General features: G+C 38.1%; 10 protein-coding genes, 3 long non-coding RNA genes and 3 pseudogenes across 28 annotated transcripts in view; 8 read left to right on the top strand and 8 right to left on the bottom strand.

The window, feature by feature from the left end:
- The first annotated feature begins 3,413 nt into the window (after positions 1–3,413).
- LOC111322393 (importin-9) lies at positions 3,414–27,439 on the top strand. 2 transcript variants are annotated; one of them, XM_088732528.1, is made up of 30 exons: positions 3,415–3,575; positions 5,340–5,401; positions 7,029–7,115; positions 9,041–9,112; positions 9,502–9,631; positions 10,241–10,329; positions 10,677–10,763; positions 11,485–11,604; positions 12,260–12,419; positions 12,528–12,679; positions 12,835–12,933; positions 13,599–13,705; positions 14,527–14,666; positions 15,530–15,608; positions 15,912–15,992; positions 17,152–17,299; positions 17,680–17,758; positions 18,423–18,490; positions 19,172–19,252; positions 19,835–19,963; positions 20,687–20,745; positions 21,090–21,216; positions 21,400–21,489; positions 21,620–21,786; positions 22,242–22,345; positions 23,659–23,688; positions 24,023–24,147; positions 24,875–24,962; positions 25,405–25,487; positions 26,346–27,439. In XM_088732528.1, the coding sequence occupies exons 1-30, from the start codon at positions 3,440–3,442 to the stop codon at positions 26,460–26,462; spliced, it is 3,096 nt and encodes a 1,031-aa protein (XP_088588654.1). In that variant the 5' UTR covers positions 3,415–3,439; the 3' UTR covers positions 26,463–27,439. The 2 variants fall into 2 exon arrangements, with proteins under 2 accessions (XP_088588655.1, XP_088588654.1); XM_088732529.1 differs by lacking the exons at positions 24,875–24,962; positions 25,405–25,487; positions 26,346–27,439 and adding an exon at positions 24,716–24,867 and having other exon boundaries at positions 3,414–3,575.
- Positions 27,440–27,569: 130 nt separating this feature from the next.
- Positions 27,570–36,229, top strand: LOC111322394 (protein boule). The gene is made up of 10 exons (XM_088732531.1): positions 27,570–28,804; positions 29,219–29,284; positions 29,984–30,078; positions 31,000–31,054; positions 31,791–31,850; positions 32,073–32,115; positions 32,600–32,685; positions 33,287–33,325; positions 33,472–33,544; positions 34,547–36,229. Exons 1-9 carry the CDS (start codon positions 28,784–28,786, stop codon positions 33,538–33,540), a joined length of 534 nt encoding a protein of 177 aa, XP_088588657.1. The 5' UTR covers positions 27,570–28,783; the 3' UTR covers positions 33,541–33,544; positions 34,547–36,229.
- Positions 36,230–36,716: 487 nt separating this feature from the next.
- On the top strand, positions 36,717–41,330 carry LOC148724127 (uncharacterized). Of its 5 annotated transcripts, none has more exons than XR_015991494.1 (4): positions 36,717–36,854; positions 36,977–38,736; positions 39,324–39,626; positions 40,323–41,330. It is a non-coding gene; the product is annotated as an uncharacterized LOC148724127 (long non-coding RNA). The 5 variants fall into 5 exon arrangements; XR_015991496.1 differs by having other exon boundaries at positions 36,977–39,626; positions 40,323–40,395; positions 40,507–41,330; XR_015991497.1 differs by having other exon boundaries at positions 36,977–39,630; positions 40,323–40,395; positions 40,507–41,330.
- Positions 41,331–42,055: 725 nt separating this feature from the next.
- LOC148724126 (uncharacterized) lies at positions 42,056–45,969 on the bottom strand. The gene is made up of 2 exons (XR_015991499.1): positions 45,352–45,969; positions 42,056–42,913 (listed from the first exon to the last, which is right to left on the bottom strand). It is a non-coding gene; the product is annotated as an uncharacterized LOC148724126 (long non-coding RNA).
- A 1,475-nt stretch (positions 45,970–47,444) lies between these two features.
- On the top strand, positions 47,445–56,004 carry LOC111322414 (COMM domain-containing protein 5). Of its 2 annotated transcripts, XM_088732790.1 has the most exons (7): positions 47,445–47,620; positions 48,483–48,672; positions 48,942–48,992; positions 49,258–49,353; positions 50,118–50,193; positions 50,525–50,648; positions 54,492–56,004. In XM_088732790.1, the coding sequence occupies exons 1-6, from the start codon at positions 47,476–47,478 to the stop codon at positions 50,624–50,626; spliced, it is 660 nt and encodes a 219-aa protein (XP_088588916.1). In that variant the 5' UTR covers positions 47,445–47,475; the 3' UTR covers positions 50,627–50,648; positions 54,492–56,004. The 2 variants fall into 2 exon arrangements, with proteins under 2 accessions (XP_088588916.1, XP_088588915.1); XM_088732789.1 differs by lacking the exon at positions 54,492–56,004 and having other exon boundaries at positions 47,446–47,620; positions 50,525–52,024.
- LOC111322416 (LON peptidase N-terminal domain and RING finger protein 3) lies at positions 48,406–65,106 on the bottom strand. 3 transcript variants are annotated; one of them, XM_088732787.1, is made up of 14 exons: positions 64,106–65,106; positions 62,222–62,340; positions 61,254–61,376; positions 59,759–59,939; positions 59,188–59,275; positions 58,726–58,840; positions 58,171–58,191; positions 57,898–57,998; positions 57,208–57,378; positions 56,459–56,555; positions 56,108–56,192; positions 55,043–55,119; positions 54,441–54,650; positions 48,406–49,531 (listed from the first exon to the last, which is right to left on the bottom strand). In XM_088732787.1, exons 1-13 carry the CDS (start codon positions 64,674–64,676, stop codon positions 54,450–54,452), a joined length of 1,950 nt encoding a protein of 649 aa, XP_088588913.1. In that variant the 5' UTR covers positions 64,677–65,106; the 3' UTR covers positions 48,406–49,531; positions 54,441–54,449. The 3 variants fall into 3 exon arrangements, with proteins under 3 accessions (XP_088588913.1, XP_022781231.1, XP_022781230.1); XM_022925496.2 differs by lacking the exon at positions 48,406–49,531 and adding an exon at positions 51,939–53,736 and having other exon boundaries at positions 64,106–65,104; XM_022925495.2 differs by lacking the exon at positions 48,406–49,531 and having other exon boundaries at positions 51,939–54,650; positions 64,106–65,100.
- Positions 65,107–66,495: 1,389 nt separating this feature from the next.
- LOC111322458 (uncharacterized) lies at positions 66,496–76,384 on the bottom strand. The gene is made up of 7 exons (XM_022925561.2): positions 76,172–76,384; positions 74,346–74,653; positions 73,501–73,701; positions 70,171–70,520; positions 69,727–70,001; positions 68,890–69,147; positions 66,496–68,169 (listed from the first exon to the last, which is right to left on the bottom strand). Exons 1-7 carry the CDS (start codon positions 76,338–76,340, stop codon positions 67,241–67,243), a joined length of 2,490 nt encoding a protein of 829 aa, XP_022781296.2. The 5' UTR covers positions 76,341–76,384; the 3' UTR covers positions 66,496–67,240.
- Positions 70,828–71,490, top strand: LOC148724125 (uncharacterized). The gene has a single exon (XM_088732791.1). The coding sequence runs from the start codon at positions 70,828–70,830 to the stop codon at positions 71,488–71,490; it is 663 nt and encodes a 220-aa protein (XP_088588917.1).
- Positions 76,385–78,544: 2,160 nt separating the features above from the next.
- On the bottom strand, positions 78,545–97,913 carry LOC111322431 (integrator complex subunit 9 homolog). The gene is made up of 24 exons (XM_088733009.1): positions 97,820–97,913; positions 97,604–97,731; positions 97,455–97,527; positions 97,270–97,332; positions 96,082–96,165; positions 95,374–95,429; positions 95,129–95,215; positions 94,168–94,227; positions 93,613–93,673; positions 87,004–87,093; positions 86,335–86,491; positions 85,936–85,985; positions 85,262–85,392; positions 84,620–84,680; positions 84,370–84,412; positions 83,503–83,631; positions 82,924–82,979; positions 82,246–82,314; positions 81,657–81,740; positions 81,006–81,092; positions 79,891–80,027; positions 79,417–79,507; positions 79,221–79,277; positions 78,545–78,951 (listed from the first exon to the last, which is right to left on the bottom strand). The coding sequence occupies exons 1-24, from the start codon at positions 97,826–97,828 to the stop codon at positions 78,832–78,834; spliced, it is 1,983 nt and encodes a 660-aa protein (XP_088589135.1). The 5' UTR covers positions 97,829–97,913; the 3' UTR covers positions 78,545–78,831.
- On the top strand, positions 87,917–92,563 carry LOC148724124 (uncharacterized). 7 transcript variants are annotated; one of them, XR_015991788.1, is made up of 5 exons: positions 88,214–88,672; positions 88,891–89,209; positions 89,517–89,598; positions 90,114–90,294; positions 91,612–92,563. It is a non-coding gene; the product is annotated as an uncharacterized LOC148724124 (long non-coding RNA). The 7 variants fall into 7 exon arrangements; XR_015991791.1 differs by having other exon boundaries at positions 88,248–88,672; positions 88,891–89,055; XR_015991790.1 differs by having other exon boundaries at positions 87,917–88,672; positions 89,005–89,209; positions 90,114–92,563.
- A 36-nt stretch (positions 97,914–97,949) lies between the features above and the next one.
- On the top strand, positions 97,950–103,081 carry LOC111322432 (COMM domain-containing protein 6). The gene is made up of 8 exons (XM_022925524.2): positions 97,950–98,081; positions 98,173–98,231; positions 98,334–98,399; positions 100,205–100,272; positions 100,707–100,818; positions 101,284–101,334; positions 102,018–102,170; positions 102,851–103,081. Exons 1-8 carry the CDS (start codon positions 97,958–97,960, stop codon positions 102,899–102,901), a joined length of 684 nt encoding a protein of 227 aa, XP_022781259.2. The 5' UTR covers positions 97,950–97,957; the 3' UTR covers positions 102,902–103,081.
- Positions 103,082–103,754: 673 nt separating this feature from the next.
- LOC148724123 (uncharacterized) lies at positions 103,755–105,035 on the bottom strand. The gene has a single exon (XM_088733010.1). The coding sequence runs from the start codon at positions 104,900–104,902 to the stop codon at positions 103,904–103,906; it is 999 nt and encodes a 332-aa protein (XP_088589136.1). The 5' UTR covers positions 104,903–105,035; the 3' UTR covers positions 103,755–103,903.
- Positions 105,036–111,362: 6,327 nt separating this feature from the next.
- On the bottom strand, positions 111,363–115,233 carry LOC148724121 (uncharacterized; annotated as a pseudogene).
- LOC148724122 (uncharacterized) lies at positions 111,932–113,096 on the bottom strand (annotated as a pseudogene).
- A 2,058-nt stretch (positions 115,234–117,291) lies between the features above and the next one.
- LOC148724120 (uncharacterized) lies at positions 117,292–119,755 on the bottom strand (annotated as a pseudogene).
- A 2,398-nt stretch (positions 119,756–122,153) lies between these two features.
- The window catches only part of LOC111322478 (uncharacterized), a 4,856-nt gene continuing 2,598 nt past the window's right edge, over positions 122,154–124,411 (top strand). The window contains exons 1-2 of one of the 2 annotated variants that reach the window (XM_022925582.2): positions 122,154–122,321; positions 123,865–124,006. In XM_022925582.2, the coding sequence (XP_022781317.2) occupies positions 122,268–122,321; positions 123,865–124,006 (196 nt within the window). In that variant the 5' untranslated portion in view covers positions 122,154–122,267. The remainder of the gene's footprint in view (positions 122,322–123,864; positions 124,007–124,411) is intronic. The other variant, XM_022925583.2, reaches the window with a different exon arrangement.

The raw sequence follows: 124,411 nt of genomic DNA, 5'->3' as shown, positions 1-124,411 counted from the left end.
TCTGCATTTCTTGGCAATAAACAGTGGTTCTTGTTTTGTTGGGACAAATAATTATACACATTTTAAACTCAGCAATCCATGAATTTTTCTTTAATGTCAGCATTACAGCCTCTTAATATGATGTCTGTCCTACAGTAACTGTTGTAGTTAACTTATAGAAGGAAGAACTAATACTTCTACAGATCATCTCAAGAGTCTTTCTGTGTACAACACTTACATGAAATCCTTCATTCTTTGTATTACACCTGTGTGCTGCACTCAGAGATGAACATTGTAAACTCACAGAGTTGAAACTTGCTGCGAACAAAATGTATGAATCAAAGCAGCTGTGAACTACTGAACTTGGATTTTGATTACTGGTAATGAAAGGCTGGGAATGGACTTTTTTAATCAATTCATAGCTCAGGGAGGGGGGGGGGGGATCCAATTCCAGGAATATTTTTTTGCAATGCTTCTTTTTAATACTTTTCTTATACAAGCACTTGTACACTCACTTTTATAAAAGGTTTATGAAATTTGTATTTCAACATCTTCTTGGTACTGTAATTGAAAATGGGAAGACTATTTTGTTTAGATAAACATGGTCCACAGGCTGAGATGCCAATGTTGTCTGCATATTGTCACCATTCAAGTTGTCTTATTTTACCATTTTCCACTGAAATTGATTATGTGTAGATGTTGAGTAGTGCACTGGCTAGTGGCCTGTAAAATCCCAGAGTATATAATATGTTTTTTTTTTTTCATTAAAGGGATATGTTTACATACTTGTATGTCACCTGGTGTTACTTTCAGGTCAATCACTGACAGGGCACTACTTCCATTGATCAGTATTGAATTGGTTTAACAGTGAGAACTTCAAACTAAAAATAATATGTTGTCAACCATGTAGAAACAATCTAAATGTATGAATAAGAAATGTTTCCTCAGAAATAAATCACTTTAAGGCTCAACCTTATTTGACTTGGGCGCATTCAACTGCCAATGCTTTATGCACTGGTCAGCGGATTTAGAAAAAGGTAAAAGGAATTGATGGAAGAACGGAGGGAAGGAGTGAATACTCCATCCATGTCTATATCTAGGATGATGACTATGTCATTATCTGAGTTAAGAGGGTGTATCACACTAGTGTGATGCACTGAAAGTTGAACATTGTAAACTAAATGATTTCAAGCTTGCTTGCAAGTCAATATCAAACCAAGGCATTTCACAGCTCTGTCAATGCACCAGGAAGTACCATCTACAGTTCAAAAATAGACAATACAAGTTGATTCAACAGCATTTAATCGGATCATCAACTCATTTGAATATTGTACAAGTGCGATGAAAACTAAAAGGGAAAAATTACAATGTACAAGATAAGAAAAAGCACTAAGACTAATTACAGAAGAAAAGGAATCAAAAGGAAAAGAAACGGAATACAATACACTGCAACTTTCATCTGATTCTGTTTTAAAGGCGTAGAGAAACTCCATCGCTGTATAACTTGAACAGACAAACTCTAGTAAAAATTCCATTATGACTCCTTTGATCTCTTAACTCCAACTCTGAAATACTAAGGGGCGCATTCTCTAAAAAGGGTATAACTGTAAACCAGTTCAAACAGAAACCACTAACTACGTAAGTGATTCAAACTGTGAAAAATATCATTAGAAAAACATGGGGGTAAACTTGATGATGAAACAAAACAGAACTCCAACAACTTTAAATTAGAATTAAGGTAATTACGTAATCAGAGTCCTTTTTTCAATGTTCATTCCACATTTCACAGCTCTGTAGTGCACTTGAAAATGAGCTCACTTATTGATGAATCTGTCGGGAATCGGTTTTCACCGACAAAGAAACTCACAATTCCTTGATTTTAACAGTTTTAATAGCCCAGCACTCAGCCTAGCTGTCACAATTCTTTTTTTTTTTTTTTCAACTCTCTCCCTCTCTACTTGTCTCATAATTTATATCAAAAGACTCAAGGTTCAAACGGGCGAATTTGACGTCTAGCTGTCAAACTTATGTAACGCAACTCGCAGTCACGACAAACCCATTACTATTTTGAAGAAATATTTGTATTGTAATGGAAGTATATAAACTGAATCAAGAATTTTCCAAAAGGAAAAAAAGTATTAACTCCACTGTTCCTGGAGACATTTTTGATTACACAGTTTGACCTGATTTTTCAGATGAAGTACAAATTTAGCAAAAACTAACGATAAAAACCGACGTTTCGGTGTCATCACGACGCCATTGTCAAGGAGAAATAAAAAATGAAGTTTGTGGCAAGGTGTAACACTAAATTAGCATAAATATGTTACGAGCTAATTAAACAAATACTTTTGCGCGAATTGAATCGCTTTGCACGTTCAGAGTGGGTTTTAAGTCTCTGATGAAAAGCATTTCGTTCACCAAACAATCGAACTTGTTACTACACTTTTTCAGAATGCTAAAACGTTTCAGTAGGTCTTTCGGGACTTCGCTGTGCCGTTCGTGGTAGTGTTTATATATTGAAGATGCCTTTCGTTTATGTCCATCCACGCGTCTCCTTGACAATGGCGTCATGATGACACCGAAACGTCGGTTTTTATCGTTAGTTTTTGCTAGTCTTTGCATTTCTAAATCTTTATTGATAAGTACAAATTTCCCTCTGAAAAGAAGCCTTTACACAAATTGATTCTTTCATACAACAAGTGAGAAACTATGCGCAATATCATTTTTTCATAGTTTTGTTTTATTAAGAGAATGTCAACCTGATTGTGATGTTTCAGAATTGTGCATATCAACCCCTGGTCTGATCAGGTCTGGAGCATTCATTAAAACCAAACACCATGGTTAAATTGGTGCAATATTAACATTGCTACCAAGTACAAACGCAAAGGTAAATTTACCGCTGCAGTTAAACAATAAACCCTTTGTTGACCTTTTTAGAGTAGAACTGAGATCTCACTGAGGGTCTCATAAGAAACATATCAGGACATCATGACATTTAACTTTAGATCAGTGGTCCAAAATTCAGTTTTCACCATCACTGCTGAGGCACACAGTGATACCCACTCTGCCATAACATCATTAGGTCAGCACCTCAATCACAAGAAATCCGCCTGGTTTACTCAAAATTTGCATCTATTAAACGTACGGGGTTGTCAGGGTAGTGAAAGTTTCGACAAGACACGATTCGGTAAACTTAAATTTTCAGCATACCTTCTCCACCACTAGAGAGTTAACTTCGTGACTTACTTGTGTCTGAACACTTGTGGAGGATTAAGCCTCTTCTTAAGGAGAGGCACAAATTTTCCAGTCGTGAGTGATCGTGAGTCGTTTTGCCAGTCACCAGCAGTCAGTTTTCCAAGTCCATATTGAGCCCTGCTAGTCAGCGGTAAAAACTCAATTGAAAAACTTCCCGCCAAAATAATCGCATGCGCAATTGCCTTCATTGATCCGAATTTCCAAGATGGCTGCTGCTATGGACGACAGGAATCGATCATTGAAACAGGCCCTCATAGATAGCCTGACAGCTATCTTGTCGCCAGACCAACAGTCTAGACAGATGGCAGAAGAACAACTCAAGGTTCTTGAGGTCACGGAAGGTAGGATTTGTGATTTACTATAAATCCACTGGGAACACTGTGCTCTCCAAAAGATCAAAATGAAATTAAAAATGTGCAGATAGATGTACATTTCACGAAATGGAAGCTTGCATGCGAGCTGGAAACTTTGAGCTCAGTTGGGTCAGCGATTGCCATAAAGAAATGATAAGCTTCGCGTACTGACCACTTTCAGCTCTCACATGGATTTCTTTTCATGCAAGCCATTAAAAAAAGCTATAAATTTGCAAGAAAGCTGACGTAAAAAATTATAGGTGCTCGCTAACTTTCTGAAATAAGCTCTGCAAGGTTTGCCTAGCCGCCATTTTTTGTGGGAATCAGTCTGAATTACTCAGTTTATGTAATTTTTCTATCAAATTCAAATTGACTTCCAGTATGCACAGTGAATTAGAACAGTGAGTGCATAAGTTTACCTTGTTGCAACTTTTGCATAGAATGCATCATATATGTAAATGAATTGTATTCTTCGTTCAAAAAAAGAAGTATTGAGTGGTTTGAAATGTTGTTCACATCCTTCCATCCTCTGCCAGTGGCAGCTTCTAAGGGGTTGGCAGCATTTTTTCAAGGATCTTGGATTACTGTTTTCAATTGCTTTCTTTTGAGCAGAATTCTCAATGTGTGATATGTTTGTTGTTGTTTATTTCGCAGAAACACATAGTGCTTAAAATTGAAAACTCAACTAAACTAGTAAGAGAGGTTTTCTGCAAACAGAAAACACGCTTAGAACAAACGAAATTACAAAATACACAACTGGAATGAAAAACTCACCGACTGTTCAAGCTTAGGGTTTCTATAAACAACGATAATCCACTTTATTACACGACTCAGGCAGTCAGAGGGCCAATAACTAAAATCAACCAATCAAAATGCTCTATTACCGGTCAATATTCTCTTAGTATTGGACTGGGCACTGTCCCGAATGGTCCTGAATGATACCGCACTTGTGTCCCTTTGAACTTCAGTCATATAATAAATCTCTTATTAACCAAGCTTGCTCAAGACCGTACTGGAAGAATATCAGCCCTCAGTCTTTTTTGTACGGACCCCGCTGTGCTCAATCCGTACTGTCAAGACCTCGGGCCGATATTCTCCCAGTACGGCCCTCGCGCTTGGTTATTAAGATATATGTAACAAATATTTCAACATGAATGCGACGATTTCCTTTCCAAAAGCACATGGGCGATTGCCCAGATGTTTTACATAAAACAGGCCCACAATGGGAGCTACATTTGTTCAATGGCAAACCTCAAAACCTATTCTTCTTTGCTTCATCCCCACATGTGGTGCATTTGACACTTTGTCCTTGCACTGTGCTCCTCACATACTCTCCTAGTAAGCTCAGGTTGTAGTGCATATGACTGTGCTGTGGAAGGGCCAGGGTTCAAAAATAGTTACTTTACCCACCAATCTGATTTTTTATCCTTTTCCAAAGAAGGGTCTGATAAGCCACTTCAAATTTACAGTAGCCACCAGCTTGAATGGTGCACAATGCACTTTGGGCTGATGACATATAATTGTTGCTTGGTGCACTCGCATAACAGTGTTTCACTCTCGTTGATGCCACCTTGCTGCCATTTTAAGAAAATTTTAGAGAATGTGTCACAGATCTTCACCAACTTCATGTAAAGCTTAACTTTGAAATTCTTTATGGAGGCCAAGTTACATTACCTTAAAAATTGTTCACAGCTTATCATTGGTAGTCAGATGAGAGACACTTATTAGTCAAAGTTTTAACTTTACTTTCAGAATTTGGTGTCCACTTAGCAGAACTCACAGTTGACAGAGAGGGAGCTCTTGCTATCAGACAGGTCAGTGACAGAAATCTTGACAATAATATGAAACAACAGAGATATGTTGCAGTTTTGAATAAAATCCATGTAGTTTTTGGGATAATTATTTCTTTAAAGAATCATAAGGTCAGCTTGTAAGCCAGAAGGCTGATCTTGTTGATGAAAGCTTATCCCGGTTTTGTTGGCATGCAGCACCTTGGAATATTGCTACTGAGATTGTGTGACTGCATCAGGTTTCCTGGACAGCATTCTAGAGCCCATCTTTAATTCTTTATCAGGTCAAAGGCACTGCTAGGGTTACATGTACAGTAAAATGTTTGTGTTAAAAAAAAAATTAATAACCTTGCCTAAGCTTTCTTGGCTGGTCAGTTACAATGAATATGCAATACTTGATGTTATTATCCAACTACACTAAGACGAGTACAAATAACGCCATATATATATTCCCTTAGCTCCGGTTGGAGCATAGGCCATTAACCACTTCCGTCCTCCATCGGGTTCTGTCCTGGGCAAATCTTCCTAAAGTGGCCCAAGTGTGGCCCCAGTTTCTCATTTGGGACTCTACACCTCTTCTCCAGGAGTTCCTGGGACGACCCCTCTTTCTCTTGCCCTGAGGGTTCCAACGTAGTGCCTGCCGGGTGATGTTGTTAGCCGGTTTCCTTAGGATGTGACCTATCCATCTCCACTTTCTCTTTGAGATCTGAGTTATGATTGGTTCCTCGCCTGCTAATTCCCACAGCATCTCGTTCGTTACCCTGTCAGTCCAACTGATTTTTAAAATTCGCCTAAGGCACTTAATGACAAATAACGCCATAGACAAGTACAAATATCACGCGGTATTTGTACTTGTCTATTGAAGAGTACCGGCTAAACAGGTTTTCTTGCATCGCGCAAGCGAAGAATTGGATCGTAGTTACGGAAAAAAAAGTGGCAGACAATTTGAATCATATTTCTGACGACAAAGAGTCAGAATGGCTGGCAAATATAGATCCAAATTTATTAGATGAATCGAACAAAGAAAAACAGCTTGACAACCAGAAAATTTCTTCATTTAATGAAGAAAATAGAAACAGCAACACAATGTGCCAATTCCATTCCGCTTCGCATACTTCTGTCATGCACTCCTCATAAATAAATATCCGCGAAATTCGCCCGCACTGAAATAACAGTTTGGTGTGTTGGATAATAAATAACTTATTAGACGTTTTGTTGTGTAGTATTGCTGAGTATTTTTATGCGTACGGACTTGTCAAAATGCAGCACAACTCGTAAAAATACTCAGCGTTACTACACAACAAAATGTCTAATAAGATATATTTATTTCTATAATTGCTTAACAGGGCTTGACACTTACAGTAGCAACAAGCCACAGAGTAGTAGAAATTCAGTTTTGGCTATTGGTTTTTGATTTCCAGGAGCTAGTTTGGCTAATATACAGATTGAAATTGTTGTAACATCTAAGTTCTTACCAGCCACTTGGCCAGTAAGTTGAAAAGTAAGTGTTGAGCCCTGAGTTTAAAATTTTAATGGTTTCTATCAAGCTTACATGAATATTAAGTCTGAAAGAAAAGTATTATTTTTTAAATCTAGTTTAACCGTAACATCTAGACTTAAAAGATTTTCATTGTACACAAATCCTTTTCAGCTTGCCTCAGTCATTTTAAAACAGTACGTTGAAGCCCACTGGAATAGTGGTGCTGAGAAATATAGACCTCCTGAAACTACAGAGGCTGTAAGTACATCATTTTGAGTAAATTTCTAGGCCAGTAGAAACTGTAAATCATTTCTGTGGAGCAATGAGTAATGAGTTCTGATACATATGATGCACGATCCTCGCAGTAGATAGCGCTATTTGTGCAATAGTGAAAATCAGACCTAAAAAAAATCAGGCCTGTACGGGACTCGAACCACTGACCTCTGCGATACTAGTGCAGCGCTCTACCAATTGAGCTAACAAGCCAACTGGGAGCAGGCCGTTAAGTTGATTCGTAATAAACCCGTGAAAGTGATAAATGAGATACAATGAATATATGAAGTTCATATATTTTGAACTACGGTATTAGATACGTATGATGCACGATCCTTGCAGTAGATAGCGCTATTTGTGCAATAGCGAAAATCAGACCTGAAAAAAATCAGGCCTGTACGGGACTCGAACCACTGACCTCTGCGATACTAGTGCAGCGCTCTACCAATTGAGCTAACAAGCCAACTGGGAGCAGGCCGTTAAGTTGATTCGTAATAAACCCGTGAAAGTGATAAATGAGATACAATGAATATATGAAGTTCATATATTTTGAACTGCAGTATTAGATACGTATGATGCACGATCCTCGCAGTAGATAGCGCTATTTGTGCAATAGCGAAAATCAGACCTGAAAAAAATCAGGCCTGTACGGGACTCGAACCACTGACCTCTGCGATACTAGTGCAGCGTTCTACCAATTGAGCTAACAAGCCAACTGGAAGCAGGCCGTTAAGTTGAGCGCTGCTCTAGTATCGCAGAGGTCAGTGGTTCGAGTCCCGTACAGGCCTGATTTTTTTCAGGTCTGATTTTCGCTATTGCACAAATAGCGCTATCTACTGCGAGGATCGTGCATCATACGTATCTAATATCGCAGTTCAAAATATATGAACTTCATATATTCATTGTATCTCAATGAGTTCTGAGTCGTCTTTTTCAAATTCCATAAACCAGTATATGGCTATTTTTTTTAACCTGTTGACTCCTATTAAGGGAGAAGTTTAGACGTTTTATTGTTAGTATCACTGAGTATTTTTACAAGTTGTGCTGTATTTTAGCAAGCCTGTAGGGTGAGTCAAAATACAAACAAATTATGAGTAAAAATAATCAGTGATACTACACAACAAAACATCTAATAAGAGATTTATTATCCAACACGCCAAGTTGTTATTTCAGTGTGGGCAAATTTCATGAATATTTCTGGAGTACAAATATCGCATGATATTTGTACTCATCTCGCACATTATTTGTATTCTATGAAGCTCAGTTGGATAATAAAAGGAAATAATCACAAAATGACATGTAAACCATAAAAACCAAATTATGCAGATTCCAAAACGGAATGTGTGGCATGTCACTTATAAAGTTCTCTGCATGGAGTACCTGGTATTTATACAACAGGAAGTGCTATACTGAGGAATAGTAATAGTGTTATAGTCCTCTCTTCTTGTTCAGTGGAGAAGAGGCAACCATCAGGTGCACAGAGTCTGATTTAGTGAATGGTCTTTTACATTTGTATTTCAAGTAATTTATAGCAATATTGAATATTTAACAACTATTCGCCAAAGTGGAGGTGGTTAGTGGTGGATATTTACCGAGCCGCGAAGCAGCAAGGTAAATATCCACGGCTAACCACCGACACTGAGGTGAATAGTTGTTTTAGTATATACTAAAACAGTGATATAATATACACCACCTTCATTAATTTGAGGGAATTCTTCGCTTGTCACGGATGCAAACCGGGACGCCATTTTTTCCCGAGTTGCTCGGAGGTAAATAGCAAAGGATATTCGGAGTTTGACTAGCCAATCAGAGCGTGTGTTCAACGCTATCCACTGTTTTAGTATACACTAATTTCACATATTGCCATTCATCAAAGGTTACAGATTTATTCTCTTTTGGTTGTCTTTTAGGCTAAGGCAGAGATTCGTCGTCTTTTACCAGGAGGTCTACAGGAATCAATCAGTAAAGTCAGGTCAAGTGTGGTAAGCTTTTTTAATGTTCAAAAGTTAACTTATGGTGAGAAGTTATTCTTGGCGTCACTCGTGATCAACTGAGTGTGTAAGTTATCCTCATGGTCAGGGGAAAAAGCCTAAGTTTAGAAGCAGTTACTGGCGTGACTATATTTACCAGACATTGCCATGAGTTACCACTCGCATTGAGTTACCAGTTTCCTGAAGAGAGGAAATGACATCAAGACTTACAAAATTAATGTAAATTTGCAATGACTGCACTCTCAATTTGCTTTCGAAAGTTAGAAAATCTCATGATCCATTTGAAAAAGTTAGGTTCATAGTCTTATTATTGAATTTTTTCATCTGTAAGTCTTTCTCAACACTAGTGATTTCTCCTTATTTCTTCTATTTATTTTCAGGCATATGCAATCTCAGCCATAGCATATTGGGACTGGCCAGAAGCTTGGCCACATTTGTTTGGGAATCTGATGGAGGCATTGACAAGTGGTGATGGTAATTTGGTTCATGGAGCTATGAGAGTTTTAACTGGTATGAAAAACTGTACTTTAATAAAGTTCGTTCAGGGTGAAGGAACAGCTGTATGTACTGGAAAAAGGAAGCCATGTAATCCTCCCCAGGGCTGTGGTCTAGCAGCGCCCGGTGGCCCCTGCCGCCCTTCTTTTGCTCATAGGCAACTCAGGAATCTTAGTTTTTTTCATGAAAAGCATATGCTGGGCACCCTGGATTTCACAATTTCAGAGCACTGGGCTGACCCTTCGATTTTTCTTAGAACACAGCCTTGCTCCCAACTTGTTCAAAACTGTTTCACTCCCAGGATTGTAATATCAATTTTCCACACTGTATGCCATACATTTCTCATAATAATTTTAGATCAGAAAATTTGGCTTTTAATCTCAATAATGTGCACTTTTAAGTATGAGACTGTAAAATGAAAGTTAAGAAAATTAAAAGTGTACCATTTAAAAAAAGAGAGAAATGCATATTTTTGCATTTTTGCCTGTAAAATTGTTATGTGCCAGTATTATTTTGGAGTGCCCATTTTAAGTATATTTGTCTAGCCTATTGAGTGTTTTTTGTAAGTCTCACTTATTTCTGAGCAGCAGCTTGCGTGTAAAATGTTTGCAAATCTATCCACAGAGTTCTGTTGTGAGGTGACGGACACACAGATGCCGCATGTTGCACCTGTGATCCTTCCTGAAATGTACAAGATATTCATTCATGCAGAGGTATGTAGGTGGAAATTGTGCACTGTCTGTTTGAATACAGCTGAAAATTGAAATTGTGTTTTGGTCTGTATAGAGTATTCATGGGTCAAGTGATCGCTGTTATTCCTCTGATTTAACTGTATTTTATTCAATAATCAAGATAATATATTTACCATACATTACTTGTAATCAGTTTCATTACTTTCACTTAGTAGAGTAGATTTACAGCACGCTTGAGTGATAGGAGGTTCCTTACAGTGGTAATGCTATGCGAGGCTATATAATGCAATACACTACAGTCTGAGCAGCTGTATCACCCTTTCAGCATAGTATAATGTGGTCATTTTTGTTTCAAATTCTTTTTGTAGACATACAGTATCAGAACAAGATCCCGTGCTGTGGATATCTTTAATACTTGTGCTTCACTAATCAGTACAATGGAAGAAGATGCTACAGTGAGAACATTTATCCCTTTGGGTCCAAAATTATTGTTCTTTTTCTGCCCTCTTTTGGGATTTTGAATGGAAGGAGGGTTACCAGAATTTCACAACTTTTTAATTTTGAATTGATTAAAAAAAAAATTTTTTTCTGAGTAAAATTTAACCTTTAATCCTGGTCAGACACTTCCTCTCCCAAACCAGACGAGTCTATAACAAAGACACAAGTGTGCTGATGTAGGACCATTTCATCTTTGTTTTCTCATTATTTTTTGCTGAGATATACAAGGGGAGGAATAGAATTGCAGAAAAAGAATTTGCTCACATGGCTATAATTAAATTTTTGGGGGTAACTTCTGAGCAGTGGCACCAGGTAATTTGGAGATCTTGGACTCATCCAGGTTGTTCATGAACCCAAAGTTATTATGTGGGAGTGGGTGGTGAGGCAGTTTTGGGGAAATCCTTTTGGGATAGGGGTGGGGGTGACAGATATTTTGTTTCTGTTGTCGCCAGAGGAGGTTGAAATTTTTTTTTCAATTTGACACAAATTATAGATTTACCAGAGTGTGTTAAGCATTTTATATGCCCTTACATTTTGTGCCTCTGGTAATGCTCTGTTATTTATTGCGATGTGGAAGCAGTCAGACCAACGATTTTGCATGCAAGCAGTGGTGTTGCAATTTTGTTTCTCATTAATTTTACAGGTTCAACAACATTTTTAACAAAGTTCTCATTACAGGGTATTGCCAAGGATGTCTTATTTCCTCTGCTTCCACAATTCACCCAAGCATTTGTGGAGGTTCTTGCAATGTCAGATAGTCCCACAGTTGACTGTGGTTTGAAGATGGAAGTGCTAAAAGTTAGTTTTTAACTGGTCTGTTTTGATATAAATTATAGTTGCCAACTTTCTTCTGCATATCCTTGCTTCCTTGTGTAAGTACACAACCCATACTGCCCAATTGGCTGTGAGTGGGTGTAAGAGTATAGGCCCATGATGCATGCATGAATTTGAAATTTTTTGTTAATAAATTATTATATCACCGTCTAATGCTATGCATATGTGGTGCAATGGATAAACCTCCTCACAAGCCATGAAGGTCAAATGTTTGAGTCTTGGCAGCATCAATTTTCTTTTATCTTTTTTACTTTCTCTTTAACTGTTTAAATTTACCCTCTTTTTCAAAAGCATATGTCTTTCTCATTCCACCCAAAAAGTCACCATCTATTGTGCAGTAATTGGCATTCAAGAAGTCAATTACTTGAGTGCAGCTTTTTTATTTCCTTTTCCTTCTCAGAAAATGACATGCTTCAATCCCAAACATGCCGATTCCAGGAAGTGCATAAAAGTTGCCTAATTCCCTTCGCCTCTCTTTTTGTCGATCACGAACAAACTCGACATATTAGCTCTGGTTCATCCAGTATACTTAATTATGTACTCATGTTCAGTTTGAATCGTGTTGTATTTATTATAAAAAAAAAAAAAAAAAAAACTTCATTTGATTTATCCCATTTAGGCACTAACCACATTAGTTAAGAGCTACACCAAACAAATGGCACCACACTTGATGCAGATTCTTCCCCACATGTGGAATACATTGACCCACAGTGCTGATCGATATGTCCGCACAGTTGTAAATTACACTGATGATGCAGATGACCCTGTGGATTCTGATGGTGAGTTAATTCTTCCATTGATTTAACAACAATAACTGCGCTGAAAGGATCAGTTTGTGGAACACTACATCTTCTTACTATCACCAATCTTTCTTTTCTCCATTTCAGGAGAAGTATTGGGATTTGAGAATCTTGTTTTCAGTGTTTTTGAGTTTATCCATGGACTTATAGAAACACCAAAATTCAAGAAAACCGTGAAGAAGTTTTTAGATGAACTTATTTATTTCTTGGTGTTGTACATGCAAATCACAGAAGAACAGGTGGGTTCTGTTTTTCGTTTTTTTTTTTTTTTTTCATCCTTTTATCCCCAATTTATGGAGCACTTACATACCCAACAACGCGTGGCTTAGAAATATTTGTCACATAAACCAAACCATACTTTTTTTTTCGAGTTTATTTTCCTCTTTTCATACAGGTCCAAGTGTGGACATCCAATCCAAATCAATTTGTTGAAGACGAAGATGACGATACCTTTTCGTTTTCTGTTCGCATTGCGGCTCAAGATGTTCTCTTGGTAAGTGAATTGAACAGGTTTGATATCCAATTCACATCTTTTGTATAGGTATAAACACTGTTTTCGTATGGGGCTCGAATAATCTTGTCCGCAACGTATAGTCATGGTATAGTTGTATAGTTTAGTAGCAGAGAACCGTTCCAAAGGATCTTGAGATTAGTGTAGTCTTCAGAACCGTTCCGAAGGATCTCGATATGGAGTTTAAGTTTTGGTGTTTCGTCCGACCGACACACATTTACGTCTTTAAAGTGCGTAATTTAGATGCAGCCACTACTTACATGTATGTTAGAATGCGCCTTAAGTGCTTCTATAAACGTGCCATGGGGCCCGTTTCTCGAAAGTCCAGGTAACTTAACGGGCCTGACGCCATTTTTTTTTTTAAATCAAAATTTGAACGATAGAAAAAGCAGGTTCTGGCATCCTGACCAGTCCATTTTGTTTCTTTAGCTGCTAGTTTTATTGTATAATTCTCAAAACTGTTGAAAACCCATCTTGAATAAAAACAGAACTGTTTCACAGGCCCGTTGAATCAACGGGACCGTCAAGGGTAACTATCACTAAGAATTATAAGTTCCAGGCCCCTTGCAGTCCTCAAACTTTCCCTCGTTGAATGGTGTCGAGGACTTGAACAAATTTTTGCGTAATTTTCACTTGTTATTTTGTAGGCGGTTGCCGCTGACTTTAAAAATGATAGTGCAGTCGCATTAACAAAAGCACTCAACAGGCATTTACAGGAATCAAATGAAAGAAAAAGTAAAGGAGATGTTAACTGGTAAGTGATGAAGTGGAGCCATTGAATTTTGTATTTTCTTCACTTGCTTGCCTTTTATGGTGGTTCTGGCTAAAAGACAGTTATGGTCTAGTTTTAGTGGAGGTAAAGAGCGCACAAGCGGAGCCACTATACTTAACAATTATTCCACGAGCGCGCGTTGGATATGAGATGATAGATAGCCAACGAGGCGCGTAGCGCCGAGTTGGCTATAATCATCTCATATCCAACAAGCGCGAGTGGAATAATTGTTTTATTAAAAACGTTGAATGAAATTATTAAAGTTTATTAAATTTTTAGCTCCCTTTTAGTTTTAAGCTGACACGTACGCTTACCATATTTGTAGATTATGGTATATTGGCTGATATAGATTATTAAAAACTAGATCATTGGATAATGCAATTCAAGACTTTTTATTGGCTTAGCCATTATGGTATATCAGCCAATATACCATGATCTACAAATATGGCAAGCGTACGTGTCAGCTTAAAATTAAAAGAGAGCTAAAAATTTAAAATTTAATAATTTGATTTAACGTTTTTAATAAAACAATTATTCCACTCGCGCTTGTTGGATATGAGATGATTATAGCCAACTCGGCGCTACGCGCCTCGTTGGCAATCTATCATCTCATATCCAACGCGCGCTCGTGGAATAATTGTTAAATATATGATAACATATCAAGGTACAGTAAGGTGCTGTATAGACTATATCTCCTGAGATGTGTCCCTATAGAGACTGCGCTTTTGGATTTTGCTTCAATATATGTATTGCTGCTCTTCATTATCCATGTATTTTTACGAAGTCTGTCTTCTATATTTCAGGTGGAAAATTCACGAATCGTGCATGTTGGCAATGGGTTGTATTAAATCACTGATTATTGACAAAGTCTCCAATGGGAAAGTTTCTATAGATATGGCGTCATTCCTCACCCAGGTTGTGTTAACAGACCTCCAGGAATCAGGTTAATGCTCGATTTACCTTGAGAAGCGAGACAGTTGCAGTAAAAGTTAACTTGTGCGATTCGGATAGTTAATAGCAATTAATATGATCGTAAGTTAGACTGTGGTTTGTCTTTGTGGTAAATGTCACTTTCAAAAGAGAAGTCAGTAGAATCGTTCGTCTCGTGATGTGGTCACTGCGGATGTAGATCGCGACGTTTCGAATGCATACGGCTAGTCTTCTTTAGGCGGTTATACTTCTTTTTTTTTTTTTTTAAGTAAATAGCAATTATTTGTTGTGCTTTGCACACTATCAAACTAGCTAAGAACCTGGACAAAGGCCGTGGCAACCAAAATTGGGTTGTGAAATTTGCAACATTAACAACTGCTATGTCTTTAAAATGTGCTACACTCCTACTCTCGCATATTCAAAGTATTATCAAGGTGTTTAGTCGTACATTGTAGTGAAGACCACAATGCAACGTCAACCAACTTTGTTTCTAAGGTGGAAAGGGGCAAAGAAACAAAAATCTTTTCGGCGTGGAAAATGTTGCACTAGAAATCAAGTAGGATGTCTCAGAGAAAATGATAATATAAAACCAATTCCGGCATTCCCGAATCACTTTCGATGAGGAATACACGGGAAAGCACCTTTTGGTTCTTCTGTTTTTGAGGTCCTGAAACTCTCCTGTCAGTCTGCTTATCTCACGAGTTTCGAGAAGGCGCCAAAAATTCCCAGCAGCCAACGCCAGGCTAAGACAGAGTGAAGAGGTCCATCAATAAGTTAAGCTCAATCAAAAATTCGAAAGATATTCTTCAATTTAAAGATGCAGTTGTTTTTGAAGAAAATTTTTAATGGGAGTGTTTTCTTCGTGTTATCGCTTAGTATCTCCTTTCCTCATTGGTCAAGCCTTATGGGTGGCAAGTCGCTTTACTCCGCTAATGTCTCAAGAGCTTTTAATAAGGTAAGATGACTAAAGCAGAGCAAATTTCTCCATAGAATTGACGGGGGTTTTTTTGGCAAAATTTTCTTTAGTTCAGGGACTTTAAGTTTCAAACTTTCTTTAGTAATACGTTGGAACACGAACAGCCCATATACTCATGAGCTAGTTTGATAATAATATTGCTAAAAACAATTTTCTTAGAGAATTATCGGCTTGTTGCTACATGTACCTGGACAATGTATTGTGTGCGAGGTTCCCCCTCTTTTATGTTACAAATGTATATCTTTGAGCACTGAATCTGCTGACTTTCCTCTTCATGTTTAGTTTCATCGAAGCATCTGTCGCGGGTCTTCAGTCAACACAGTTGCCTGCGGTCAGAATATCAGCTGTGAGAGCTATTTATGAGTAAGTGAAACGATTTTTTTCTTTTTGACTCATCACTCTTTCATATAAACTAAGGGCCTAATTACATGAGCCGAACTGGCCTGGTTAGCCGGGCTGATTTCTTTTGTTTTCACGCTTTGGCGAACACCAAAACAAAAGAAATCAGCCCGGCTAACAGGGCCAGCCCAGCTCATGTAATCAGGCCCTAAGAAATAGTTTGAAAGCGTTGACAAATACCACTAGCTACGTATGATGCACGATCCTCGCAGTAGATAGCGCTATTTAAGCAATAGCGAAAATCAGACCTGAAAAAAATCAGGCCTGTACGGGATTCGAACCACTGACCTCTGCGATACTAGCACAGCGCTCTACCCATTGAGCTAACAAGCCAACTGGGAGCAGGCCGTTAAGTTGATTCGTAATAAACCCGTGAAAGTGATAAATCAGATACAATGAAATATATGCTCCCAGTTGGCTTGTTAGCTCAATGGGTAGAGCGCTGCACTAGTATCGCAGAGGTCAGTGGTTCGAATCCCGTACAGGCCTGATTTTTTTCAGGTCTGATTATCGCTATTGCTTAAATAGCGCTATCTACTGCGAGGATCGTGCATCATACGTATCTAATACCGCAGTTCAAAATATATGAACTTCATATATTTCATTGTATCTGAAATACCACTAGCGTAAGAAAAGCTAGGAGGCTTGAGGATACCAGCCGCCGAAAACGGGACTTCAGAAAGGCCGCATAAACCAACTCACGGAATTCTTAACCGGGATGAATTTTGTCTCACACTTAAGGGCCAAAATGTAGATTGACCTTTTCAACTTTGCATCAACCTAGCTTTAAAAGAAGTGCCAATAGTATCCTAACCATTGTGACGCTTTTGTTTTTCAACCCTTAACTCCCAAGATCTGATTGTTAATTCTCCTCTCTGGCTGCTACGCATTTCCTTTTGAATTAGTCAGGAGAAGTTGGTGTTAGATCAAGATAAAAACTTCCGCCTGATAAGTTTGAGTATTCTCATTACCTGTGTGCTGGATAAAGTATGGATATTAGAGGGAGAACGTGCTCGTTAATCACCTCTTAGGGTTAAAAGGGTTAAGCTTTGACGTCATGTGTCATCAAGTAATCCTGTAGCCCAGTATGTTATGGACTAGATTTTTTTGTTAATATTTGCAGATTCTGCGCCCATCTTAAGATGTCAAATAATACTCAGATTCTTACACCGTACCTGGTCAAGATCATGGAAGGTTTATTGACCATGGCGACTCAAACAACAGATGATGTGCTGGCTCTTGTTCTCGAGTCTCTTAGAATAGTTATGTCGGTAAGATGAGGTCTCGGGTTTGTTTTTTCAGAGCGATGTTCAGTTGAGTGTCAAAAGTAATCGGGAATCGTATTGTTCATGCTTCGGTGCGGTTTTTGATTGGTTATTAAAATTTGCGGCACCCTCTCGACCAATCAAATGTAAATCTAAAGCAGAACGTGTCTTGGTCACTCGCCTTTTCCCGCGTTTTACCTGGAGTCCTCATTGGCGGCGCCATGTGCAACCTCGTTCCTTGGGTCTCTCATCTTCCCGCTCCTTGAAGCGAGAGAGAGTCCCTGGAAACGAGGTTGCGCCATGTGATTTTTTTCTCCTATTCTGATCGGTCGTCAAAAATCGATGGTAAGCATCTATCCATACTGATGAATACTGCCTGTTTTCAGGTCAACAAGGAATTTACAACGTCTTGTGAAGGAAAAATAACACCGCTTACGATAGCGCTCTTCATTAAGTATGCTCACGGTAAGTGTGATTGATAAAGGTAGAGTTGAAAGCAAAAAAAACAAAACAATTTCTCACTTGGTGAGTTATCTCAGTACTCAAAGATGTTGGAATTAGCATGATATTTTGCAGTAACTTATCATCAATTTGTGCTTGTTTCTCAAGAATATAGTGTTATTGTAGTCACGTCGTAGTTTAAAGGCTGATAGTTTCGAAAGAAACTGTTTGGGGCTGCGTCGGTGGGAGTAACGAAATAACTTGGATATATCAACAAAGTTGAAGTGGTAAATTGGCCACCGTAACGATTACAAAAGCTGACGTTTCGAGCGTTAGCCCTTCGTCGGAGCGTTAGCCCCTTCGCTCCGACGAAGGGCTAACGCTCGAAACGTCAGCTTTTGTAATCGTTACGGTGGCCAATTTACCACTTCAACTTTGTTGATATATCCAAGTTATTACGTTGTAGTTTAGTCGTACAAACAGAGAGGCACGGCAAACTGTTCTAATTTTCGAAAGGAATACTCTCCTCCGGTTTCTTCCAGAATTAAGACTGTTTAATATTTACATGGCTAAACGGGCGTAACACTGTTTGTAAACCCCGAGACTAAAACCTTTTTTCTTCCGTACTGTACGTTGAGAGTCCCTCGAATACCTCGCCACATCGATGTTGACTGTTTTTTCTCTTCAGATGCGGCTCTTATTCCGTTAATAGAAGACTTATTCAAGGAACTTGCCATGATAGAGGCCTGTAACAAGGTAATTTTTCTACTCCGATAAACGCTTCAAATTAAACGGTCAGGTACCAAGCGTGGGAAAAAAACCCACAGGGATTATTAGGGAGTGTGACCAAAGTGGGTGAAACATAAGTGGGTGGGACCTCTAAAAAGGAGACTTAGCCCGGAAACACTCAAATCTAGACGGAACCCTTCGGTAGCTGACAGGAAATCGGGCAAAGCCGTCGGAAATACGGCAATGGATCTGACCGAAATTATACAGAACTGTGCAAAGATAACTTCGTTCGATATCAGGTGGAATCGTCCAAAATCAGACGTAACCTTCGGATTTTCGACGGTTCCGTCCAACAACGAACAGAAATGTGTGAAATCAGAAGTAACGTTTCGAAATAAGACAGAACCGTCCAAAATTCGACGAAACCTTCCGAAATCAGACGAAACCGTCCGAAATCAGACGAAACGGTCCGAAATCAGACGGAACCGTTCGAAATTAGAAGTAACTGTTCAAAATTGAACGTCACTGCCCGAAATCAGTTGAAACCGTCTTACATCAGACAGACCTATCCGGCAATGAGCAAAATCGTCCTAAATAAGACCGAACATGAGTCTTGCTTAATTAAGTTCTGGTAGCATTTCTTTAAAACTTTACTGCATTAGTGCTCTGTTCATTCCTGACAAATTTCTGTCTCTCTTTCTTTTCTAGCTTTTACAGCAGAGGTTTCTACCGACATTAATAAGTATTTTTCAGGCTCCCCCAGAGAAGGCACCTTTGGGAATAAATGCAGTAAGTTAAAAACACGGTAACATTTTAGATTAAGAACAACGGCTCTAACTTGCAGAGTTCAGATATTATTTTGTTATGTGTCTACAGTTTTTCTCTTTCTCGTTTCTTTTTTTCTTCCTACACCCTTGAATTCCTTTAATTGTTTTCCCCTCCTTACAGGAAAAATGACAACATGACGAGAAATAAGTTTTACCCTTTTGAACATGCACAAAAATCGACAAACTCTTTAACACCCTAAGCCGTGACCAGCATATTATTTCTCCCTACGGTAGCACTGCTCAATCATTCACCACGATTATGAGAATGAAGAAAGTGATCGCCGACTTAGAAGCCTTGATTGTTAAACAAATTCTCCATGTCAGCACCTTAGGAAATCTATAGAGAACAGTAGGGAGAATATGCACACTAATGTTAGGGTGAAAAGGGTCAAGATCCAGAAATAAGAATCAAGGAAGCCTTTGATCGTACTTTGCACTTACCATTCATGGAACCCAACTCTAATGTTAGTTTAACGTATTTCTTTAACCTGTGGAATGTCCACTCATCACTCGATCTCACCCGTCCGTACTTACCTCTTCGCAGGTCTGTATGGATATCCTGTGTAACATCATTCGGTGCACACAGCCTCCCCTCTCCGATCTTCTGTTGAACTCAGTGTTTCCTGTAGTTGTCAAAACAATACTCGCATCTGATGACAACGCAGTATTGCAGGTAATTTAGATATCAATTTTATTGCTCAAAAGACGTTGGTATGTTCACACACGGTTCGTACTTCGTTAAGGAATACATCCTCGGCTATTTGCAATCCGTTTAAATCTTCTGCATCCGGAACCATTTCAGTTTCTTTTTCAGTTTCTTCTTGCCTCTCTGGCGTTTTTCTATCCTGGCAAATAAACATTCAAGGTTTTCTTTTTTCAATTAACCTTAATTTTCAGAGTCTCAAAAAACAGCTCAGAACATCATTATGTGAAGTAGCTTCTTTAGCGATGACTCATCAAGAATGAATAATGAATAATTTTTTTTTCGCAAATTGCGCTACGAAATGAATAGCCCCTCTCCATTATGACAAGCTTGTTTCAAGAAGACTAGAGGAGTTGGGGAAGATATTTTGAATAGCTGTAGATTGTCCTTATGTTGGCTTTGCCAATGAAGATTTTGAAACGAAGGCATATGTATGTTGCTCTCGGGCATAGTCTGTTTGTCAGAGGCAAAAAAAGATCAGCATACATGTATTTGCACTGTGAACTCCAAGTTGAGACAAACAGGTTTGGATGGGAGCCCGTTGTGACAGAAAGCCATGAAGATGATCTTTTATAAATACAGTAATATTTTATCAAGGGACGGTACTATTTAAAAAAGCTGAAGTCTCTTTGGTTTGAACCGTTTTAGCCCGAGTGCTGACTAAGAGAATGAATATCTTCGTTTTTATTCCAGGGAGGCGGACAGTGTCTTCGTGCGTTTGTCTACGTATCTCCTGAGCAGATGAGCGCTTGGTGAGTGACCTTGTCCCACTCATTTTCCTTAAAATTACAGTCCTTACAGTGATAAACTCAACTGTAGTGAGGTTCTTTTTTACAGACATTCTTGTGAGTACAGACCGATTACGATCGCCTCGACAAAGCCCTCTAGTTTAGAGCCACTTTGATTGAGTGAATAATGTAAAACGAAACTCGATATGATCATCGCGGGCAATCAGAATGAAAGACATTTCTCCATAAATCTGATGTACTTACACTGTACCCGCTTACTTATTGCGTACACTACCATTTCTTCCAACAAAATTTTGAACTGCGCGTTTCTCGAGGAGGGTTTCTTTCTAATTTTTATTGGTTTTCAGGCGGGATTCTCAAGGAAATAGCGCCATTTCCTACGTTGTTCGAGCAACTTCCCACTTACTCGACCCCAGGGCTCCGGAATTCACGGCCTCCTTTGTTGGTAGACTGGTGACTACTTTAATCAATAAGGCAAGTGACGAAATCACCTCGTAAAACATGGTTTTTTGGATACATAGTAAGGCAGACCTGTGAAAAAGTTTTTATGCTCTTGACGGCTGGTACACTCCGCTTTTGCACTAATTACAACTTGGCATTTTCGGTGGATGCGCTTAAATCTCCAACTACCAGACATAATCTCCCCTTTTCATCTAGATCGGAAGTAACCTCGGAGACAACCTTGATTTGCTTTTAAGAGGAGTTCTCAGCAAACTTCAACAGGCAGAAACGTTAAGTATAATACAGGTAAGATACTTCAAATGAAATTATTATCAATCAACAAAGTGTTTCTTTATTTACTTTGTTTATCTTTTGGGAGGTAAATTACGGTTCAATGGTACTTGAATTACCCTGATATATCTATATTTTTTAACAGTCACTGGTCCTTTCGTTTCTTCATCTGATGAACAGTCAACTAGAAAGGACTCTGGATTTTCTGAGTGGAGTCCCAGACCCAACTGGCAAGTCAGCACTGGAGTATGTGGTCAAGATATGGTGTGCAAGACAACCGGAGTTCTTTGGCGTATATGACAGTAAAGTGAGGTAACTCGAAGCCCGATTAGAGCCCATGTCGATTGAGTATCGTTTTATAAAATATCAAATCTACTACAACGTCCGATCAGAATTGAGGAAAGCATGCCAAGGAACCAATGAGAAAGAAAATAAATGAGCGCCTGACTGAGTCGTCAGTTTTGCATCTGATTGGTTGAGAGAATGGCGTCAGGTTTTTTGACCAATCACAGAGCCGGAGTGACGAGCACTTATGTTTGTTACCATTTTCGCTTGGGTGCCTTTTTTGTGGGTTTAACTTGCTGTTCACCGTATCATCTTATACGAAACGTACACGAGGCATTGGGATCCATATATGGTTATCAATACCCTTTAAACTCGCCGTTGCCATCAAACCTTACTTGGAAGGGATCGCGAGGGTATGGGGAGGTGAGGGAAATTTTTCGTCCGACGTTTGTAACTTTTTATCGATTCATATTTTTTTTTAGTACTATGGCCCTTTGTAACGTTCTTCAGTTCTTCGTGAACACTGGTGACAAAAGACTCTCCAGTATCATTGTGAAAGGCGAAAGGATTTTTCAGCAAGATGAAGGTACCAATCTGTGTTCGTGCTATAACGAGCTGGTAGCCCTTTAAGAAAGAGGGGAGTAATTGAGATCCAATAATTTCAGTTCCAGTAATTATAGATCCAATTTCATGTGCAAAACTTTCTCAAATTTCTTTGCTAATCTAAATGTTGTCCTTACTTTCAGTCGTATGCCCATTTTTGTCGTTTGTGATTCCCAGTTATAAAGATCCCAGCGGAAAAAAGTATTAATGAGCAAATCATCTTCTTCATTTCCCAATGCATGATGGGTAATTCTCCTTTCATGTTGCTCTACATTTCTTTGTGAATTAGTTCAGGGAATTAATTGTAACATCAATATAATACTATCTGAGGGTTACATTTGCATTTTTTTTTCCAATACCTGATTGATGAATAAGGCAGGAGTCGCACTTGCGCTTTTGGTGTAACACTGGACATAAAATCTGTCATCGCGTGCTTGCGACAAGTGCGACCCTTATGTCGCAACCAGACATAACTATGTCCGAAGGACCTAAAGATCAAAACTGAGCCGATGTCCTGCCTCGAGGCAGGCCATATCTCGTCTTATCGCCTTGAAATAACAATTTTTGTTTTTCTGCTGTCGCAACGTCGATCAAATCTGAAATACTAGCAAAAATTTGGATTTTCGCAATTCTGCAAAGACAACACGTGTGCACAGCTAGCTATCGGTTCAATATTTTAGTCACAGGTTTTCTCGACACGTTTTAACTGGTCCCTATGGCGAATTTCAACCCATACCAATTTAGAAATTTGCACTATTCACCTGATTATTTTCAGTATGGGAATGGCTTGTTTTCACCCTTTGGCTCGCAGATCTTTTCCCATTTTTTCGCATCCGTCGACGTCGGTTTAAAGCGGCAAGAGCCAACATTTGCCGTTGGCGAATGTTGTACAATGCGTACAAATTAATAGGGTTTTGTACATTGAACAAATTAAACAGAGAATGAAGAAATGTCGCTAATAAAACTAGCACCAGCTTCATGTCTACAAAGTTTTATTCGGTGCTCTTTTCGCCTGTGAAATATTCAGAGTTGACAGTCTGGTTTCAAATATCCTTTATGTCGCACAAGTGCGACCTCCATGACTCCCGTGGTGTAAATGTTGCGACATATTTGTAGGACAACTTATGACGCGACATAAAAAAAAAAGGCCACAGTGCGACTCCTGCCTAATTTGTTTAAAATGTAACGAGAGGCCCCATGTTGATGACGCCCAGAAGCTAGGGGTTAAGTATGATGTGTAGCTGTTGCGACAACGGTGTGTCGAAAAGTTTCCTTGCAATTTCTTCTTTTCGCTAGGAATCCGAACAAGATCAAGAGCTGCGAAAGGTGGGTCACTGACATGTCTGTCTCAGTTAATTATACACAATCGTGCACCCTTTTCTCAGAATTTTCCCGAAAACGCTATGAGTTTTCTTTACCACAACATCTTTATTGAAAGTATTTTTTAAATGTTTGTATTTCCCTCCCAAATCAATTGGATGGGCGCTTAGGCAAATTTTTCCCGCTAAAATATCATTCCTGTGTGCATAGTTGTGTGACACATTTTCGTGGTAACGTGAGTCTGGTGAGTACGCAGTGCTTTTTCCCGCCGCTGTCACCCATGAGTTCGTGGGACCTTGTAACTCTTTAGAGTAATTTTCAAAATTGCTTCTTGTTTCAGCTCCCGAGCAGTGGACGTTAATTCCTGTACCAGTCAAGCTCTTTAAATTAATCATCAATGAGCTGGGTACCTTATTGGAAAGTGCTACGGCGGGTGCCGAGCACGAGCACGGGGACTCAGACGATGTAAGCAAACCGAGGTCCCACCATTGTTTAGTCCCTTGTTGATAACTTGCGCGCATTGATTTGTTGAGAAAAAAGGATGCAAGAGGTCTTGAAAGATTTTGGTTAAAAAATGATACAAATTTCCATGGGTGGCAAAAGTTTTTTTTTTTTTTTTTTTTCTAATTCAGTACATATGCAGAATTAGTTTTAAAGGGTTAGCATCAGGTATATATGTGTTTTTTTCCCTTCTTAATAGCAAAGTAGCAGTTATGACACGGAACATTTACCATATCATCATGCTGACATAATAGTCACGGCCCACTAGTATAGCTCACTGCCATCCTTACATATTTCTGTGTGGGGACCTGGAGACATCTTGTTCGTAATATGCTGGCGAGGCCCTAACAGGCTGCAACTTTTGTTCACGTGGCTGCTTTCCCTTTTTTAGTGACAACTGCCTAGTGTCATAATCATTCTCGCCTTGCTACGCGCTCTGTAGCTTTCATGCAACTGCCATTTACCACATCGCACTGTTCAGAACGCATTTTGATTGAGTATCATAAAGCTGAAGCCAAATTTATCCCAACAGCCATCAGAAGAGAGGAAGTTATCTTGAACCGCATCATATTCTACGCGGGTATTTCTTTTCAATGTCCACTGAACTATAACAGAGCTAGAGGATAAACCTGTTTTCTGATCGATGTTAAGCTGATAGACCTGCTACTCACTTTGGTTCGTTTGTCGCCAGGGAGAGGAGGGTTGGGAGGACGTAACTGATGAGGAAGAAGGAATTGATGCCGCTGGATCACCTTTTGCGCCTGCATCTGATTACTTAGGTACGACCCCTTTTTTTCGTTCCTTCGAATATTAAGAGTTTAAAAAACGTTTTGCGAGCTTAGGCTATCTGTGTAAACAACTCTGAGTAAGACGCCAGCTTATTATTTTATGACCAGGCCCTGCTAGAAGAAATTGATGCTTCATGAAATTAGAGCGAATTGTGAACTTCGCATAAAGTTAAATCGCCGTAATTTTTGTCATCTTTAATTTCCGCGCCAGAAATGAAACGGGAAGTTAATTTTGAAATTCGCGTTGCTTTAACTCGCCTCAATGCTAATTAATTATCTTTAATTTCCGCGCCAGAAATGAAATGGAAAGGTAATTCCGCCCCATTTGTGAGACCTGACCCAATGTTCTGTTAGCATGGCGTGTAATGCACTTAACTGTTTTGTTTAAATAAAAACAGCTGCCCTTGATTGTCTTGATCTTGTTATTGTCCAGGTTTTGATCAAGAAGACTTTGAAGATGAAGATGATGATGATCCAGAGATAAAGAGTGATCCTATTTATACACTTGACTTACAGGTAACTACGGATTATTTTATCCCTCTGTGATTTAACTTCCCGCTGTAAGATTGAAGATTACAGATGACAACTGCGAAAATCGACACTAAGCACCTTTAGAAACAAACCCTTCACTTGTCAAAATATTTATGTAATGGATACTTTTTCCGCGCCAGAAACGAAAACTAATCAGACAGCTGAACGCAATACTTTTTCAACACCTCAGAGGAGAGGCTTTTTCGTAGAAATTGTAGGTAAACAGCCCTAAGAGCTTGAGTAAAAGGGGTGAGTTTCTAAAGAAACTGTGGTGCAGCGTCGGTGGGGGTATTACAAAATAAACTAGCTGAGAATGTAACTTGGCCACCGTGAAGAGTTTTCTAAAGGTGACGTTTTGAGCTTTAAGGCCCGTTTAAACGGTTTCAACATTTGCTTCAACATGCATTCAACACTTTGTGGAACCAAATGCTCAGTGCGTTTGAGCAGGTCATCCAACATTGTTGAAAACGTAAAAAATGTTGAAAGCTTGTTGAAAGCGTGTTGAATCTAGTTTAATCGGTTTAAAATTTCATTCAACATCGATTAAACTTCTACTTTGTAAGGCCTTTGAAAGACCGCATTTTAGCCCTTCGCATGACGTTATCAATTTGTGGTCACTGATTTCTTACATTTGTTTTGATTTGCAACGATTCATCTCGGCTTGATGCTCGGGAACTGTTTCATAACAACTGCCGTCCCTAACCTTTGATTCTTTGAATGTCTTTTTGACATTCAGCTAAGGCTCGGGCTCACTTGGCTAACAAAATTGGTTCAGTTGGCTCTCGGTTGAGTTGGTGCGGCTCAAAGTCTTGTGGTTTACATCTCAATTTCTCTTTTATCCAGAGTCACTTAATCAAGTTTCTTCAGACCTTCGCCCTGCAGCAGTGTTATCCGAGCTATTTACAAGCATTGAATGCCCAAGAACGACACACCTTATCCAAGATCGGAATAGTTTCGTGAAAAGTTCAAAGATGTTCTATGATAAATTCCCCTAATTTATGTTCCTAGTCACAAGAGAAGACAAGAATGGAGAAAAATGCTGCTTTGATGGTTGAATTCCCACCTTTTTATTTGAGATGTGACGCCAAACTTGCACAGAGGCTGTAAAAAACACTTCCTCCGCGACAAAAAGATCAAAGTAAAATAAAAATGTCGACGGATATGCAAATAAACGTTTAAATAGAGGCCGAAAATACGTTAACTTAAGACGTGAGAATAATTTATAGGAGAAAAAACGTGCGTTTTGGGGCAAAAAAAGCCGTATTCGCAGAAAGTAGTACGTGATTTTTATAAAGTATTTGTAGGCTGGAAACTTATCTATATCCCTAGAGATACTAGAAAATTCTACGGAACCTTGCTGATAATTTATGTTTTGTACCTTTGGCGAGAGATTTTTAAAGATGCAAAAACCTTTTTTGTAAAAGACTCATAATGTGGTTGAGGTGAAGTTGCTAGTTCAGCTTTCTCCTTGTTGTTTAATCGGCGTGAAATGATTTACAGATGGAAAATGCTTAATAACAAACTCAAAAAGGACTTCAAATTAAGTGATGTTTTAAAAAAGCTGAATATTTACAGAAGGATCCTTGGAGGCCTTGAGGGTCTCAATTCGTTTTTTACGCCCTTAAGCTAGAATAGGTAGCGGTTTCTTTTATGCGAACTTCTCCGATTGGTTGACAAAAAAAAAAATCATCCCTACCATGAATTCAATGCTGAGGATTAGCAGAAATTAAGTTTTCCACCCGCCTTGCGAGAAATGCTGCATGTAGACTTGTCACTCAACTTTGAGCAAATCGGTGAAATTTTCAGAATTTTCGAGCGAACCATTGTGCTGTTTCTGCCAAAAATCGCCTTACTGCACAGTTGTGATTCGCCAGTAGTAAATGGTATAGTGTAGTTTGTAGATAGGACTTTGCAAATAAAGAAGCTACTTAAACCAACACGCTGAGGGTTTCTTTTTACAGTCGTTACTTCATTCTTGCGGTTTTTCAGACTGTCAACCTTGTTATCTGTAGCTCCTGCCCTCGAGCTCCAGCTCAGACTGTCAACCTAGTTTTCTCCAGCTCTTGCCTTCGAGCTCTAAAAATGCGCGCTATCGAATGGATGCAGGTCACTGACCTTCAGTGAAATACGTTGGACCTGCGTACAGTTTTGCCTTCGTGGCTCCAGATAAACATTCAAGTAATCAGCTCTCCTACTGCTTTAGAGTCCAGAAGACTTGTCAGCTGCGTACGCCTGCAAAGCCTAAAATGTGTGACTCACTCGCTCAAAAACATTTCTAAAAATAACTAAGGATGAACGTTAATTTATAGCACAGACTACAGTGAATATCCGGCGTCACTTAAAAAAAAGGCAGTTTTCAAGCAGACAAGAATCTTTCGACTGCAGTGCAAACGTAACGATGCTCCGCCGGAGTTTTTCCGAGCTACACCTGATGGTTTCCTCAATCCTTGACCGTAGAAATTTAACCGCTGAAAGTAGTGCTTGGCCGTGGTTTGTGGGGCAAATCCTGTTTTTTTTGGTCGGTTTTCTTTTTAAATTTTTTCCAGTAATGCCATGGTTAACGTAAGCTGGAACGTCATTGGTGTCACTCAGGAACCACCCACCCGCGCCAGATAGTCTGGGAAAAAGTTTCGCCACCCCTGTCACTTTCCGAAACACTTCTTCAGTTTCTTTGAGCGTGTTTACCTTATCACCGAGGTACTTCACAAAAAAAATGCCTCAGCAGGACCATTGTTTAAAAGGTAATTTATTTTAGGTATCATTTCCCTTTGACACCGTTATCTACGGTACTGTCTTGAAAACAGTTGTTTTCTTTAACACCTAATTGAGAAAGTGTCAGTTCGAAATCTGAAGTGATTGATGGTATATTAAAGACTCGCTAATCCCAGATTACATCCTTTTTTTCTGCGTTTAATATCATTTGATTGGCATTTTAAGGAGGTGGTACCCTCTGTGAAGTTATCATGAATTGTTTTTTTAAACACTTTTCCTTCTAACTTGACAAGTGTTCAGACCCTCCCACGTAGATTTGGAAGAAACTGTTTCTACATATTATATCGCTGTTAGAATACTTTGGTTAGAGTTTTTCCCCCTTGATTGGCTAATTTGTACCACTCAATGGCTTTCATTACTTGATTCTGACGCGCTTGATTTACGAAATTGACATGTTATCTCTGTAATAACCAATCACATTGCGTTACGTTGAAAGTAGACGCAGTTTTTACCAACGACGGTGCAAATTACGCGGAGTGAAGCTAGTGTATCTTTGGGAGGATCAGAAAATGAACAAAACAGGGAAATCCGTACGTATGAAGTAATTATTAGCGATATTTTTTCTTCCTTTTACTCTGAGTCTTGTGATGCCTTACCTTCTTGTAAATTTTGCGACAAACATCCTGGGACCTGATTAGCGCAACCTCGTGATGGTTGATTCATAGCGGATTAGCACAGGAAATATGTCACTTGAATCGGAAGGGGCAATAAATTCTGTCCCTTGCACTCGTTCACGCCTTTGTCCCCTATGAAAACATTGGAACTAAATAATTGGGAGTAGCTTTCTTTATCTTGGAATTATGAACCCAGAGAAGCTTGTATAGTTTCGTAAAACGTCTGTACCTTTCTCGCCTCGCACTTCTTGGTTGACACTTGATTGAATTGTGCTGAATCTTCGAAAGATGATCTTTTAAAATGATTTTTTCTTCATCTGTCTCTTCTAGGCTTCAAGTGTTCCCGATGGACACGAAATTATCAATCGGGTCTTTATCGGGGGACTGGCTCGCGATGTAAGTTGAGCATATCTATCGAACATGCCCATTATGACTCCCCAGAACTGTTTACAGTTTTACGGTTTCATTGGAAATACTCGTTCTTAACGACTTCGCGTTTATCATTTCAGTGACGGTGTAGTTTTCAGTTTCGATTGCATAATCGTAAGGTACATTTCAAAGTTCATTCTGCTCAGTTCAGTTCTGCATATTATCGTAAAACAGGGTTTAAGCCTAACGTTATTTCCTTCAACGAAAGAACTATTTTTGTTTGTCTTTTTTTTTTTTCGCGGTATTTCTTTGTTCTCTCTGAAGTTGTGTTAAGATTCGCCACCCTGTTACACTCCTCTTCAAGTGGAAACTCTTATCAGACTCGACTTTTTTTTTTTTTTTTTTAATATGTGCACCGAGGGATTTATCACAACATACATAACATTGAAGTTAAACCCACGGTGATGAATTTAGATGTAATTGATTAGGTATTATGACCAGATAAGGTAAGTAAAGGCGTCGTCGATCGGCGGCTTTGAAGGTACAAATAGATAGTCTTTTGAAAGTCAGATAATCGCAACATGTGGTTGCTGAAACCGATTTGGCACACTTGCGGAAAAAAAAAGAGCTATAACAAGTCTTGCTAATTACGAGTTTAGTTAAAATTTCAAGCTATGACCTTGGCTTAGCCTGACAAACCAGTTTTTTTTTTCCTTTAATTAACAGACAAGCGAATTGGAGCTTGAGAATTTCTTTAGTACGTTTGGAGAAGTGACGGATGTTCGCATTGTCTGCGATCGAAAAACTGGCTGTAATAAAGGGTAAAGTCATTCTAGTGAAAACCTTAATTTTCTTAACAAGAAGTTCCTTTCGCATATTTTTTCTGTTAACTACGAAAATGCACAAGACAGAAGGCGTGTAAAGCGAGAACGATTCCAAAATCTCGGCTCATCGCTCCACCACTGGCGACTCTTTTTGACCAATTAGAGGAGTCGGGTCGTCTGTAAGGCGCGAAAAGGTACATTAGGACATGTGGCAACGACGCCGCCGAAATAACGTCGGAATAAAGAACTTTCTTAAAGTTATTTATCTGAAAATTTCTCCAGTAGCTATAGCCATGTTCAACGTGGCTATCATATGTTAGTGTGTTATCCTCCGTAGATTAGGTGGAGCAACTTCAGAATACCCGTCCACTTCAGTTACATATGTCGGGAGGCTTTGAAGAATGAGGTATAATACAATAGACGCTATTCTTATTCATGCCCAATGACATGTAAATGATGTGGCCGGGTATTCTGAAGTTTAGCCGAACAAGGTTCCATTATAATTTTCTTTCGCTCATAACTATAAAGAAATGTACACTGTCAGATAATGCGCGTGCAATGCCATTGTTGGACTAGTTGTAAATTTCGGCTCCTTCATTGTTTGTTTGCCTTCGTGATCGTAATCCATTCATTTGGGGAGGCATTTCTTTTTTATAGACCAGGCTCAGCAATTTAGTTAAGGTTTGCTGTTTTAAAAACAGACACAGAAGCCCCAAAGTGTGAACCTCATACTGCCTTCACCCGGTGAATTAGATGATGATTAATGCATTTCAGTGTCAAAATTAGTGTCCGTGACTTGTTTATTTGTCTCCAATCTACTGGCTCCGAATTTTTTTTTCTTTGCCTAGTGTTCTCTCATAGGTTTTCAAGTTAATGTTCATCAGCAGGTTTTAAAAATGTATATTTTGTCTTTCACAGTTATGGTTTTGTCACATTCAATACAACAAAAGCTAGAGATGATCTCATTGAAAAGGTACCCACAGTATCCATGTTTTTATTTTGTAAGCAAGATATAATTGTTTTTTATTCTTAATTTTGGTGATCATTAGCAGCCTGCTTTGACAGCATTAAAACTCTGAAGTATAGAGGTACCTGAACATGAATGGTATCTGCTGCTATTAGTTTTCTGGATTGTAAATAATGTTTAGTAATGTAAGTGTCAACTAAGTAAATGTAGCTGATGTTTGGAGAGAGGAATAAAAGATAATACAAAAACATCAAGGAAGTTCAATGATGTTTGAAGCAGGTGACAGTTTCAGAACATTAAGCACTATTTAAAGAAGGGGGAAAAAAGAAGCGTTAAAATTTTATCAAAACATCACCAGAATCACCCGCAAAGACCCAGAGTAGACCACACCCAATACAGTTTCTTAAGGTAGTTTTAGAAGTGTTTGCATGGTAATGATTACATAAGATTTTATCAATTTTGTTTCTAGATTTTTCAAAGATATTTTTGGATGATTTTTGACAGAGGAAACAAGAATGGTGTTTATATTTTAAATTTCCCACATCTTTTGTAATTGATCTGAATAGCTTCTGAGTCCCCTCTTTCAGCCCAGTGTTCTACAGTAAATTGACAAAGGCTGCAAAACTAATGGAGATACTGGTTGGTTCCATCAGTAGTGACTGACTACTGACTGTGTCAGTCCAAAGCACATGGTATCATGTTCTTTAGTTATATCAATTTTGTGTATGCTCTTCTAATTTAGGGAACAATTGATTACAAAGGTGGAAGAAAATTGCGCCTTCGAAAAGCAGTGAAAAAAGAGGTGAGGATTCAATACATGAGACTGGTTTAAATATTTAAGAGAAACGATAAGTCAATTTTTGGTTTATAATTCTTTTTCCCCTCAAATGTAAATTTTTAAGATGACAATTGTTTTTCCTCTATCTGAAGAAGTTCAAATTTAAATACCAGAACAAAGTTACAATGTCTCCTTGATTTTTAGACTGTGTAATATAATGGTGTTTAAAATTGTTTAATTTTTTAGACAGGGGGACAGTTCTTTTCCACAGGATCCGGTAATCAAACAGGTTAGTTTGGGTTACTCATGGTGTAGATGCAAATAATTACCTTAATCATGATGGAGGCTTGATGGTCCCAAGTTGTCAATCACTCACTTCATGTGAACACTGACGTCACTTTGAGCAGTTTTATATATATTACATAAGAAATAGTTATTACCTCAAGATAAGCTTGATTTGTTCATTTTTGTTGTTAATGTAATTGTTTCTTCCTTTTTGGTTTTTAGTATAAAATATCTCCCCCGCCCCAGTGTTGAGATGAGACTATGACATAACCAGGAAAAAAAAAGTTTGCTATTCCTTTTAATGACATATTGGTTTACCTTGTTTCCAATTCTAAACACAAAGTGCGATATCAGAATGTTACTGTGCTTAGAAGAAGAAAAGAAGCAATGAATTATGAAAATTTATAAGTGGAAAATAATTTCCCAAGTATGTTAACGTAGCTTCAGTACATTTTTACCAGGGCATTATGTTTCAATTTCTTTTTCAGGGACACAACCACATCAACAACTTGTTCTTGTGCCTTTGGAGCCAAACGTGAACATGAATATGCCTCCCTTGATAAATTGCAATGCGGTAAGTTCAAATTCTGTTGTATGACACACTGCACCAATTATGGAAGCCATGGTTTTCAAACATAATTGCAGTAATAGACTTTTTGGCTGTGTGCACTAGTGCTTATTAATTTAATTCCTTTTATTTTATTACAAACCATAATCATTGTGGGATGATGGACAGAAACTGCATGCACTGTAAGTATACCTCCCAGTGTCCCTTACAAATTCTTGAAAAAGTTTCCTAGGGATTTCTGAGGGACAAAGGGGAGTACTAACAGTGCATGTGGTTTGCCTCTTGTCATAATTACAACCAAGTAACTTTTTACGTTACAGATGATTATCTTACAAAGAATTAAGCCAAATAATATCAATTGAAATGTATTGACTTTCAGCTTCAAATTGGTTCAATGCAGTGATGAATTCAGTGAACTTTAGAATGAAACATTTGTTAATTAAAAACTCAAAGAGGGTCCCAGTTTTTCTGTAAGGCAATACTATACCAAAGACAAGTGAAATTATATTTTTCTTCATGACTTGTGTTAACACCATTCTACAAAGACTTCATATTTTCTTTAGGTAACACCTTTGACACATTCACATTTTATTTATTTCATGAATAGGTTTATAATCATCCAATTCAGCAGCCCATAAACTATGTGGTATGTAGTGTTGAAATACAACTTCAAGTTTTGTTCCCTAAATAATTGCAATTAATATATATACTAAAAATCTTTTCAATATGCAAACCTTCCAGGCCTTTACAATGTAAAATACAATTGTAGGTTTTCTTTTATCTTTTTGGTAGGCACCTCAGTATACTGTACCAACCACAACCCAATATACTGTACCAGCAGTTTATTATTACTGTTACTAAAATGGTAAGTATTAGTATGGCAGTTTGTCTTATGTAGTAGGCCAATTTCAAGTTCTTGTGGTTAAGTGATCTGGTGTCAAAATTATGGTACAAGAATGAGGCTAAGTGTGAAGTCACTCTCATGGATATAAAAATTGTAGGGCTGTGGTAGTGTAAATGAGGAAAATTTCTTGAAATTCAATGTATGAGGGTGAAAATTTATTTGTGGGAGAGAGTGATGGCAACAAAGGAAAGAAAAAAAAAGCATAACTGTTGGATTTATGCAAGAAAGCATTACTTCACTTAATGCCTTCTCACAAGTAAAATTTCACTCCTACGTAGAATTTTCGAGAAGTTTTCTTTGATTTTCACCACTACTGCACTCTATTCTATAAACCTGTGAGAAGGATTTCGCACCTAGCCTTGTCCTCGTGCCATTGTTTTAGCACCAGATCAATAAACTGCAAGAACTTGAAAGGGGCGTATTGTTTAGGTACATAGTTTTACATCTCTTGGCAATTAAGAGATGTTTTGGGGAAGTGGTGTGTTTTGCTCTAAGAATTAGGAACAAGCAATTTGTTCCCTTTCTTTTTGTAGATGCGTGATAAGGGTTAAATATTAGGTTCAAAAATGGTCTTGTCAGTATTACATAAGCCTCACCTATATGACATCAGGGGAGGAGTATCTCAGCACAGATATCTAGTGGGTTATGGTGGGTAGGGGAAAATGAGACTAGATTCCCTGTAAACTCGCTAAATGAACTATAAAGTGTAAACTCCTTTTCAAATATAGCCACTATTTTGAGTAAAAAACTAAGGGAAGGGAAATAAAAGCTGGCAGGTGAATAAACACAAACAAACAAAAATGTTCTCTGCTCCCACCCTCTCCCCCTTAGCTCAATGTCTGGATCCACCACTGTAAATTGTCCTATATGACGTGTAAGGATCCATTCTGTGAAGCAGTGATGCTCCATGCCTCCATGATGTTTTGTGAAATTTGTTCAGTTTACTACATTTTGCATTTTTAGGTGACAAGTGATCGCTGGCCATTTTAGCTCTACGAGTTACATGAAGGTCCAATGTCAAGACTTATTTTTGTTCAAAATGAACAACGTGTGTATCTGAGTTAAACAGCCTGGTTGAACCAACACTGGAAGCTATTGCATGTGCTGATTTAAATTGATAAAAAAAAATTTATGTTAAAAGATGAATTAGAAATATTCTTCAACTAGCTTTTTATTAATAACTTGATTTTTTAAGTAATGCATTTGTGTCTTAATAACAATTACTTTGGATCTCTGTAAGGTTTTGAAGTGCAACTTTATTTTGTTTCACATTTTTAAAATATAAATCTGTATTCGACAAGGTTAGATTCAAAACTATTTAGATGTTGCTCTTAGTTTTAGTCATTTACATTGAAGTAAAATACAGATACAAATATAATTTCATGCCTAAGATATGGGTTTTTTGTTTTCTTTTCAACCTAAAATTTTTTTCATCCATGTTTATATGGTTTTCCTTTGATAACATTAATTATAATCATTCTAACAACACTTAACTAGAGGAAAAATCTGATATATATATATCTATATATATATATATCCCTCATTTGCAAAGAGGAAATGTTAAGGCATGAAATTTTCTCTAGTAACTAAATCTGGCCATCTGGTTCTTGCCTGGGCTTGATTTCCATTGTTTACTCAAGGGCAGCCTGTAATCCTCTCGAGAAGGAATGGGGAGAAGGGTGAGCTTGTTGCCATCACAACAGCTTGTAATCTAACCTTACATCTTGTCTATTGGGTATTTTTATTTTGGTAGGCTGTATAATTCAGATCAAGGGTGATTTGTAAAATACACCAGTTGTATATACTTATATCTAAAGTGTTGTGTTTTCTACAGATGTATGAAGTTATTCTTGGTCAATTAAAGTGCAAAATTATGATTAAAATGTAGGTGCAAAATTGAATAATTATTGCTTTGATTTCTATGCGAATTTAGTATTGTAACATTGCTTTATACAGTTGATTGTGATTGCTGGCTTAATCATGTTGACTTGTATTTGCATTTTTCATTTGATCTAAGCAATTTTAGGCAAATTTTGAAGATTTGTATTTAGCATTTTTAGTTTTTAGCCTCCCACATAATTTATTGCTTATATAGATTTGTATGTGAATTTGGTATTTTTAATATTGCTTGTTGTTAGCTCTTTAACTCTCAGAAGTGATTAACATGCAACTTCTCCCCATGTTACCATCCATTATTCAGCAAACAGGTAATGAGAATATTTAAAGTTATCAGGGTTAAGTTGCTATCTTGATCTAATGCCAAATTCTCACAACTAATATACAGGTAGATGTATAGATGTTACGAGGGGAGAATTAACAATCATATCGTGGGAGCTAAAGGGTTAATTGTGATATCGCTGCAGGTTATAATTATATGGTTAGATTTGTCTTGGAATTCCAAATCATACTATGTCCAAATCCATAACATTGCTGATTGTTAATTGTGATTGCTGGCTTAATCATGTTGACTTCTATTTGCATTTCTCATTTGATTCAAACAATTTTACTTATATTTTGAAGAATCCTATTGGTATTTTTACATTTTAGCACCCAACATATTACTTTGCTTCTATCTATTTTTATACCCGTTGTATTTCTATAATGTTAACAAAATCTTCATTAAAGGACAATATTTTTATAGTGGTATGTTCTAGAGAATATTTATCTGGTTATTGTGTAATAAGCCTTCTAAGGGGTCAATTGAGACAACAAAGCAGTGCCTCATGGGATTTGGAGGGGAGCCATTCGGCTGTTCCCGAAAAAAGGAAGAAGTGGACTTTTTTCTGTCTACAGAAGTTACTGAGACACCCATAATATCCCTACCTAGTCCAAGGTGTTAAACCCCACCCATCCATCTTGTGTTGCTTTCAGTATCCAATAACCAGCTTGGGTAATTAGGCTATGGTGAATGAGTCTTCCTAAAGGGAACACTACAAAGTGCTAATACTCGACGCCACCGAAGAACGCAACAAGAAGCACTTTAAAGCAGAAAGCTTAAGGTAAGACAAATATTACTTCTGCAACATTAGATTTCATAGCTTTAAAAAATCTCGCTTGAGTTTCCGAGTAAACCCTTGTCAATGGCGTCCCTTGTAACGTAAGACCGCCCGGTAGTTCATGCTCGTTTCGTGTCATGAGCTTGGGGTACCTGTGGTTCATCAGGAAGAGCAATGCATTTACAAACATTTGCACTAGCCCAGTCACGCAAGTCAAAGCGGAATTGGAAAAAGCCAGGCTAACCCTTGAAAGAAGACAGAGATCACCTGTATAAGTGAGGGCAACCATGATTGGATCTTAACCTTGTTTTACGTTAATCTGTAGAGTGTAACTCTGCAGTTTATAAGCTGAGTCGCATTGGTTCTAAATATTCGTGTTTCGGTTTCATACTGTTAGGAATTCTGCCACGTTGCGAAAAATTATGAATGTGCTGTGGGCAATCATCTGGCTTCTTTGTCTCTGGTTTCTCGCTTGGCCTATCGGATTTTTCTGCGCTGGTTGGTACGTGTGCCTTTCGCCATTTGAAGCTTGCATCGATGCCATGAAAGGAATTACAGAGCTTTTGATGCGTGGCGTGAAATTACCACTCGAAGTCGCTCAACACATGGTCGAAGGAAAACAAGGCTGGTAGTTAGAGTTCGATGTCCTATAGTTATTGTACCACAGTGGAGTATTTTATGCAAGAAAGGATGCACTCATGGAATGTTAGAACGATACGATATTTGAATATTTGATGTCTGCTTTCGCTGATATAACTGTGCAGTACGTGCTTTGAAAAAAAAAAAAACGTGAATGATGCTCTCTTGTTTCCTGAAACCAACCAAATTATCTCACTAGTGTTTACTGTAATTAACGTAATCTTTTTCCCAGAAGAGTATTGCAATATTTTGTACCTTCATCCTCATCATACCTACTTTATTGTTGCATTCGTATTTTTCAAAGATAGGCGTAGCGTCTAAATAAAATTAGAATTACAAACAATAGTTTTACAATTAGCATTTTGGTACAAGTTCAACTTCAAGGTGGAAAGTTCGATCGTTAGCACCGAGCTTTGGCTTTTTAATATCTCCTGAGCATTTCCGTGAAATGTTTTATTCGTCTTTTGGAATTTGATCGTAATATTGAATCCCGTGATGGCAGGTTAAAGTCTTTTTCACGAACAAAGCTCACTGCAACAGATTGTTTACTTAATACAGTATCTGAGAAATATGCAAATTTATTATCCAACTACACCTAGACGAGTACAAATATCACGCGCTATTTGTCCTCGTCTGTTGTAGAGTACTGGTTAAACAGGTTTTCTCGCATCGCGCAAGCGAAGAATTGGATTGTAGTTACGAAAAAAAAAAGTGGCGGACAACTTTAATCATATTTCCGACGACGAAGAGTCAGAGTGGCTGGCAAATATAGATCCAAGTTTATTCGATGAATCGAACAGAGAAAAACAACTTGACGACCAGAAAATTTCTTCATTTAATGAAGCAACACAACGCGCAAATTCCGTTCCGCTTCGCATACTTCTGTCACGCACTCCTCGTAAATAAGTATCCGCGAAATTCGCACGCACTGAAATAACAGTTTGGCGTGTTGGATAATAAATAACTTATTAGACGTTTTGTTGTGTAGTATCGCTGAGTATTTTTACTCGTTATTTTTATTTTGACTCGCCCTACGGGCTCGTCAAAATACGGCACAACTCGTAAAAATACTCAGCGGTACTACACAACAAACCGTCTAATAAGATATATATATTCTGATCACTTAGAGGTTTCGTTTATCCCTGCTTTCTAAGTAAAAATTTTAGGACTGAAAAAATCCCCGTACCGATGCTTATTCGACCCTTTTTTAATCGTACAAACGGTAAAGAATTAAATGAGCTAAAATCTTTCTAAACGTTAAGCCAATGTAGTCTTGTTCCTTCGGTGGTCACGTTCCCTTCACGAGGATATGTCACGCAAGCATTATGGAACCAAAACTGCAAGAGATAATCAATGACAAAGCGGTAAGCAGTGTAAAATTGTCATAGAAGAAAAATTTTCTTAAGTTTTGAAATATTATTGATTGTGGTACACGTATTTCACGATCGATATTAGCTTGGCAAGCTACTTATGGCAGAAGCTTTTTACAATCAGAGGGTCAGAGAGTAATTTGAAAACGTAAGTATACCTGTATTCAAACACGAAAGAGATAACTTTTGAGGTCTCTTGGCTACTTTTAGAGGATCGTTTCTTTCGAAGACCCTCCCAATCCTTCATACTTGCGGGATTTGTCTCGAAACTGAAATTTTATCTTTGTTTTTGGAGGGATACTTCTTTCGAATGTTTGTTGCTTTTCGAAATCTTCTTTTCAGATTCAGACCATTACTTAAGGTGTGGGGGGTGAGAAATTGAGGAAGAAAAAATTCGCGCTGACAATTGAGCGAAAGAAATTTATGAAATAGCAACTGCACGTGAATAAAAATGCGGGGAAGATTCGATAATTAGGATCGAAACATAATGCAAAAACAAACAAACAAACAAAAACGAAGATCCAAAGCGGAAAAAAGAAAAAGAAATACTGCGCAACTTGAAAACTACCCAGCCTCCCATCCCATAACCTTTCTCATGGTCCGTTCCGTGAAGGAAATCGGTGTAGCATATGCGTGGCAGGAGCAGCAAGTAATGTGACTAATCATATGACGATGCTTTTTTCGAACATCTATTTTAAGCGGTTGAAGAATGACTGTTAACCTTCATTTTTTAAGAAATATTGAGCTTGTACAAGGCAAAAGTGGATATGTATAACTTACTCAAAGTCCGTGACTAAAATGCGGTCAGGCACTCAAGTGGTTAAGTTACTACATAAAAGCTGTCTCCTGCGGTGATGACGGACAGCTCGACTCGTGACTCGCGTATGTCTCAGCTGAGGCGGAAGGCAGGCGCGCATTTAGTTGCCGAGATGCGAAAGACGAAAACCTTCTGAATGTAACCGATTCCATCAATTCTTCGCGGGATGTTTATGTTTTGATTTATCGCTTCACAAACTGAAGAAGGAGAAAAGGATCGAGGTGGGTTTTTCATTAGAAATAATATTATCCCTGATGCAGTTTCTTGTTCTTCATCGCACATATGAAAACGAAGGACATGACAGTCACAAAACAATACAGTCACGGGTTACACAGAGAAAAGAACCATAGCCGAGTTAATGTTCTTCGAAATGATGTTTAGAATGACAAATTGTTTTCACTTGATAATGCAGTCTACTTTAGATAAAGTTGCAAAATTTCCTCACACAGCAATGGACGGGTGGTTAGTCCCAGGGACCCGGTTTTTGGCCGGACAGGCAAAAACGCGGTAGTGGAAAAGCCCTAGGGACGAGGTTGCGTTAGCCCAAAATACAGGAAGAATTTGATACTGACCCATTCCCAGTCGCCTTTAAGGTGGGGATTATCGACGCGGGCAAGATGGGAGCGCGAAGTGTGATGGGTTATCCAACTTGGGGGTGATAGGGTCAAAATCATAACCAAGGGGAAGGGGGTGGTCCAGAGTTCATGTTTTCTTCATCAATGAGAACTGTTAATTAAGTTATCATCATGATAATCAAGAGCCTAAATATGGTTAAACCCCTAGCGAAAGACTCCGCGACTGGAAAATTGTATATATAGACACGTCTTAAATTGCGTCACTGGGCTATCAGTAATGTGAGAAATTATAAGGAAGTACCTGTAATGATAAAAGTAAACGATTCTCTTCCATGCAACAAGGGAACTCTGGATCCTTGATCAGTGGATATCGGTGGATACCACTTGAACCAAAACAAGACAAGTGACTTACAGGGTAGGCTGAGCCGATCTGAAACAGTTGAAAAATTCATCCTTGAATAGTTTGCAATGAGTGGAAAGAAGATTGTTACGGTGATCGCCTGGTTCTTTTTCCTAATCTTGATAGCCTGGCCAATAGGATTCTTTTGCGCTGGTTGGTACGTGTGTTTGTCCCCATTTGAGGCGTGCATCGATGGAATAAAGAGCGTGACAGCGTTACTGATGAAAGGCGTGACTCTACCTTTTGACATCACACATCGTACAATTAAAGGCCAAAGTTATTCGAGGGTTTGATTACTTAGAGAGATGAGATGACAACAGAAAACATAATCTGGGTAAATCGGAGCAATTTTGCAGGATGGTACAAGGTATAAAATTAAATAAAGAAAAAACATTTGTGAAGAAAACCTGTGCTCTGAGCTCTCATAGCTGTTTCACCCCTTTTATTTGCATCTGTAACTTTTAACTAACCTTCGCTAGTGCCAATTCTAGTTGCACTAGTCCTGAGAAGTTTCTTTATCGGAAGAAGTTATTCGAAACCCGTGCTTCACACTGTAATTGGAAACTGGGACTTAGCCACGACTGGACGTTCTTATTTTTTGTTTGTTTGCGAGTTGAGCCTAAAAAACTTTCTTAAGATGTTCTTAAAGTTGAGTGGTCTAGTATTTCAATGAATCAATTCAGACGTCAGTTAACTGTCCTTTCAGACCATAGTTTTACATTTCTTTTTCCTTTACTTGTACTTCTCACAAAAAAAAAAAAAAAACGGGCAAAGTAAAAACGTTCTTAACGGACATTCAGTTTACTGGTATGTTCTAAGAATATATGGTCTAAAAAGTTTTGGTTTATCTCAGCCTGAACGTTCTCACTATTAAAAAGGGCTGTTGTAATAATGATAATGATAATTGTAATGATAATAATAATAATAATAATAATAATAATAATAATAATTACGATGATGATAATAAAAGAGTGTTGTCAGGTAATCATGTTTGCGTCGAGCCAGCCCGTCAGCAGGATTTGCAATCGAGAGTGGAGCGAGGGGAAGACTACACGAAAAATAGCAAGAAACGGGAAATACCTTTTCATTCGAGGCTAGTTCTACCTGGGTCCTTCCTACTGGAACCTACTCGTTGGAAAGCGTCGAACGATTCTGCTTGGATAAACTCCACCTACGGAGCATTTGTACCTACCCTAGAGATTCACAAAGAAAGGTCAGGGTAGTTTAGCGAGTGCGCCTCTACCCCAGTTCCAGGATGTTGTAGCTCTGTATTAATCGCGTGATTGCCAAGAATTAGCTTTTGTACCGTAAGAAAATATTTGGCCACTGACAGCAGACTTTTGCCAATGAAACTGAAAGGCGAATACACGTAATACTTTGGCTATAGCTTCGGCCCCTCGAAACCTTATAAAAAAAAGCTTCAGAGAGAATTCAAAAACTCATAAGCTGTACATTGAGAGGGAGACGTTAGAAACCGGAAAAGTGCTCTCGGAAACAACGGCTAAAGAACATCGACGGAAATGCCTTAAAGCACGTTTCAAAAAAATTCAGTCAATCTTCCTGGATTGCCGGTTTGGGACTCTCTCTCTCTCTCTCGAGCTAAAAAAGGTGAACCTAAAAGACAACTTCAGATATATATATCTTTCCAATTGCCGCATCGACTCTTCATCATCCATTCATTCTTAATTTGTTTTATTTATGCGTTATCACGCCTACTCCAATAGCATTATCTTTCATACTCCAGAATCCCTAATCCTTCAATTCGCATCTGCCATAAAAAAGAAAAAGTCGAAAAAGGACTCTACGAAGAAATGAATCCACAACTAATAATCATAGCAAATGAATAAAAGGGTAAGTTTCTAATTAAAGAAACTGTGGTGCTGCATCGGTGGATAACAAGGTAATTTGGTAATATCAACTGGGTTGAAATTGCAAATTCGTCAGAGCGACGAAGGGCTAAAGCTCGAAACATCAGCTTTTTAACTCTTTACGGTGGCCAATTTACAATTTCAACTCGGATCGAGTATTACCAAATTTCCTTGTAATCATACTACGATCTCACAAAGTAAAAACATACAATACAACCAAAAAAAGGGTCACCATCTTCATTTCATCAACATACAATTATTTTTATCAAATGAGATTGATGAATAGACTTTTAAAATTCGCAAAAATGCACTCTTCATGTACAGCCATTTATTGTTTGTCGAACAGTGAGCACAAAATTCCTGTAGCTTGGGTTTCTCTTTTCTTTTTTCTTCTTTGTTTTTTTTTTTTTCACCATCCAGCTTTACCCTCCACCATATGCTTTGCGACCTCCAAAGGTAGCATGACACCCTTCATAAGGAGCTCTGTGACGGTCTTGATGGCATCGACGCAGGCTTCAATCGGAGACAAACAAACGTACCAGCCGGCACAGAAGAATCCAATGGGCCAAGCGAGAAACCAGAGAACGAGAAACCAGATGATTGCCCACAGAACATTCATGACTCCGTTGACACTTCACTCCTTCCTCTTCAAACTGACCCGATCACTGTAAACGTGAAAAAGAATTAAGGAAGGCTCAGTTAATCATATTGTCAGCCACCTTTGTGGAGACGATATTCGAGTAAGTGCATTGACCGTCGAAAGTGATTGGTCCATCTCCAAATCAACTTGGTCAAATTGCTCCAATCTACCTCAAATGCAAAGCTATGGTCGCATTTTGCCAATTTTGACTCCTCGTGATAGTTTTATTTTTCTATTTTGGTTTGGGATTAACGACAGTCAATCAAACGTCATTGCCTCTATCATGAGGATTCTGAGATGTTCTTTGAAGAAGCTCATGTTTCAGTGCAGAACGTGAGCCAGCGTAAGTTTCCCATTCATTCACCATTCATTCACCATTCATTCACCATTCATTCACCATTCATTCACCATTCATTCACCATTCATTCACCATTCATTCACCATTCATTCACCATTCATTCACGTCCATTTTAAACGTTGTTTTAGGCTACGTTCACACTTGGTGCCCGACCACGGTGCCCGAGTGCGATTCTTGATGAGCACTTATGCGAACACACCTTTTTTTAAAGTAACCACGCTAGAATTCGGGCACTGTGCCCGGTTCACTACCCGAGTACAAGATCTTGCTGATAGATTCGTGATGATGCCGGATACTGACTTTGAGTAGTTTAGTTTATGGAATGCACATTCATGGCAATTTTATCTTCTTACCCTAAACTGCTCAAGGTTTATGGTGAGGAGAGAAACCATAGGAAGGAGGTAGGTAAAGGTAAAGAAGGGTGACGACTCGGTTTTTTTTCTTTTGAAAAAGTAACCAATCTTTCGAAAATCTTATTCTAATCTGTAAACAGTCGAATACGGAAGCGGCCATTTTAACTGCCATTCTAACTTAGTAACCTGGCCGAAACGGCTGATGCTCTGATAATCGCAAGGGAAAAATTCAACCCTTAAGTCAAGAGTGCCTCTACCCTGCGAGCAGACTCCCTTTTCTTTTTTTTTCTTCTTCTTTTCTTCTTTTTAACCCTCCCTTTTCGATTCGAGGACGGGTTAAAAAGGCTCTGCTCGCTGGGTAGAGTGCCTCAATTTACAGCTCCTAATTGTTCAAGAAGGTCGAGAGAGTTCGTCATGTCACAATTAGCTTGTTAGGCTAGGTCACGGTTGTTAGGTAAGATTCAAAATGGCTGCTTCCGCACGTAGACGAATTTTGTTCGCGCTTTTCAGTGAAGCCGCTTAATTTCGGATTCAGCTAAATAACACTCAGGAACTTCACAGAGCAGTCAGTGTTATATATTCAAACATTATTTTCGAGGCAGAGACAAAAAGTATACCAGCCTGAGGAGCCCTTCTCTTTGTTAGGAAAGGAACGAATGGATACTCTAACTGCAGCATCAACATTTACTCTTATCTCTGATTTTCTGTTGCTTATGTTTGACGCGCGTGTTTCCTGGGTTTTTAATCCGTCCGTTGTAACCTTAGCGGATGGTCAACCATTTTTCCTCGCAGTAAAATAATAATAATAATAAAAAAACTGATTCACACCACCAGAAAAGATTTAAATATGCCACCAGTCACGGTGCCTTTCATTGAGAAAGACAAAACTATACATCTGCATAGCATGCGCTGCTTCTAAAGTGGCCGTCAACGAGGGCTTTGTTGTCGCTTCGAAGGCTGTATTTTTACTCAGTCTTGAAAAAATTATGATTTTCTGACTAACTTCTTAAATTTTGGCGTAATTTAATTTAAATTTGATCGCGCGGCGGACCTTTAACTAAATAAAAAAAGTTCCAAGGGTCAAGTTCACTGGTGCAAGACAATTATATCAACTCGTTATCTTATCTCACTTGCAGAGTAAATATAATTATTGTAAACAAAAATGTTCTACCCCACGCTTTGTGCTCTTCAGTCAGCCATCCAGAAGTGTCAAGAACATTTTAACGGCTTCAGGGAACACGACACTTTAATTTATTCATCGTGTGTGAAAATCTTCGACGTTGCGAAAAAGCCCCCAGTGCTAGCAGATCGTTAGCGTCAGTGCGTTCATAGTTTGCTAGGGTTATCAGCTAGTCTTTTAGCTATTATTTTTTGTAACTGATATCCCCTCATCAGACAATTCATAATTGCTTAAGTATTGATCATCGAGAGTATTTTGGCTCCTCTGCACTTTCCCTACATCTGACAATCACGAACTGAGTCAGACGACAGTAACCATGAAATTAAAATACTGTGTGGCCATGCATTCATTCGGCTGACCCTAGTGAAAATTAACATTCAAATGTAGAAAACCATAGAGGACTGAAGAAATGTTGTAATGAGTTTAAAAGAAAAATTGCCAGACTACAGCAGTTTCAAATGTGTTTTAAATAGCTTGAGTGGAACGGCAGCTTATGAAGTTGAATTCTCGCCCGAAATCAAGCGCGTGTATAATTTAAATCAACTAAAAAAAAACTAAAAAGAAGAAGTTACCTTTTTTGCTTCTCCTTCCCAGGCGATAGTTAGAGACCTAACGAACTTGCGTGCTAATGTCTTGTTTCACAAACAGAACGTCAATAAACGAGTTATGTTAATGCACAACCATATGATGCAAATCGGCTCTTTCTAGAAGATTATCACGCCCAATATGCAAATGTTTTAATATCTTGAAACAATAACTCCGAAAGACAATTGTTGTCCTAAGAAATCTTATCCCATTTTTTTTCGAACATGAATTTTTGACAAACAAAGTTCGTTGAGAAAGGTAAAGGATATGAATTCCGAGTTTTTACCATTATGCGTACCTCAGGTATGGCCGGTATATATTTATGGCTGGCTGGCTTGTGAAATTCAACGTTCACGAATTATTGCAATGCAGAAACACTGAACAAAGGAGCAATTTGTCGTACAGTTTTTAATTTTGCTATTAGTCAGTATTACGGCTCGCTAAGAGGCTAAGTAACTTCCGATACAAAGAAAGAAAAACACTCGGTGAGATGAACCATTAATCATGAACCAGCTTGCTTGCTATCAATCCTGACGCAGCCAATCAGTTAAATAGATTTGCTGCTATTGGACTTGATTTATCATCGATTTTGAAAATATTCTCGAGTCGACCAAAAAAATATTCGCTGCTGCTTGGGTATACAGTATTTTCAGGGGACCTTAACCTGATCCATATGCTCTGTATTCCGGCATTAGGCGTGAAAATTAACAAATTTTAACCGAAAAAAATTAACCGCAAGAAAAATTTCAGGTGACAATAATTAGTTCTTATTAACCGAGCGGGAAGTCTGTATGGTAGAATCTTGACCGAGGTCGCCAGTGCAGACCGAACGCAGCGAGGTCTATACTAGCGATCGAGGTCAAGATTCTCCCATACAGACCGACCTAGCTCGGTTAATAAGATGTTTATTATATGGCTGTGTCTTACATGCCAATTTTTTATATTCTTTGTACCTTTTTTTTTTTCTAGACCGGTCTAGATGCCGGTCTAGATGGGAAAATCTAGACCGCTTTCAATATTGATTTCAGCCAATCAAATTCGTGAATTCGGTAGTTCCCAGTCCTTGTGAGACACAATAATTTGGATATATCAACAAGGTTGAAATGGTAAATTGGCCACCGTAATGATTACAAAAGCTGACGTTTCGAGCGTTAGCCCTTCGTCGGAGCGAAAGAGACACAGCCATATAATAATGGCATGATATTAAAAGTTTGCTGTAAAATCCATCACCCCTTTGAAAACCTCTTGTAAGGAGCAATTCTTAACGAGCGACCACTCGGAATTTAATCCATCGTCAAGGGAATTTTCACCTGGCTCGTGTGCCCCAGCCCGACAATAGGACGGAACGACGTATTTTGCGACCAAAGCCCATCATGTTATCTGCCTAAGTTTCTCTTTCAACGAACCTGTCGAGATCGATGTCATCAAAACTAAAAAATTAAGGCGACGTGGACGATGAAAGTGGGCGTGTTAGATGAGGGTCTCAATGAGGGAGGGGCCACGTTGACGGTTGACGGTTAAAAATAAGTCCTTTTGACGAACTAAAACGAACTAAACGAGCAAATTTGGCGGCAATTTTTCATAATGACGCGTTTGTAAAGAACTGCTAATTTATAACACCTTTTATTGATAAATGGCTGACGTTTTACGACACCGGAAGTGTTTCCACACCGGAAGTCAGTTCTATCGCTAACGAGTTTCACTTGTTACTCGCGACTAGAAGTTAAACGACTTACATAAATGTATTTTTCTGATATATCAAGACTTTTATTTATAAACAACAGAACTTACAGAGCTTGACCCCAGTTAAGGCAATCGTTTAGTTCTTAATTAAGGATATCTGAGACATCTGACGGCGCGGCTAACATTATTTGACGGTCGACGGTAAAAAATATTGCGTTTTTGACGGTTGACGCTTAATATTTTGGCTATTTGACGGTTGACGGTTTACTCCATTGAGACCCTCTTAGATGATAGGCGGCAAAGGGGAATTTATAGTATGTTGGACTAAGAGATGGCCGCGGCCGGGGTGCACTTCACCCTCCCCTGGTTGGACAAAATGTCACATTGCCCCCTTTACTGGGAGGCCTGGATCGAGGGTAAAATCCAAGATGGCGCGTGAACGCGCTAGTTCTGCGATAACTCCTTTGACGGAAACTACTTTGTTTGTGGGTCCAAAAACTCCAGATGAAATTAAACGAATGATACCTCATCTAATAAAGATAGATAAGGCTTTGTTTAGAAAGATTTTACAAGGTAGGTTGTCGCAGTATCTCTCTAAATTATCTACATAGCATTTGGCTATTCATAGCAAGTGCATAATTTATCCACTATGGAGATGTCAAAGACTCGTCGGATCTTCCTTCATAAATCTCTCGGTATTTTTATTATATTGATGTGATTTTGCTGACTAAGTACGAGGGAAATGTGTTTCTTCGTTGTAGTTGCGTTTGTCAACCACAAAGACCATATTAATGCTCTTACGCTGGAAGCTCTCAGTTGTATGTTTTCACGTGACTTTCGTCCGTATTTGTCGACGATAAAGATCAATTTATAAGGGATTGAATTGCTTACTTAGTATTCTCCTCCAGGTCAGGGATATGTTGTCATTTGGCTAAAATTAAGCCGAAATCAAATTAGCTTGCTATACAAAATTTCTGGAGTTTCCTCCACCAAATGTGATGCCCAATCTGGGGGATCACTATGTGACAAATTGCATTTCCATTTCAATCCGCACCCCCCTGTTGAAGGCCTGGGATTTCTAAGGGGGAGAGGGGAATCTCAAAATCATATTTCTGTGAGGGGTCAGTCGAGAACAAAAGTTCAAGGTTGAGGATTTCTGAGGGGGAGGAAGTGGGAACAGAGGGGAGATAATATAATTTTAAGTTTTCCAGCGGGTTCACAGATTCCCAAGGAGTATGAAGTACTCTAGGTAGAAATTCCTTGAGTATTATCTGAATGGGGTTCAGAAATTTCTCTTGTGAAGGGTTGTCACAGGAAATCCTTCAATGGAGAGTGGGGGGAAGGGGGGGGGGGGGGGGTGCAGTTTGAAAATGGAATGGCCCAAAATGAATTACTCATTTTGAGTTGCTGAGTTCTTGTTTTTGGCTCTTTTCAGTTATTATCTCAGTTTTGGAGGGAAACGTTCCTGATGATGGCCTACTCCAGAAGCTTCAGTCAGAAACTGTAACTGAGGATATGTTATCCTCTTTGTATGCTGGGCTTTACTCGCTACTGCGCAGTGCTCTGCGTTTGCCCCAGACCTCTTTAAAACCAGAACAGTTTAGGGCAGACCTCAAGGAACTGAAGTAAGAAAGCCTTTGAAACCTTTTATTTATGTTTTCGTGGTAATTTGAAAAATTTAACATGCTCATATCATTTACTGTTAGTGCCCTATTAGGCCTCTGATACGGCCCCTGGAGGTGGGGGGGGGGGGGGGTTAATTGCTAAAATTTCCATTTGGGGTGAAATTATCTGCCCTTTGAGCAACTGGGTGGTAAAGTTTAGATAACTGTCAATCCCTGCTTTGTACTTGAATGGCTTCACATGGTGCCAAATTGGTTTTTTTTCCTTAAAGGATTCCTGCAGAATTAGTTCCTGATCTCTCAAGTGTTGTGTTTGGAGAAAAGTAAGTGGATTTATAATATGTTGTGAAATTTATTCTATCTATTATACAGGTGTGTTTTTGTTTTTAGGGACTGGTAACCTTAAAAATTAAAACATATTGAATGGCTTATGATGTTCTATATCAATTATCCAATGTATTGTACTACACGGTCACAAATGATTTTCTCATACCAAAATTTAGATTTGATTGCAAATTTTTTTGTAGCTGAGTAACTACATAGTGTAACAAGTAAGGAGGCATATTTTATGATTATTTTATTTTGTAGAAGACCAGCATTTGATGCAGCTGCTCTTCGAGACAGAAATCACCTTCCAACTTTAGATTCACTGCGATGGCGAGTGGATGTTGCCATATCCACTAGGTAAGTCCAGGCTATCATCTTGTGACATATTATTTACTGCAGCTGTAGAATTCCATCCAATTACAGCTGAGAACAACAGCATAAAGGTGACATGTACTCAGTTGACCTCACTGCCTGATAAAAACTAGCAGTATCCAATCAAAATGTTGCTGTTCACATCTCAAGTGACCAAGTACATCTGAGACAAATGATTATGTTTCTCTTCTAAGTGTTATTTATCATGATAAATAACCACAACCTATTTTATTAATTAGGATATATCAACAAAGTTGAAGTGGTAAATTGGCCACCGTAACGATTATCAAAGCTGATGTTTCGAGCGTTAGCCCTCGAAACGTCAGCTTTTGTAATCGTTACGGTGGCCAATTTACCATTTCAACTTTGTTGATATATCCAAGTTATTTCGTTACTCCCATCGACGCAGCCCCAGACAGTTTCTTTCGAAACTATCGGCCTTTATTTTATTAATTACTTTGTTTTGGTGATTTTTATTATTGTTTGAAATATTAATTTTCCAACAACATGAAGAATATATGTTTGAACATTGTTATAGTGCATTTTCATGTTAAATTTTCATAAATTCTTTCTGATTTGAAGGGATGGGAAGGTGGTGAATATTTAAAAGTGAGTGGATGCTCAGCCTCTGACAGAATTTCTATGTGACTATGTTAGGTTACTTTTAATTATTACATATGCAAAATTATTCTTCTGCCTGTAAGTCTTAACAGTATTTATAGGAGTTATTCTCTGTTTTTATTCTTCAGTGCTCTGAACAGAGTGTTGGAACCAACAGTGCTTATGGAGCTAAAGCTCAGTGATGGAAAGATCCATACTTTTGAGGTACTAGTCGATTATTTCATGGTATTGCATTCATTTTAAAATTGTGTTGTTGTTGATGTTTTTTCAAAAAAATTCTAACTAGCTGTAGTATTTTTTTGTAATCCTCAAGAAATGAAGCTATTCTAATAGAATACTGAACAACACTAACATCATGAAATATTTTCCAAGAAAAATCAACCTCATTCCAATCAGTTTCATCTAAATTACATGTTATATCTTTTGGAATCTTTGGCCCCCAGCCTTCTTGATCTGGGTCATCTGTGCTGAGTGTTTGCTACAAGTCACCAAGTTTCAAATCACAATAATAGAATATTTTTTTCTCTAATTTCAGGTTTCCTTGTCCAAATTTCACGAGTTACGGTACAATGTGGCATACGTATTGAAAGAAATGGAGGATATTGAGAAAAAGAGCATTTTAAAGATACAAGATTAATTTTCAGCTTCTGGCAGTTTAGGTAGGCTAGGAAGTTAAGATAATTTAGATTGTATAGTGGCCAGTATTTCTTATCAGAGAGCATAAAGATAAAATAATTAATTATTGAGTCATATAGAGTGGGTATAAGTTAAGAGTTTTTTCCCAAGCTTGATACAGATCTTGTGTCTTTGATGCTGAGAAAATAATTTACTTTCCATCTCACTAGACAAGGGCCACATTAAGCAGTTGTATTTACCTTCCAGTCACTATCCATGTCTGTACTAAACTTTCCCCATGTCAAAAAAAAATTAGCCATCACTGTGAATGCCTGAGCTATCTACAGCTGGTAATGAGTACTGCATTGATCAGGCTTGAGGGCAGCAAGACATGGGAAGGAACCACACACCCTGCCTCCGTAGGAGTATGTGTGCTACCCATTGTTCTTTCTGTTCACAGTAAGGGGTAGTTTGTGCTAGAGAATTACAATGATCTGAATTCTGATTTTTATCATAGATTAATTAAAAATTTGTTCAATAAAATTGAGGAGTTATCTTTTGTTGAGGGAGAGTTTCATTCTGAATTTTGGCAAACCTAGAGATTTTTTTTTAAAGAAATTGGGGAAAAGGTAATGGTAATGGAAGTGTTTACATTAGTTTCATACTTGTTGATGACACAGCATGAAAGTTAATTATAAAACAGTATGGGTATACTGTGGCTCATACTCTCCCTGTTTTCAAAACATTGTGTGTATTCTATCTGAAGCTTATGACCTCTAACCATCAGGCATAACTCACAAACCATAATCGTATGACAAAACACCGTAGATGTAAGAAAATTGCAATTAAAATTGATTGATGTTCAGTAGATTTGAAAGACGGAATATGGTGTTTTTTAAATGGTGTTGTATAGTCTCCTGGATTTGTCTCCTCCTGGTGTTCCCAATGAGAAATTTCTTAAGATAAGTGTAGAGATTAGGTATAGACTGAAATAAATTTAGGTTATCATGTTCAGTGCAAGTGTACAGAGTTTATACTCTTGATAGCTCTTTGTAAAGTTTGTATCAAAATAATAATTGACCATATTCTAACGATGATTTTAGAAAGTAATTTAATCGTAACATTAACACAGGCATGTGATTCAGTTCAAGGTATCTCTAACCTTTTAGAAACGTTAATACAAATTGTTAGGAAAAGTTAGAAAAAACCTGGTTCAATGTCGACTATACTTGTGGAAAAATAGAAAAAAATAAACCAAGAAGTAACAAGGTTGGCTTAAGATAGAATAGAGAAAAACATGTTAATTAGATGCATTATAAAGCCAAGAAAACCAACACTTTTAGTAGGTGATTTATTCCAAGTGTTATTTTTCAGACAATGCAATGTAGTTCAAAAGAATAAAATAAGAAATTACTATGCACATAGCATGAACATCATCACTTTAAACAATTATACAAGGAATAATTTTCCATTTCAACCAAGTTGAAATGGTAAATTGGCCACCGTAACAATTACAAAAGCTGACATTTTGAGTGTTAGCCATTCGTCGGAGCAAATAATCGAATATTTCCCACCAATAACGTAGCTCCATTTTCTTCCTTTAAAAGCACACACAACCCACAATTCCTCTATTCGCTCCGATGAAGGGCTAACATTCAAAATGTCAGCTTTTGTAATCGTTACGGTGGCCAATTTACCATTTCAACTTTGTTGATATATCCAAATTATTTTATTACCCCCACTGACGCAGCCCCAAACAGTTTCTTTAGAAACTATCAGCATTTATATAAGGAATAGTATTTGTTAAGTGGATCAATGTAAGTTTCTAAGCAAATGCACACCCACCCCTCCCCTAACAGTACATTAACATTAACTTGTTTTTATTAAACTATTCGGTTAAGGAAGGGGTGGGGGTGCTCAGATACAGGAATTCAACTGTAAAAATTAACCTACATCAGACTGCAAGATGACAATGCATTACCATCATTGCAACTGTTGTCACCCTGATCATCAACAACATATTGCCATCACCAGCATTACTGCCATAACCATCACTTCCATGCTGTGGCCATTTGGCATTAAATAAGAATGGATCCTACTTTACTTTGTCTCAGATACTATATTTTCAGACCAGCAAACATGCTTATGGCTGAGGACCTTGAAGAAAAGATGCATCCAGCAACAAACTCAATTATTGTCCATCAAATACAATTTTTATGGATGCCTCTTTTGGAATATTGAACTTATGTAGTCTAGTGTGAAATTGCTATCACTATAATTTAAGTTGGAACTAAATACATTCTTACATTCTACTCAGATCTTTCTGCTATAAACACTAGAAATAACCAAAGATTAAGAAGCTACACTGTTTGGACATTGAAGCGATTCATTTTCATGTATCAGTCAGTGAAAGATAGTACCATTACAAATAATTAAGTGATAGCAAGATCTGTTAAAGTATTTACCATTTTGAGTTGCTTTTTGCAAGAGTTCCCTACAGACCTAGTGAAATAATTCCCTTCAGGTATACTTGTGGATAATGCCTACCATTAAAAGTTCTATTGCTAGAAAAATGAGCAGTTTCCTAGAGAGTAAAGCTGTAAATTTTACAGGTTGCTTTTTCTGCACAGTTGGGCTTCAAGAGCCATAGCTTGGTTTGAAAAACACTTCTCATGTTTACCCTTCTTTTTTCCTGTTGCTTAACTACATTATATGGTGTATGGCAGGTTTTGTGTTAGCATTACACAATCCTGACAGATTACAGTAATTCATATACTCGTTAAAACTAGTTAACAAAAAGAACAGCAATTGTTCTCCATTTGCATTCCAAATAATCTACTGTGATCATGTACCTAAGTTTGTGCCATGTTTCTAGCAACAAATTCTCCAAATAATATACTATAATCATGTATCTATATATACAATGAAGGTATGTTAATTACAAATGTTGAGAAAAATAATTAAAGGTATGTTATTCATTCATCAGCTACCTATTAACTAATTAAATCAAATTGATGCTGACTATAAAAATACTAAAACATGCTCAGCCTCAAATTTTACCTTGAAGAGGTGTTCACAATTAATTATAGAGTCTCAGCTGTGCAAGATTTGCTGTAGTACACACCAGTGAATCTGTGCAAATATATATATCTTATTAGACGTTTTGTTGTGTAGTATCGCTGAGTATTTTTACGAGTTGTGTCGTATTTTGACGAGCCTGTAGGGCGAGTCAGTACAAATAACGAGTAAAAATACTCAGCGATACTACACAACAAAACATCTAATAAGTTATTTATTATCCAACGTGCCAAACTGTTGTTTCAGCGGGCGAATTTCGCGGATATTTATTTACAGGGATTGCATGACAGAAGTATGCGAAGCGGAACGGAATTGGCGTGTTGTTGTGTTGCTGTTTCTATTTTCTTCATTAAATGAAGAAATTTTCTGGTCGTCAAGCTGTTTTTCTTCGTTCAATTCATCAAATGAACTTGAATCTATATTTGCCAGCCATTCTGACTCTTCGTCGTCGGAAATATGATTGAAATTGTCCACCACTTTTTTTTTTCCCGTAACTACAATCCAATTCTTTGCTTGCGCAATGCGAGAAAACCAGTTTAACCGGTACTACAATAGACGAGTACAAATACCGCGTGATATTTGTACTCGTCTATGGCATTATTCGTACTCGTCTAGGTGTAGTTGGATAATAAATTTCACTACTGCCAAGATCAAAAGCTTTTTCTACCTCCTTTACAATGATGAACCCAATGATTACCCTCTTAGGGGTATTACAAAAATACTCTAATCTCAATTCTTGGGATCAATGGTTAAATTACCTTCATTATTTATGTCTGCATTGAAGATATTGTCTGTCGTAATTTTTCCAGCCGCTTTTTCAGTGAAGACATGGAGATGAATTCTAGCTGTTTGTCAAGGGGCATTGGACAAACAGAAAGAAACCACCACATCCAAACAGGTCCCTGGGGTAGATTCTGAGGCTCGGCATCACAGCTTGGCATCTCAGAAAACATGTTTGTGATCCTTCTCTAAATCGCCAAATGGAAATAAAAAATTAAAATAAAATTATTATTATAATAGCGAAACAAACAATTGCTGCCTTTTAAAGATTTTCATAATTTCTAGTAACAACAATAATTATCATCATGGCAATAATGACAGAGTCACCACACCTTTTCTTATCTTACATTTCTTCATATTTGATACATTGAGAATAATAATTATCAATGGCTAAAATATTACTTTAATAGTGACATTTACAATAATTGTCATAATCATTAAAATGGTTACAGAAAAACTGTCATTATTCTCATTATTCATTCTTTTTTTTTGGTACATTCAGTATTTTACCTTTAGTTACAGAGATCTTGAGGTACAGCTCGATCAGCAAGTAAGGAAAAATAATATTATTATGTCTTACCCGTGGAAGGAGTGGTAGATTGTTGAACCAAGATTTTGTTTCATTGTAAACTTGTTGATGAAGTGTATTTACATCCTCTGAAGATAATTAAATAAGCAGAGTGTTAACATTCAAGATTTGTTTGTTTAATGAAAAGTTTATGAGATAATTAGACGATTGACATCCCTTGCCATCCACAAAAAACAATGTACAATGAACTTTGCAGCTCGATTCTGACATGTAAATGCATGACAGATAAGTTAAAAAGACAGTTACAGTTGAACCTCAATTGTCTGGACTCGCCAGGACTAGATGAAATGGACCAGATAATCAAGGGTCTGAATAATCGAGAATATGAATATTAATGAGGCACAAACGCTGATTAAATTAAGAAAGTGACAGTCCTGAAATAAAACACATTTAACAAATCGTTAAATGAAAAAAGTATGGTCTACGTCTTCACTGTCCTAGTTATGTGAATACTTCTACATGTAAAATTCATGAAAAATGTTTTTACATTGGCCTAAAATGTTGAAACAATTGTCAGTTTGTCTTAAAGAACAACATTGCCTGTAAAAAATTAATATGGCTATGGATCATGACTAATAAATATTCATGAAAAATTGGAACCAGAGAAAAAGTCCAGATAATCCAGAAAACCAGATAATCGAGGTCCAGATCATCAAGGTTCAACTGTATACAGTAAGCTAATTTTAGACGTTAGTCTTTTTCGACTTTATCTCCCCAAGATATGAATGGTAATTCTCCTTTTCGGTTGCGGTATGTTTTAGTGAAAAAAATGTGGCAAATGAAGGTGTAACATTGGCACCACTGTAATTGGCTATTGACTGTTGCAGTGTCCCTGCCATTATTTTTCTTATTTTTTTTTTTGTCATTGATTATCATTATTTTCTTTTTTTTGGTGAGGTTAATAAGTAAATAAATAAATAAATAAATACACTGAGGGGGCATTCCCAAGCTGATGCATTTGTATTTTCTCATGACCTGCTTCTCAAAGAATGTTCTGGCAGTGCGAGGAGAAATTACAAGTTGACCATTTCTGTAGTTTTCAAGTTGACTTGTTACCTAGTTCTTCCTCTGGGATTGTTTCATCCTTTATCCATTCTACTTTAGCTGTATGGTATCCATTTTGCATTCCTCTTTTAAGAACCTATACAGAAGCAAAAGAAGGTTCAAATTTATTTTTCATTTCACAGAATGGAATGATGATCAATATCCCTAAACAAAAATTTTTCCATAAACGGGTGTTGTTTAAAGTTTAAAGTAATTTCGAACAGACTATGATCATGGTAACCTAATTGATCAATAAATCATTTTAAGTTAAAATTGAAATTATAAACTACTGACAATGTCCACAATGTAAACATGCATATGTAGGTGTGTAAGAGGACAGAAATTAAAAAAAGGGTGAAACACCTTAAAACGTCTCCCACCAACACAGTCAACAAAAGATCTTCCATCTGAGAGGTACTGCAAGTCTCTTATCTCAAGCATCACACCATAATCAACAAAACTACAAAAACAAACAAACAAACAAACAAGAATACAGTTAGTAATACTAAGTCTTGCATGTTGAATGGGCTTAACATAAATTTATCAAGTTAATACTCAAGAGGATCTATAAGCTAGTGCACATGAATGCTTGGGAGAAAAGCCCATCAGCCTGTGAGTCTGGCTTTATGGTATAAAAAGGCATAAGTTCTATTCTGATGCAGAAGGGGATTTGGATGAAACACAGCTGTATTCCTTCAAAACTTGTTGTGTGCCAGAAAAACTGCTGCCCACTTTATTCTTTCTCTCTCTACTTTTACTGGTAACTCTACTTTCCAGTTCTTAGTCAGAGAAATTTAAAAATCAAATCTTAAAAATAGAATCTTCTTTGGATTTCTATTAAGTGAAAATGATGTCAGGAAATGCAGATTTAATGTCTCAACTACATAAACCTGTTCACATTTCACCGTTGAATTTCAATAAATTTGAAGTAAAATTCCCAGAGAAAGTTGAAAATAGCATTTGAGAGTACCTTAATTAAAACAAAAATCCTTGAGCCTTTGACAATTGACAGCTAGTGAGTGTGCTGCTAGCTGATCTCCTTTTTATCTGTGTAACAGCTCTGTTAATACATGAGGCTAACAGTTATCCACAGTACAAAGTTTGGGTCTTACCCCTTCTCTTCATTGTGCAGGCACATGCCAAACTGCTGTGACCCTGATTCCATACATTGCCTCACCATCAGACGATAGCGAGGTTCAAAAATATGCAGAGGGCAGGGCTGAGATGGAAATGCTAAGGTACATACAAAAATAGGCACATCTTCTGTAGTATCACTTGCCACACTGTGGGAAATACAATTGAAAATACTATGTAATGTGTTGTAAAGAGTGAGCACTTAAATTACAATCTTGTGAGTTTTTCTTGAAAACGAAATCTAACTAAAATTCAATAGAGTTTACAGGATTCAAGAGTTTGTAGCTTGCAATCTGGGTCTTTATCATTTTGTCTCCTATTTTAAATCTTCCATGATTCCTTTTTTCTTTTTGATTGTTCTTGACTTGCTGATGCTTATTTACCCTTAACAAGCAGGCAAAATATTACTTTAAAAGGATTCCTTCCAATAAATGATATATTTCTATGACTTCCTCCCCTCCCCTCCCCTCCCCTCCCATAGGGGGAGTGGGGGGGGGGGTCTCACTTAAATCTACTTAATTTCCTATGATTTGAGTCTCAAGACTATAGACATCTTTACCTTCAACGTAATCATGGAAAACATAAAGGAAAAGGTTTTTGGGACTGTTATCCAGAAGGTCAATAAAAAAGATAATTAAAAAAAAAGAAGCAGACTGAAGAAGCCTCACCTGGCTAACTTTTGCATTTCTTCTTCATGTAGTTTCTTCCTTTCTACAAACTCCTCAGGTAAAGCAGTTTCAGTAAGCCTGCTTATTGCAACTGTAACAGTCTGTTGAGACAAATTGCTCAACTATATATTAGAAAGTAGTAAGACTATATAATGACTCTTTGCATGGTTATGATAAGTAATGCCATCTGAACCTTTCATTGCCTATTAATTAAGAGATTCTTTGAAAACTAACTGAGATCCAAATGATCTAATTATAGTGAGCAGTTCTCACCTGATTTCGCTCAGCAAGGAACTAAAATATCAAAAGAAAGATAAAACAAATATAGTTAGCAAACAATATAACCAATAATTAACAATATTTTCAACCCATATATATATAATTATATATATATATATATATCAACTAACACCATAGAGAAAACAAAATTAGATTTACATCATATGCTTTAAGACAATAATTAATATTATGATGTTGGTTAAAAAGAATTTAATAATTCCCTAATTGATACTTTTCACTTGTCTGCTTGATATTGCATTTATATTGTTAGGAGAAATTCTGTCTTGGTCATTCAGGGGAGTTAGTAAAGGCAGGGGTTTCATTAAGGGCCAGGCACCGGGAAAATTGACCAGTTGTGAGAACGGTTTTGCCCGTCTGATTTGACGGTCTGGAGTAAAGTTTATCTTCTAAAGAAGTTCAGTTCAAAGAGTTTTGCCCGCCTCAGAAAACCAGTTGCCCTTCTGCAGAAAACATTAATGAAGCCCCTGTAAAGGGCTAAGGAAAGATTTTGGACTGAAGAATTATAAACAAAAAAAACACTTACTGCACCTTTTTCAAGGAAAATCTGCAGATAGGACAGGTTGGTCTGTGATCAAGATTACAATTGAGGCAGGAACGACAAAATGCATGGCCACAGGGTGTGGTAACAGGTTCATAGAGCAACCTTAATAAAAAAAAATATATATAAAACGTTTTGTTGCAAATAATCATAGTATTCTTACTTGTTACTTCCTAATAAGAAGCATTAATTTGAAGAAGGTGAAGTCTGAAAAAAAAAAATTCTCTTGTCTTGCAACATGTGGCTTTAAAGCCTAGTTGATATTATTAGAACTCAGTAGCTGTATCTGTAAGTCATGTGATCAAGTAAGTTGTACATATTACCGGTGATTATTCTTTAAGTACATGATTTTAGGTAGGTATTATAGAAATCCTAATAAGTGTATCTGAAATCTTTTACTAAGAGTTCAATTTAGACAAATTTAAGACTGTACAAATTTGTGATTATTATACCTGCAGCATAATGTACATTCCAAATCTTCAACACAACATCGCTTGTCAAGTCGTAACTTTTTCAAGTCAGGTTCACCTTCACTTTCAACTCAAAAAAAAAGAAAAAACACAATGATTATGGAGAGCAAATGGGGACAAATGCCTCGTAAGCTGTAAGTCTGAATGAATATTGTTGCAAAGTTTTGGTAGCTTTGGGCTTCAGGCTTCTGTTGTCTGAGGGGAGGATACTGCAAGTTAATTAAATTTAAACAATTCAGCTGATCACGGGGATTAGATGAGTGAAAATATCACCTGCAGCTTTGAGTGAAAAACTCAACATAGAAAGAAGCAAACTGCCTAAAGCACAGGAAAATGCAAATAACCAAGTTACAACAGTACTGCTCTTAGTTCTGAGTCTGATTGGCTGAAAAAAAATGGCTCAATGATCAGTTTTCCAGACCAATCACATAGCAAAGTACAGGGGCAGAACCTAAACAATTCTGTATCACTAATTCTATAGACTCAATTGAAAACTATTCCGTAAACAGCATTAACCACTCCCTGATGACCAGTATACTCTGCAGTCACTAACCAGTGCCATGTTCCACTTTACTTTGTTCTACTAGATCCACAAGGCTTGTCAATCTTTGAAGAATGACACAGCCATTGGTGTCATCTGGGGAGGTGCTGTCACTGTTTGAACTGGAAGTTCTAGCCCGCTTTTGGCCTCGACTGGAGCAAGAGATACCTTCTGTAATCATTTCATGTAGAAGCTGCGAAATGAATATAGAGTATGGTATCTCCTTTTATTGTCATGTGACCATCACAAGACTTGAGAGAGATTAGGAGGCAAGGAAGGGGTATTTCTGTATCATATTCAGCTATATTGATCACTAAGGCCAGGTTCAGACGCCGAACTTTTCATGAGCCGAACTCAATTTGAGTTTGGACCAACCCAAATTAACAAAAGTATGCCTGCTGATTCAGACGCCGTTCTTTTCGGCCGTTCCAAATTCAGTTCCAGTAAAACTAGTCAAACTGCTTGCAAAATACATTACAACGATTTATGCATTAGGATTGGCACATGAAAAGTACGGCGTCTGAATTAAAGCCGTTCCAAAGGCGTTCTACAGGCGAAATTCTTGGCCGAGCCAGGCGGGAAGAATGGGTGAGCTGTTCCAAATTGAAATAGCCGTTCCAAATTGATTCAGATGCCGATCTTTTCGTGTACTTAATTCAAGGATTTAGGTTCGGCTCATGAAAAGATCGGCGTCTGACCTGGGCCTAAGACCAAGGTTGGTCAGCCGGGTGAGCAGATTTTGAAAGAAGTCTTTTCTCTCATCTATAACCCTTTAATTCCCAGAAGTGATTGAAAGACATGTAACTTCTCTCTTAATGCTCTCTTTAATATCCACACAGTATCCAGCAAACAGGTAACTTCTCTGGCAGACGTTATCTTGATCTAACACCAAATTCTTCAAATTAATTTGAAAGAGAAATGTGTAGCAACTGGAAGAGAGAGTTAACAATCAGATCTTGGTAGTTAATTGGTTAAGAGACTTAGTCTCATTTTGCTGGCTTAAAATCATACACTTTATGAATCTATTGCAGTCACACATGCTTGAAACTATTCTTGGAACAAAAAGGAATTTCATGGAAATCACAAAGTATGTAAACTAACTGCAATAACTTTTTTTTTCCTGTAGGATCAAAGCAGGCAATCCTAGGAAGACAAAATATGGCTATTAGATGTCATGACAAAATCATTCTTGGGCTTAAGTTGTTCATTCATTCATTCATACATACATTCATTCATTCATACATACATTCATTCATTCATTCATTCATACATACATACATACATACATACATATACATACATACATACATAACCTTTATTAACGTGTCTAGTCATTATAGGGCCTGTAAGCACTAATTGGGGACACCCGAATCAGACCGGTTTTATGTTTGCATTCTATGATTCTCTCAGATCATTAGTAAAGCTATGGGATGAATGTAATGTTACAACCTCACTGGTTTAAATAAAAGAAAAACTGTTAACCACATTATTGGTCTTTCTGCTGTACCTTTGTTATGGATTTTCTAACAGTTGGTTTTTCTGGATCCCTAGCAAGGCAGTGCATAAAAGCCACTGCAGCTTCAGCTTTTTTATTTAAACCAAGCAAAGCACATCCTTTCCTGTAGTACCCCTAAAAATTGGAAAAAAAAAAAAAAAACAAACAAACAAACAAATTGGGAGGAAAACAAAGGTTTTTCAAATTGCCTCAGTTGACTGAGGCCTCCCTTTTGTCTCTCACTCACTGCCAGAACAACATGAGGTTGTATGCAGGACATCCAAAGTTTTTTTTCTCTTTTACCAATAGTATTGTACTTCAAATTTAATTCTTCAATTCTATAATAAAAACTTAAGCCAGATAGCTACTCAGTATACATAGCAATAACATTGGTAATGATAATGGCACTACTAACCACAGTTCATGGTTTGAACTTTGAAGTCTTGATGACAAGTGGCTTTGGTGTTTGTGACAATTGTGACAATTGTAACCCTTTAGGGACTTAAGCATCTTTAATTACAATATCACATCCCAATCACACATTAAGGTCACAAGAATAAAGGAAATGATCACCAACTAAAGAACCCCTTGGTTGTTAAACAAACTCTTCTTGTCAGCACCTTAGGAAATGTATAGAGAACAGTAAGGAGAATATGCATACTGATGTTAGAGTGTAAAAGGGTCGACAGTGCTTTCTGGGACTACCCCTAAATTGTCATTCAGATAATCAACCACACTTCCTTAACCCTTCACCCCCTGAGAGTGACCAGTATCTAATTTCTCTTTACAATTTTACCCCTGAATCAACCATTAAGGTCAGGAGAATAAAGGAAATGATCAACAACTAGAGAAAATCTTGATTGATAAGCAAATTCTCCTTGTCAGCATCTCAGGAAATGTATAAAGAACAGTATAGAGTATAATATATGTGTAAAGGGATAAGAGAATGCATGAGCACATTTCAAGGTGAAAACACTAACCTTTGGCCATGTTGGCTGAAGTTGGCAAGTCTTATTAGCTCTGAGAAGACCCTCCTCAAAGCGACCCAGTGAGATAAGAATACACGCAAGGTTACTCTGAATCAAATGGTCAGATTTGTCTATAATGAAAATCAATTCACAATGGTCATGAGGTCAAGTCTGATTATGTGAGCCAAATGGCTTATCTTCAAAGTTTCTGTGGCATTAGTTTAAACAACTATGCAAATATGCAAGGTTATCAGAGGGTTCCCCATTCTTTTATCTCGTGAATCCTGATTCGATCTTTTTTCATTTGTGAATTGCGATCAACCATTAAGAGATATTTTCATGTCCATGAGAACAAATGCTTTTATTCAAACATGAACTGTGAATTATGTGCTGAATTAAATGTAATTCGTGAATCATTATTTTATTGCATGAAGAATTTCCTATTTTATTGTCTTCAAAATGTACATGTTGTTCTAGAACAGCTGTGGTTAGGGTTTGACCAGGGTTTTCACTGGAGATGGATTTCATATGGCTTAATTGACGGAAGTAAAAAAACAGACGACTCTCGGCTCTTGAACAATAATTATGACATTATGTTACCTTGTGACGCGGATGTCGTTACACATGTCGTGACATCGTGTCACGATTATGTTCGCAATGTACAGTGGTTAGAAAAAGGAATGAGCACGCCTTCAAGATGGCGTGGTAATGTTGGTGTTATTAAATGTTGTTTTTTTGGAAACGAGCCTTTATTCTGTCTCAAATGATTGAGCGAACCGTGAACTATGAGAACAACAACAGATTGTTAAAATTTGAATATTCTATCAAGTAACACTAATAGAGACTAGAAGAAGTAAAGTATTAATTCAATGTGAATGTCTTGAATTTTGCATGAGTGTGGAAGAGTTCTGGATATTTGTGATGCATGAAAAGGCAAATTTTATTTTTAATGCAACGGAGTTTTGTGAAGGGGTATAGGGGACCCTCTTCTAACCTTTTAGCCCCTCAAAAAGAATGGCCAATTTCTCCTTGCATCGTCAGCACTGAGCCAAACATTACAGCTATCAAAATGGAGGAAATAAAAGCCAATCAAAGAAAATATTTTTGTCAAACATATTATCCCTGTAAGCACCATAACAAATGCGTAGAAAACATTATGGAGAATTTCCCTACTAATCGATGATAGGAATGAAAATTATCTTAAGGGAAATTAAGAAAACAACGACAATAACAAAATGTACACATCACAGACCATGCAAATCTAGAAAACAGTCTGTTTTCATAAAAAAAAAAAGGAAAATTGCTTTGTGATCGCTTAATGAAGGCATTCTTATCTAAACTGCTTCTTTCTTCAATTATAATTCCACGGATAGATAAAACTGAACCGCACGGAAAGATTATGAAACACGAATCTAAACACAAGAATCAATAAACTGTAACAGTTGCAATTTTCTTTTTCGGTCCTCAAATGGCAAAATCAAATTGTTATTTGAGAAATAGTACCCATCAGGTTCGAACTGATCAATACAGATTTTCTTTCATATGGCTTTTATGGTCGATGATATGGATGGTTTAATTTTTTGCAAGTGAAACTTTTGGGATGTTGCATAGGAAATGTGCAATTCAATTGAAACTTAAAATTACCACGTTGTGTCTTTTCGCCTTTTCAACGGAAAACGATTACACTTCGCATCACATCATAGTCACATAAAGGCTTTTGACAAAATGTTTAGGATAAGGGAACAATGGATACTTTTACTCAGCATTATTATAGTTACGTAATTCATTTCCTCTTAATTTTGTTGCCATTTTGGGGGTAAACGCGGCAACACGAGCTCGATCCTGCAAGTTGAAGAAATTCAGTACGAAACAAAAGAAAGTTATATGAATACTTACTGAGTTTCTCTGCTTCGAGGTATTTATCGATCGCGGCAAGGCTTTGTTTTTTTCTGTGTAAATTGTTCCCTTCTAGACGCAACCGATTAGCCCCCAATTCCTTGTCGAACGATTTCTCAAGGATGTCTTGCAAAATAACATTCACCTTTAAGGGCATGTAGGGAAACGAACCGCCACAATGCTCGCACTTCTTCGCTTCTCGTTTCTCCAAGCACAGTTTACAAAAGGAATCTCCACAGGGTAGAGTAACAGGATCGCACAAAATACCCGTACAGTTCATGCATTGCAAAATCGTGTCATAATCGTCATCTGCTTGATACTCATTCAGTTCGATTTTTATCATATTTGTTAAAGCACCGACAAGCTGAAGCAGTCGATTGGGCTGAACTTTACCGCTTTTAAACGCCTCGCAATAAATGGGCAACGAATCCATCAAACGTCCTTCTAGAACGAAACAATCAGCTTTCCCAAGCAGGTAATGAACTTTGCTTTTGCCTTTCCGAAGCAAGTCGTCGAACAGTTCGCGAGCTTTCTGGAAGTTCCCTTTCTTCATTTCTTCCTCGGCTTCCATAATACCTTCGATGAGCTCAAAGGTGAAAATTCCTACTGGCCCGTTGCATGAGAAAAGCCGGAGTTATGAATATCGATCGATTACATAACTTTCCAGTCCGCATTCTAAATTAGCACATAAACATGTGTTCCAATTGGTTCCCGATTGTCCTCCATTGGCCAACACCTACAAAAGATCTGCTTTCCAGGCTCCTTAAGTTAGCACAAAAAAACTTTGCACTCAAGAAAGAGTTCGTTTCTTCGTGCAGCTGCTGCATGTCTTCGACCTGTGGCGTTTACCTCCATAGACACAATCCTTCTTTCAATTGAAATGACCTCACGAACATGGTTGGATAATTGGATAACACTGAAAAGCTAGCCTGCGTCGCAGACAGTCTAAACCGCCGGGGGATTGTGTGACACGTCCAGCTGCAACGCAGGCTATGAAAAGCATGATGTTTGGCATAAATTTACAATTAAATTAATGTGAAATGTTTACCAGTTTTGGGATGAATATTACGCAAATCCAGAATAATAATGATAATAATAATAATAATAATAATAATAATAATAATAGTAACTGCCACCATAATAATTATTTAATATTCATATTGCGCAAATTAATTAACATGTGGATATGATCAAATGCGCATCACAACACTTTTCGGGGGACTTTGGCCGGACTGCCTCAGCAGTTTACAAATAATCGAAGGAAACTTATTTGAAGATGCCCCCTCCCCCCCAATTCCCAGTAAACAGGACAGACCACATCACAGTAATCTCGCGAGTGGGTTCTTTAAGTTAGTCCCCTGCCTAACCAAATTAATTAATTAATAGATACAGGGGACGGGACCAACGGTTTATTCGTCCTCGTCCGAGAAGACTAGAATGTCTATCCTTTTCTTGATATTATGGAAAGGTAGCGCATTCTCCTCAGTTTTTTTAAGACCTCGAGTGTTGGTCCGGCTGGGGCTCGAACTCGACCTCCCGCACAACAGTCCAGCGCTCTAACCAATTGAGCTAACCGGGAGGCGTACATTCTCAATAGGACTTACATTAGTACTTTGTTCGTTCCAGCCTTTTGTGTCAAAATCGCCTACTAGTGTCCAAAATTCAAAATCGGCCACAACTGTCCAAAATCCAAAATAGGCCACTAGTGTCCAAAATACAAAATCGGTCACTACTATCCAAAATACAAAATCGGCCACTGGTATTCAGTGAAATACTCCTGCAATTCTACTTTTCTATAAAAAAAAAAAAAAATTAAATCTTATTGTTTAAAACAGTTGTGAATCTGAAATATTGTATTTCTGGATATGTTTTAGTGGACAAAATGCGAAATTCAAATGAATAAAGGCTGATAGTTTCGAAAGAAACTGTTTGGGGCTGCGTCGGTGGGGGTAACGAAATAATTTGGATATATCAACAAAGTTGAAATGGTAAATTGGCCACCGTAACGATTACAAAAGCTGACGTTTCGAGCTTTAGCCCTTCGTCGGAGCGAAGGGCTATTTAGCCCTTCGTCTGTTTAGCCCTTCGTCGGAGCGAAGGGCTAACGCTCGAAACGTCAGCTTTTGTAATCGTTACAGTGGCCAATTTACCATTTCAACTTTGTTGATATATCCAAATTAAAATGCAAAATTGTTACCTTTTTCGTAAATTTTAATTGATAAGGTGGAAAGTTGAAAAAGGCACTTTTTTTAAAAAAAAGCTCCCGTCTTTTAGCTTTTGGGTAAACCTTTTCGAGCAAAAGCTCGAATATGATACCTTTTTCGCGAAGAAATGATGTTATGAAAAGTGCAAACAAGGTACCTTGTTCGCAGCATTAAGAAATGCCATGATAGCGTTTTTCACTTTATTGGAATAGACAAGCCATTTAAACTGAACCCTTCTGATGTCTGTTGGCGCCATTTGATGAAAGTATTTGCAACTCCTGGCAGTAGCTTGCACTTCTCTCTGCGCTTCTCAGAAGCCTCGAAACGCTTTTTGACTGACACCTGTCATCCCTCTGCATCAACACGGAAATGGAAACAGTAAAAACAGTGTGATCACATGCTAATTCTGAGGAACATTGTAAGAGGTCGTTCGTATTCTATTGTTACACTCACTCACTCACTCAACAGGACAACATTATCGCTTCGCCAGTAGCCATAAAAATTAAATTAACGCACCAGGCACTTTAATCGTAGAAATATAGTGTCAAATATTAAGTATGCTGGCACAATAGTTCGAGCACTATAAGTGCTTCCTAGCAGGAATACTACGACAGCCTGTTTAGATAATTGAACAAGATTTGGATTCTGTCTGTACAGAGCTACTTGAACTACCCACTTCACCTCCTTCCACACTAAGATGAACAGTCTTGCGCTCTTTGGGAGAAACTGGCTCATTGCTTCCAACATCAACCCCGTGTTCACTAGAGCCAGGCTGATCATCGGTCTTCTCATTTTCGTTCCTGGTGTCCTGTGGATGAGGTTCTACTCCATTCGATTCAATTTCTTCCGCCATGGTATCTTTAGTGTCAATTTCTGGCTTTACTTCAAGCTCTTCAGTATTTCTGGCTGGTTTTAAATCATCCACGTTGGTCTATATTTTAATTCCAAAAGCTGCTTTCCATGACACCGCCAAATCGTCCTGTTTTTGGAGTGCCACTTGTAGCCACCTCCATTTTTCTTCCACCTCGTGAATATTCAGTAAAACTCGATTATCAAGATCCAAATCCTTGCTCTCTTCTCCTAGGAGCCTCTCAATAATTGAAAAGGCGGCACACCTCAGACAAAACGCGAGATCCACATCTATGTCATTTCTGTGTGCCAGACTATGGACCTCATTTTGCAAGGCCTGATCAACAACTTTGCACGCCCATTTGAAATCGTTGCAGGAAAACTCACTTGGAATCAGATGGACGTAAGAGGGCTTCGGAGGAACCACTGCTACCTGAACGGGGAACAGCACTCGTCGCGAGGAACTACGGTTTCGACAAATGGCAATGTTGAGTTCTTCAACAAGTTCACTAGATGTCAGGAAGGCCGGCGACAAGAGCGGAACAATTACTCGGGCCACGTCCAAAGACTGCACTCTTGAGAAGTCTCCTGCTAAAGGTTCGCTGATTTTTAACGAGGGAATTTTCTCGAGAAGTAACTGCTTCAATACCATCGCTGATTTTGTGTCGCCTGAAGCGTAACTCAGCGCCACATCGCAAGTAGCTGAGGTCGAAGACGCCACCTGTGATGAGGTAGAAATTGATGACGTCACTTCTGATGACGTGTTCTGCGTTGACGCATCTACACCAAGTTGCTGCTCATCGACAGACGTGGCTACATCACTGGCATGACTCACCTTGAAGGAATCGTTATCGTTGAAGCCTGTGAGGTGTACAGGGTTACTAAGAACACCCACACGAAGCAAAAACACTGATTTCCTGTGGTGCTCCATGGATGATTCCAGCGTGAGACTTCCTTTCTTCAGGTCTTGCACCCGTTGGGTGAGGATGTCATTTGCCGTGTTATTGCTTCCTATGAACATAAAGTGATAACCAAGCTGCAGTAAAACAAGGCTCCGAAATGAGAAAGCAGGAAATATAAGCCGAAATACTGTTCCCACACATCACACTCAGGGATGAGTGGCCCAATGGTAAGTGTTCTGGGATTCGGGTGGAGAGGTCTGGGTTCGACACCTGGCCAGTTTATTGTGTTGTGCTCTTGGGCAAAACACTTTACTCTCACAGCGCCTCTCCCTGCACAGGAGTATAAATGTGGAGGGGGGAGGTGGTTGGGGGGAAAGTAACCTTGATATGAACTGGCATCCCGTCCAGGGGGGAGCAGTAGTACTCCAAGTGGCTTCATGCTATGGGATAAGCTCCGGGAAATGGACCCATTAGCTCGAGTACAGAGTCAACCATGAGTGGGAGCATAGAATTACTGAAAAAGGTTGGTGGTTAATTAATAAATGGATCCAATTATTACTTATTTCGAAGCTAATAATGAAAGCTTAAGTACAGGGGTCCTTTACCCTTGAACGATGGCCTACATACCGGACGCTCGGCAAGAAGTCAAGAAATACGTACGAAAGAAGGAAGGAAGAATCCAAGACTCATTGTGAGTCAATCCTCGCTTGGGGCGGTCTAGTTCTGACACCTTCTACATAAGCTACTAAAACAGCAGCGAAAAGGAGGACGTTCTTTTCCCTGGAGTGTACAGTTTAAAACATTCGATGACAAATATAACTTCATTCACCTTTCAGTCTCTTGACCAAGTCAGTACACAACGAGGAGAGAACTTGGTCCGCATCCACTTCCGGAGAGGTACAGTCTACTGGAAGGGGCTGTTCACACCATAAAGGTAGTTTCTCTACAGGTTCCACCAACAAACTCACCAAATTCATAATACTGTCTTTATCCACAAACAGGGCGTGCGAAAGGCAGAATTCCTCATAACAGACTCTAGATTTGATGTAGTCAGGCGATAAAAGAGCGATGGTACTTTTGGACGCATCTGGGAATAAATAGAAATTAAAAGTTTTTGTGCAGAAACGCACGAGTCATGCTCCAGAATTATTACCACAGAGACTTTGAAGATATAACTCAAGTTAATCTGTTGCCCTAAATCGCGAGAGAGGAACTTGTAATCAAGGGCATTAGCGCGGGAGGGTGACAGACTTGGGAAAATGCAAAACGCGAAAAAAACCTTAAATCAAGGCCAAGTGGGGTAACAACGTGCAGGTGAGGCAAAACTCCAAAAATGCACAAAACCAAAGACTTGTCTACAAAACTTAAAATTGAGGCCAAGCGCAGTAAAACTTACACGAAAACACAGTTAAACTTCATCGGGCGCGGGAAAACATACCACCAACAAAGAGCACGGCTACGCTTATGAAGAGCCAATCAAAACTGAAATTAAAAACATATAACTACCTAAAGCGCGGGAAAACACGGGTAAACAGGTCGCGATTGGTTTTTAGTTTTGCATCTAGTTGGTTGAGAGAGACTTCTAAACCAATCACGGAGTCTAATGATGGGAAACCAATGAAATTCTAATTAACTTTCGACATTCAATTAGAAATTGCTTTCTTACCCAGTGAATTGTACAGCTTTTGCTGCCAAGATGTTCCGGTATTCAGACCAGATGTATCAATAAAGATCTTTAATTCTAGATCAAGAGACCTCAGGGTTTGCAGCACCTTGTCAGCGTGTTCTTTGTTCTGATGTGAGTATGAAATGAACACATCATAACTCAAGGTTTCAATGGTTTTTGTCTCCGTCACTCCAGATAGAGCATCTTCCTGCGGCATCTCCAACGAATTCGCCACATGATGACTGGCTTCCTTGATCTTTTCTGTGTCTTTTGGCCTAAAAAATCAAAGTGCAACGAGAAGAAAGCAAACTTAAGTACTGTTAACGTGTGCCTGGTTTTTCAGCATAATTAGGTGAACGAAAAAGTTGAAAATGAAACAAGAGGACACTACTTTAAGACCGTGCTTATGTGCTCCAGGGCTACAAGCAGTACTTTGTAACATACCTACAGTCTTCATATTGAATAAGACTCATATATGTTGGCATATAGACCATTGATGTGATGTAAAATGGAGCCAGAACTGTTCCACGCGATCTTCTGTTTATGCACAGGGCCATGTTATATTGCTCTATACAGCTCTCTGTCTCGAGGTAACTTGGGCTCAACAAGGCAATGACACGAGCACACTTGCTCATGATGTCAAATATCTCCTTTTGCCAAGAATCATCATCATTTAACTCTTGGAAATCATGAAACACTTTGATTTTCCGCTCAGTTCGTAAAAAATTTGCAATGTTCACGGCAGTTTCATGGTCCTTTGGACTATGGGACATATAAACATCGTAGATGATCTCCTACGGAACATCAAGGGAGATCCAAGTTATCATAGTGATTGTAAGTAACAAATCAAGAAAATTATTATTGAAGAAAAAGAGTAAAATGATGCAGTCTTGTTTTAGTTCCAAAAGAGTCAAGTTGTTTGGAACCAAAGTAAATCCCTCATGTAGTTGGGATATTATCACTAATAATAAATAAATAATAAATGAAAACCGTGAACCGCAAATTAAGACAAAAGTTTATGTCAAGCCTACTAATATTGGTTTACTTGTCCACTACCAGACTTACGTTGACAACCGGTACAAACGGAACTTATTAACAACTATGCTCGATCGCGCGTACCGTTTGTCCTCTTCGTGGCTTTATTTTTCTGAGGAGTGTGAGCGCTTGAAGAATTTATTCTCACGTTTGGACTACCCTCACCACCTTATCAACTCCGCCACTAACACCTTTATTAACTCGAGAATTGCTGACCAGCAGCCATTGCAAGCGTTGGGAAGATTGGCGAAAAATGATGTAACCCAAGTAGTCATACCCTTCAAGGACCAAGACTCCGCTAACATTGTTAAGACACAGTTGAAAGACCTTAGCCTTAAGCTCCAAACCACAATCCAGCCCGTATTTGTCAGTCGGAAAATTGGCCAAGAACTTAAAGAATGTGAAACCAAACCACAGCTAGTTAATCAACAGTGCGTAGTGTACCAATTTAAATGTAACCTGTGCGATACAGGGAGCTATGTTGGTTACACACGTAGGCATTTATATCCCCGCGTGGATAGCCATAAGAGCACGCCATCTTCAGTACGCAAGCACTACGACAACGACCACGCAGGTGCTGTCCCTGAGGACCTTCTTAGCTGTTTCAAAGTTCTCAAGAAGTGCATGAACAAATTCGATTGTCTTGTCAACGAGATGCTTTACATCAAACAATTAACACCGAGTTTGAACGTGCAAACGGATTCTATCCGTGCTCAAGTATTTGTGTAGCTACCTCCCCTATGAAAATTAGTTGTAACTCTTGAACTCGCATTTGTTAATTTTATTTTCACTTGTACCCTTGATAATGGCGTCATGAAGTCGCCGAAACGTCGGAATATTATATCGTTCGTTTTTACCTGTCTATGTATTAATAAATGAAAACTAGTAAATTTTAGCCTTGCAGTTCACTTTGAGAACCTAGCCTTATTGTAACCCCTAGTAACTCATAACCCACATATGACAAGTGAATTTGATTTGAAGATAATTTCCTCAGGAATTCATGTACAATTGGAATGGAAACTTGGTTAGGATGACAGACAGGCGGTCAACCAGCGGTCCTCCTTAAACCTTTAACTCTTAAAATCTGAATGTTAATGCTCTCCCTCTAGCTCAACACTAAAGGTAGCCCACTATAGCCACAGACTAGTAGAAATTCAGTTTTGGCTAGTGGTTTTCAATTTCCACTAGCCAGTTTGGCTAGTAAACAGACTAAAATTGTCCTAACATCTAAAAACATCTAAGATGTTACTAGCCATTTGGCTAGTAAGTTGAAAAGTTAGTGTCGAGCCCTGAATAAGTTCAAAGAATTTGGTGCTAGATAATACTAATCTTTATTTAGCAATAATTTCCATAAAATCCTCTACAATACAAAATATTAACAGCGTAAAAAAACGATCCAAAATGACTCACTTTCGGCTCACATCTACTCATTTTTTTTAATGTCAAAGCGTCTGGAAAACTATAAATAACAGAGTCAAATTTGGTGCTACATCAAGGTAACAGTCATAATTTGGATATATCAACAAAGTTGAAATGGTAAATTGGCCACCGTAATGATTACAAAAGCTGACGTTTCGAGCGTTAGCCCTTCGTCGGAGCGAATAGAGGAATTGTGGGTTGTGTGTGCTTTTAAAGGCAGAAAATGGAGCTACGTTATTGGTGGGTGCATGGCAACGAGAAAAACATGAATAAATTAACGTAGCTCCATTTTCTGCCTTTAAAAGCACACACAACCAACAATTCCTCTATTCGCTCCGACGAAGGGCTAACGCTCGAAACGTCAGCTTTTGTAATCATTACGGTGGCCAATTTACCATTTCAACTTTGTTGATATATCCAAATTATTTTGTTACTCCCACCGACGCAGCCCCAAACAGTTTCTTTCGAAACTATCAGCCTTTATTCAAGGTAACAGTCAGTCTACCTGATATGTCAGAGCATTCAGTTCTCATTACCTTTTTGCTGGGAGATGTTGGATGTTAAAGGGTGAAGTTACATGTTAACTGCGTCTGGGAGTTTAAAGGTTAAAGCTTTACTCCACGAAGATATGAAAATTTAGTATAATTTCAGAGCTGTGCAAAGAGTTTCCAGCAATCTGATTGGTTGAGTGGTTCCTTATATGACGCTATATAAACTGCTCCACGCAGTTTATATAAAATGTTAAAATAAAATGTTAATGAATGTTACCAAAATGTTATGATTAATTTTTAGAAATTTCTCTGTTGTTCAGCTCTGAAATTATACTAATTAAAAACAATTATTCGCCTCAGGTTCAGTGAATAAATATATCTTATTAACCAAGCGCGAGGGCTGTACTGGGAGAAAACTGGCCCGAGGTCTTGACAGTAAGGACCTCGCTGCGCTCGGTCCGTACAAAAGAGACCGAGGGCCGATATTCTTCCAGTACGGTCCCGAGCAAGCTTGGTTAATAAGAGATTTATTATACGACTGAAGTTCAAAGGGACACAAGTGTGGTATCATTCGGGACCATTCGGGACAGTGCCCGGTCCAATACTTAGAGAATATTGGACCGGCAATAGAGCATTTTGATTGGTCGATTTTAGTTATTAGCCCTCTGACTGCGTAAGTCGTGTAATAATGTCAAATAATCATAATTATTCGACGATATTCACCTCGCCGTCAGCAAATAATTGTTAAATATTATCTAGTGAAAACTTAAAGTTAGCAATAATTTATATTTCTTGTTAATAAAATTAATTCATATAAAATACAGTATACCTGTTCAGATGTTAATTCTTTGTCTCCATATGTGTCCTTCAACTTTTGAAAGTTTTCAAAGAGTGGCTCATATGACTTGTCAGGCTCTGTAGGATTTCTTGAAAATAAAACTATTTTCAGGGTCTTCAATTCTAGGCCAGTCTTGATCCACTGAATTGCAGAGTTTATTATGAGTCTTGACATCAGTGCTTTAGAGTAGCCCTAAATCGATATAAAGAAAAAAAAAAGTATGGAAACCAAGCACTGATTTCCCACCAGATTTCCGATTAATACTCGAGCCTCAGTTGTTAGAAGGATGGATAATGCTATCAACTATAGTAGATTAACCTGCATCAGGTGGATACCACAATGCATTTTTTAATTTTTTACCTCATGGATAGCAATTAACTTGTTAGATGGCATTATCTTTCCAATAAACAACTGGGCTCTGGGTCCTTGGAGATGTCTCAGTACAGATTCCTAACCCGAGGGTTCGTACTCTTGCAATTTGTAATCTTTAACCTTTTGAGCTTTTAGGGTGCCCAACGTTTAGCTTCTCCTTACATAATTATATCACCCCTTAATCAAACACCAAGGTCAAGAGATTAACAGACTAAAGAAGCTCTTGATTGTTAAACAAATTCTCCCTATCAGCACCAAAAGAAATGTATGAAGAACAGTATGGAGAATATGCATACTGATGTTAAGGTTAAGAGACATAGAGAGAAGAGCAGGGGGCATAATCACGTGCAGGCAACAATTCCCTAGTTTCATACAAAAATTTTGGAATTAGCTTGATTCGCTGTGGGTCAACAGTCTATCCTTTACATAACAAAATTACTCCAGAAAGAGCTGAATCAAAATACCTGATCCCCAGATGCAATGAGAGGCATCATCACTGACCCACCCTTGGAGTCCTTCCCACTAAGAATTGGTATAAGACATCTAAACACAGCCCCAACTACTTTCGGTGGTGAGCTTCCACGGCTACCAAATCCTCCCTCAAAACAAAGGATCCTCCTGAAACTATACTGCTCATGAAGTGGTTTGGACCACCAACAGAAATATTGTTTACGAAGGTCTTCTTCTTTGTCTTTGGAAAGGTTATGCACACTGATGCCAAGATTACTGGAAAGAGCTCCTATTAGGGAACTAGGTGTGGGTGAGTAATCACCTGTAAGAAAAAAATGAGGTCTATTTAACACATACAACGCTCACGTTGCCAGTGTCTGTTCAGAAACTTTCTGAACAGACACATGGCAGATAACAGATGACATACAATTTTCACGATGTTAGTTTAGGGAGTTTTGCATTGGATCAACTAATAATCCCCTACTTGAGATTTTTTAATTCATGTCACTTGTCTGCTTGAGATTGCATTGATATTGATCTCTGTCTTGGTCACTCATGGGAATTGCTTAGTTCTTACTAACTGAGCGGGAGGTCTGTATGGGAGAATCTTGACCGAGGTCACCAGTACAGACCGGACGTAGTGAGGTCTGTACAAGTGACCGAGGTCAAGATTCTCCCATACAGACTGACCTACATGGCTGTGTCTTGTATGCCAATTTTTTATATTCTTTGTACCTTTTTTTTCTAGACCGGTCTAGATGCTGCTCTAGATGGGAAAATCTGGAACACTTTCAATATTGATTTCAGCCAATCAATTTAATGAATTCAGTAGTTCCCAGTCCTTAGGAGACACAGCCATATAATAAAGCTGGTTAATAATGTAATGATTCTATAGTTCTATAACTTTAACTCTACACTTGTGTTCTAAATAATTCTGTAATTCTTAAATTAAGAATTCTAGCATCTTAATCTAAAATTCTAGTTCGATTTGTATTGAAAGATATCGAACGGATGCTAGTACAGCACCAATATAACATTAATTTTGTACATCTTAGTCTTTAAAATAATTACAATTTGCCCTTCAAGATTAAAATATCACAGTAGCATAACTCTGGCGATAAGAGCTAGCCGGTGAAAATATGATCTTCTTTTCCTACGAAAAGACCTGAGATGCTTACTGGAGCTTATCCAGCTGGATATTATATCCTAGCGACATGAAAAAATTTAATTAAAACATCTGCACTTGAAGCTCTCCATCGACTTCTCATCACATAATTAATTCATAAATAATCGAGTAAAGAGCATATGTACTGACAACGAGCACGGGGAGCTATAAACCTATAATAATTATAACTGTACACTTCTAAATAGTTCTATAATTCTAAATTGAGAATTCCGCCATCCTAATCTACGATTCTAGTTCGATTTGTACTGAGAGATGTCGATCGCAATATCTTCTAGTACCTTCATCTTTAACATGTGCATACTATTAATTTTGTACATCTTGGTCTTGAAAATAATTACGATTCGCCCTTCAAAATTAAAACTCCACCGTAACGTAACTCTGGCAATTAGCGCTGGTAAACAAATAATCTTCTTTTCCTACGAAAGGACCTATATAAAGAGCTGTCTATTGCAGCTTATTCAGCTGGATAATTGATGTCTGAGCGACATGACAAACATTTAAAATATCTCCTACACTTGTAGATCTTCATCGACTTGTCATCATGTGATCAATTTGTAAAGAATCGAATAAAGAGTATATCAACTGACATCGGGCATGGGGAGCTCGGAATCGTCTAGTTGACCTTCTCTGTTTGCTATTTACATAGCACCTCACCTGGGAACGCGGAAACAACCAAAACATCAACCTGTTCTTCCTTCGACAGCTTGGTAATATCTCCGATACACAACTGAATGCTGCTCACTCCACTAGAAGTTGTCAGTGAAATCGTGTCGTGAATAACTAGCGCCATCTTTGATGAGCTATTACCACACCCCTTGTACATGTACCTCGCTGTGCGCTTTTGTATGTTATGGTAATTTAAAGCTGAGTTTTTGCCTTTATCAATTGAGGTTGGACCTTGTAGAGACCTGATCGTTTGACCTTTTGTTAAAACTTACGCAATGCACCGGGGCAGAAAAGTGTTGAAACATAATATATCTTATTAGACGTTTGATTAACGTCTGATTGAATTTGCCAAGAAAAAAAAAACCTTCAGAGAGGAAATATTTATTTTGTTGGGAAAAAAATAAGCGGAATTTTAGTTTAATCTTCTTTAACTACTCTGAGTTAATTTTGCAAGCGCTAGCTACTTGCCTATTTTGCGTGTCATTATAACTTTACTAGTTATTGGTTATTAATGTAGTTAGCATACTACTCTGTAAATAATACGAGGGTTAGGGTTTAGCGTATGAATGTATGTACGTACGTAGGTACGTACGTATGTGCCTACGTGCTCACGTACGTGCGTGCATATGTACGTGCGTTTGTGCTCACGTACGTGCCTGCGTACGTGCGTGCTGGTTTTTTAACCTGACAAAGTGTACGTACGTGCTTACGTAGGTATGTGAGGGGGGAAGTGATGGTAAAAGAAGAATTATAGTTGCTCTTGTTCAACTGTCCTTCATTCAGTGATCAAGATAGTGGATTTACTGTACAATGCTCGTGATTGGTTCATTTGCCTTTACTTAGGAAAGTACATCTACAACACGATTGAGTACATAAAGGAAATATCCTTACAGTAGTTCTGCTATGTAACGTAATACACTAAATGCCATAGGATTAAGGATTCAAGTGTTTATACGGCCAACATACAGGCTTTTTATAGTTTTGGTATGTATTTAACATGTAAAAAAGTATTCTTAAATAAAAAATTGGATTTTGACGAGTTATCGCCCTGAAATCGAGCTTTAAACATCTCGCTTTGGCCACGCCCATTTAAGGTGACCGTGAGTCGGGGCAAAAAAAGAGACTGGGTTCAAAATGGGTCGTGACGTCAAATCAGGAACGCGCAAAATCCCGCCAGTGGTTCATTTCACTGTTTTTTTCAGTTAGGTAAAGAGTTTTCGGCGACATAAATATGCCCGATAGATGTGTTGTAAAAGTACCGCGTTTGTCAAGCAAAGTAGCAACACGACGCTCGAGGCGCTCATGGAGTGACGTCACTCATCACCAATCTTCCCTTACGCGGTCAACTTCATTGGGTGTGGCCGAAGCGGGAACTTTAAAGCTCTATTTTAGGGTGAAGAGGCGTCAGAATCAATTTATTTTTTGAAGAATACTTTTATACAGGTTAAAGAGATACCAAAACAATAAAAGCCCTGTTGGCCGTATAGACACTTAAAAGTGCCCATCCAAATCTTTGGAAGGTTTCAGAATACGACGTACAACAAATCTCACCTTCTCGAAAACCGATCTCAAATTACTTACTAAAAAGCAGTGCTTGCTTTTGTCATTGAGAACGAAAGAATATGCGACAGTGACGCTAAAAATACTTCTACACATTGAGAATATGTCAAATAACATTAACCTTTGGCGAAAGAAAAAAGAAACGGCTCAACTTTTATGAAATATTCAGTCAAAGTCTGCCGCTTTCACCGCCTTATCGAGAATCCCGCCACCACATTGCAACGCAGTCGATGTGCCTGTGCCTGCACTGAGTGAAGACCCGCGAGGCACTCTGGTATAAAGTGGCACGATGCAATCTGGTTAAATAAAATGCAATCTGATAAAAAAGTGATGAATTCGAGAATTCAAACCCACTTCATATAATATAATCTTCTTAAATCCTGACTATGTTGCTGCTCACTCGCTACACTCACTGCGCAGCAAAGAAAGCATCACAGAAAGTCAAGACAGACGAAATTTTTGATAGCGAACGTGCGCTATTTGAAAATTGCATTAGTGTTACAACTTTGCACTCGTGTTACATAAAAAATGCACTCGTTTACCGCCAATCAGATGCGCGTGGTTTTTTGATGTATGTTATTAGGTCTGTAATCATACGAGTACTTAACAAAATCGAACGACCGCGAAGGGGGAGTCCGGTCTGCAATCACGAGTATCATTACAGACTGAACTAGATGACTCGAAGTTCTGTAACCAGTTAATCATAACCATTACAATTTCTGGAAAAAATATTTAGGGAAATATATCTCCAGTGGAGACGACCCCCAAGATGAAAAAATTCCCCATTTTGGAAGTCGACCATATCTTTTTATTATTTTATTTAAAATCAAACTTTAATGTTCGTTTACGAATGCATAACTTATATACACTTTCCTCTTTGTAGTTAAAAAAGAAAAAAAATTGGTAAAACGACTTGAAGACTTCGCTCTTTCCACGCGCTCTCTTCAAGCCAGTTCGTCCTGAAACAAACTCGAAAAAATTCAGCAGCATAAGTTGATGGGACGTCTGCGCCTCTGCAGTCCATTAGATGCCGGCATGTCAGGCGTTGAACAAAGCAGCGACCAAAGTTCCTGAAAGTTGACGCGCGTTTAAAACTGCGACACGCACTCAAGAAGCGAATCCCGGATCTCGATCCTAAGAGCCTCGTTTCCGTGCGTAATAATGTGTGTCCCACTTCGATCCAGTTGAATCATAGCATCGTGTTGGGTCTGCAAACAAAAGTAAAAAAGCTAAACTCACCACACAAACATGTAAAGAAGTCCAAAAAGTAAAATGGGACACTTTATTACAAGATATCTCGCCCGTTCTCTGCGGTCACTACTGAGGTATCACCAGAAGGGAAATTCTATATCTACGTGCGCCCATGTACTAGGACTCGAATTGCTGCTTAATATGCCTGCGATCGTTACATTTAAACTTCAAGGACGCCCACTGCAACACTGGGGAATGACCTCTAATGAGTTAGCTTTTCACTCACCAAGTGTAGAGTGTGTCCCCACTGATCAGAATCCACGTTGACGTCCTCAATATCACGCTAAGAAGACAAAAACGAGAAAAAGTGAACAAGATTGGGGTGCTGAGAGTTTAATAATAAAATGTTTCTGGCAAACTTATTTAATCGGATTGATGAGTTTCGGAAGCTATGCGAGGCAGTCTCGCGATGGAGACTTTACCTTCGCCAAAGACTTTATGAGATCTTCCACGAGAACGCTTCCCCATAAATGACAGGACTTCTGGTCTACTCTGGGTTCCGCCTTTGAATCCCTGTATGAAAAAAAAAAAAAAAAAATTTCACTTTAAGGCAAAAGGGATTGAAAATCATCAGATAAGAAAAAAAAAAATTATTGCAAGAGCAAAACTCATTAGAGGATCAGGCACTCCATTATTCAAAACACTTAAAATTGGTCCTAACAACTGAAGACACAAAAATTTATCTCTTTGACCCCTCGGAGTGATTGGCATCTAATTTCTCCTGACAATATCACCTCTGATTCACACATTTCATCACGAGAATAAAGGAAATGATCACCAACAGAAGCTCTTGATTGTTAAACAAATTCTCCTTATCGGCACCTCAAGAAATGTTTGGAGAACATTATGGAGAATATGCAAACTGATGTTAGGGTGAAAAGGGTCAAGCGACTTACGTTGTCTTGTGAAATCCGTCGCCCGTCAGATCTAATGGCTCAAGAGTATATCTGTTGTCTTTCGATACCAACGTACCCGTAACAGTGGTTACCGCTATACCAGGCCTCACTTCCTGAGGGTGGAGGCCGTTGGCCAACTGAAAAAAGGAAAGCATACAAAATATTTCCACATGTTTTGACCGACTTGGTTAGAAAATATCATTAATACACATAACTTTAACAATGCCTCTCTGGGCCGTGAAACAAATATGAATAGAGGTTTTGCACAGCAGCCATGTTGGATGGCAGGAACAATAGATTATTTTAGCCATGGGAAAACATTTTCTTTCTTATGCAAAATATTTTCATTGTTGTAAGAAATAGACAACTTTTTTGAGAGACATGTTTCGGCATGCTTATGCCATCTTCAATCAATGAGTAACAGAACGGGAGCAATTATATAACAGACAAGTAGATGAATAAATTATTTATTCATCTACTTCAATCTGTTACTCATTGATTGAAGATGGCATAAGCATGCCGAAACATGTCTCTCAAAAAAGTTGTCTATTTCTTACAATATTTATCATACTTGCTACTACTACGACCTTATGGAAATTTTCATTGTTCCTGCCATCCAACATGGCTGCTGTGCAAAACCTCTCTAAGATAACTGAGAACCAAGGAAACCTGACAATCCGCAGGTATATGCGTGTGTGTTTAGGAAGGTGCGGGAGGAAAATGCAGTTGCAGCACTCCTGGTTGATTTAAGTTCCATCAGATACTTACAATCGGACACTTGCGTCCAAAACCAAACACTGATATCTAAAATTGGACACTACGCTTTGCTATGGCGGCTATTAAAGCTGGAAATTAATTAAGAAAGGCGGCGTTATGTTGTTACATCAAGTGTTTGATTAATGTGATCAGAACACGTGACTCCTGCGCTGTGTCAGGTGAGCGTGAAAAGTCAGAAAAGATTGCGTTTTGAAGGTGAACCGACTTTGCCTTACACACCTTTCTTCCGCCTCGCGAAAGTATCGTAAATTCTCCATTTTGAAAAGCAGTACTCGACATTAAACGCCGACGAAACATTCTTTGCGTAAATAGTCTTTATCTTAAAGACACAAACTAACCTCGTTCGATAAGACAACTTTCTCAAACTCTCTTTTCACCGACAAGGATAGAACATCCAAGTGGCTAAACGTGGAGATCTTGCACTCCTAAAAACGCAAAAAACAAATCCTTAATTAACTTTGCTCACATGGGCATTCCAAGGGACAAAACATACAAGAAGTACGTGGGATTCATGGAACATTATTGCTGGAACGCCAGACACCTAGCCCCAGTTGTTCAAAGGTTGGATAACGCTCTCAAGGGGATAAATTGTCATCCGGTGGATAGCGCGACGCGTTTTGCTCTCACATATCCGCTGGATAGCGATTTATCCGTTGGACAGCGTTCTCCGCCCTTCATACAACTAATCCCTGAAGTATAAAAATAACTCGAGAAAAGCCTAGCTTACGTAGCTGGCGGTTTTACGCACGTCTTGAATCGTAGCCTGCGATGGCCTGGGAAGGAAACTGTCGAACATTTTCATAGATCGATTCTCAATCTGCGTCGAAAAACCGCCAGTTACGCAAGCTAAAAGCAGTTAGGCGAGTGTAAGGCCTTTGTGGGTGGTCGAGACTAGTAACTCGTTCCCCTCTTGCTCACGAGTAAATGTTCGTGTAAGGACGCCTTGTGATCGCTTCTGATGAACAACTATGAGAGCAAAAATCGTTTACCGTATCTTGAATGGTTAGATCCGTTTTGTGCGGCAGTAAATCCGGTGCTCTGGTGTATGCTTCTGGTATAGCAAGCTGGCCGGGCTGAAATAACCAACAAACAAAAACTAATAACGATACAATATTATTCTGTCCAAGATCAAATTTGACACACGTTGAGTTAGGTCTAAAGAGTAAAAGTAAAGAAATTGCTATCGCAGTTGACTGGCCCCTATAACTTTTAAAAAGCTGAATGAAAACAAGGGAGCGAATAAAAATGAGGTTTAGAAAGTAAGGAGTTCACGAGAACGAAAGGGAAACTTAGAAAACAATTCGAAAAGGTAACAAAAACATTACTGTGTTTGCAAGAGACGGGATTTATTGAGGAGAAAAATTTAGATAACCATAACTGGCAATAATGTCGCAATCTGATCGGCCAGTTTGCCGTTTTTGATAAGATGACAGACCACGCCAAACCGCGGTCGAGTTGTTAATTCGCCGCCTACGCTACTTAACGTGGAGCGCAAGAGAGCAATCTTCCACAGGTAAAAATTTTTTTACTGTTCTACTCTTAATTCTATATAACTGTCATTAATGTAAAAGTACTAACCTGAAGTTCACGTATTAGTTTGTTAGCTTGTGTAAAGTTAAGTCTTGGGTCAATCGGACAGTAACAAGCCTTAAGAAAAAAAACAACAGATTATCGACAATTCAAATTGAAATTTAAGTGTAAATGTGTGGAAAAAATATACATCTCACCTTTAATTTGCGGCTTTTAGTCTGAAGTTATCGAAGTACCGAATGAATTCCTTAGCTTCTGATAGAATGGAAGAGAGCGCTCAAAGCACAGGCAGGACGGTCGATCTGTAATTTGCCCGTCCCAAGTTCGAGCTCAGTCAGGCTTCTACTTACCCTTCTCTCCCCCTCCGAACATTTTTTTGCCCCCCCCCCCCCCAGGCCCTAGATCCCCTCAACGTCGACTGCTCTGTTGCGTCTATTTAGTAGGTGTTTCCTTCAGTAGGCCATTTTACAGTTGTGTACTTAGTTGCCAAGCCTTTGATTCAGAGTGAGGCTGAAGGTGACCTTGTTGTGATAAAGACTTGTATCTACTTAGCATGATAACAAAGTGATTTACATTGGAAAGGCAGCATGGTTTGTATCATAACAAGGTCAACCCTAGCCTCACTACCGTTCAAAGGTTTGGCAACCAAGCACACAACTGTAAAATGTACTATTGATTCGTTTATTTGTTTGTTTAATTACATTTTTTTACGGGTAACACACCTACCTTCATTGCTAGAGGTTGATACGGTGCAAGAGCTTCTAGGTATGGAAATTCTGGCTCTGAAAGGAGGAGAAATAAGGGAACTTAAGCAGTCACGACGGTAACGCCACGGAAGACGTCACGTCAATTAAAAAATGAGTTTTTACTTTTATTAATTAGAATTTCGAAAATGGCTGCATGTGTTTACCGTCTCATAGGGCGCCAGACCTCAAACTCAACATAACGCATAAAAGTAGAGTTATGTTCCAAAGGTAAATTAAAATAATTTGCCGCCGCGGTTTCGCTTCGCAGACGACGCAAATTTGGTGATTTCACGTTGTTGTTTTGCAAAGGACGGCTAAGAAATGTACTAAGTTTTAAAACGCACGTGCTGGGCTATTGTTCTGCCAGTTAGATCTATTGTTTTTCCACGTTCTCGTTGCCGTCGCCGTCGTGGTTGCATAAATTCTCTACAATTTGACTCAACAAACTGACACAAAATTAGAGGGAAAGGGGGCATATGGTTTTCTAAACAGCAGATTTCTCGCCTAAAGCACTAAATGCGACGAAAGGGAATGCCATTATCAAGGAAACCTTACTTACCAGTAAATATAACAGTGTTTCCATTTGATTTTCCCCAGAGTTCCATGAAGTGCACTACGTCTCCATATCTTAACGACGGATGTCCAGTGAATACGACACAGGGCGTCTTGAAACAACTGCTCAGTCCATCTGCAAAAATGATTTATCACTCTTTATGAAACTGGCGAAGTCTACACGCATAGCCACGCCAATATCATAGCATGTTTATGCAATGTATGGCTTACATACCGATCAATTCAAAGCTTCATTACCGCCACGAGTTCCCCTATATTTTTCTCATCAATAGGGAACTTAAGCAGTCGGGACGGCAACGCCGAGAAAGACTTCGATTAAAAACTGAGTTTTGTTTTGTTAAATTTCGCGAACGGTGGGACGTCCTTACCGCCTCTTACAGCACCACACCTCAACTCCAGCTTAACGTATGGAAGCCGGGTTGATTTCCAAATGGAAACTTGTATAATTTTCCGTCAGGGTTTACGTTTTCAGACCTCGCGATTTTGGTGATTTTACGTTGTTGTTGTTCTTTTCTTTTTGGTATGGACGGCTAAGAAATGTACAAAGTTTTAAAACGCACCTGTTGAGCCATTATTCTGCTCATTAGACTGATCTTTTGTTTTTCCACGTCCTCGTTGCCGTCGCCGTCGCCGTCGTGGTTTCCTTAGGGTCCCTAATAACTCCACTTACCCAAGTAACTACGCTCTAACAACGAAGGAAGAACTTTAAACAAATTTCGATGATTGATCAAATCTGCAGATATCTCCGCTGCTCGCCGGTTTGAAATAGAATGCTCGATTTCGAGGTCATAACCTCGCCCAAAGCCAGATAATAAGAGAACTATAGGAGAAGTCAAGATATAAGCTATCTTACCGTGGATGCTTGGAAAGTGTTTCAGACGGTTTGCTTTCACAAGCTGTATAAATAATAAATAGATGATAGCTCAAAATGTGGTAAAATGACGTCAAAATGTGTTTTTTGGTAAAAATGAAGACAAAAGCGCTTAATCCGCAAGGTGTGACACCAAACTCTCAAGACAATCCACAATGGAATCTATGGCACTTTGTAGATAGCTGGTAGATCTGGGGGGGTGAAATAGAGAAACAAGAGCAAGGCACTGTACCTCAGCATGTGGAAAGGGTGGCTCTGGTAAATAAACTTTGCTTTGTTTACTTTGACACAGCCTTAGAAAAAAAAGAGAAGAAATTGGTCAAAGCCTTTCACAGAGATACACGAATAGACTGGGAGGATTCCCTTGGCTTTAACGCGGGGCTAACACTCGAAAGGCCTGCATTACAATCGCTTTACAAAAGCCAATTGCATTATCCGCCATCAACGCAGTACCACAGCACAGTTCAGAGTTAGAAAATTACCACTCCCAAGATCTCATTAGTAATTCTCTTTACAGTCTGCCATACAATTCTTATGATATTAGTGCTGAGAATTTGGTAGTGAAACAACTAATAACCCCTTAATTGATGTTTCTTTATTCTCGTCACTCTTCTGCTTAACATTTTATTGATATTGTAAAGAGAAATTCTGTCAATCACGGGAGTGAAAAGGGTTGATACAATGGGAGGATGCTTTTTTTGAAAGTATCTAGCTACTTTTAACAATATTTCAGAACTCCTTGCTTTCTTCAGCCTTGTTTTAATGCTAATCACTTCAGGAAACTATTAATTCTTTGTCCAAGGAGAAATTTTACAAAGCCGGGATTAAAAAAAAAAAAAACGTATGCAAAGTTAAAACAATTCTGTTCACTTACCACTCAGCAAAAATATTAGAGTATGCTAAAGAACTGTCAGCAACAGGAGAGATGAAATAGATAGGGATGGCTGAAAGATTGGCACCGTCCATGTATGAGTACAAACACTCAAACAGATCATACAGAACACCCTGTGATTTGAAAAGGAAAATCAGTTGGTAAAAGGTAAGTAAAACGAAGGTTGAGGATGAAAAATGAGAATGTGAAAGTGAGGTTTTCAATAACTTTTCTTCTGGTGCAATTGGTGGTTGTGCTGTTAGGCCAAACCCAAACATAAGGGTCTGCTCACCAGCTGAATAAATGGCAGTGCGGGTCTTACAGGCTAAGGTGCACTACTGGTAAACGACTTATATTGAAACCCTACTGGAAAGGAGAGCCTAGAAGGGCAGATAGAGAAGCTACCTAGAGAAAAATAATAAGTGTGGTCTTTTATCCATTCTCTAATTTCAGATACTTTACAAACTCATGGATGACCAAAACTAAATCACAGAACTTTCAAGGAAACTATTTCTCAAGTAGTTTTCAAATTTCTGCTTTAACCTGTGTGTCATTTCTATAGCATTTTACATTCTTGCCTGTGGTTAATGAGTTTGACAACATTTTGACGTTCTGCAAGTTTTAGTAATGACTGATGGTTGACATGTCACAGAAACTAGCCTTATCAAACAACTTACAGAGGGGCAACAAGGCACAAGAACATTTCCTCCATTTCTTAATGTGGTAGCTACAGAACAAGAGGAAAAAGAACCATAAATCATATCACAACACCACACTGCTCTTTACCCTTAATACCCTAACATCAGTATGCATATTCTCCATACTGTTCTCTATACATTTCCTAAGGTGCTGACAAGGAGAATTTGTTTAACAATCAAGAGCTTCTTTAGTTGGTGATCATTTCCTTTATTCTTGTGACCTTAATGTGTGATTCAGGGGGGATATTGTCAGGAGAAATTAGATGCTAGTCACTGTTAAGGATCAAAGAGGAAAACAGCCTGGATTGTATAGCCATGGAATACTTGACTTTGAAGCACACTAACTGCACTTCCTCATGTTGTATTTGTAGTATTTACCTAAGCGAGAACAGAATTCACCCAACATGGCATCTGGGTTTGCCAAGGGAGCTTGTGTGATTCCTGTCAGAATTAAGGCATCACTGTTCTTTAACATGGACTGGTCCATTGGAAGAGGGTGGGTAGTAAATGTTGAAGAACAAGAAATATAACTGACCTGTTATAAACAAATATCTCATGTCAATCAAAAATTTCATTTTGTCATAATAATGTATTGTGTGTGTGCTATTAAAGGAAAATGATTTGAACATTCACATAATGTGATATCAAATTTTAAATGATAAACATTTGGAGCTCATTTCCCAAAAATATCAAAATAATTTTGTTATTTTGTTTTGTTAATTTTTTTTTCATAATAATGTTATTTCTAAAAAAATTAAGGGAAAACCAACCAAAGAATGAAAAAAATACTACTTTAAAAATCAGCCTAAATTTGATTCCCTCTAAACAAAGGGCTAGCACTTGAAATATCAGCTGTTAGACTCTTTATAGTGGCCAATTCCCACTATCGACTCAAATTCCTCCACCAACACATCACCAGAGTTCCTTTAGCTGGCTATGAACCAGCCCTTGAATTCTGGCTGTACAAAAGTTTTAAACAAGTATTTGTAAGTTTCCCAAAATAATTTTTTGTTAATGACTAATCAGAACTATATTGATTCAACCTACCTTTTCATAGTCAGATTCTATCACCCAGTTACAGCTTCCCAAGCAATATCCAGAACTTAGGGGTGTGAGCTTCAGAATGCCAAACAGATCCTACATGAATGATCGGAAAGGATTGGTGTCTCTGTGTTGGCATTCAAGTTTGTTCTTGGTTTAAAACAGTTCAAACCAGTTTGATTTAGACATTCCTTTGTAAGTTGCAAATTCGTAATAATCAAAGGACACAAAGAAAAGAGAAACCAAAAGCTTTTTTAGATAAAACAAAATGAGAGAAAATTGTAAGCACAGCAGCATTTGGGCTTTCAGGATCTTACCCTACTATCTCAGAATGGAAGTAACAAAGAGTTAAAGTGCACCTAAACCCAAAAATTTTTTTGCTTAACGAAATAAGCGTATTTTTCTGAGTATTTCTGTGCAAAAATTTTTTTATTTGCTCTAATCTTCAATTTTCTGTGCCCAGTCAAAATACGTAAAATTGACCGCCATCTTGCCCCATGACCGAGTTTAAAGAGGAATGGCTCTAGCGGGTAATGTAACGTCAAACCGAGAACATGAAAGTCTGCATTGCACACATTTTCACTTGTTTGGGAAGGTTGTAGTCGAGATTGTCCAAGAATATGCCGACCAAGTGTGTCCCAGGTGGAAATCTTATTAAGATCTTGTAAGATCTTACAAGAATCTTGTAAGATTCTTATTAAGATTAAGATCTTAATAAGATCTTGTTTAACTCTTAAGATCTTAAAAAATCTTGGTAAAAATCTTGTAAGATCTTAAGAGGATCTTACAAGATCTTATCCAAAGAAATCAATATTCAACATTCTAAGATCTTAAAAAATATCTTGTAAGATCTTAAGAGAATCTTACAAGATCTTATCAGAAAAAAATCAGTATCCAACTTGCTAAGATCTTAAAAGATCTTAATAATAATCTTGTAAGATCTTAAAATAAATCTTACAAGATCTTGTCAAATTTAGTCAATGTGTAGCATTTTAAGATCTTAAAAGATCTTGATAAAATCTTGTAAGATCTTAAAGAAACCTTACAGGATCTTGTCATCAAAAGTCAGTTTGCAGCATTCTATTGATAAAAAAAATGACAAGATCTCAGAAAATTATTAATTAAGGTATCAACACTCTTACATCTATTAAAAACAATGTTAAGACAATGTTACAAGATCTTGTCAAAAAAGTTAGCTTTTAATGATATTTCATGTAAGTAAATACTAATACTTATAACAACAATCACTTTATTTGAGTCTCAAGGCTATTTATTTGAGCATGAGTGCTCTACTAATTTGGGAGACTACAAATCAACTTAAAGCAGAACAAATCAACTGAAATATTGTTTTTTTTTATGTGAGGGGAAAACCGGAGTACGCGAAGAAATAAAACCTCCTGATTAAAATAGCTTTTTCATACAGATCTAGTGCATTTGAACTTCAATTTTAAAATCGTCAACGCAAATCGACAACGATCGCTTTGAAAACGTACAGTTCAACAAATCACGGTATACGCCGCCATTTTGTTGGGCAGGCAAAACATTGGGAGGCGCGGCTACCAAGCCTCGTACGTTAACTGTAAAAATTTGACTCGAGACTCGGATGCAAGCTACATTTCCTTAATTTTCTTCCTGTCAGATGAATCTCTGGTCTTCAAATTTTCAGAAATTTTAGGTAAGTATATAGCCGAAGTATGTACGAAATTTCAGTTGCCTGAGATCGATCTTTCTTGCGATTTTTTTACTTTTTATGGAGGTGACATATGCAAATCAACCACGTGAAAGAGTGTCAAACATCAAAGAGAAAATGTTCAAGCATGTTTTCTACATTTTTGCTCGTCATATTCCATTTTTTGATTATGTAAGTGTTACTTATACTTTTTTTAATCTCAGGCGCGTTTATGTCGACTGCTAAGCCAAAAACAGCTCGCTGTTGCGTTGGTGGTTGTAACGACGATAGATATCCGACAAAATGATGTTCGATCCGTTTCTTTAAATTTACCACAGCCAAGAATAAACACCAGAAATGGAAAGATGCTATAGTCCCAGGATTAAGCGGTATGATTTTTCACCTGGAAATGGGACTTTTGTCTGTGCGAACCACTTTGTAGATGGACAGCCTACTAGAGAATATCCCAACCCTACACTTTTTTTGTCTGTACTGAAAAACAAGTTCGACAAGACTCCTCAAAAAAGATTACTGGATAAAGAGGCAAGCACATCCGCATCTAATGATTCTTTAGGGGACAATGTTGAAATGGATTTTGGCATTGAGCCTCTGCCAGAGGTTCCCGAAGATAAAGAGACTGAGTTAGAGGTTGTTGAACCAGAGGATGTACATAATGAGCCCTCGCCACAAGTTCCACTTTTTTACCAGTAGTTTGAAGACCTCTGACGTCAAGATAATCTTTTAATGTACCAACAGACAAGTCAAGGAAATCGTCATAAGTCTCCATTCTATTGTTTATTTGTTTTCTCTTTTATTCAAACTAGAATTCTGTTATTGATTTTTTTTTTAGCCCAAGTACGAAATTCAAGGTGCTAGTAGTGTGAGTGATGTTGGTGAGACCTGGAGTTGGAAGCTCCCCCACAGCATCCTTGGTAGGTGTCATGCACTGCAATGGTTGTTTTGATAATGGCATGAGGGCTCAATTTTAGCAATAGCCTGAGAGGCAGTCACCTGAGTTCAGCTTTACATCTACAATAATTAGAGACCTTAAGATCAACATCAATGAAAATATCACCTCAAAATATAACTTTGCACTATTGTAAGTCTTTTGTGGTTATTCCATCTTATTCATGTTGTCTAATGTGGACGAAGTATCTTAAAAATGAATTAGTGCCAGCAGTTTCACAGTAAGAATAGATAATAAAAGATAGGCATTTTTATGGGAGCGTTGCCCTTAAAACCTCAAATTTGGTGATTTCATGTCGTTTTATGCACAGTACCAAAAATATATGAGCAGCACATGCAGCAAGGTTATTTTCAACTTTTAACCAATCATACTACTGTTTGGAGGCATTTTCTTCACCATCACCATTGTAGATCTTAAGGTCCCTATTGAAACTTCTTGGAAATGAGATAGTCACTAATGACACATTTTTTTTTCTTTTAGATGCACAATGAGGTTAAACTTCTTGCCATTCCCTCTGGTGGGGACCTGAAGAAATATGAGTTTAAGGTGTTTTCACAGCTTTTTACAACAGAAGAAATGGCTGCTGGAATTCTTGAGCCAGCAAGAGAAAAAGCAACGGGGAAGGAAGTGCTGGACCCCCACAGGACAAGTCTTTGAAGAAGTAATTAATTTCTTTTTAGTTTCACAACATTGTGTAATCACCTAAGAAAATATATTCTCTTAGCTTGTGTTTAGGATCATTGAAGAGGAGTTCCCTTTACAGAATTTCACATTATTTAAAAAGATAATTAACAATTATTCCACGAGCGTGCGTTGGATATGAGATGATAGATAGCCAACAAGGCGCGTAGCGCCGAGTTGGCTATAATCATCTCATATCCAACAAGCACGAGTGGAATAACTGTTTTATTAAAAACGTTAAATTAAATGAAATTTTATTCAATTTTTAGTTCCCTTTTAATTTTAATCTGACACATACGCTTGCCATATTTGTAGATTATGGTATATCGGCTGATATACCATAATGGCTAAGCCAATAAAAAGTCTTGAATTGCATTATCCAATGATCTAGTTTTTAATAATAACCATTATTAAAAACGGGATCATTGGATAATGCAATTCAAGACTTTTTATTGGCTTAGCCATTATGGTAGGTGAGCCAATATACCATAATCTAATATCTGTACATTGTAACATCCGGTTTCTTCTTACAAAATAAAGTCGAGAAGATTTGTCTAATATCTTGGGGGCATTTTTTTTTTAATAAAACAATTATTCCACTTGTGCTTGTTGGATATGAGATGATTATAGCCAACGAGGCGCGTAGCACCGAGTTGGCTATCTATCATCTCATATCCAATGCGTGCTCGTGGAATAATTGTTAATAGTTAAAGACTAGTTAAATGTAGAATTGAAATGTGAATGTATAATAGCTAACATAGAAAAGCCTAACTTAAATAGGAACATAGTTAATTTTTATACTTGTCTGTGACATTGATATCTTTTTCATCACAGTAAATAGGTTCCAGTGTTACTGTTACCATTCAGGGTTCGTACACTTTTGACCTGTTAAAATTCCATGATTTTCTATAACTTTTTCCATGACCTTTTGAAAGATTCCAAGACTAGAATGCAGTGTGAAAGAATGTTTGCAAACATTCTCACAATGTGTGCTTCTGTTTATTTCTAATGAAATTAAATCTGATTTTTGGACTCATCAGTTAACTTTTCAACTTTGGGTCTTATTGCCTTTCACTCATAGAGAGCATATTGATTTTCCATGACTTTCCATGACCCACACCTAAATTGCATGACTTTCCAGGCCTGGAAAATGAAATTTTGAAATTCCATGACCTGTACGAACCCTGCCATTATTATAAAGATCATATTACATTGAGCATCCTCTTGAACATTAACCTCCTAAATGTTCTCGAATTTTATAAATGAATGAAATTATTTTGCATCTTTATTCATGCAGGAGCCATAACAGAAAAGTTTGGAGAGGTTCCATTCTAGAAGAAGTGGGGCCAGATATGGCAGTCTTTAAACCAAAAGTGTTTAGATTCCAAAAGGAAACTTAAAAGTGATGAGAATGTCACTGAAACCTAAAAAGTCACAACAATAATAAGTAGTATTCTTAGATTTTTAGGTCACTGTGAGTCCAACATTCACATCACTTTTGAGTTTCCAAACTTCTAATTCTAAAAATGTATTGTTAAAGGGAAACTCCACCTTGACTCGAATGAACAATTTAAAATTGTACAAAATAATATTTGCAATTGTTTCAGAAAAAAAAAGAATTTAGAACAACTTATTTTCACTTTTAAATTTCCCAGGTGCCACTATCTTGAATGATTGTGACGTGCCATGGTTGCAGTTATTGTTTTCACAAAAGGGCTTTTGTTTGAAACAAGAGAGCAACTGTTGCCCATCACAGTTATTCAAGATGGCGGCATCCGCGAAATTTAAAAACCAAAACAAGCGTTTTTGAAATTCGTTTATTTTGGGTCCCAATTCTTTCATTGCAAAAAAGTTTGAACAGTTCTGATTGCGAACAATATGTTCTGTAGTTTAAAGTTATTGTCCTGTTTTAGTGGAGGTTCCCTTTAGGTAAAGAGTGGTACATTAGATTTTTTGGAGCCTAACAATAATTTGTTGCAGCTTTTTTTAATTATGCATTTGAATTAGTCTCTTTTAAATAATATTAATCTTACCTTCATACTTTTTAGTAAAACAAGCGGTAATTTTTTTTCCATTAATGAAATTTGGAATACCATTATTATGTTGCAAAGAGGTGCATCGCCCTTTAATTTTACTTGGGAACAATTTAGTAGTGTCCTTGTTTTCTGAGTTTCAAACTTGTATAAATAGTTCATTGCTTTGTAATTAAAATAGGATTTCTGTTTTAATAAAATATTGTTCTAAAGTTTTTTCTGCTCTTTCTATTTTGGTAACATTGTTTTTTAGCAGAAATGAGAAATATTTTGATGAGATCTGAGTAAGATCTAGGTAAGATCTCATATTATCAAGATCTTGTGAGAATCTTGGTAAGGTCTTGTAAGATCTTACAAGAATCTTGGTAAGATCCTCTAAGATCTTACAAGAATCTTAGTAAGATCTGGTAAGATCTTGGTAAGATCTTTGTAAGATCTTGGTAAGATCTTGGTAAGATCTTGGTAAGATCTTTGTAAGATCTTGGTAAGATCTTGGTAAGATCTTGGTAAGATCTTGGTAAGATCTTAGTAAGATCTTGGTAAGATCTTGGTAAGATCTTGTAAGATCTTGTAAGATCTTGGTAAGATCTTGGTAAGATCTTGTAAGATCTTGGTAAGATCTTGGTAAGATCTTGGTAAGATCTTGGAGCATTTTCCTAAGATCTTGTAAGATCTTGTAAGATCTTGTAAGAATCTTGTAAGAATCTTGTAAGAATCTTGTAAGAATCTTGTAAGAATCTTGTAAGAATCTTGTAAGAATCTTGTAAGAATCTTAATTAAGAAGTAAGATAAGATCTTAGTAAGAATCTTATTAAGAATCTTACTAAGATCTTAATAAGATTTCCACCTGGGGTTATAGGAGGATGTAGCAACATGCAAAATTTGCAAGAGGATATTGCCCTTCATACATTCCTCATACAACACGACACACCTAGTCAGCATATTTCAGAAAATATCAATGACAACCCTCCCAAACAAGTGAAAATGTGTGAAATGCAGACTTTCGTGTTCTTGATTCGACGTCACAATGCCCATTAGAACCATTCCTCTTTAAACGCGGTCGTGGGGCAAGATGGTGGCCGATTTTCCATATTTTGACTGGGCACACAAAATTAAAGACTTGAGCAAATAAAAATATTTTTGCACAGATATACTCCCAAACACAAGCTTATTTCGTTAAGCGAAAAAAAATGTTTGGGTTTAGCTGCACTTTAAAAAATTAATGTGAAATACAGTATTTTTCGGTGTTGTCTAACAATACTTACAATTCTCTCTGAATATCCAACATTTTGAATCTTTGAAATTGAAGCCTTTACATCTTTTTTGCTGAAAAGCAGAATGCACCATTGAAGAGAAACCATTTTACAGGAGGAAATGCTTTTTTCTAAAGTCATAAATGACTTAATGCAAATTGCTTCATATTTATTCAGACAGAACTCTCTGTATCCTACAGAATTTCTTGGCTTGGATTGGAAACTGTTCTGAAATAGTTATTTCTTTGAGGAGCATGCAAAGAACTTCATATTTGGTTCAAAAACCTATTCATGGAACAAACTTAATTTCATCCTTTTGCAAAATTAAGCGTATATAACAAGAACTTTATGGTTTCCAATGCTTTTGAGGCTCTTATTAATCTACACGACCCTTCTACCACCAGTAAATTGTATCTCTAAAGATCAAAAACATTTAAAACTGAATAAATTTAATTTTTTTCAGATCAGAGTACAATACAATAAAACAGATTAAAGTTATCATCTTAAAAATCATTTATAATTAAATCACCCTTGAGCAACTATAATGATAGCAATTTCAAGATTCACCTGTAGAATACTTTCCATGACTTTGTACCTTTTAATTCACACAGAGGATGAGGTAGACATCTAGAACAAAAAAAAATTAGAGGCACTGCTAAGTCACTGGCCCCAAAAGTATTCTGACCTGATGTTTTCTCCTCACCCTATCAATGTTGCTTGAATCATTTAGAAAATTAAATATAAAACACTCAACAAAAATATGCAACATTTGTGAACATATGAAAATCAAATAATAATGTGAACTATGCTTAAAAAAAAATGAATGCAACAGCTATCTTCACAGTAATGAACACCACTTATTTCAGCAGTAGTGAAAATAAGGCCTGAGAAAAATTCAGGCCTGCATGAGCCTATGACCTCTGCAATCACTTTGATCACTCATCACTTCATGGGATTATTACAAACCAACATAAGGACCAGCTCCCAGTTGACCAATTAGCTCAGTTGGTAGAGCACTGCATAGGTATCACAGAGGTCATGGGTTCAAATCCCATACAGGCCTGAGTTTTTTTCAGCTGACCTTATTTTCACTACAGTGCTTAAAGAGGGGGGCGTTGGGTTATTGGGGCTTCTGGGAAACCGCAAAACCGGAGAAAAAAACCTCCAAAACTGAAAAACCGACGAAAAAAGGCAGCGAAGTCGAAAACCAGATGCAAACCTGACAAAACCGCTACAATTTAACCTTTAAAGGGGTCAAAAAGGAAAAACTGAAAACCGCATCAGAATTTTCGTGAAAACCTAAAACCCAACGCAAAAAAAAAGTAAAATCCTGAAACCGCTCTGAACATCAAAACCGAAAAACTGAACCTTTTTGGCCCAAAAACCGATCCAAAAAACAGTTAAAACTGCAAAACCAAAAATCCCAAAGCCCCTCTCCTTAAGTAGTGTTCATTACTGCAAAGATTGCTCGAGATCATATTCACAACATATGCAACATTGACTGAGGAGGAAGGAGAGCGGAACCAACCTTAAAACTTCACTGTCCTTCCACATATTTCCTTTGCTCACTTTTGGTACTCGTTGTGCGTACACCACCATCTCTAACATCAGTTCTCTGAAGACAAAATTCATCGACAAAATAACATGCTTGATCAAGTTTAACTTCAATTCTCATGATTAAGAACATGAGCAAGAAACAAGGTCTCAGACTTTTACGGGACACTTAATATATATCACTGGTCTTGACACTACATAGATTAATAAAATTCTCACCTTCCAATCTGAACTGTTGGTTCCGTAGCATAGATCTTTCCTTTGAAACCTGAATGCTAAGAAGAAGAGAGAGAAAAGTCAAAACATCCTTAATATTCTATACATCTAGGTCAGGTTGGTAAAATCTGGGTTAAGGATTAGTGTGAAATTTGATTTCAGATCTGAAAGCTTTACAAGAAAATTCGGTTGAATTCTTTTTACAAGTACACAATTTGAAGATTGAATGCTCTAAAGAGAATTGGGAAATTCATTCCACATGGCTTTTGAACAGAGAAATATATATTGTAGTTCAATTTTATCCACTAGTTCAATTTTTTTCCAAACCAGTTTAATTCTTTTTGAACCAGTTTAATTTTTTTTGAACCAGTTTAATTTTTTTTTAACCAGTTTAATTTTAGTGATTAGGGTTATGCACTCCTTTTACTGATTAGGGTTAGGGTTAGGGTTTGGGATGGTACCAGATGCTTTTCATGGAAAAAATAAGATTTCCTAGTTGCCCAAGAGAAAAAATAAGGAGCCAGGGACCATTGTGTGCTGCTAGAGCATAGCCCTGTTAAGGTCACACCAATTAAAAGAAATGATCACCAACTAAAGAAGCTCTTGATTGTTTAACAAAATCTCCTTGTGAGCACTTAAGGAAATGTATAGAGAACAGTATGGAGAATATGCATACTGATGCTAGGGTGTGAAGGGTCAATCAAAGCTTACCTCAGTTATGAAAGGCAATGCTAACATGAAATGGTAATTAGATATAACAATAATGTCAATTGTGGAAAAATTCAGCAGACAATCCTGTGAAAGTAAAAGTGAACGTTTATTAACAAAATGTCATATCCTTACAATACCAATTGACAGATGAAAGTTAACAAATGCTGTGAAGCTTTGAGATACTTGTAATCTTTACTCCTGTAATCTCCAAAATGTGTTACTTGCTTTAACCCATTAATAGACACAGCTTTTGTGAAAAACTGTGTTTTGAAGTTAGCCGAGCAGATTTCGGGTCACTGTTGTGGTTTTAAAAGCTCAAACTTACCACAAACCCATTGACAGCTTGTACACTCGACGGCCTTTCGATCCAAATGCAAAATGGCAGCCTGAAAATCTTGGGCACGCGAAGAAAGCAAAATTTCGAGATAGTTTTTGGGTTGAAAAGTAATGCCCCACTTACGACTTTTACTTTTCTCTCTTTCTCCTGCCCTTTTTTTTTCCCTTTCCTTGCCTGAAGTTTCTCCTCACTTGCTGGAAATTTAGTAGGCTTCATTTTGGTGTAGAGATTTTTTAGGAAACTACTCATTATTTTCAAACCACATGCTCAGAAAAGTAGGTGGGTAATGGAACAAGATTTTCGTACGGATTTTCAGGTCAAAGTTACATGGTTTTTTGGCAATTTCTCCAGTCTCCTTCACTCAATTGCGCTCATTCTGGTATCGTTTGTAAGATATTTTCAACCTGTTCAAGTATGTGCTCAAAGTCGTGCTCCAAGGTTAAAAGTGATGACATCACAAGGTGTAGAAAGGGTGTGGGTCCACATGGGCACTTACGGGTGCACTGTGCGTCAATAGGTTAAAGATCAAAAGCTTCTTTGGCAAGATTTTCATATAACCCCATACTTCATTATGCATACAATTCTTGGATAAAAGAAAACAAAGGCAAAACAACAGATTACCTTTGGGACATCAGCTTTGTTTTTAATTGGTATGGGGTTATATGAAAATCTTTCTGCTTCTTCTAATTTCTTTATTAGGATAAAAATTATGCGTTTTTTTTTCTCCTTGAATTCAAGAATAGTTTTTTAGCAGTGCTTACTTTGCACTTACAAGTATAAAAAAGCAAAACTATAAAAGAGTATAGAGTATAAAAAGCAAATTGAGTGCATTTGAATATTAACAAAATTACCTCTGGAGGACAAATTTCTGGTTCCTCGTCTATGAATACCTTTCCACCAATTTCCTTTAAGTTCTGAGGAATGTTGAATTGAACAGTGTCAGATACACGTACATGTCAATACAAGGAAGAGAATTAGCTGTGAGAGCAGCGAAACTGACAGAATGGATGATGTAAATCAAATCGTAAAAACTTACATTCTGGGCAGTAAATCCCTCAATATCCTGCAGTTCCCTTGTAATCCATGGTTTTAGCTGACTTGTTCGTTCACTAATTAAATAAAATTAAAATTTTACAAGGCATCAAGAGACCTAGGTCAAACGTGCACAAAATCGAAAAAACTCACTTGTTCACTAGTGAAAGAGGCATAAAGTGCTGCAGAGTGGACATATCTAAAGAACAGTCCAACATTATACTTGCTCCTTTGAACTGCAGTACGTGACATGGCGCCGAACTAGTTCTTCCCAAGGAATACTGCAAGACAAAATGAAACAACCCCAAAATCAAGCAGAGAAAAATCATTATAATAAAATTGGAAAGGATTGCCTCCCTATATGCTTACCAGCTTCATAGTTTTCTTTTATTTTCTCAAAGATTTTTTAAAATTATCCAAACCCTGATTGAGCCGCCATTTTGAATTATTATAATCAACCGCTGGACAAAATGACTCACAAAACCCAGTCCACCGGAAAAAAAATTAATGCTCGGTCGACTACCTCATTTCTCTACAGGAGTAACCGCTGTTCATATGCAGAAAACGGATTTTGCGCCGCTAGGGCCAGTTGAAATGAAGATGTCTCAAGTGTTCGTGGATGTACCGCAAGGTTTTTTTTTATGTCATTCTCTCGATTTTTGAGGTTTATTTTCAATTTGTTTTGAGTTTTCACCTCATTCTTTTTGTTGGTTGATCGTTAGGTTTTAACTCTGCAGTGGAGGCACTAAATTCTGTTCCACAAGACATCCTTGTTGAAATGGTACGAATCATAACATTAACTTTCAAATAATGCAGAACAATGTCATTAGTACATGTTTGAGCCCCACAGTGATTAACTTTTATGTACCCTTTTTTGTTGCAGTGTCAGGATGTAGCAGCATTTCTTCAATACAGAGTGGCATTACTTCCTGAGGAACAATATAAAAAGGTACTGAAGATTATATGATTATTGTACTGAAGTTTGTCACCGATCAAATTAAAGGATGGCTTAATTACAAAAATCTATCAAGTGAAGCAGATCTTTCAGTGCTGTGTAATAGGCAAGATTTCATTCAGTAAGAATCTTTGTGAGATGCATAATACATAAGCCAAATGGTGTTAGAAAAGGACTTAACACTGGAAAAGTGCCAGACAACTGTTCACTAGTTAAGTGCTCTCTCACCAAACAACAGGTTACCGGTGAGACAGTGAGATCTTATTTTTTTAATTCTCCCCTCTAGCTGCTACATATTTCCTTGTATGTTAGAAGCGTATGACAGAAGCGGCTGCCAGAGGCGCCTGATATGCTGACGTCTGTTCTCAACCTTACACTGCACCCGTAATTCAGCCTCTGGGCTGCAAGTGGTCAGATATAAACTATATTGACAAACTATATTTACATATTTACATATTTACATAGTTACAAGAATTTGTTATTAGATCAAGATAACAACTTCTACCTGATGAGTTTGAGTATTCTCATCACCTGTTTGCTAGATAATGTATAAATATTGTAGGGAGAAGTTACAGGTTAATCACCTCTGGGAGTTAAAGGGTTAACTCTCAGAATAATAATAATAATAATAATAATAATATAATAATAATATAATAATAATATAATAATAATAATATAATGATATAATAATAATAATAATGATATTTATATAGCGCCTATCCAATGATAGATCTAGGCGCTTAACAAAGTGAGAGGAAATATAACATTAAAGTTAATCAAAGTAAATAAACTTAAAATTGAAGTAAAAGCATACAAAGTCTTTTTCCTAATGGCTAAAGTAAAAGTTCTCAAAAAGGTAGGTTTTAAGTTTATGCTTAAAAAGATTTAAGTTCTCGAATGAGTCCATGTGACTTCCTCTTACTATAGCCCTTAATTATCCAGCAGATAGGTGATGAGAATACTCAAACTTATCAGGTAGAAGTTGTCATTTTGATCTAACACCAAATTCTTGTAACTAACATACAAGGAAATGTGTAGCTGCTAGAGGGGAGAATTAACAATCAGATCTTGAGAGTAAAAAGGTGAACTAATATAGCTGATGTCCAGGACACTTCAATCATTTCTCAGTCTTCCTTAGTTGATCATGAATGACCATATGGGAAGAGTCCACAAGTTAGTTCGCTAATATAGCTGATGTCCAGGACACTTCAATCATTTCTCAGCCTTCCTTAGTTGATCATGAATGACCATATGGGACGATTCCACAAGTTAGTTCACTAATATAGCTGATGTCCAGGACACTTCAATCATTTCTCAGTCTTCCTTAGATGATCATGAATGACCATATGGGATGATTCCACAAGTTAGTTCACTAATACAGCTGATGTCCAGGACACTTCATTTTTTTTTTTTTTTAAAGCTGATTGATCTTATGGGAAGAGTCCTTCACAAGCATAACAATCTGTTACTGTAACACTAGGTTAGATCAATGAAAACTTGCATGCACGAAAAGATCTTGCATGGGATGATGAAGTGTATAGCACACAATCTTATTTACTGATGGTTAAACTGAACCGCTTTTGCTAGTTGTTTTTTTTTCTCTAAAAGAGTGTATCATCTTTTGACAATATGTCATGTATCTCTTTTGTCATTGGTTACATAGTTATTTCAAGGTTCTCCACAGGAATATTAGTTTTGCTGAAATTCACCTTATCACAGCATTGTTATTTTATATTTCGAAAAGGGTGGTCAATGTCCACAACATTTATTTGTACCTGTTATGGTTTGTTTTCTTTAAGAGTCTTAAGGATGCTGGAGTATTGTATGATACAAAGCTGTTACTCAATGCTATTAGTTACATATTCAGGTAAATGCTAGCACTCCTATCTTTTATAACACTGTAAGTGAAGTAAATAGTGGGCACACAAGCCAAGTGGCTCATTCAGCCAGAGCTTTTTTGTAGCTTCTGTAGCAAGAAGCAGTGAGGAGTAGTGCTACTCACCCCCCCCCCCCCTCCTCTGGATGGGATACCAGTTCATGGCAGGTTAACCCTTGCATGCCATCAGGCTTCCATGGTAGGTTACTGTTCTCCATTCATGTATGCTCTTGGGTGGAAAGAGGCTTTGTGAACATAGAGTGCCTTACAGTGTATCACAGAACAAAACACAATGACCCTGTCACGTCTCAAACCAGTTCTTGTTGACCTGGAATCTAAGGTCCCAACAATTAGGCTGCTGTAGTCCCCATAATTTACCACTTTATATCACAGATAACACTCAATATGTTGTAATTTTTGAACAGGTCTGCTGCTAAGGCCAAGTTACCCACTGAGAAACTAATTGCAGAACTGAAATCGTCTTTATGCTGGAAGGAAAATACTCTTTCAGTTCTTAAACATGTTTGGAATGAACAGGTAATGTGAGCACTGCCTTTCTTTAGTTTCTCAGTCTTTTTGTAGCTATATAGTTCAGTTAAATATTATTTTTTCAAATTGTTTTCAAAGTATGTGCAGACCATTGTGTTTGTTTTGAGCCATTTGGTCAAGCGAAAGTTTGAATTTTGCAAAGCTCATTGTAAGACCTGGAAATAATGTGGAATGTATGGTGAAAGGTGAACCGTCACAAAAATGGGAAGAAGTCTTTAGTTTCTTTATAAGGTTGCTGAACATTTTGGCCAAGACATTTTTTTAACATTATCAGAGGAGAATTTTTTTTTTTTAGATCACATGTTTGGCAACTGCTTTTCCAATACAGTTAAGTGATTTAACTAATAACCTAGAGTCTGGAAATCAAAAACAGTGATTCATTTGAATTTATTTATCAGTTTTGTAATGCAGTGTAAATGTGTTTAAACCCATTGTCCGTAATCTATCTTTCAGGGGAAAATTTTGAGCAGCTCAGACTTAACTGAAACCCTGAATGTTGGGCAGGTAAAGAGTCAAAATCATTGATTTTTTTATAAAGATGCTCTTGAATATGATTTTTAGAGGTTGGCACAATAAAATACAAGAACTGCTAAAATTGCTTTTGTCTTTCGTTTCAAGAATGCTACTGACAATAGTTTTGGAGTACTAGGTGTAATCAGTGATTTTTCATTGGGTGTAACTGATGGAAGGTGGGAATAAGGTCTAAAACATAGAAACTTTTGTTTAGAAAGTTGCATGTCTTCTTGTCAAAATCTGGTGATGCCCTTTCATTTTTTTACCCTTTAATCCCTAGTAGTGACTAACATCTTATTTCTTCTTACAATATCATCCTTGAATCATGCGTTAAGGACAGGGGAATTAAATAGCCAACTAAAGAAGCTTATGATTGTTAAACAAATTCTCCTTGTCTGCACCTTAGGAAATGCATAAAGAACAGTATGGAGAATATGCATACTGATGTTATTGTGTCAAGGGTTAAAACCTAATACTCACACCTTTTTTTTTACATTAAATTCCTGATAGTACTGAAACGTTACTTTAATGATGAAAACGATAACTGTTTGATGTCACAGAATGCCCATTGTTGGGTTAACTCAACTAATACACATATGATTCCTTGTGTTTGTTTTTTCTTTTTCTCTAAAGGTTGAATGCAATTAGTAATACAACTTAATTGATCTCTTTAGTTACTTGAGATGAAATGGAAGTTATCTGTTGGAGTGAGCTCTAGCTCATGTCGCAGTCTGAATTCTCCCTACATCACCGTTTTAGTAACAGTGACAGACCCCTCTGGGGGAGTCTCTTCAAAGTCCTTTGAAATGGCCATTGGAGAATTTAAGGTGAGTGCAGTACACATTCATGATTTTCATATATTCACAATCATTGACTCACTTTATGGGCTTATTGTAAACCAACATCACGACTGGCTCCCAGTTGGCTTGTTAGCTCATTTGGTAGAGCACTGCAGCGGTATTGCAGAGGTCAAGGGTTCAAATCAAGTGCAGGCTTGAAATTTTTTCAGGCCTTATTTTCACCACTGCTTAAGTAGCGTTCATTACTTTGAAGTTCGCTCTCATATTCATTTCTTGAACCGCTGTTCACATCTACGATTTTCATATATTCACAAACAAAAATGCCTCTTCACCAGTTATAGACTTGTTGAAAATGCAATGTAAGCAACTACAATTTATAGAAATTAGAGCCGCAGCCTACTTCCTATGGTTTCTGTAATCAGTTTAATATACTTAGTGGGTGATTAGCCCTCCAAGCTTCACCAGAGCCCCGTTGGCCAGGCGTTACGGGGTAGGCGGCCAAGGCAGGCTACACCTGGAATGAAATAGAGAAGTTGGCCCGGGATAGAAGGAGATGGTGTGAGGTTTGCTTGGACCTATGCTCCACAGGGAGTGAAAAGGGATAAGCAGCAGCCAAGCCGCAGCCGTGGTTACGGACTGTTGTACTAAAAACGGTTGTGTAACTTGAAGACAGCCAACAACTCTTCTTTCTTTCTTTTTCTTGCTAGAAATTTGCCAGTCAAATGAGGGAGATTGCATCAGTTCTGGAGACGGTCTAACGGAGGAGTTATAAGAAAAGCATTCGTTTTGTGGGATTTGTCAGATGTGTAAAAATTTGATTAGAAAAAGCAATGTAAAACAAAACCAACTAAACAAGTGTTAAATACGTTTTATAGGATTGATTTTGTAAGAAAATGCGCCTTTAAGTGTAAATGAACTACAAGATATTTGATTTTGAACGCCCTTGTTATTGGTTCATCGTTTACGAGTGCAAAGGTTATAAAAACTTACAACTGTAACATAAATAATTTAGTAACATAACTAGGCCCTCAAAATATTTTAAACAATAACATGTTTCGAGTTTTAATAGTCTTGTTTTAATCATGAACGTGTCTTAATTCGGGCCAGGGGTTGAACCCCTTCAAAATTACAATGATCACAGAACACGGCGAAATACACGTAACTCCATGATTTTGTTAATATGTTATCGCACAATGAAGTTCCGCCAAATTTTCTTCGCTCTTTTTTTTTTTTTTTTTTTTTTACCGTAAATGCAAACATTTTCATCGTACAGTTTACAAATGGCCAGAAACAGAGCAGGGAGCTTACCGTTCGCTTCTCAAGTAGCATTGTAAAGTTTTGATCCTGGGAAAAAACCCTTCACTACAAACCAGCTTTTTTTTTTGTTTTGTTTTGTTTCTAATATAACAATATTCGATTACTGCAGCAGGAGCATTTCTAAGAAAATTGCTTTAACCATTCCAGGACTCTTGGCAAACCAACTTAGAATTAATTGCATGCTTTTATAGTTTAACAAAAAAAATCCCTAAAAAATATTGGAATGATGCGTCGGTGATCCTCGATATGTACACATGAGGACGGGTATCACAAAATACGATGAAATACACCTAATTCCGTAATTATTGTAAGGTTTTATCAGACACACAAAGTTCTGCTTTAGATTTGTCCTGGACTTCAACTGGACATGTAGAGATAAACACAAAAATTCAAATATGTTCAAATAACTTCTAGCTTTCCCAGGCTTAAAAAGTATTCTGCTATCAATCGTTTTTCTTCTCCACTTCGGCTGCCTCGCCGTTTTTTTCGACACCAAGAGCGCGGATCACGTCTTCTCCGTGGTTCATGGTTTTCAAAACATAATCGCAATGCTTCACAAATCCGTCGATGGCCTGCTTTTGGAAAAAAGCCGTGAAATCGTTCCTTAGCTCCATGGAAATTCCCTTTTGGGGGTTTCCTTTCACCTTGTCATCATTCTCAGAATGATCGTTCTCAAGGCTATCCGAGAATTGCTCTAACTTTTCTGCGTTGCCATGTTTTGATATGAGGTCATATTCCACCGAATGGAGTGAGTATGCCATGTCTAGAACTTTCCCTCTACGGATGACAGCTACTCGACCAAAGACCAGGCTGCCATCATCGGCCTTGAACCCTAGCTTATTCACGGCGAGAATATTTCCACCGTTAAAATTTCTCGCTCGCTTGATTGTCTTTTTAAGTTTTTCCGGCATGCCGGTCAAATCAGCAATTTCGTCGACTGTGACATCGTACTCATCGTCAGGAATACCCTCTTTGAGGTCACAAAGGTTGTTCTCGTCGTAACTCGCAAACGTCAGTGATTTAATCATGTTTTCTGCTTTCGCTTCGTTTCCTGTCACTTCTATGGTCTCTTGAGTAAAATCAACGGCACCTTTTTTAGCTAAGTCTAGGTTCTTTTGGACAGCACCACCATCTTTAACCGTGTCGCTTTTCTGTCCGTCAGAATACCTGGCTAAGAATTCCACGACTTTTTCCGCAAGGTCTTGAGGGACTTCGGAAACTACTTCAAAAACCTGGTCTATGACAACTTTGCATTCGTCTGGCTTATTGCAAAACACTTCGGCGAATCTGTGAGTTGTGTTACGCAACTTGGACAAACCGCCTTTAACTTGGGTGAGGCTCCAGGCAAGAGTGGAGTCCCTCTGTGGGTAATACTTCATTGCGATCATGTCAACTACTACGGCAAGTGCCAGCGATCCAAAAATCATTTTTAAATAGGCCATAATTAGCTCAATGCTGAGAAACAACTGTGAACCTAGAGAAAGATGTTTTTCGTCTTGTATCGAGCGTGAAGAAATAGAGAAAGATGTGAGCCTCTCCGCTAAGTAGCGTACAGGTTTGTTAGTTCAATCTGTTGCTATGACTACTTTTGGGCTGTTTATAAGTGAAGCCGAACTATCATGTGATTTCCCCTAATGGAAATTCCCTTGCATGTTGTCATTTCACTTTCGAAATATTGTACAGTTCATATCTCAATATAACGACACTCGCTCGCTGCAATGATATTCGCATTTCGTGGAAAAATTGTTTAAAACAATTCAACTTTCATCTCCAATATGGATTAATTGTCTCCTAAGTTGTATAAAATACAATTCGGTAATCGGATATGTATTGTCACGGCCCCCTTTGATCTCAGAATAAAAACACTCATTTATTCATATATTTTGAAATGCTTGGGAAGGGGTATTTGACGAAATTGAAACTGTGATATGAGGGTTAGTTTCTCAAGAAACTGTGGTCCTCTGTTGGTCGAGGGTGTTTACCGACTGAGTTGATGATGTAAAGGTTGGCCACCGTTAAGACACGTAAAGGTGTTTTCAGAGTTGACCTTTCGATCTTTAGCTCTTCATCAGAACGAATGAAATCCCAGCCCTGCAGTCATGTTCATCGTGGGAAATACCTTTGTAAGAAAACAAAATCACAGCAAGTGAGGATCTAGGTTCGGTAGGTACAGAATGAAAATAACCTCGGCCCCCTTTGATCTCAGAATAAAAACACTCATTTATTCATATATTTTGAAATGCTTGGGAAGGGGTATTTGACGAAATTGAAACTGTGATATGAGGGTTAGTTTCTCAAGAAACTGTGGTCCTCTGTTGGTCGAGGGTGTTTACTGACTGAGTTGATGATGTAAAGGTTGGCCACCGTTAAGACACGTAAAGGTGTTTTCAGAGTTGACCTTTCGATCTTTAGCTCTTCATCAGAACGAATGAAATCCCAGCCCTGCAGTCATGTTCATCGTGGGAAATACCTTTGTAAGAAAACAAAATCACAGCAAGTGAGGATCTAGGTTCGGTAGGTACAGAATGAAAATAACCTCGGCCCCCTTTGATCTCAGAATAAAAACACTCATTTATTCATATATTTTGAAATGCTTGGGAAGGGGTATTTGACGAAATTGAAACTGTGATATGAGGGTTAGTTTCTCAAGAAACTGTGGTCCTCTGTTGGTCGAGGGTGTTTACTGACTGAGTTGATGATGTAAAGGTTGGCCACCGTTAAGACACGTAAAGGTGTTTTCAGAGTTGACCTTTCGATCTTTAGCTCTTCATCAGAACGAATGAAATCCCAGCCCTGCAGTCATGTTCATCGTGGGAAATACCTTTGTAAGAAAACAAAATCACAGCAAGTGAGGATCTAGGTTCGGTAGGTACAGAATGAAAATAACCTCGGCCCCCTTTGATCTCAGAATAAAAACACTCATTTATTCATATATTTTGAAATGCTTGGGAAGGGGTATTTGACGAAATTGAAACTGTGATATGAGGGTTAGTTTCTCAAGAAACTGTGGTCCTCTGTTGGTCGCGGGTGTTTACCGACTGAGTTGATGAAGTAAAGGTTGGCCACCGTTAAGACACGTAAAGGTGTTTTCAGAGTTGACCTTTCGATCTTAAGCTCTTCATCAGAACGAATGAAATCCCAGCCCTTCAGTGATGTTCATCGTGGGAAATACCTTTGTAAGAAAACAAAATCACAGCAAGTGAGGATCTAGGTTCGGTAGGTACAGAATGAAAATAACCTCGGCCCCCTTTGATCTCAGAATAAAAACACTCATTTATTCATATATTTTGAAATGCTTGGGAAGGGGTATTTGACGAAATTGAAACTGTGATATGAGGGTTAGTTTCTCAAGAAACTGTGGTCCTCTGTTGGTCGCGGGTGTTTACCGACTGAGTTGATGATGTAAAGGTTAGCCACCGTTAAGACACGTAAAGGTGTTTTCAGAGTTGACCTTTCGATCTTTAGCTCTTCATCAGAACGAATGAAATCCCAGCCCTTCAGTGATGTTCATCGTGGGAAATACCTTTGTAAGAAAACAAAATCACAGCAAGTGAGGATCTATGTTAGGTAGGTACAGAATGAAAATAACCTCGGCCCCCTTTGATCTCAGAATAAAAACACTCATTTATTCATATATTTTGAAATGCTTGGGAAGGGGTATTTGACGAAATTGAAACTGTGATATGAGGGTTAGTTTCTCAAGAAACTGTGGTCCTCTGTTGGTCGCGGGTGTTTACCGACTGAGTTGATGAAGTAAAGGTTGGCCACCGTTAAGACACGTAAAGGTGTTTTCAGAGTTGACCTTTCGATCTTTAGCTCTTCATCAGAACGAATGAAATCCCAGCCCTTCAGTGATGTTCATCGTGGGAAATACCTTTGTAAGAAAACAAAATCACAGCAAGTGAGGATCTAGGCTCGGTAGGTGCAGAATGAAAATAACCTCGGCCCCCTTTGATCTCAGAATAAAAACACTCATTTATTCATATATTTTGAAATGCTTGGGAAGGGGTATTTGACGAAATTGAAACTGTGATATGAGGGTTAGTTTCTCAAGAAACTGTGGTCCTCTGTTGGTCGCGGGTGTTTACCGACTGAGTTGATGATGTAAAGGTTAGCCACCGTTAAGACACGTAAAGGTGTTTTCAGAGTTGACCTTTCGATCTTTAGCTCTTCATCAGAACGAATGAAATCCCAGCCCTTCAGTGATGTTCATCGTGGGAAATACCTTTGTAAGAAAACAAAATCACAGCAAGTGAGGATCTAGGTTCGGTAGGTACAGAATGAAAATAACCTCGGCCCCCTTTGATCTCAGAATAAAAACACTCATTTATTCATATATTTTGAAATGCTTGGGAAGGGGTATTTGACGAAATTGAAACTGTGATATGAGGGTTAGTTTCTCAAGAAACTGTGGTCCTCTGTTGGTCGCGGGTGTTTACCGACTGAGTTGATGATGTAAAGGTTAGCCACCGTTAAGACACGTAAAGGTGTTTTCAGAGTTGACCTTTCGATCTTTAGCTCTTCATCAGAACAAATGAAATCCCAGCCCTGCAGTCATGTTCATCGTGGGAAATACCTTTGTAAGAAAACAAAATCACAGCAAGTGAGGATCTAGGTTCGGTAGGTACAGAATGAAAATAACCTCGAAAGTTCCCTCCAATCCCTGCTTAACCAGTTTGACAAGCTGAATCTTTCTGGGAAATGTTGCAGTTGGAGTTTTAAGCATGGCCACTCAGTATGAAAACGGAGAAAGTTCTTGAAACCAGAGAGGGAGTAGAAGACGAATTCTTCTATTAGCTGTTATTCACAGTAAATGCAAATATTTTCACCTTTGTTTACAAGTTGCCAGCCAGAGGGGACAGACAGCATGAAGCTCACCTTTTGTCTCTTAAATACGAATTGTGGAGCTTTGTACACGGGGAAAAAAACAGCTTTTTGTTATTTCAATATAGCTGCTTACTGCAGCAGGAGTATTCATGGATCCGAGCTACATATCATGTACTAATGACATTTTATAAGGGCCTGTTGTCAACCCAATTGGCCACCGTTACGACTCGTAAAGCCCGACGTTCCTCTCGTTTGCTTTTCATCAATTAAATCTCGCTGCTTGCCTCTCAAGTAGCATTGTGGAGTTTTGACCCCGGGCAAAAATCCCCTCTCCATATCAAAACAGCTTTTTGTTAATTTAACATAAATGCTTGCTGCAGCAGGATTCTTTCTAAGAAAATTACTTTAAACCGGCAATGAAGGACTTTTCGCAAATCATTTAATTAAGCCGGAATTGTTCACCTATTATTGCCAGGTGGGATTTTGAAAGGGCTGCGATACCCCTCAGACAAGACATTTCGTTAAAAAATAATAATAATAACTAAACGAAAAAAATATCCTGAAAACAAAAATTTTGGATAATGCGTCGGCTTACAGCTGCGGTGGTCCTTGATATATTCATCTGATGACGGCAATAAATATCACAGCTAGTCTTGACAGGTGAAATTTGTGACGGCAAGCGAACATCAAGACCGAATGAAGCGCCGAGAAAATCGCGACCGGAGAGAATACCAACCAAACCAAGGGATACGTTACGGAGACTTAGCTATAAATAAATGAAAATTATCACTAAAAATAGCCGCTTGACGATACGAAGGCGTGACTAAATAACAAACACAAAAGCATAAGATCATAACAAAAGAAACGCTACCTTGCATAAATGGGGCAAGCTACAAAAGTGAAACAAACGAATATAACTTACATATCGGTCCCTATACGCCGGTGGCTTGAAACCAAAACTTAATAAGTTAACTTGGGATGAACGCCGGACGTGAACGGTGAACAGCGAATAGTCAAAGGGTGTACGATGCAACAACTAAAGATCAGCGGGAGAGCGGAAAGACTATCCGAAGGAATTAAATGGCTCAAAGGCCAACTGTTACGCAACTATCACGCAAATTTAAAGTCACGCATTTACAAAATTTGTCCACTGACCCATTTCAAAACTCACTTTTGTTTTGTTTTGGGAGCATTTCTATGAAAATCGCAGATCCTGAAAAGAACATTTTTGATTTATCCAAACATTTTCACCCTAGTATACAAATAGCCCGAGACAGAGAGCATGAAGCTCACCGTTGCCTCTCAAGTACAAATTATGGAGGCTTAAGGCTTGTTCCTGGGAAAAACCCTCCCATAATGTTTTTTGTTTTTCCAATGTAATAGCCTTCAGCGGCAGGACTATTTCGGCAGGATTATTTTTTTTTATTATTTTCATCAAAATGAAAAGCCAAGTGCCAAGTTTTGTGCCCAGGGGCACGCCTGATGGCACGGTGCCCCATTCGGAGAAGCAATCGCTAAATAGCTTGACTCACTGGCGCCTATCCATGAGGAAGTCGCAAACCCAAAGGGCAATTCTGCGAGGAATGCGTAAACCCAGAATTTTGGAAGCTAGGATACCATGATCTACTAGGTCGAAAGCCTTTCTGTAATCCAAGCACACCATGCGCACCGGTGGTTCCAAGAGGTGGTCACAGTGGAATGCAGGTCTCTGTCAACGCTGTTGGGCAGTGGTCTGCAATCAACAAGCTCCAGCTGAACGCGGATAAATGCAAGGAACTCGTTATTGACTTTAAGGAGGTTAAACATCCTTTTGACTCAGTTACTGTGAACTCTCAAGAACTTGAACGCGCAGATAGTGTAAAATTGCCAGGAGTTACCATAACCAACACGCTTCAATGGAATTGTCAAAAGGCCAAGAGAAGAATATACTTTCTTACATTACTTAAGCGTGCAAATGTTCCAGCACACGATATCATTTGTTTCTATCTTTCTTGTATAAGGCCAGTTCTATAATATTGTGCCCCACTGTACCATCACGTACTGCCTGACTAGCCTGACCACTTAAGTAAGGATATTGAAATTGAACGCATTCAAAAACGTACACTATCAATTATTTCGCCAGGCCTTTCCTACGATGACAGCCTGTCAATATACAACATGGCATCTTTAGAGGACAGACGCATACATCAATGCAAAAAATTGTTTGATTCTATTGTATCTAATACAGATCATAAGTTGCACCATTTTCTCCCTTCCAAGAACTATTTTCATTATAACTTTAGAATACAACGCCACTTTGTCAATCCTATCATGCGTACCAAGCGATTTTCTAGCACATTTCTGCCATCTATGTGCAGGCATTAGCAGTTTTCGTAGTATGAATTTTTACGAATTTTTATAGATTAATATTCTAAGCTTAATTTTTTAGGTTTTCGTACTTTTTCATATTATAAGCTTTGTATTAATGGAATTTGTAAATTCATGCAATTCAGCCTTAGATGGCTCACATATGGAGTCAGTTAAAGCTCTACTTTTCCTTTTCCTTACTTTTCCTTAAGCAGAAAATTACTGTAAGTAATGCGGGGCTCTGCAAACCAATCAAAACTCGGCTGTACACAGGCTGTGGTTGAAATTTTTTTTTGTTTTGTCTTTTTCTGGAAGCATTTCTAAGAAAATCCCTTTGAACAGTGCATGACTCTTCGCAAAGGGCTACGGCATCACATAAAAGACATTTGTAGTTAAAAAAAAATCCCTAAAAGAAAATTTTTCAATGATGCGACAGCTTGCAGCTTTAGTGATCCGCAATATATAAATCTTATGCAAGGGAATAATGACAACAAACCAAAACAGGTGAACTTTTCCTATTTCGGGCCAGAGTTTGCACTTCTTCAAAATAATTCAAATTACAAAATAAATCGGCGAAATACACATAATTCTATAAATTGATATTTTTATCATATAAAGCTTTGCCTTAGACATGTCGTGGACTTCAATTGGATGTGTAGACATAGACACGAAACCCAAGCATGTTCTAACCACTTCTAGCTCGCCTAAGCAAGTACTGAAAAAATTTTCCTACCTAGCTAATGAAAAAGTTGTACGGTAGACTATGATATGTTACAACCTATCACAGTCCAAACTGCTAGAGAAGACAAAAGATTTTGAAAAAAGCAAGTTGTTTAGGTATGATATTCGTCTTTCTTGCTCTTTATTTGGGCTTCTTTTCCACGGACTTAAAAAGTCTTCTGGTATCAGTCGTGTTTTTCTTTTCCTTTGCGGCTATCTCGCCATCTTTTTCGACACCAAAAGCATGGACCACGTCTTCTCCGTGGTTCATGGTTTTCAAAACATAACCACAATGCTTCACAAATCCCTCGACGGCCTGCCTATGGAAGAAAGCCATGAAATCGTTCCTCAGCTCCATGGAAATTCGGATCCCTTCTTGGCGTTTCCTTTCGCTTCGTCATCATTCTCGTCGTCAAGGCTATCCGAGAATTGCTCTAACTTTTCTGTGTTGCCATTTTTGAAGTGAGGTCATATTCCACCGATTGGAGTGAGTATGCCATGTCTAGAACTTTCGAATTCCCTCTACGGATAACAGCTTGAACTTGAACGTTATTTTTATTTAGACACGGTAAATCTATCAGATAAAATAATAATATTATTACAATCTATTATTACAATTACATTCTACTTTAATCTATATAAACATCATCTAAAATTTAAAAGTGAAATAGAAAAAAATAAAGAAATTCTGCTTTACATAGATGCCGTGTGCGTTTTGTCGATTCAGACGAAGAAATCGCGACAACCATTTCGAAAAGATTTAAGTGATTTTGCTTGCCGCAATTCAGGGGACAAGCTATTCCAGATAACCGCACCGTTATAGCTAACGCTATTTTTCAGGAAATTGGTGCGGGGCAATGGAACAGCTAGTTTGTTTTCAGAGTTTCTTAGATTATAAGGAGGATCATATTTAGTGGAAAGAGAACCAAGATAGTCGGGCGCAAGACCATCAATAGATTTATAGACCATGGTGGCCACTTGTATTTGTCGCTGAGTATCTGACCGTCTCCAGTTAAGTTGCTCAAAAAGAGGATCAGCGCTTGTGTCATAACTGGAGAAGGTCAGATTACGGGCAGCCCGGTTTTGCAACTTTTGGGGCTTATTCGAAAGACCCTTGTTACAATGCCCCCTGACCTCGCTGCAGTAATTAAAGTACGGTTGAACTAAGGCATTGAAAACGAACTCAATCGTGGTTCGGTTAATAAAAGGCCTACAATGTTTAATTGCTCCAATGCCCGATGCGATTGTCTTGGCTATTTTTTCAATGTGCATATTCCATGAAAGGTTTCGTCTATATGCACACCCAGAGATTTAACCGAGCTAACTTGTTTAATTATGTCACCACCAATGATTAGTTTAGGGGAAGTATCGTAAGTACCTATCCTTTGCCGCGATCCAATTAACATGAATTCAGTTTTAGATGAATTTAGAGTCAATTTGTTTGCAGTGAGCCATGTATTAACATTGGATAGGTCGGGATTCATAACATCATTGATCATTTCTATGTTGTTACTGGCAAAGGTCAGGTGAGTATCGTCGGCATACATACGTGCAACTGAATTAGACAGGCAATTAGGAAGATCATTTATGTATAAAACAAAAAGCAAAAGTCCTAGAATTGTTCCTTGCGGAATTCCACAAGTAAGAACTTGACTAATTGAGAGCGAACCATTTACGAAACATTGTTGATTGCGATTATCTAGGTTTGACCTAAACCATTCATAAGCAATACCGCGGATACCATATTCGAATTATTTAGACATAAGAATTGTATGGTCAACGGTATCAAAAGCCTTTTTTAGGTCGAAAAAACAACTGTATTTATACTGCCTTTATCAATGTTGAAGGCCCAATTGTTTGTGGCCTCTAACAAGGCAGTAACAGTTGGAGCGAACGAAAACCAGATTGGTGGCTGGAAATCAAATTGTTTTCAGTGAGATAACCGTAAACCTAGTCGTAAACGATACGCTCAAACACCTTAGCTACTATAGGGACGATAGAAATTGGGCGATAATTGTTTAAGTCTGAGTGATCTCCCTCTTCGAAAGTAGAATAACCTGTGCGCATTTCCATTCCTGAGGGAAAACATCTGATCTGATGGACTGATTAAAAATAGAACACATAGGATCAGCTATCAGATCGGCGCACTCCCTAAGAAGTCGCGCAGATATCATCTAAGCCTGTGGCTTTCGATTTACAAAGCTTGGACAAAAGTGAGAACACTTTAGAAGGATTAATACATTTTAACTCAAAACGTTTGTCAGTTCCCTCAAGGTAATGTAGGTGTGATGGACCATTATTAGAATAAATCTGGCTAGCAAGCTTGGGTCCAATAGAAGAAAAGTGATTGTTGAAGGCATCGGCCAGCTCTGGAGGGCCGTAAACAGAGTTACCGTTGCTTTTGATCTCTTTTATGGAACAATTATTAGTTTTCCTCTGCGTGAGCTCATTTACAATCCTCCAGGTCTGGCGCGAATTGCCTTCGTTTTCATCTAATGCCCTTTTGTAATAGAGCTCTTTTGCTTTTTTAATTTCGTTATTAACTAGGTTGCGACATTTTTTAAATTGTAGCCAGTCATTAGCATCCTTAGAACGCAATGCTTTCAATTTAAGAATATCTCTGTCGTGTATTCGTTTCTTTAAGTAAGGTGTAATCCAAGGTGACTTTGAGGCGCGCGCCCGTTTTAGATGAAGTGGGGCATGGCTTGTTTACACATTCCAGGAATAGTTGTTTCCATGTAGCCCACATTAAATTAGGATCAGAATAGCTTTCGATGCTACTCCAATCCTGTTGACCCATATCTTTACGAAAGTGATCAGAGTTAAAATTCTTAAATTTCCCATATCTCAGGGTAGTATGCTTATTCGTTGTCGATTCTATAGAAACTTTACGAAAAGCGTAAACTAAACTGTGATCGCTGATGCCCGTATGTGAGACCCCTGAGCAGACGACCCTATCTGGAGTATTTGAGAAAATTAGATCAATTAGAGTACATAATTTGTCGGTAATTCCAGAATGTTCGGTTATTAACTGGTCAAGGCCGTAAACTTCAGCAATATTAGATAAGATATTTGTACTTTTGTCAAACTTAGGCGCGGCCATATTACAATTCAGATCTCCTAAGACGTAATATTCGATATTTTCTTAGTCTAGTTTTCCAATAAGTTCTTCAAATGGTCTAAAAAGGTCAATTGAAGAATCAGGGGGTCTATACCAGGTCATAACGGCAAAAGGCCTTGATCTGGGCTTCTTGATTTCGACAGACTTCGCTACTCGACCAAAGACCAGGCTGCCATCATCGGCCTTGAACTCCACCTTAACAGCGAGAACATTTCCTCCCGTAAATTTTCTCGCTCGCTTGATTGTCTTTTTAAATTTTTTCGTACTCATCGTCAGGGATGCCTTCTTTGAGGTCACAAAAGTTGTTCTCGTCGTAACTAGCAAACATCAATGATTTAGTTAGTTTTTTTGCTTTCGCTTCGTTTCCTTCCACATCTGCCGTCTCTTTAATAAAATCGACGGCACCCATTTTAGCTTAACTTAGATTCTTTTGCACGGCACTACTGCCTTGTTCCTCCTCTTTAGAAAACTTTCTTAAAAACTCCACGAAACTCTCCGCAAGGTCATGAGGGACCTCGGAAACTACCTCGAAAAACTGGTCTATGGCAACTTTGCATTCGTCTGGCTGATTAGGGTCTGATTACAGAACACATCTGTGAATCTGTGAGCGGCGTTACGGAGCTTGGGAAAAATTCCCGTCACTTGGGTGAGGCTCCAGGCAAGTGTGGAGCCATTCTCCGGGTAACACTTCATTGTGATCATGTCAATAATTATTGCCGCAAGTGCCAGTGATCCAAAAATCAGCCTTAAAGAAGCCATAATTAGCTTAATACTGAAAAATAACTGTGAACCTAGAGAACGATGTTTTTCGTCTTGTCACGAGCCTGTAGAAATAGAGAAAGATGTGAACCACTCCGCAAAGTAGCCTGCAGGTTTGCTATTTCAATAAATTGGTGCAATGACTTCGAATTCTTTGAGTTAGTTTATACATGGATCCGAACTATCCTGTAATAATTACAGTTTTAGGGCATGTCGTCAACACTCTTTTAAAATATGTAAATTGGCCACCGTAACGACCCGTAAAGCTTACGTTTGGACCGTTGGCTCTTTATCAGAACGAATGAAACCCAAGTCCTGCTATCATGTTTGGAAAATACCTCTGACACCTCTGTTAGAAAAAAAAATCGCAGCAAGGGGAAAATCGAGGTTCTATGTATCACAAAGTTAAAAATAAACTCCAAAGGTTCTCTTCAATCAGTGCTGCTCTACCAGATTGACAAGCTCACTCTTTCTCGGAAATGTTACCGTTGGAATCGTAAGCAGGACCATGGCAGGACCAACATGAAGTCAGAAAAAAAGGCGGTAACAAAAATTCCCTTAGCTTAATAGCCGTTATTCAAGGTGTATGAAAATATTTTAACTCTAGTTTATGAGTAATCAAAAACAGAGAGCATAGATCTCGCTGCGTGCCTCTCAAATAAACTCAAATAACATTGTGGAGTTTTGACCCCGTGAAAATAACCCCTCCGGCATATCAAAACAGCTTTTTGTTAAATTGGCATAAATGCTTGCTGCAGCAGGATTCTTTGTAAGAAATTACTTTAAACAATGCAGGAGTCTTTGTGAACCATTTAAGAATTGTTCACGTCCTATTGCCAGGTAGGTTTTTGAAAGGGCTACGGCACTCCCCTTACAGCACTTTCAGTTGAAGAAAAAAACGAAAAAAGGAGCCTGAATATAAACCTTGAGTGAATGATACGTCAGCTTGCAGCAGCAGTGATTCTTGATATATACATCTGATGACGGCGATAAATATCAGAGCAAGTTTAGACAGGTGATATTTGTTTATTGACCCATTTCAAAACTCTTTTTGTTGTATTTTGGAAGCCGTTCTAACAAAATTTAAGAACGAGTCTAGGTAAGAATCAAACATCTTGGGAAATGAAAATTTTCAAACCCCCTTCAAATTTTGCATGCAATTAGGCACTCAGGGGGGATGCACAAAAATTCCTTTTTAAAGGTAGCAGCACTCTTGTTGCTATGGTAACAACGGCTGCTTGTTCGAGGCCTGGGGCCTCATTTTCATTCAAAAACATCACAAAAAAGTGTAAAATGTTTTTTTTTCTCTATCTCAAGCTAAATACAACATTACATATTGGTACTTCTACCATATATAGTGACATCATTCGTTTTCACTTTAATCCATTCAATTTTCCCAGGGAGTGAATGTAAACACACCAATAGCTTAACTTATTTATCTCGGTACAGTTTCGGTCATTTTTGTTGTAGGGTAAAACAGGGAAAACGTTTATCTGAATTTCTCCAAAAGTATATCACTTTTTTATTTCAATGTGCCTTCTATAGTAGGATTTTTTTCCTCTCAAAATTGTTCACAGACTACGGGTGAAATTTTGTTTAGTTTTATTTGTACTGGAAGCATTTCTAACTGAAAATTTCTTCAAACAATGCAGGACTCTTCGCAAACCAACTAAAACAATTATTCACATGCTATCGTCAGGAAGGATTTTGAATTTGAAGGGGTACGTTAATTATGGCACCCCATAGAAGACTTTTGTAGTTAAACAAAAAAATCCTGACAATAAATTTTTTAAATGACACGATAGCTTGCAGCTTTAGTGATCCTCAATCCACTTGTTCGAAGAGGAGATAACGTTATCCACGGGAGAAATCACTATCCAGCGTATTACTATTAACTAAACGAACTGCGCTCTCCACCAGGGCCTGGTTGATCAAAAGAGATAATTTGGATATATCAACAAAGTTGAAATGGTAAAATGGCCACCGTAACGATTACAAAAGCTGACGTTTCGAGCGTTAGCCCTTTGTCGGAGCCTTCGCCCTTCGCTCCGACGAAGGGCTAACGCTCGAAACGTCAGCTTTTGTAATCGTTACGGTGGCCAATTTACCATTTCAACTTTGTTGATATATCCAAATTCTTTCGATACTCCCACCGACGCAGCCCCAAACAGTTTCTTTCGAAACTGTCAGCCTTTGATCAAAAGAGAGTCAAGTCTAAACCCAGGGTTAAATCGGCCTAACCCTGGGTTAAATTTTAAGCGGAGATTAGTTGTGTTGTTCAACGGAAGGTTAACACTAACCTCGGGTTAAACGATGGCTTAAATTTAACCCACCGTGCGAGCAGGGCTAAATTGTTAACCTCCGGTTAAATCAGGAATAAAAATTAAATTGGTGGACTTGTTGTTTTGCGATTTACGCAGAAGGCGACGACGAGAAAGGAGATTTAGAGCCGGAACTCAGTGTCAAATCGACGATTTCACAGACGAAGAGCTGCCTGCTCGTTACCGCTTTCGATGAGAGTCTATTTTATTTATTACCAATCTTGTTGCCGGTGACATCAGTCGAAACACTCGACGGAGTCACGCCTTACCGCCGCTCCATCAAGTTTTAATTGCTCTCAGGTTTTACGCCAGTGGAAGTTTCCTACAAGTTAGAGGCGAACTTCGGCTGTTGTCCGCATTGACGCACCAAAGGCGTCTACAGCATCGGCGATTTTTTTCCACATTTCACTTTTTTCTAATTGGTGACGCTGTTGGTAAACTTGCTTTGAGCTAAAGGTTTTCTTTGACTTTTTCTGTTAAAACGGCAATTTCTGAAGCGCTAAAATTTTGTTTTCGAGCTTTGCGTGAGATAGCTGAGGAAGCCATTTTGCAGAGCTCGCAACTTGCTCACCATGGCAACATTGTACGAATAGTTTATTATGGGACGCTAACCGCGGGTAAAACGCGTTTAACCAGAGGTTAGCTAACCTGTCCTCTAACCGCGCTTCGAACAACGCAATTTTAACAGCGAGTTAACAAACTCACGGTTAGGAAATTTAACCTCCGGTTACGCCTAACCAGAGGTTAGTTTAACTTGTCTTTTGAACAACTGGGCCCAGATAGAGATTACCCAATAGAGAACATTATCGACCCTCCGACCAACTGGGGCCCGCTGATGCAGGGATAATATCGCAACATACTTAGACAGATGAACTTGTCCCACTTCGGGTCAGGGGTTGAACTTCTTCAAAATAACTCAAATCACAAATTACATCGGCGAAATACAAATATGAATTCTTCTGGTATCAATCGTTTTTCTTTTCCTTTCCGGCTGCCTCGTCATTTTTTCCGACACCAAGGGCGTGGACTGCCTCTTCTCTGTGGTTCATGGTTTTAAAAACATAATCGCAACGCTTCACAAATCCCCCGACGGCCTGCTTGTGGAAGAACGCCATGAAATCGTTCCTCAGCTACGTGGAAATTCCCTTCTTAACGTTTCCTTTCGCTTCGTTATCATTCTCGTCGTCAAGGCTGTCTGAGAATAGCTCTAACTTTCCTGTGTTGCCATGTTTTGAAATGAGCTCATATTCAACCGAGTGGAGTGGGTATGCCATGTCTAGAACTTTCTCTCTACGGATAACAGCTACTCGACCAAAGACCAAGCTGCCATCATCGGCCTCGACCTTGAACCCTACCTTTTTGACCGCGAGAACTGTGACATTTCCACCGATAAAATTTCTCGCTCACTAGATTGCCTTTTTAAGTCAGTTTGCTCGGCATGCTGGTCGAATCAGCAATCAAATCAACAGTCGCATCGTCTTCATCGTCAGGAATGCCCTCTTTGAGGTCACAAAGGTTGTTCTCGTCGTATCTCGTAAATGTTAGTGATTTAATCAGTTTTTCTGCTTTCACTTCGTATTCTTGACACATCTGCCGTCTCTTGAATAGAATCGACGGCACCCATTTTAGCTCAGTCTAGGTTATTGTGCACAGAACCACCACCTTGTTCCTCATCAGTTGTCAGAAAACTTTCTTAAGAACTCTACGAAACCCTCCACAAGGTCTTGAGGGACGTCGGAAACAACCTCGAAAAAGCGATCCGCGGAATCTTTGCATTCGTCTGGCTTATTGCAGAACATTTCTACGAGTTGATGGGTGGTGTTACGGAATTTGAAAAAAAACATCTCTTAACTTGGGTGAGGATCCAGGCAAGTGTGGAGCCATTCTCAGGGTAATACTTCACTGCGCTCATGTCTCCTATTGCGGCAACTGTCAGCGACCCTAAAATCGTCTTTAAATAAGCCATAGTAAGTTCAATACTAAGAAATAACTGTGGACCTAGAGAAAGATATTTTTCGTCTTGTCACGAGCGCGGTGAAGGAATAGAGAAAGATTTTGTTCACCTCTCTGTCAAGTAGCGTGTAGGTTTTTAGCTTAATAAACTGGCACAATGACTTCTTTGAGCTGCTTTTACCTGGATCCAAACTATCATGTCATAATTACTATTTAGGGGCACGTCGTCAACCCACTTTTAAAATATGTAAATTGACCGCCGTAACGACCCATGAAGCTTACGCTTGGATCGTTAGCTCTTCATCAGAACGAATGAAATCCAAAGTCCTGCTGTCATGTTTGGAAAATACCTCTCTTTGAAAAAAAAAATCAAGAAAGGGGGAATCGAATATATATCTTTTTGTTATTATAACATAACTGCTTGCTGCAGCAGGAGTATTCTATAGAAAATTACTTCAAACAATGTAGGACTCTTCGTAAACGAATTAAAAATAATTCACAAGTTAACTGCCTAGAAAGGATTTTGAAGGGGCTATGGCATCACATGGAAGACTTTAATTTGACAAAAAAGATCCCGAAAAGAAACTTTTTGGATCGGCTCGTAGCTGCAGTGATTCTTAATATTGCTTCTGATTAGGAGAGAAAAATACCACAACAAGCTTAACTTAGGCAGGTAAAATTTGTTTATTGATACATCATGCCGAATCTTATGCATTCAAACACTCAGCCGCATGGGGCATGTTAATTGATATTTTGTCAATGAGGCTCTGTCTTGTCAAAAATTATAGCACTACTAAAATTCAACTTGAGAAAAAATCTCATCATTGCCTTGCCTTCTGTAAGTCAAGTATGACAGTAGAAGGCAGTGGTGTAAATTTAGAATTTTTTACACATTTTTATTATTACTTATTAACATTTTACTTTATAATCCCTGAAAAGATTTTCGTAACACTCCGCCAGTTGTATCTTAAGAAGACTTTAAATTTCAGAGACTTACGCAACTGTAGGGAAGGGAAAGTTGTTCCAATATGTTCGAAAATTTCTCCGTTGTATCTCTCTTCTTATCATTACATGCTTCCGGTTTCCGCCTTTTCGTAAAATTTCACTATCCCATTTGGCTTAGAGGGTGTTTTCTGCCCATTTTAATTAACTTTCCCACCGAAATGGTAAAAGTGAACTAAAACGGAACAAACAAACTGATCTGGTATCACGCTTGACAAGGCTGCAAAATTCTTGTGTAAATCGTATAGCTTCCAAGCATAACAGTATAGGCAGCGTTGTAAATTTAGATTCTTTTACACATGTTTATAAATTACTCATTAACATTTTACTTTGTAATCCCTGATGAGACTGGTAATTTCCATCTTGTGAAGAAAGAAAGATTAAGGACTACAATTACATACTATCTTTCCAAGTGTCTCTACCCCAGATCACCGATGTCGACAAGTAGTTTCATGTGGATAGAGTTCATTGCACGCTTACTGCTCTAAGGGCTTACAGCAATATCCGCTCTGGCGCCATTAGTGTGACCTTCCCTATCAGATTTCCGGTTCCTCCCGGCTGAATTCTTCCTCCAGGCCAGCGGAAGATACTTTTTATAGACTGTTTGCATGTGCTCTTCGTAGATTTCTCAGATCCATGTCAATTTCACTGATTTATGATCAAGGAAAAAAAAAAGGAAGTACATCCCCAGGGGGAGGGGGGATACTTTCAACCAGCCTGGTCGTCCTCTCGTGACCGTCTTTCAGACCAAAACATATCATTTTTTTCACTCGCTTCCGTACGTGACCCTTTAATCCACACAAATTGTCAGAGCTAACTTCTTTAAGCTGTGCTTAACATTACTCTGATTGCGACGACTGATCCCCTTTTTCTTCTTCCTGAAAACCACACTCCCCGCCAGTCGTATCTTGGAAGACTTTAAATTTCAGAGACTAATATAACTGTACGTAGAGAAGGGGAAGTTGTTCCAATATGTTCGAAAATTTCCCCGTTGTATCTCTCTTCTTATCATTCCATGCTTCCGGTTTCCGCCTTTTGGAAAAATTTCACTATCCCATTTCGCTTAGAGGGTGTTTTCCGCCCATTTGAATGAACATTCCCACTGAAACGGTACAAACAATCTAAAACGGAACAAACAAACTGATCTGGTATCACGCTTCACAAGGCTGCAAAACAGTTCAGTAGGCTGTCTTTGTTGCTGTGCCCTTTTTAATGAAAATATTAGTCTTTTGATCCACCTTAAGTGCTGCATTTACATGTTATTAAAAAAACAAAGAGTCGAGTCATGTGACAAGAGCCAAGTAATGTTTATTATTTAATACATATGTCACGCCTACCAATCGGAAATGGCTCTTCACAATATAAAATCCGGTTATTCGTTTACACCATCTGTTTACCAAACTTTGAACCAAATAAAGTGTTCTAAAATTTTTTCAAATGGCCCCCCCTTTAAAGCCGTAATGCATAATACTACGAATTAACATTAGAAACAGAAATTTTGCCCGATGATGTTGGTTTCGCCCGTTCCAACGAGAACCGCGATCAATATATTAATGCAAAGCAAAACAGGAACTTATGGAGTCACGCGTGTTTAATCCAAGCCAAATTTATGAGCCACAATTGTGACGTAATTGAGGGCTGATAATAGCATAGCGCAGTATATAACAAATAACGTGAACTAAGTTGCTAACAGTTGACAACGCTTGGATTTTGTAACAGCTAAACTCTGGCGATTAGTTTTCAGCCGAGAAGATCACGATGAAGATGTGGGTGTTTTTGTGTCTGTTTGTTGGTTTGACCCACGCTAATCGGGTGAGTGTATCTTAATTTGGGAGTTTATGTCAACTTCCAACGTTTTAAATTCTCGACGCAATTATGATTCCGTCCGTTCCCCGTTACGGAAGGTTGATTTGCGTAAAATCAAAGAAAACATGCCTACTTCGCTCACTTTCATTCATGTTACTACAACCGTTACTTAATCAATCGTCTCTTGAACTAGCAAATCACGTAGAACTTTTACATTTCTCATGGTCGTAGCTAGTGTTTCGTTTTGTTTGCTTTCAAGACACCATGCAGTAAAGTCACATGGTCGAAGTAGAAGTGACAGTTGTCAAAATTATTCAAGTGAATCAAACGGTCTAGATCGAACGAAATCAAAAGCGCCGAGGTGTCTTTACCAGAATATCTCTTTTAAAAGTTAAAAATGCTTTAAAAGAAACTGCCGCTTTTTAACGTTCGATCAGCGTGTGGCTATTTGATTGTTCCGTACCAATTTTCTACGACGTTCTGGGTTTATCCTGAAAAATAAAAATTCACGACGCTCTGATATTGTGGCCACTCAAGCGTAAATGACTACAAATAAATTCACATTTGGTATGCTTTGAAATAAAAGTTAAAGATAAGAGATTTTTCTTTCAACTGAGGAAAGTGAAAATTCGGACGCCAAGCTGGATTCTTTTATCAACTTATTTAAAAAAGGGGACAAAGGGGAAAAGGAAAAAAGGACAAGAAGAAGAAAAATAAAAGGAAAAAAGAAAAATGGAAATTGACCTCTAAAAAATGTTTTTTTCTTATCCACGAAAGGGGAATTTATGCCTGATAACAGAGCTTAAGTTTAAGCTCAACTTTTTTCCATAGAAGAAGTTTCAGCTGGGTGCTAGTCGCGAGTCGTCTGACACGATAAACAAGGAGACTTCGGTTTGAAGTTTCTTTCCGGTAACTGAGCTATTTGAATCGATAGTCACGCACTCATCTTGACCTTGTCACGTTTTCCGTTTTGGCAAAGGACCGGTCATTTTTTATTTTTGTTGCGTCACGATCGAATTCATTCACAATTGTTGGAATAAGCACCCGTTACAGATTAAAACGAATCGCATTGTCATCCACCTTCCCTGAAGTGCTTTCACATTCCTCGTCAAAGCTGCACAGAAACTAACAGTTTCTGGCAAGAGAAAAAGTTATGGGACGTTATTTTCACTTGGTATTGGGGCATTTGCCAAATTTTACTGGTTTCCATTCGTTTGTCATTCATCTATATTTTTTTTACGCTCACTCTTTTCAGTCCACCATGTTTTTTGCCCGTTTACGTCTGTCCATGGGAATGCTCTCTTGATCTTACCGAATTACAGCGATTTATGTTGGAAGCAAAACCAATTACGTACGGTTTTGCTAAACTCTTCATAATTTTCTACACTTTATGACTGGTTAAAAAAATTCGCACCAACTCGCTCGTCTAAGTGGTTCGATTCTGCGGCTCCAAAATTTTGTGGCTTCTTGCCCGTTGTGGCTTCTTTCCCGTTGTTCTTGCCCGTTGTGGCTTCTTTCCCGCTAACCTATGGCATTTGTTCTATTTCAGGTAAGGAAGGTAGCCATGCCGACAGAATTACGGAATGTTATGGCCGACGTAAATTCCTTGGACTCTTTTCTGCGAGTTGTGAATGCAGTAAAGTTGAGAGCCGTCATAGACGAATTAAGGATCCATAGCAGAGGCAACAAAGGTGCGAGAAAACTCACTCGCGTTTTTTAGGGTGGTTTATTAATATAGCTGGATATCACTTAAATTTGCTGTCATACCCATACGTCCGCTAACGTGACCATCTCCGGAAAAATATATTAGTCTTCGTGTGGAGATAGATGTTTTATTTCTTACAAAGAGCTCACTACAAAGGCCACTCCTCTACGAAAGCTTATTAGTTTTACCTCAGCGTTGCTGCTAATTGGTGCAGACAAATTAAAGAGGTGTCTCCAAAAGACAAACCGTTTTTGAAAGAGCAACGTTCATGGCTAAATTCTAATCTAAAATAGGAAGTAAATTTTGTTTTTGCTTTGTTTTGTTTTGTTTTTTCTTTTTGTTCAACAAAGTGATAGTAGCGGTGGGGTGGGGAGAGTAATTCGCCTATTGA

This window comes from Stylophora pistillata, chromosome 9, assembly GCF_964205215.1.
Source record: "Stylophora pistillata chromosome 9, jaStyPist1.2, whole genome shotgun sequence".
Lineage (NCBI taxonomy): Eukaryota > Metazoa > Cnidaria > Anthozoa > Scleractinia > Pocilloporidae > Stylophora > Stylophora pistillata.
Note: the sequence above shows the minus strand (reverse complement) of the source record. Positions and strands in the feature narration are given on the sequence as shown.

What these genes read in the sequence shown, in the direction of transcription:
- LOC111322432 (XM_022925524.2), top strand. Translation starts at nt 97,958, where the DNA reads ATGCTCGGTCGACTACCTCATTTCTCTACAGGAGTAACCGCTGTTCAT. An exon ending in AAGACATCCTTGTTGAAATG is followed by an intron (nt 98,232 to 98,333) that starts GTACGAATCATA and finishes TTTTTGTTGCAG; the next exon opens with TGTCAGGATGTAGCAGCATT. An exon ending in AAACCCTGAATGTTGGGCAG is followed by an intron (nt 101,335 to 102,017) that starts GTAAAGAGTCAA and finishes TGATCTCTTTAG; the next exon opens with TTACTTGAGATGAAATGGAA.
- LOC111322458 (XM_022925561.2), bottom strand. Translation starts at nt 76,340, where the DNA reads ATGTACAAGGGGTGTGGTAATAGCTCATCAAAGATGGCGCTAGTTATT. An exon ending in GGTTGTTTCCGCGTTCCCAG is followed by an intron (nt 74,654 to 76,171) that starts GTGAGGTGCTAT and finishes TTTTTCTTACAG; the next exon opens with GTGATTACTCACCCACACCT. An exon ending in CTTGGTCAAGAGACTGAAAG is followed by an intron (nt 68,170 to 68,889) that starts GTGAATGAAGTT and finishes TTATGTTCATAG; the next exon opens with GAAGCAATAACACGGCAAAT.
- LOC111322414 (XM_088732790.1), top strand. Translation starts at nt 47,476, where the DNA reads ATGGCGCGTGAACGCGCTAGTTCTGCGATAACTCCTTTGACGGAAACT. An exon ending in GCAGACCTCAAGGAACTGAA is followed by an intron (nt 48,673 to 48,941) that starts GTAAGAAAGCCT and finishes TTTTCCTTAAAG; the next exon opens with GATTCCTGCAGAATTAGTTC. An exon ending in GATGTTGCCATATCCACTAG is followed by an intron (nt 49,354 to 50,117) that starts GTAAGTCCAGGC and finishes TTTATTCTTCAG; the next exon opens with TGCTCTGAACAGAGTGTTGG.
- LOC111322394 (XM_088732531.1), top strand. Translation starts at nt 28,784, where the DNA reads ATGAACAAAACAGGGAAATCC. An exon ending in GAAAAGCAGTGAAAAAAGAG is followed by an intron (nt 31,851 to 32,072) that starts GTGAGGATTCAA and finishes TTAATTTTTTAG; the next exon opens with ACAGGGGGACAGTTCTTTTC. An exon ending in AGGATCCGGTAATCAAACAG is followed by an intron (nt 32,116 to 32,599) that starts GTTAGTTTGGGT and finishes TTTCTTTTTCAG; the next exon opens with GGACACAACCACATCAACAA.
- LOC111322393 (XM_088732528.1), top strand. Translation starts at nt 3,440, where the DNA reads ATGGCTGCTGCTATGGACGACAGGAATCGATCATTGAAACAGGCCCTC. An exon ending in AGATATTCATTCATGCAGAG is followed by an intron (nt 10,330 to 10,676) that starts GTATGTAGGTGG and finishes TTCTTTTTGTAG; the next exon opens with ACATACAGTATCAGAACAAG. An exon ending in AACAGACCTCCAGGAATCAG is followed by an intron (nt 14,667 to 15,529) that starts GTTAATGCTCGA and finishes GTTATCGCTTAG; the next exon opens with TATCTCCTTTCCTCATTGGT.
- LOC111322416 (XM_088732787.1), bottom strand. Translation starts at nt 64,676, where the DNA reads ATGGAAGCCGAGGAAGAAATGAAGAAAGGGAACTTCCAGAAAGCTCGC. An exon ending in TTAGAAAATCCATAACAAAG is followed by an intron (nt 59,940 to 61,253) that starts GTACAGCAGAAA and finishes TTCATTTCGCAG; the next exon opens with CTTCTACATGAAATGATTAC. An exon ending in GCAGATTTTCCTTGAAAAAG is followed by an intron (nt 58,192 to 58,725) that starts GTGCAGTAAGTG and finishes TTGATATTTTAG; the next exon opens with TTCCTTGCTGAGCGAAATCA.
- LOC148724125 (XM_088732791.1), top strand. Translation starts at nt 70,828, where the DNA reads ATGCTCGATCGCGCGTACCGTTTGTCCTCTTCGTGGCTTTATTTTTCT.
- LOC111322431 (XM_088733009.1), bottom strand. An exon ending in TGAATTCTGTTCTCGCTTAG is followed by an intron (nt 85,986 to 86,334) that starts GTAAATACTACA and finishes CTTGTTCTGTAG; the next exon opens with CTACCACATTAAGAAATGGA. An exon ending in CACCCTTTCCACATGCTGAG is followed by an intron (nt 84,413 to 84,619) that starts GTACAGTGCCTT and finishes TTATTTATACAG; the next exon opens with CTTGTGAAAGCAAACCGTCT.
- LOC148724123 (XM_088733010.1), bottom strand. Translation starts at nt 104,902, where the DNA reads ATGGCCTATTTAAAAATGATTTTTGGATCGCTGGCACTTGCCGTAGTA.